The sequence below is a fragment of the Phyllostomus discolor genome, chromosome 5, assembly GCF_004126475.2.
Source record: "Phyllostomus discolor isolate MPI-MPIP mPhyDis1 chromosome 5, mPhyDis1.pri.v3, whole genome shotgun sequence".
NCBI classification, from domain to species: Eukaryota; Metazoa; Chordata; class Mammalia; order Chiroptera; family Phyllostomidae; genus Phyllostomus; species Phyllostomus discolor.
In genome coordinates this window covers 9,915,716-10,052,743 of record NC_040907.2, presented here as the reverse complement: position 1 = coordinate 10,052,743, position 137,028 = coordinate 9,915,716, and the positions used below count along the sequence as shown (strand labels likewise).

Genomic DNA, 137,028 nt, shown 5'->3' with positions numbered 1-137,028 from the left:
CCTTAAGAAGAAACAGAAAAATATGAATAACAGCCTCAAATAAAACATCGACAGCTTTTCCCCATCCTCCTTCTCACGGCACTTGCTTTTATTGAAATGAAGCTGCTCCCGTGGGATATCAGAACGTCCTGGACATTTGTCACATGTCACACTGTTAGAACTTCCGGAAGAGTCCACGTTTCTTTGCAAGCTGCCGAGGTGTTGCAGGAGCCGGTTTGAGAGTCGAGTGGAGGGCGCGGAGAAGCCCTGAGAAGGAGCATTGGTCCCCAAACGCCGCTTTTAGAAAAGGGGTCTCTTTCCCCGGGAGAATACCAGCCCGGCGCAGAGAGGCGAGGCTGGCGCAGTGCCACGTTTTATGGCTCCTTAATTTCATTTGGAGAGAGTCCCAAAGTCCTTCTTTACGGCATTGCCCAGGGAGCAGGTGTTTGCACCCTGGCAGCCTGGTGCCTCGAGACGTGGAGATCATCTCATTCCACGAAGACGCAGGAGTCTGGGTGCTCGCTCGGGGTCCGGCTGAACCAGCCGTGGGTCTGAGCCATTTTCTCCTGCCGTGGAAAGTGCCCAGACTTGGGGCCCAAGTGCCCCTCGCTGTTGGTGTCCCCCGAGGAAATCTGTCCTGATGTGGGGTGACCGAAGTCTGCCGGTCCTGGGCACGAGTGGCATCTTTTCTCACGTTCTTCACGCTGGTGGCCCACTCCCAGTTGCAGACACTCGGCCCGGAGAGGGGGAGTAAGCTCCGGTGGGATGCGGGCGGCAGAGCCCGGGTTGCCGCCTGCGGGTGCAGGACGAGGCGCGGGAGGTCGGGAAGCCGCCGTGTGGGTTGCAGACGGCTCCCGTGCTCTCAGGGAGGGGACTCCGCCCTCGCTGGGCTCGTCGACGAGCAAGCACTTTCTGTCTTCCTCCCAGTTCTGCTTGCCCGGTTTCCTTCCTTCTGAGGGAAGTTTGATGTAGTTTTGTTTTGTTTTTTATTTAAAAAGCATTTTAAGGTATTTTTCAGTCTGCTGAAACCTTGCTAGTAGACGGAAAGGAAGGGGAGGTAGGACTTGTTTTCCCACGGGTGCCAGGCCTGGAGGGAGGGGCAGTTTTGCCCCTCAGCCCACTCGTCCCGTGTCCTGCCCTCCGTGGGGACAGGGAGAGCCCCCGGGGACGCGGTGCCGTGGATCTCTTGTCAAGTCAGCGGCAGGGAGCTGAGCTCGTTCTCAGGATCGCCACGGGGATGCCTGCCCCCTCCCTCTCTGCTTGGGGCCAGGCCTGGGGACCTTCGGGAGTTCATGACCGCCGGCCACTTCCTGGGACTCGGGTCGCTGCCACCCAGGGTTCCTCGGCCAGACTGGGTCAGCTATGGCCCCCGTGGCTTCTCCATGGTGGTCCCCCCAGTGCTGTGTCCTTGACGAAGGTGACACACGGCGCATGCACTTGGGTTTTGGTGCCGTGCCACCCTTTGCTGTGCCTTCAGGGAACACAAGCCGTGGGGTTCTCTGCGAGCTTTAGGGTGACCCGTGAAGGCTGTCCTCTCTGGTTTGTTCCAGCCCCCCCCCGGGCATCGCTGGTTTTTCTTTGCCCCTTTTAGTAGGAGGGGAGTGTGTTCAGGTGAAGCTCAGGGCTGTCGCTGTGTGACGTTGTGAGTTGGAGTTCTTGCTCCCAAGCGAGAGGGCACGAATGGCGCCCTCTGCTGGTGGGGCGCAGGCAGGGCGGGGCCTGACACTGAACAATTGCACAGATACTTTCCTGTGGCGCCAGGAGCCTGGTGGAGAAATCAGCCTTTCCCTCAGTCCCCGTGTCCGGACCAACCTGACATGGTTGGTTTGGCAGGGGCTAGCATTTCGTAACAGTCACCAGAGGCCCCCGGACGAGGTCAAGTTTCTGTCCTCCAGAGTCCCAGGTTGAAAACACTGAGCAAAACACTGGCCACGCCAGTGTGAAGTGGGGATTTTGCAGGGGGTAGCTCGCTCTTCATCCCTCCCACACGCCCGGCAGTGTTACTGACAGTGCTTCCCGTGTGCCAGGCGCTGGCGAGGCCCCAGTGGCCGGTGCAGAGTGGGAAGGCACATGAGTTCAGTGGGGTAAGTGCTGTCTGTGGCAGGACTCCCAGGGCGCTGGTGTGTGGGGAGTGATGAGTTCAAGGGGATGTGGCGGGGAGGGCTTCCCCAGAGGAGGGGGTGCTTGACCCGAGGTTTGCAGAATAAGCAGGTGGCAGGGAAGGGTTCTCCAGGGAAGTGAATACGTGGGCAAAGGCCAGGGGTCGTGACCTGGCCAACACAAAGGGACCCCCAAGAAGGGAGCAAGCCCACGGTGGGAGGTGGGTTTGGCGGGGAGCAGGGGGCCTGGGAGGCTGCAAGGAGGGCAGGCTGGGGTGGAGGGGTGGGATGCTCAGAGTCGCGCCGAGGGCCTTCCGGCTGCAGCATGGCTGCTGGGGCAGCGGGAAAAGCGAGGGAGACACCAGGTCCACTGCCGGCTCTTCTGGGTCGGCCCCCACCCCACGGGGCTGCAGGTGGGCATGCTCAGTGGCCGCTACATGTGCGTCCACGGTGCCCATGTTGGCCACCGGCCAGGTCTGCACCAGCTCAGGAGCAAAGGGCAGAGTGCTGGAGGTGCTGACTTCTCAGGTGGCACCCCAGGGCCCCCTGCAGTTGTACCGTGGGAGAGTGGACCCTGGGTGCCTGGTGACGCTTGGGCGTGCTCTTCACGTGCTTGTCACTGCGGGTGTTAGATCTGCATTCTTCTCTTTGCAGCTGCCTACCGCAATCTCGGTCAGAACCTGTGGGGACCCCACAGATATGGGTGCCTGTCGGGGGTCCGGGTGCGGACGGTGGTTTCGGGGTCGTGCGCTGCCCACAGCCTCCTCATCACCACGGAAGGGAAGCTGTGGAGCTGGGGTGAGTACGAGCCGGCCGAGTGCTGCGGTGACTCCTGCAGCCGGGCGCCCGCGGGGCTGACGTCCCCTCTGCGCGTTCTCCGCCGCGGGGACCCGCAGTGCGCGGCCCGTTTCCTCCTCCTGATTCCTCACTGGCCTCGCCTGCACCCTACGGCTGCGCCACTGCTTTCTCTGTTTAGTCTTCCCGCGGCCCCTGAATCTCTGGGCGCTCCTCCTTGAAGCAGCCCTTCCTGACCATTCTGGCTGAATCTGCGTCTCCCCGTACTGGGGTGTCTGCAGCTGAATTCCTGTGTCAGGCCTGCTGTCGCCCCAGCAGACAGTCAGTCCCCCTCCCTCCCCCTCCCTCCTTGTTTTGCAACACAGTGACGCAAGACCTCTGTTCTTGCCACGTTAAGTGCCACCCACTTGCACAGCAGCCACGTCATGGCAGCGGCCCCTGCGTCTCTGCAGTCAGTCTCTGCCTCTGGGGACTGCACCGGGCCGCGTGGCCGCTGGCCTCTTCCGTCCCTTTCTCGCTGTGCGTCCCCAGATGGTGTGCTTTTTCCAGGTGAATTGGCTCTCCCTGCTGCTGGGTGTCCTCGCCTGGGTACTCAGTGCCTCCCTGCCGCTCTGCTCCACTTCAGGGCCCCCGGCGAGGGCTCGAACACATTGCCACCCGTCGCCCCTCCCGGGCCACACCGGGGCCAGACACCGACGAGGCCCCGTTCTTCCCCGAGCCCGTCTGGCAGCCCCTGGACGGCCTCCCCCGGTGTGCTGGCCTCCGTCCCTGCCCCCTGTTTCTGTCCTGTGGCTGGCTTTTAATTCATGTGACTGCATTTTTATCTGGGTCTGTTTGAACCATTTTTTTTCCTTTCTTTTCTTTTTTTTCTTTTTCTTTTGCGCTGCTGTAACAACGTTCAACTATATTAACATCTGTTCTCCCTGCACTGCTAATTTCGTCATTCGGTTGAAAAAAAGCTAACAAGTCTGTCTGGCCCAAATCTGTGCTTCACAGTCTCCTGACGCATGCCGGCGTCGCCTCGGTTTTCATTCCCCCCTGCTGGCGCCCCGCCCACCTCGCGTCCCAGCGCTGAGCGCGCGGTCCGTGTCAGTGTGCCGCTTTAAACACCTCCTTCCCGGTCTCTCTGCTGAATCTCCCTTACGTGGTGCTTCTAAAAGTGTCCCCTCCGCTGACCCTGTGGGCAGGGAATGACTCTGTAGACTGTCCACTTGCCCCGGCCCTGGGCAGAGCTGTGTCCCCGTGAGCAGACGTGCTGCCAGCAGCGAGGGGCGACGTGCCAATGGGGTGTCACGGGGCCGCTGCTGGGTGGCCACCCCAAGTGAGGGGCCCTGCCCGCCACCTGGGAGCCTTGGCGCTCTACCACACGTCCCTCCCGGGGGGGTCCGCCCCTGATAGCCAGTCGGGCCCCGAACCCCATCCGGCACTTGTCTTGTGTTTGAGGTGCCTTTTGCGGGGAGCTTGGGCAGCCCTGTTAGCAGCTGCTGTCTTCCCGTCCTGCCGGGGGGCCGAGGTCAAAGTTCATGGCCAAATGTGGTTTTCCTAAGGTAACTGGCGGCCAGTAACTTCCTCCTCAAGCCCGCTCCAGGATGACTGGCGCTCATCCTCGTAGCTCTGCTCTTGTTTCCCATGACCTAAAGGTCAAGTTCATTGTTGAGGATGGGCGTGAGCTACCACCACCCTTCCCTGAATCGCTCTGACTTTGCGGCCCTGTAAAACCTCCCCGAGTCTCCAGAATCATTGAGTAGCAAGTGCGGTTTTCCTCCCTGACCTGCCGCTGGCCCGCTGGGTAGTTTCGTTTGGAGCCATTGCAGCCGGTGTGGAAAATGAGGTTCAAGGGTGCCCAGGCTCCACCTGGCCCACACGACTCTCCATGTCTGCGGTGGGGCTGAGGGGCTCTGCCGAGGGCCCGTGTGCTGCGTGGGGCTTGGCGTCCGGGGTCACCACCTCGGGTCTCCCTGCCGCTGGACCCCCCACAGCCAGCACAGCTCCAGAGGGAGGGCTCGTGTTCAGCGCGGGCCTGGCCTCTGTCCATCGCTGGGGCGCACGCAGCTGGGGGTCCCATGAAGGGTGGTCCCGAGGAGGCGGGGTTGGCCTGTGGGGTGAGCTCTGTTTACAGGGCGGGTAAAAGGAAGAGAAGTGACAGGCAGAAGCCAGACGGGCTCCAGTAGATAGGTGCCCAGAGCACGGAGGTCGTCAGACCTGGGAGGCAGGTATGGAAATGGCTCTGTCTAAAACCACGCCTTGTAGCGCGGGGACAGCTGTCAGGTGGGGCCTTGAGGCATTGGGCCTGAGTTTCCGTGAGCACTTCCACTTGTGTGTGACATCAGGCCGAACAGGGCGTCCCCCCATTTTCCGGGGAGCAGAGAGCGAAGGGAGGTGCTCGCGTGGTCCTCACGGCCGCCCCAGCCAAGGGGTCCGGGGAGTTGACTGAGGCCGTGGAGACATGGCCGTGGCGGAGACACCCCTGTGGAGTATCGCCCCCGGTCCCCCAGTCCCACTCGGCAGGCCTCAGAAGGCCAGCCGCCGCCGAAGACGCTGGAGCCCCCCTGCCCCGAGTTGGCTGTCCGTTGGGAGGGCACCTGGGAGGCCAGACCTGCCTTTGCGGGGCGTTCTGCGTACCCTGTGCGGCCACCTTGGCCGACCTCTGTCCTCCCCACTTCATCCTGCTCTTGCCCCGCAGGTCGCAATGAGAAGGGGCAGCTTGGACACGGCGACACCAAGAGAGTGGAAGCCCCCAGACTCATTGAGGGTCTCAGCCACGAGGTGATTGTGTCGGCAGCCTGTGGGCGGAACCACACCTTGGCCTTGACGGGTAAGGGATGGCTGGTGTCTGTGATGGTCGCTGTGGTGAGAGGTCAGGTGGTCCTCTTTGGGTGGGGGGTGGGGCAGAGTTGCCCCTGTGACCCTTGGTCCCCATCAGAAAGATGCCCCAGAGAGCCCGGGTGGGTGCTTCTGGGAGGCGCAGGGGGCCTCACCCACCGGTGGCGGTGGCCAGGGTTGTGCCCTGTGAAATGGTTTTGCTCTGAGCCAACCGCTCCACCCACCACCTTTTGGAATAAAGACCGTCTCGCTTGTGTTCTTCCTGGTAAAGGAGCTGTTTTTATTATTTGGGAGCCTTTGATTCCAGGTCTGGTTCGGAGCCCTCAGCGTTATTTTCCCTTTCTGGTATCGTTCTTTCCTTCCAGAAACGGGCTCTGTGTTTGCGTTTGGGGAGAACAAGATGGGGCAGCTGGGCCTGGGCAACCAGACGGACGCCGTCCCGAGCCCCGCACAGGTACCGTGCCCCGCCCCGCCAGCCTGTTGTGCTCACCTGTCCTGGGTGGGAGGGTGGGTTTCTCTTGACTCCTCCTTCAGAGCCTAGATGCTTTGAGCGGAACTCTGTGCTGTAGACTCTAAAGCAGGTGTGATGCGTGTCTGCTGTTGAAAAAATACCCGCAAAGCCGAGTTTCCTTCTGAAGGAAATAACTTGTTACAGAGGCCTCGTCTGAAGCCTGTTCTGTCCCAGAGAAAGGAGGACATGTCGTATGGCTGTCACTCATCTTTATCAGCCAATAGTTGCCTGCTGCCAGGTGCCTGGCACACAAACTGGAATGAGTCAGAGGGGTGGGACTTAAACCGAAAACCTGAACCAATACCAGGCAGCAGAATGCTGACGAGTGGTTTAATGATGGAGGGACTCGGGTTCCTTGGCCTCGAAAAGAGGCCGAGGCCGGGCTGGGCTGTGGTTTCAAGGATTTCTGAAGCCTCGCTGTTGCAGCAGCCGTGTGCTCCTCAGCAGGACGGCAGGCAGGGTGTCCAGAGACGCAAGCCCCAGGGGACAGGGCCCGGAGTCTCCACCCGCCCCCCCAGTCCAGTGCAGATCTCCCCACTGTCACTTCGTCCCCCCCACTTGTCACGGGCTTTCCCAGACTTGGCTGGGGTGCAGTAAAGAGCACGTTTTCTAAGCACTCTCTGAGACTCATTTTCAAATCCCATGTGCAATTACTCGAGGCCTTCGCTGGCTTCTGACTTCTAGTTGTGAACCAGTCTGTTCCTTGTTCAGACCGTCGGCCAAGTATCTCTGCAGAGGTGACGGAGAGTGCCCAGTGGATGGTTTCACTGGTTGGCAGTAACACAAAGGCTTTGCTTCGAAGCGTGGGGGGCTGAGCTGGTGACTAGAGCGAGGTTCGAGGGCTGTGATGGTGAGCTTCCCTTGTCTCCCACACTTACGCCCACGCCAGTCAGCGGACTTCTCAGCCTTCCTGGGGCACCGGGCTGTGCGAGGCCCAGTGCCGGCTGTCCTGAGAGTCAGAGTCACAGAGACCTGGGCCGCTACTTACCTGGCTTTGAACTTGACTCCAGTGGGAATGTACGGGTCCCCAGGGTGTTTCTTTACGTAGATCCTAAGCTTTTGCCTTCAGAACGGTTGAGCCCATTACATTTCTCTTGCAGCCCAGTAATTGTTTCAGCACGAACCAGAGAGGTAGGGACTTCTTAATCAACCTTTTAAACCCGTGTCTGAAAGTGTCCTGTCTTTTCTTTTCAGATAATGTACAACGGCCAGCCAATTACCAAAATGGCCTGTGGGGCCGAGTTCAGTATGATAATGGATTGCAAAGGAAACCTCTATTCCTTTGGGTGTCCTGAATACGGCCAGCTGGGTACGGAAGTATATCTTTTTTTAAAAGCTCTGTGATCTAACTGTATATTTAGAACCAGGAGGCAGCGTGGGGCTGCACACGTGTCAGGAATGTGGGTAATTGATCGCAGATAATGGCTCTGGTCCCTTAAGTGGATCCACCGTCGGTGGAATAGCAAGTCCTAACTCACAGGGCTGTGGGGGGGGGTTGTTGTTCGTTAAAGTGACTCGCCCTAAAGAACAAGGGCCCCGGTCCGACAGAAGATGCTTTATTCTGATTTGGGAGTTCATGGATATGTACAAGGATTTCAAAGGGGGAAAGGGGGGACCAAACCACCCTCATTTAGTTCCATGTTGAAAGATGGGCTTTTATGGAAAAGGAGGAAGGGACGCGAGGTTCGGGCTGTTCTGGAAGGCCCGGCCTGGGCGATCGTGTGCGGGACACACCTGCAGAGCCCCGTGCGCGAGCAGCTGGGAGCCCGTCCCGTTTTTATCCCCAGACGGAGTGTGCTCGCCTGAAAACACGTACCTGACAGCTAGCTCACTGAGTGAAAATGGAAAGCCCGGGAGGCAGGCCACGCCGCTTCTCAGGATGTCTTTCCATTCTGATCTCACAGGGTCTCCATTTTCTTTTCCCATCTGACGCCGAAGTGTTTTTCCCTTTCCTGGCTCCTTCCCCACTCCACCCCCCGCCCCCCACCCCCCAGCCCCTTCTGAGTGGGAGGCGAGGCGTGGGCGCCCTCTGCTGGCTCCCTGCTGCATGCCGCTCGGGTCCTCGCCCCCGCATCTGGGTTGCTGGGGCTCCGCGTCATCCCAGCAGGCGGATGGAAAGGCTGCATAAATAGAAGGGGGAGCGTCTCGCTGGCCTTAGACTTCAGGGAACAGTGACTTGGTGGAACTAAATATACCTCAAGTCAGACGTGAATAAGAAAGAACGGCCCCTTACGCACATTCAGTGCTGGTTGCCAGGGAGTTGCCAGAGACCGTTGGGGAAAGCGTTTCCATGGCCACAGGCCCACATGCGGTCCCCAGCCCTGAGCCAAACACCAGAAGGGCGTTCTGGTCTCCTTCCGGAGCCGAGCGTGGCCCCCCCACACCGCCGCCTGCAGCCGCCCCAGATCTGCAGAGAAGCGGCTTGTCGCAGCCCGTTGGTTTTCCTCCAGGGGGAGCCCGGCGAAGTCGACGTAAACGTCTGACGTCATTGCCGTGTGCCAGTTTACGTGCTTCGTACAGCTCCCCCGCTTCCTAGTCGGTCCTCATTGGAAGGTGTTAAGAAACTGCCCTGCTTTATAGCTATAGAATCGGCTTTTATGTATCTGTAAAGTCAATTATTCCGTTATTCTTCAGTTGCCAGCTTGCAAACCTGTTTTCAATCTCATTGTCCAATCCAGAGCTCTCCCTTCTGGAACTGGAACGTGAATGTGACCTTGGAGAGAAGCGTATCGCCAGCTCTCCACCCCCCCATCCCCCACCACAGCGCACCTACCGGGGCAGGCAGGGCAAAGACGGGAATGTGCCAGTTAACTATTCTGCTAACCATAATGCTCCATGTGGGTTACTGGTAAAGCCTAAAAAGACAGGTCTGGGGGTGTGTGGCGAACTCTTTGGACCATCTTGGCCCCAATCCCCCTGTTCAGGGGCTCCTTGAGGCCCCCAAAGGGACACAGACCATTCCTCTGAACCAGCACCTTCCTCCTTCGTAGCCGGCAGCCCACGGTGAGAAATGCACTCATGTTGCAGCCCAGTCCGAATGTAGAAACACACACGCACAATAAGGCCCTTATTGTAGACCACATCCTTGGGTATTTCTCGGTGCGTTTTAAAAACAACCGAGTAACTGGTTTCAACCCACCGAACGGGTTTCATGGCCCCGACTGGGCTGTGCCTCAGCTTGGAGAAGGCGGCTGCTGGGTTGACAAGAGGGGCCCTGGGCCGTGGCTGCCGCTGACCCCGGGCTCTGGCACCACAGGACACAACTCGGATGGGAAGTTCATCGCCCGGGCGCAGCGGATAGAGTACGACTGTGAGCTGGTGCCCCGGCGCGTGGCCATCTTCATCGAGAAGACGAAGGACGGGCAGATTCTGCCGGTCCCCAACGTGGTCGTGCGGGACGTGGCCTGTGGCGCTAACCACACGGTGAGTCCCAAGTGCCCCTGACACTTTCTTCCTGCCTCTTGAGAGTGCTCTCCGCGGGGGGGGGGCGCGAACGCTGCAGTGACCCAGCCGGCTCTGCAGCTTTCTTCCCGATCCCTGCAGGCATGGATGAGCACGCGGACGTTTGGGGGTGGGCTCACACGCCGTTTCCTGCTTCGCTTCTGTCCAGCAGAACGTCCTGGCGTCCCTCCGGGTGGGTGGACAGTGTCCTGTAGGGAGGTGCTGATTAGTTTTCGTGAATCGTTTTTTAACAATCAAAGTGGTTTCCTTGAGGTTACTTCAGATAGATGGCCACGCACTTTGTACACAAACAGTCTTGATCTCAGCCGCCTGCTGGCAGCTGCTTTGCTGAGAATGCCCGTGCGTCGGCCCTTTGCTCTGTTGAAAGAGCGTGAGGCAGGGAGTCCAGAGACCAGGCTGGTGCCCCGGGGGCTGCTATGCAGCTGGGGGACCTCGGGCACAGCTCCATCCTGGGCATCTCCCTCCCGGTCTGGTGCGCAGGAGCTCAGACTGGGAGGTTTCTGTCGTTCAAAGTCTGGAAACAGCCTCGTCAGGTTGTCCTGATAGGTTGTGTTTCACGTGATTTGGATGTTCAACACCGAAGGTGCTGTGAAGAAAAGAACATTTTGAATTGTTGGAACGTCCGTGTGCTCGCTGCACCAGGGACCAGGGGGGTCACCTGCACGTACGGGCTGAGGAGCCTAAAGACAATTGTGGCGGGAGGCCTGCCTGGCCCTTCCTGCAGTTCGGTCAGTGTCGTCGGGAAGTGGATGTGTCTGTCTGCTCTGGAGACGTGGCCCCCTTCCGGTGGGGGAAGGGAAAGACTTGTGGCTTAAATACGAACAAAACATAGTGTCCCTGGCACAGTAAATGGCACGGTCCTCGTGCTGCTGTTGCTCTTGTTCCTGTCGCCTCCTCCACCTGCGCAGGCAGGTGACGGGACACAGTCTCTGTCGTGTTTCGGGCCCTCCGCCCTTAGCCACTGCACCAGGCTCTCCGGAACAGAAGTGAGGCCGCCTGGCACGCCTCCTGCCGGCAGGCCTGTCCCCGACCCTGTGTCGTCTCTCCCGCAGCTGGTCCTCGACTCCCAGAAGCGCGTCTTCTCCTGGGGCTTCGGCGGCTACGGCCGGCTGGGCCACGCCGAGCAGAAGGACGAGATGGTGCCCCGCCTGGTGAAGCTGTTCGACTTCCCCGGGCGCGGGGCGTCCCAGATCTACGCCGGCTACACCTGCTCCTTCGCCGTCAGCGAAGTGGGTGAGTGAGGCGGTCTCCCTCCGTGGCAGAGGCGTGCCCCGGTGCCCCGTGGGAGCCACGGCTGTCGTCCGTTCCCGGGGCCTTGATTTCGTTGGCTGCTTCCCGGTGTCCCTGGGAGCACAACTCTACTTTATCACTGGTGCCGGGTGTCTCGCGTGGCGGTCCCACCCCTGTTGCCGGAGGTGCGAACTCAGCTCACGGGGGCCCGTGATTGTCTTTCTCCAGGCGGTCTGTTTTTCTGGGGGGCCACCAACACGTCCCGCGAGTCCACCATGTACCCGAAGGCCGTGCAGGACCTCTGTGGCTGGAGAATCCGGAGCCTGGCTTGTGGGTATGTGGCCGCGGCTCCTGGGGGGCAGGACGTCCATTCCCCTTCCCAGGGGTGTTGGATGCACCGGGAGGCCTGCCCTTGAGAGGGTTCTGTTGTCCATCAGAGCAGCGGGTGGACTGAACCCCGAGTCCTAGAGGGGAGGGGCTGTGCTTGTTGGGGGGCGGCAGGTCCTGGAGCAGATGACTCGATTCCCTGCCTCCAGGGAAAGTCCCTTGGAAGGGGTCTGTTCCTCGGACGTTTGGTGCGCTCTGCTTGTGCTACACATTCAAAGTTACATTTGGGGACACGTGGGGGGCTTTAGCAGCTCTGACACGCTGGTGAGAAATCGGAGACCGTGATTGTCACATCCATTTGCTGAAGAGTTCCGGCCAGGTTGGGGGGGGGGCAGCATCAGTGGGGGGGTGGCTTTCATCTGCGGCAGCCTCTAGTCCTGCCCCAAAAATTGTGAGGTTCCACCCCCTTTGGAAGGAGCTCCAAGTTGTCCCGATTCCGTGTCCTTTTGCCAGTGTGTTCACTCAAAGGGGACTACCCCACCCCCACCCCCCAAGAGCCCTAGAACCCTGTGCAGAGGTGAGGTGGGTGGGTCGGGGTCCCATGGGAGGCTCTGCAGTTTGGGGCCCCGAGGGTTCCGGGGAAGCCCAGCAGCCCCCTGCTCTGTGTTACCAGGAAGTGAGAGCACGGTGGAGCGTGAATGGACGCGCTTGGGTTTGAAGCCAGCACGTCCCACCACGTTCTCAAGCTGGTGGCTGGGTTGGGGCCAGGGCCCGGGCTGCCGGCCGTCTGCTGACCGCCTCTGGCTGTTTGCAGGAAGAGCAGCATCATCGTGGCCGCGGACGAGAGCACGATCAGCTGGGGCCCGTCACCGACCTTCGGGGAGCTGGTAAGCTGGCCCTTGCGCCCCAAGAGGCAGCCCAGTCGGGGCTCACTGAGACCGAGCCCTGAAAATACGTGGACCAGAGAAAACAACCCTTTTCCCTGTTGTGTCAAGGCCCGCCACAGTCCCTGCCCTCTGAGCACCTCCGCGCTGCGCCGTCAGACGCAGTTGACCCTTGGGCGGCGCAGGTCCACGTGCACGCAGATTCATTCAGTCGGCTGCCGCCGGCTGACCTGCACGGCCCAGACCTGTGTCAGGGGTTGTGACCCCACAGGCGGGACCCGCGTGTGCAGGGGGCCGACTGCTGACACGCAGACTGTCAGCTTTGGGGTAGACTGGTCCCCAACCCCCTCCCCCCACGTCGTTCAAGGGCCAGCCGCAATTGTGAACGTCCTTTGTGTCCATGTTGTGACTCGGGGGTTGGGAAGGATTGGGTCCCACGTCCCCTGCGTTTTGTAATCTGTGGGTGTGGCGTGAGGGTGACAGGGAAGACCGGGGCCCCCTCGCCCCCTCTCCGGGAGGGCCTGAGCGAGCAGAGCAGCGGGACCTTTTATTTTAAACCGCGTGCTGGGTGTGCATCATGTCTGCTGCCTTCCCCTGGGTCTTCGGAGCCTTCTTAGCTCCGTCAGCAGCCCCCGCCGGTCCACGGGACGGTGTGCTGTCCGGCCAGCCTCTTAGGTCACTGGGGACACCTTGTTTTTCCTGATTAAGTTTTAAGTGTGTTCCCTGCTTTTCCTCAGTTCCTTGAGCGGCTAACACTGGTGCTCAGTCTCTCACATGCACTTGGCCTTCCCCAGCCACGTGCCTCTGCTCAGGTTCTGCTGCTTGGGCAGCCCTAGCTTCTCCCCCAGATGGACCTCGTGGCTGGGGCTCACTCCAGCAGCCCACCTGTTCCGCCCGTGGTTTGACCCTCGGCTCGGCTCCTGTGTGTCCTGCTGGGAACGCAGTCCGTCTCTCTCCCCGCCTGTCTCCTCCTGTTGCGGACGGGGGCCGGTGGACAGAGTCCGGTGGCGGCACGGAGACGAGGGAAGAAGGGCGGGGCCCCTTGAGCGGTCCCCAGGACTGCTGGGCTGGGCTGGATGTGCCTTTTCCTGGGCACCGAACCTGGCAGCTGCGGAGGGGCCCTGTTGGGCCTGAGAACCAGGCCCAGTTTCGGTGGGGTGTTCTTAGGGAAGGGGCCTTTCAGAAACACAGACAGAGGATCAACTTTAAAACTGGAGGGGAAAGGGAGGGACTCAGGGCCGCCTCTCGGGGTGAGAAGACAGCTGGGCACTTACTGTGGGGGAGGCACGGGGTGGGGCCTGGGGGCATGTGGGGCTGGGTATGGCAGTCCCTCCTCACCTGCCCTGCGAGTCCCTCGGTTAGAGCTGAGCTGGGCGGTCTGCCGGCATCGAAATCACCCACCTCCTTGCCTGTGACCTGCCCCGGCCCCTCCCCCCAGCAGTCCCTGACCAACCCCTTTCGTCCCTGGTCAGGCTATGGTGACGTCATCACTGATAACGGGTGGTGGGCAGGTAGACGGCCAGCCTTCCTTGTGACCTTGTAGCCCTGAAGGGCAGTGGTGGCCGTTTCTTCCTGGGCTCACGATGGCGTTTTATCACCAGCGAGACGTCCCCAAAGGTACCTGTTGCCACAGAAATCCCCAGGGGTTACAGGTGAGCCTGTGTCCTGCTCAAGTGAAGAAACAGTCATGTGTTGGCAGCACATTTTGGGGGTGAATATTGCTCCCCCAGCCTGGCCCCTCGTGTCTGAGGGCAGCAGGGCCCAGTCACAGGGAGGCGCTAGGCTCTGGCTCCGGTCAGCAGGTGGCCGTCGTCCCCCCTCCGGCCCGTGCCACCGTGACCCCCAGACCTGTTGTGAGCGCCTTCTCCGCTTACCTCGCCAGGGCTACGGGGACCACAAGCCCAAGTCTTCCACTGCAGCCCAGGAGGTGAAGACGCTGGATGGCATTTTCACGGAGCAGGTGAGCCGGGACCGCCGCGCTGCCGGGGAGAACACGCGCCCGTTCACACCTCACCGTCCGTGTTTCTGGTCTCCGCGTGCGCCGCCTCCGTGTCCCGATGTGCGGCGGCCGTCCACAGCATGCACAGAGGCACGCTGGCCGGGCCTTGTCGTCCTCCTCCCCTTGGATGACGCCGGCCCCGGCCCTGCCCCAGGTGGACCTGCTCCAGGCCGGCTCCTTCTGGCGTCGGCTTCGAGGCTGTCCCCGAGACCGCACACCCTCGGGCTGGGGGCAGGTGGTGGGGTGAGGCCCCTTCTCTGCCGATAGGTCTGCCAGGCCGCCGGCTCTGCCTGCCAAGACGCAGGCAGGGTGTGTGTGCCCCCCCACGAGGCAGGGTTGTGGTCCTGAGAGGCGGAGGAAACAGGGCGGGACCCGCGTGTCCCTGCTGGTCCCTGCGGACCGTTGGCCCTCCTGGTCAGCTCTCTCCATGTCCTCCCTGAGGCAGCTGGGAGGCGCTGGCGGCAGGGGGGTTGGTGACAGGCACACGAGACTAGTCACTTTTGTAAAGGGTTTTTATGCGTTTTCACGCGTCCTCCATGTTTTCCGTACTGACCCAGTTTGCCTGCCCAGCTGGCTGGTGTCCTGTCTGCCCCAAACCCAGTGTCACACGCAACCCTGATCTGTCCCTCCAGGTTGCCATGGGCTACTCACACTCCCTGGTGATAGCGAGAGATGAAAGCGAGACGGAGAAGGAGAAGATCAAGAAACTGCCAGAGTATAACCCCCGCACCCTCTGATTGCCCGGAGTCCCCCACTCCACACCTCGCGGCAGCTGTCATTCCCACGTGCACTGGGACGGGAAGTCAGATGAGGCATTGAAACAAGCGGAAGTTGACTGAAGGTGCATTTTTGTTAGACTCCCTGAGGTTCCGTTTTATAAGTGGTTCAACGTCAACTACCTTTTCTGTATGCTTTCCAAAGTGTTTTTCCTCTCTTGATGTTTAATTAAAATATTTGCTCATAGTTGACTTACCATTCCTACAAGAGGCAGAAACTTTGAGCAACCTAGGTTTTTTTTTTTTTTTTTTTTTTTTTTTACGTTTCTCTCCACCTGCTTCCCGAGGATACTTCTCGAAACTCCCCTTTCCGGTCGCAATCAGCATTGTGGTCCGAGTGGGTGCGGCCTGGGACAGCAGTCCCTGTTGACTCAGAAGAAAACGTCCCTTATGGGAGCTGGCGGCATTATTGGCAAAGAGGGTCCCTGGTGGTCCGTCTCTATCCGAAATCACGCCCATGTGCTTTGGGAGCACCTAGGTCGCTTCCTTCCCGCCTCTTCCTGCAGACCGGCCGAGGCCGGCCGTGGTTCCCTTCTCCCTGCGGCTGCTCGTGAGCCCCGCCCACCGCCTTGTGGCTGCACCCTTAATAGAACCTGCCGTCTCCCCCCTGGTGGGGGCTGGGGGCGTGTGTTTAGCCATTTATATCTATTTTGTCTGTAAACGAAGTCCCAGCGAGAATCAGGTGACCGTGGAGCCAGCGGGGGGGTCAGGGGGGTGCGGTCATGGGACAGTGTACCTGGTTCAGGACCCAGCTCTAGGGTTCCCGTGAGGAGCTGGGGCCGCCCCGCCAGCACTCGCCATCAGAGATTGATCAGCCAGCAGTAAAAAAAGTGCATTCTGGAGTCCTTTCGAAGAAGGACCAGCCCTTACGTACCAGCCTTGATCGCCTTGTGCTTCTGTTTTTATGACCCTCACCCCCACCCCTGGGTCCGGCTTGGAACAGCCCGGTCTGCTTCCGAGACTCGGGCTCCAGTTCCGCCGTCCCGGCTCTGCAGTCCCGTGTGCTTGGCCGTGGTACCAAATAGTCGGGATGACGACGTCCCCCTTCCCCGCGTGTCAGCGCAGATGCTGGGACCGCCGCCGCCCGGCTGCCCGCCAAGTGCCCTCTGCCCGAGCTCGCCCCCGGCGTCCCGCTGCTCTGCGTGCGTTACGAGGTGCCTTTCCCGGAACCCTCCTCTCGCTTGGACCCAAGAGAGGCGACAGCTCTCGCTCTTGGTTCCGAGATGGTCTGGACTGGTTTGGGTGCTTTAAATAGACGTTTTAGTTCTGTGGTGCTTCTGGGGAGAAGGGTAGGACTTCAGTGTGAGACTTGGGTGGATGGGAAAGTTCAATATTGGTCCTTTTTCTTTATTACTTTTTTGCTTTGCTGTTGTTACCATTTGTCACTGTCTTGATGTTAAAATGCCAAAAATGATCTAGTTGGGTTTTTTTCCCCTACCTGTCCCCCGGTCCTCCTCGCAGTGGCTTCTGCCTGAGCAGGGCTTGTCATGGCGGCGGTCTCTGTTCTGGCCAGTGGGGAGGCCGCACGTGAGGGGACCAGACTTAGTCTGACTCACGCTCGTCTCCGCTGTCCTGTGTTCAGCCGATAGTCCAGGGGAGAAGCTTCTGCCGTTTCAGAGCTTCTGCTAAACTGACCCGGTTTGTCCAAATCACCCCTAAGCCACCGACTCCAACTCAAGCTCCCACACGCAGACCCCGTTTCCCTGGACGAGTCTCCCTCCCGGAGCCGGGTTAGGTGTCTGTGCTCCCTGTCCCCCCCCCCCCCCCTCCGCCCTGCACAGCTCCCCCTTCCGGGGCCGTGCAGTCGCTGAGCGAGTGCTGGGAGCAGGAGCTGCCCTCAGCCAAGCGGGGCTCGGGTCTTCCAGTGGACTAACAGTCTGTAGCCCGCCACCAGCCGCTGCTAGAGCCCGTGCCAGGGACTGGAGCAGGAAAGGGGTGCAGCTGCCCTTTCCCTCCCACAATCACTCCTTTTGGCTTAGAGTTTTAAAACGGACTTCCCGCTGGGGGAACTCCTGCAGCACGAGGAGTTGCGGGGGGTGGGTCCTGCACCCCAGGAGAAGGGGACAGAGTGACCGGAATGACTGGAGCTGAGGGGGGCGTCGGCCGTGCCTTCCAGCTCAGGAGGAATTGGGAAGGAGGAGGCTTAGAGTGAAGGGGAACCTAAGAGGAGGTCGTGGTTTGGTCGAAGGTGCCTGGTTTAGTGCTGTAATTGTCTTATTTTTTTTATATATATATTTCTTGGAGTAAACATTTTAAATAAATGACATCATTGTTTACTCTGTTTCGGCTTTTGAGCTTCTTTGTCAGTGGCACGCAGGGGAGAACCTGGTCGGCTCCACGTTCCCCTGCCCTGCGCCCGGGCCGGAGCTCCGCCAAGGGGCCGTTGCAGGAGGAGCCCGGGGCGGCGGGGACTTCCAGCTTCTCGGCTTAAACCATATGGGGGTTGGGAGGTCCCTTGCGGGGGGACGGTGAGCACCTCTCTTGCCCAAGTGGACTTTCGTGTCCACCACACTGGGGCTTTGAGACAATGGGATGGAGCATGGAAAGCACCAGAACGGGGCGGGGCAGGGGTAGTGTTTTGTCCAAAAACATCTAGTGTCATTTGCCACCCTCCCCGACCCACTCTTGAGAAGGGAGCCTTATTGTCACTAGAGCATGGTCACAAATGTGCCCCTTACCTACAGCGTGGTAAGCCGCCCACCAGGGGTACCGAGAGGCAGGCTGTGTGTTCAGAGGCCCGAGCTGCCTCTCCAGGCCTGCTTGGCTGAGCTACACCACACCGGCCACCAGGCCAGCCCTGCAGCCACTGACGTTTCAACGCCGCTCACTCCTTGCTGGGGCCTGGACACTGGCTGTTCACGCCAGCACACCCGCCCTCCCAGTAGGCATTGCCCCACTCCAGGCACCTGGGCTGCTTGGAGCGTCATCCGTGGGAGGAGAGGCAGGGTGGAAACAGCCAGAATCATTTGCTGTAGCAGCGTTTTTGTGCCATTGAACACAAGGGCAGGCAGGTGGGAATAAACGACTTCAGGCCTCAGAGTGAGCATTGCCTCTCGGACGCTTTGGCGTAACGGGAGTTGGCCCGGGCCTGCCCCTGGTGTACGTGTCGCCCAGAGGGTGCACACCTGCAGACTCCAAGGAGACCAGAGCCCCTGCCTGACAAAGCCAGCTGCTCACGAGGCCTGAAGGGCGCCACCCTTCTTGGCCAGGCCTCCCACAGCTGCAGCAGCAGGCCCACGCAGCGGCCTCTCCCTCCCCCGCCTGATCTGTCCCACTTGGCTCAGGCTGCTGTCTCAGATGTTTTTCTAGAGGAATTCAAGCAGTCTGATTCCCACCGCTTCTCACTCCAGACAGCCGTGAAGGTTGAGGCCGACAGCAACTTGTAAGCCCCATCCCCTGCCCCCGGCAAGCAGGACAGGTTGGCCACAGGTATTCCCACCTGCTCGGCTTTCCATCCTCCCCCAAACAAGGCGGCCACTGCCAAGATGCATTCAGAACAGCCAAAGCTTTAATGACCACTTCTCAGCTGAAGGCCGTTTCCATCTCCAGGGGGTTCAGTCTGGCAGCCTTTGCCACCCCACGGGAGTCTGAGGGACAGGGGAACAGGATAAGGACCCCGTGCAGGGCCAGGGCACAGTGACACTGAGCCACCTGTGCGGGGCCTGGGCCTAAGGCACCATCCTCCACCACTTGTGGGCGAAGGGCACCCGGCGGATGTTGGCGCAGGCGCAGAAGTCTCCGATCTCGGTCAGGTAGCAGTCGAAGTCGTTGATGAAGGTGCACTGGAAGCCCCGGGGCTCCAGCAGCTGGCGCACCTTCTCTTCCAGGCAGCAGGTGCCCTTGATCTGGGGCCCAAAAGGCTTGGGGATGCCCAGGTTCTTGCCCATCACCGTCACCTGCAGCTGTTGGAGAGACGGGGTGGGCAAGGCCTGGCCGGGCTTGGGGCTGCGGAAGGAGGCCCCACCACTGGGTCCGTGCAGTGCGGAGGAGAGCCCAGCTGCCTCTGGCTGCACTGGGGACCGGGAGGAGCCCGCCACACCAGCACCTCCCCGGGTCTGCGTTGGTGCAGACCTCGCTCGGCAGTCCTGGCGAATCCGACTCCCTCCTGCTTAAGCCTCCAATGGCCTCACCCTCCACGTGGTGGTTCGGTAGCAAAACTCAAGTCCTGCCTGGCCAAGGCCTGGCTTTGCCCGCTTGCCTGGTTCCCTCCTCTCCTGCATTTCTCAGTCTGGCCTGAAGTCCTGTTTCTTCATGACCTTGCCCACCTCTGCTGGAACGCTCCCCCGCCCCTAGCTTTGTCGGCGGACCTTGTCCGTTTTTTACCTCTCAACTCGAGCATCTCTTCCTTAAAGCAGTTTCCACCAGCCGCCCCCCAACCTGCTCCCAAGGCCTACGGCAGGCTCCTGCTCTGTGCCCCGAGGGCCACATTGGTCTGGTAAAGTTGGCAGGTGCCCACGTGTGGCTGGGGAGCATGGGGCCTGTGTCCCTGGGCCTCAGGTCTGCAGGTGTTTGAGGGACTGCTGAGCGCGAGTGTGGGCGTGCGTGCTAAGTGGCCGAGTGGGGGGGTCCCAGTGCCCGACAAAGGCCAGACACCGGCCAGGGTCGGCGTAGGCTCGGCTCAGCAGGGTCCCGTGGGCACTCGCACGCCCCAGCTTCTGCCCCACAGTCTACACAGAAACCACCCATGAGTGAGAGCACCTCCTGTTCCAGATGCTGCCCTGGTCCCAGGCTCTGTGCTCTGTGGACAGGGAAGTCCTGCCTTGGGGAGCTCGCCCACCGTCTCAGCCAGCAGGTGGCTTGGCTGCCTTGACTTGGGTGGCAGCACCGCACCCTGGTGTCTGAGCTGAGCTGCATGGCGACTACCCCAGGGCCCAGCCCACGGCCACTGCTTGGCAAGTCCCTCAGCCTGGGCCCTGCACACGGCTCCACGGGGGAAGGGCTCCTCCCTCCACCTTACTTCCTCTGAGAGCCCACTGCCTGCTCTGCACCCTGCACCCCGTAGTCCAGCACCGTGTATGTCAGGGGACCAGCCCGTAGGCTGAGCGGCTCCCCACCCCCAGCTCCACTGAGGGGACAGCCAGCCCGCCCCCGAGCCCCTCACCAGGTTGGGGAAGTAGGGCCTGGCGTAGAGTTTCTCAGTCTGCTGGTTCGAGGGGACATTCGTCAGCTGCTCCAAGCAGAAGAGCTGGGGGACGTCAATGATGTCCTTGTCCTGCAGGCCCAGCTCCTGCTTCAGGATGTGTCGGTTCAGGTTAATGCACCTCTGTGGGGCAGGTGGGCCGGGACGGCCGTGAGCTCCCGGGCGTGGAGGGCAGCGGCCTGCAGCAGCTCCCCCCTCCCATCACCCCGTGCGGCGGAGCCCCGCATGGCAGGCCAGCCCCCGGATAAAGCGGGCCGTTTCCTTTTACTGGGAGGAAGTGGGGGCTCAGCGGAAAGGCCTGGTCTCGAGAGGCCAGGATCTCACAGCCAGTAGGCACTGCGGCAGCTACTAACTCTCATTTTACTGTAGCCTGGGTCCCCCTTTGGCCCTCAGTCCCGGCTGGGGTGAGGGACCTGGGCAAGGACAGGGTGCCAGGGGGCCAGGAAAGGGCCTGAATAAATCCTCAGACCAAGGCACTCTGCTTCCCTCCTTAAAGAAGGGCCAGGAGGAGTGGTCCCCACCTGGGCATTTTCCTGTCCAGGCCCGGTGATGCCAGGCACCCACGCATCTCCCTGGTCTGATACAGGGCACGACCCCTTCACCCGGGACACAGTAGTCCATTGCTGTTTTGACACCAGACCTGGCCGGTACCCACCCGCTGTGCCAGGCGGCCTTCCCTGCTTTGGCCAAGGTCAGGGCACCAGTGCGCCGTGGCGCTGCAGGTGCCTTAGCCGGGAGCCATAAAGAAACCCAGAGGACAAAGCAGTTTTGTGCCGACCATGTGACCCCGGGCAATGCCACCCTCCTCCAGGCCTTGGCCTCCCTTCCGGAAGTCAGGCAAGCTCTTCGGGGCGCTCCTGTGCCTCCCACAGCCGGTGACCCACATTTGCAGACACCTGAAGTGCTGCTGGCCGACTCTGGACACCGAGCCGATGGGCCCGAGCATCGAGAAGGCCCTGGTCTGTTCCTGAGTCTCAGGCACTTAGCTTCCTGGACAAGTCAGGGGTGGGGCCCCCGCCCGGAGGCTGCTGACTCCAGCAGTGTTTTCTGGTCCGACCCCGTGAGTAATGCAGTGAGTGAGGCATGAACTTGGCGGTCCCACGGGTTCAAACCCAGTACCCACGTCATCGGCTTAGACTTGACTCCGAGCCTGCCTACCACACACACACACAGGCGGGTGTGACCTCACGGGGGTTGAAGACTACAGTAACGCATCTTGCGTGCTGCTTGGGCTACAGTAGTTGCTCACTTAGGAACTCATTTAGATCGTCATTGCCTCCCCCCACTTTCTGGAGAAGGCCCCCCACCTTCTCGGCCCCTACCTCCACGTAGTTATTCTGCTTCCTCAGGTTTTCATCGGCCAGAAGTTGATTGATGGTGATGGAGTCCCTCCCTGGAGGAAGGAGGAGGAGGAGGCGGGCAAGCTTGGGAGGCCAGGGAGCGGGCAGCCTTGTCCAAGGCTGGCCGGACTCGAGCCCCGGGCACGGCCAGCTGGGGGTATTCTCGGGCCAGTGACTAGAGTGGGTGACCTGGCCAGTCTCTAGGGACCCACCTAGGTCAAATGTCACCTCTAGGGACTGAACGGAGCCACAAAAGCCCAGGCGGGACTCTTCCTAGCCCCTCTGTCCCTGGCAGGGTGGAGAGTCCCTGCTTGGGAGGCAACCTGGAGCAGGTTCGCAGGTGGCGTCAGCCCCACCCACCTGTGACCCGCACGCCTCTGTGTGTTCTGACCTGCACAACCAGGCTACCTTCCACCCGTGAGCTTGACTGAGTTACTTAACTTTGCCTTCCCAGCTGCCTTGCCTTTCGAGCAGTTCAGCTGAGGTAACACCAAGTGTAGCGTATGGCACGGGGTTCATGCTCAGTAAACGTCACTTTCCATAGCGCTCCTGGGACCAGGAGATTTCTGGACCCCACCCCAGAAGTCGGTGGAGGTGGTCTGGGGTGGGGCAGAAATTCTGCCTTTCTAACAGGCTCCCGGGGGCCCTCAGACCACACGTTGAGCAGCGAGGGTCTACAGGACTTCCTGCCCCCTGCCCCCCACCTCCCGGGGTGCCACACGTGTAGAAGAACTGTGGCACCGGCTATGCAACCTCCACCGTCTGCTCTGTTCTCCCTAAGGGTGACCGGGGAGCCCTGGAGCCCCAGTACTGATATTCCCTAAGTAGCTCTGGAGACTAGTGCTAGCTGCTGGCCCTCGCCCCTCCCCCACGGAGCCATCCGCCTGCTGGCTGAGTCCCCTTCACACACGTTCTGGCAGCCGTAGCTGTCCCAGAACTTCGGATCTGCCTGTGCTGTCCCGGCACCCCCAGAATAGCCCGGAACTGGAAGAAGATGTTCTAACAGGGTACATGCTATGCTTTCACGTCTCCCTAGGACCCTTTCTTCCAGGAAAGACAGTAAAATGACTCTCTAGAACGGATGCGTGGGGGGTGGGGGGGGGGGAGGAGGGGACGGGCCCCCGCTCTGTGGCTGAGGCGTCCCCTTACCGTTGGAAAGAAGCTGGTCCTCCCTGACTTCTTCGAACAGAGGCATGCTTCCGTAGCCTTCCTTCTGCTTCTCCTGGAAGAGTCTGTAGCAGGAGCTGGGGCTGGCCAGGAGCAGCCAGAAGCCCTGGGAGGCAGGGAGCTAGGGTCAGACGTGAGCTTCCCCTCTGGAAACCTCTTAAGGGTCTCTGCAGAAGGCGGGAGATGCCCTCCGCCATCCCCAACGCAGACCTTTTCGTCCTCGCTCTTGACCGGTGTGGGGAGGAAGCACATGAACTCGTCCATGTGGCCGGTCATCAGCCAGTCTGAGAAGAGCTCCACCGGGGCCTGGACTTGCTGGGCGTAGAGGAAGTCACGCAGGTCCTTACCCATGTCCCTGCCCTCCTTGCTACAGGGAAGAGGGTAGGAACAGCCCTTGAGCCAGCGTGGCCCCGGTTGGCCGCCGACTCTTCGCTGAGGTAGGTCAGGCTACCTAACTGGTGCTCTAACCGCCCACTGGGCCCCAGTGACAGTCCACAGGGGTGGGGTGGTTAGGAAGAATCCCTTACATGCTCAGTCAGTTAGAGCGTTGCCCCACAAAGTTGAAAGATCAGTGGTTCGATTCCCAGTCAGGGCACGTGCCTGGGTTGCAGGCCACGGTCAGGGTGCATGCAAGGGGCAACCAGTTATTGATATTTCTCTCCCTCTTTTTCTCCCTCCCTTCACTTCTCTGAACATATATACAAATCTTAAAAAAACAAAAACAAAAAACTCAGGTCCAATTCAGCATCGAGCCAAGAGGTTCTAGAAAAAAGACTGGACCTCGGGCCTCAATATTTCCTGGCTTTAGATTAATGGCCACCAAGAAGAAGTGTGGCTTGGAGGGAGGCCACCAGGAGTCCGAGTCTTGTGGAAGTGACATCCCATTGTGTCAACAGGCCAACTGAGTTTGGCATGCTTCCATTCAAACCCTGGAATCGCCACTCAAAGAATCTTTTTCTCCCTTCAGTTTCCTGTGTGCATCGCAGACTCAAACATCCTTACTTGCGAGTTTAAGGAATGGTGGGGGCAGATAGAACTGGGTGACCCGCCAGGGTCCCTTCCTTTAGTTCTAAGACATCTGGTCACCACCTGACCCCTCGCCTCACCTGGGGTAAAAGCTGCTGCCAATGAGGATCCTGCCTAGAGGATACTCTTTCTCTTTGAACTTGACAGGCGGGGACACCATCAGGTTCCCGATGGAATCCATGCTGGCCACCCTGTGGTCCTGGGTGGGCTGGATCATGTAGCCAATCCTTGGGCTCTGGAAGGAGACCCGGCGGGGGTGGGGGTGTTAGGAGGGATGGGATTTAAGCCCCAGGCTCACCCCTAATTCAGACTCTCTGACTCCCACGCCCCAGCCACCTGGGCCCTCCCCCTGGGCACCCTATCCCTCCTGGACAGGCACCAGGCCCGAGAGGTTGACCGAGTTCGGATCAGCCAACCCGAGCCCCGCACCAGAGAGTATTTCATGGGGAAATCGTCGAGCCTGACGAGCCGAGGGGTGTCGAGGATCAAGGACACGGTCTTGTGGGGAGCCTGGGTGTAGCAGAAGGCCATCTCGTCCTGGAGGGGACAGGAAAACAGGCTGTGGTGACATCTGCTCACTGCAGCTGCTTGCCTGCCTGCCTGCCTCCGTCTGGCTGGCCAGGCACAGGGTTCCCTGTACCCGGGCCACCTCTAGGGCGGGGCAGGGGTGGGGGTTGGGGGGGCAGCAGTGAGAACGCGTCTTCCAACTCCTGCTCAGCCCTCAGAACTCAGCTCAGGAATGACACCTCCTTGGGGGCGGCTTTTCTCAACCCATTCTCCTGCTCAAGTTTAAACTACGAGCCACTCACATTCCTCCTTCTCTCACCTTTTACCCCCCACACCTGTGAACAAGCCTCCTTTGGCTCCATTTCTAAAATACCTTAGGAGCCGTCTCACCTGGACGCCACGTGGAGGAGCCACCGTGGTCTCTCCCCTCATTTACTACCACGCCCCCCAGACGCCTTCTCTCGTCCTCAGACCCGCTCTCTCTCAGCTGCAGGGTCTTCTCGGCCCTGACTCGTGCCGTCCGACATCACCCCGTCTTGCTCCGGGTGTGTTTCTGCTCCTTGCCTTGGCTTGAAAGAGCCCTGGTACGTGACCCAGCATTACCTGCGTCTGACCTCTTCACCCTGACCCGGCTGTCCAGCCCCGTTTCTGCAGTCTCCTGAGTGCAGCCCCTGTCATGGCCCTCAGTCAGGGCTCCTGCTTCTAATCTGCCCCCCAAGCCCAGCCTTTACAAAGCCACCTCTGTTTCCTGCGTTTCAAGGTTTTGCTGGTCTCCCAACCCCCCTAGTCAGGCCTGGTCGCTCTGTCATCTCGCCTGCGCAGCACTTAGCGCTCTGTCTGTGCTATAGGGGGGACAGCGCGGTCCCATCTGTCTCTGAGAGTCAGAACGGTGCCAGCGTGTGATGATCACGCAGCTCTCTGTGCCAGGAGGGGTTCCTGCTCTGCCAGGCTCAGACCAGACCTGGAGCGACGTGCCAGACCCTTCAGGTACCTGGGGGTCAAGGGTCGGTGTTCTGTGGTCCTGACCACACATGCGCCCTGAGTTAGAAGTTGGACCCTGAGCTCTGTATTCCTCAGTGGCTGTGACTGGGGCAAGTGGTTCCATCCAAGCCTCTAGGGAGGTTCTCAAGACAAGGAAGGATGCCTCCGGGTAGGCTAGCTTTGCTGGGAAGGTCGAACGGAAGCCCGAGATGTTCGTCAGGTGGGCTGCTCGTCGGGTGGGCTGCCATTGCCATCTCCCCTGCGCCTCCCCCACCGGCAGGGTTCCCCAGGTGGGGTGTTACCTGGAGCCACCTGCCCAGGCGGTTGGGGTCCTCGTAGACAGACGCCAACTGGCAGCTACTCTTCTCGCTGAGCTCCATCACCGTGCTCACGAAACCCTGGACCTGCAGCTCTCTGCCGCGGGAGATAAGCCAGCTCTGGGAAGGCCTTCAAGGCTGCTCCCCTTCCCCTCCCCCTGGGTCATGACCTTGCTGTCCCAGGGGAAGGGGGCACCTCTTTCCGCTCCGAAGAGGTGATGTCCCCACCCACGACAGAAGCCGAGTGGCTGTCCCCCCGCCTCATGAAGCATGAGCTGGCAGCTCAGCGAGTCTTGCCCAGCGTCACCCGGCTTAGCTCACGGCTGGTCTGGTCAAGAACTGTCCGTATCGGTCCCCGCTCTGGTGGCCTAGGACCCTGCTCGGTCCTTATCCCGCAGTCAGTCTCTACAAGCACCTTCCACCCCTGCCCCAGGCAGCTTGGGGACCGCCCCAGGCTCTCCCGCCTGGGTCTGCCCAGAGGGTGGCGGGCTCTTCTCTCCCCGAGGGGGTTGCATTTTCCCCCCGCAGAAGTCAGGACCTTAGGCGTCCCCCCTGGGAGCTGGCCACCACGGCTGTCACACCACAGCTGTCGTATTTGTGTGGGGAGCTGGGGGTGGGGCTTGAAGCCCGGGATCTCAGTGCCACGGTGCACGGCACCCTGGGACCTGGGCACCGTCCTGCCGGTCCACGCTGTGCACCTGTTCCTTGGAGATCAACAGCGGTGTAGATGGCTGTTTAAGAAGACCGCCCGTCCTACAAACAGATCCTCATGAGCTGCGTGCGGGTAAGGCCACACTATTGGGAAGTGTCAAAATGGGTATTCTAATCCTGTTTCTGGTAAAAAGCAAAAAACAAAAAAACACTTGTGTGACCAGTCTATGCTCCTGTTCCAAAAACACTTTCTCAGGAGCTGACCAGCCTGACCAGGCCTAGAGCGGTCTTGGGGGTGTGTGCTGGTGTCTGGGCCTTCTGTGGCTAGGCTGGGTCTGGCCGTGCCTGCACACCACCGCTGTGGGAGGCTCCCAGGAGACCCGGGTTCCCCAGGTGCCTCCTGGGAGCGAACAACTTGTCTTCAGATACGAAAGACAAAGTAGCAAGAGCTGGTGTCTGCCTTTGTGTTATCAGCAGAATTCCTCGAGCCCCTCCCTGGACTCCCTGGACGGTCTCATTCTGAAACCTGGCATTCCCAAGGCCCCACCTGCAGAAGGGCTCTTTCTGTCTGGTGACCCATGGGCCTGGGGAGGGAAGGGGAGGGGAGGGGAGGGAAGGGGAGGGGAGGGGAAGGGGGGTTCCTCTGTGCCGTGTGTTGCTGCATCCGGGCCATGGAAGCCTCTTCTGTCTTTGACTGGACAGACCTTAGGATCCACCCTGCCTCGGCCTCCCGCCCACCAGGCACACCACCTCCAAGGTCTCGACCTAACATCCGGCTCCATCAGCTCCATCTTCCCCGATCGCCCCGTCCAGGCACTGGGCCAGCCGCGTGACCTCACAGGGACCTCTGGCCCTCCACGGCTCCCATTCCCCCTCACCCCCCACTTCTTCGCCTTTCTTCTTACCCGGATTTGAGTCTATAATCATCGCACCCCTGCCCAGCGTCACCCTGGGTTTACTTGTCTGGCCGCTTACCAACCTCCAGCCCTGGTCAGAGCTGGTTCTGCATTTATGCTTCCCTAGAACTCGAGTCGCTAGAAACAGACGAGTCACCATGGGCTTTTCTCCGAGTTGTCAGCTTAAACAGGTGCTTAGCACTGGCTAGCTTAAAACCACTGGGGTCTGTTGCAGCCCCGAGGCTGTGCCCCGACACATGGGGGGTGGTCCCCGAGGCCCTGCTGGCCTTGGCCCCATCCTCGTCTCCCCTTCCCCTCCCTTCCGTCACCTGCTTTGTTCTAGCTCTGCAGGCCTCCTTGCTGTCCCCAGGGCACACTCTTGCCCTCGTCAGTCCTTCCTTCTACCTTTTGCTCCGTGACGTCTGATAATACCTGAAGGCACACTGTTTACTTGTCCGTCACCCCGTATGACCAGGGGCAGGACCTCGCGTTCACAGCTCTGTCCCTCACGTGGTAAGTGCTCAGACTCATACTGATGACCACACCTTGGGGACCAGGCAGCTCAGGTGAAAGGGGTTCACATTCCTCCTTGCTCAAGTGCCCGCAGACGGACGGAAGGGGATCCTAGGTGTGGGAGCGGCTTGGCGCGGGCAGCCTGGGGGGTTCTCACCTGCACAGGTAGACCTCCAGAGGCATCTGGGTGCTCGGGGTGAAGATGCAAGGCGCCACCCGGAACACCACCGTGTCCTTGTGTACCAGGCTCTCTGGAATTAACTGCGACAGAAAACACGGTCCTGTTGGTGACCTGGTTCCACATCTACCCTCTTCCCTGTCCCCCTTCCCCTCCCACCAGAACTCCAGCTGCTTGGTCCAGGCCACCTCCGGGCGCTCACCTGTCCTCTGCCGCTCTTTCCCCCAAAGGTGGCATGAAACCCCAGCTCCACCTGCCGAGCTGTGTCCTCCCCTCTGTCCCTCCCCATGCTTTCCCTGCTCCAAGAGGGGTGCGTCTTCTCAGGGACTCACCGGGTCTTGAGACTCTTTCACCAGGGAGAGAGAGAAGGAGATGAGGCCAGAGAAGCTGGCGGACGGGAACTCCGTGGCCTCCACATAGAGGGTCTCCTGCAAGCTGCTCTCCAGCCGGGGGAAGTTGTACGTGTGCTGGCCTGGGCCCAGCACCAGCTCAAAGGTGTTGGAGTCGTCCTCTAGGAAGGAGAGCAGGGACAGGCCAGCGGTCACCACAGCCGGTGGCCCAGGCGACCGGCCCCTTCCTCACCCCGGAAGCCTGGCTGAGAGTTCCAGGAGAGCAGGCGCCCAGCCGGGCTGTGTTTCCGTCCCCACGTTTCTAGTGTTTAGGACAAAGGCCTGTCACACTTCAGGACTCGGGGCTCAGATACCAACGGCTGCTCTCAAAGCATGTGGTCTAGGGTGAAGGCTCGTGGTGGGCTGTGCAATGCCCACCTTTGGGCAGAACGTCATGAAAAGCCTTGAAGAGGAGAAACGATGCGCAAAAGGGGACTTGGCAGCCTCACTGAGCCCAAGGAAGTGTCAACGACAGCCGTCTCCTGGGCGGAACGGGCTCCGCTCAGGGTTTCCGAAGAAGGTGGGAAGCTTCCTAGCACGTGGGTCGAGCCCACGCTGTTGCAGCTTTAGATCATGAAACATAAAACCACGTGCAGAAGCAAATAGAGGGAAGTCGACCACATGTAATTGTCTCTGGTTAGTTTGACCCCAAGTTCATCCGTTCTCCATCTCCGGAGATCGCCGTGGCCCAGGGCCACCAACCTGGACTGCTTCTCCCTACCTGGCCTTCCTGCCCTCGTCCCCACCCTTCTCACCCACCACCCCCAGGGTGGCAGCCGGAGCCCCGGTGACAGCTGCTCCAGCTTAAAGCCTCTGGATGGATTCCAGTTTGGGGGAATCTCACTGTAGGTTGACCTTGGCCACGGAGGCCCTGAAGGGTCCGGGCACCGCATCCTTCTCATACATCACGCATAGCAGGTGCCCACTGCCTTGGTCTCCAGTTTCCTCAGCGTGCCGGCAGGCGGCTACTGAGGTCACAGCTGTCCCCAGGGCACAGGCTCTGGTTCACTGCCTCTTGCTCTGGTCTGCCGTTCCGCAATGGCCTGGGTGGGGGCTTGTCCCTGCAGAGGGACTCTAGCTACTAGCAATTATGCAGAAAAACCTTCTTAAAGGTACAGAGGTGCTGGCCGCAGGCTTGGCCTTGGTCCTCTTGCTTCTGCTGCTGCTGGCTGTGTAGAGGCTGGGCCAGCTGGGGTGCCCCTGGAGGCTTCTCTGCTGGCCCTGGGCCAGGCCTCGAGGGGGTCAGACTGGACAAGATGAGCCTCCCACCAGGACCCCCACAGGTCCCCCTAGCCCAGAGACACAGCCCTTTTGACTCATTGCTGAGGTTGCAGCTCGGTGCCCTGTGGGTTCCCAACTCTATAGACGGAATCACGGCTGACCGCCACTCGGCCCCCGAGAGCGGCTGCAGACCCAACACCTTCACCCGTGCCGGGGCCCTGGGTGCCCATAGGCGCGCCACCCTAAGCTGATTCACCAGGGAGTGGTGGGGGGCGAGAGGGTTCCAAGTTCACCTGCTACAAGCTCTTAACCAACCATCTCAGGCCTTCTGCACTCGACCCGCTGGGGGACCGACCCTCTGACGCTGCCGTTTCGTTCATGCTTATTAACCCCACTCCCAGCGTTCTCCCCCAGCACGTGTGCTCCTTCCTGCAGTTCTCTCCGAGATCTTTCCCCGCCCCCCTCCCCCCCAGGGCAGGTCCCCTCTGCACACAGATGGGCCGTGTCCACCACCACCTTCAGAGTTGGCCCCCCTTCCCTGCCCCCTCAGTCCTTCCCCTTCTTACATCTCCCTCCGTGGGCAGTTCCTTCCACGGTCTGTACTCTGTGCCTGCCCACCTCGGCCTGGCTTTCGTCCCCACCGTTCTCCTCAGACTCGCTAACGACTTGCTTTGAAAACAAGACGTGACCATCGGTCTGGGATGCCTGCCAACGGCACCCGCCCTGGGTGACCCCGCTGCCTTTGCGAAGGCTGCCTTTTCGCACTGTGGCCGGAACCTTATGCTCCGGATGCCTATTTCTCTGGAAGCTTCCTCTCAGCCTCCTGTACTATACCTTATAGACTAGTGGTTCTCAAACGTTAGCTTATTCCGAATCCCTTGGAGGGCTCGGTAAAACATATTGGTCTGTGTATCCCAGCCTTATACAATTTTTTAAATTAAAAAAAAAAAAAAGCCCTGGCCAGTGTGGCTCAGTTGGGTGGAGCATCGTCCCGTAAACTGAAAGGTTGCGGGTTCGATTCTGATGAGGGCACATGACTGGGCTGAAGGTTCGGTCCCCAGTGGGGATATGTACGAGAGGCAATTGATCAATGTCTCTCTCACATTGATATTTTCCACTGCCCCTCCCTCTAAAAATCAATGAGCATGTCCTCAGGTGAGGAGAAAACAAACCAAAGCCAAAAAACAAAGGTGGGTGGCTTGGTACACACGTGACGAAGCAGAACACCTGGAGTGGGCCACGGGACTCACTGGGCTCCTGAGGGGACTGACCCCAGGCACTGCCCAGCTCAGCCCCGTTGTCTATACCTGGCGGACCTCAGGGGCCACAGCAGCCCTCACAGCCTGAGCCAGGCCGTGACCCATAGGTTTCTAAGGGTCCCTCCTAGCCCGTAAGTAGGAGGGCCACATACAACCTGGGCTACCTTTTCTGTCTAGTCCCAGGTCCCTGCCAAGTCCCACCGTGACCTCTGGTCGGCAGGAGAGATGCAGTGGGAGCCAGCACAGCCGAGAGGGCAGCAAGGGGCGTGTGCTCCCACGCGGGACGCCGAGCTGGTCCAGCACAAACCAAGGCTCCACCAAGTGCCCAGCTGAAGCCAAACGTGGCTTCTAGAACAAGGTGGCAAGCTGACATACGCCTCCGGGAGGGAAGAGCTAGGTCTCCGTGTCAGGACTGCAGAGGCCCTGGGCACTAAACCTGTTCGGCGAAGTCAGAAGCCTTGTTTGTTCGAGGCCGTTTCGCCGGCGTGGACAAGCCCACGTTCTGACCCGACAGCCCCGACACCATTACAGAATGAGGACACGCTGCCTGCCTGCCAGGCTGATAAGGACTGAAGGTGGCGCGGGGCCTAAGGTGGATGCCCCAGCATCGCTGCTACTGGCTTCTTGGCCTCTGAACCCCACAAACTGAACACAGCGGTGTCCTGGTTCGGGAATGAGGGTGCATTCTTCCGGCAGGAGTCCGTGGGAGGAGCATTACCTAATCTGCATCAGGCAGGAGCTATTGTTTTAGCCACTGCGCATGTCTCCTCTCCCAGGTACAGAAGTTCTGCAGGATAGGTGCCCTCACTGCCTCCCCCGGGGAAGGTGGCCTGGAGGCTCAGTGATGCACCCATGGGTGCAAACAGTGTTTGGTGACAGTGGCAGCCAGACAATCCTAGGGATGTGAATCCAGACACAACAGTGCCTGACCAGCATCTCTAGGTCCCCAGCAGCTTTCTGAGGGGACCCCACCAGGTGTGGGCGTGGCCACACGTCACCTGAGGAGACAAAGCGGAGCTGGTGCCGGAACACCCACCTTGGGGCCGGTAGACCCTCGCCCTCTTGGCCTCTTCCTCGGAGGTGTGGAGAACCAGCCGGTGCTTCCTCAAAATGCGGCTGGGCCCCTGCACGGTCAGTACCATCTGGGACAGATTCTTTATTTCTAGGCAAGAGACAAGGCCAAGGTTCAGGGCCTCTGGGAGGCCGGCGCTCCAGGGGGTTGGTGGGGGGCCTGCGTGCTGGACCTTCTGCCTCCTGCTCTGCCCAGGCCTGCCTCACGCTTTGCTCCCTACACGGCCGGCCATAGGCAACTCGCAATCCTCGGGCCCGTTTTGAGTGAGGGCAGCCCTGACCCCCTGCCTATGGTATCCCACAAACACCTAGAACAGGGCCTGGCGTGGTCAGTGTAGTGCGAGTTTCCCTCCAGTCCTGGTGTGAACAGGGGCATCTGTCCTGCTGCTGAGACCGAGAACCAAGGTCCTGACCACATGCCAGGACCAGATTCGAGACTGGCTGCTTTTGCCTGGGACAGTCAGGGTCCCGTCCCAGACTACGGAGGGTTTTTTCCGGGGGCGTGGGGGGGGGGGTCCCACATATCCCTTTGTGTCTCCATTTCTTCTTCTCACCTACCCTGGGAGCCCGACTGTGTCAGGCCCATTTCATAGAGGGCGAAACCAGAGCTGGGAGGCTAAGCTAACTGGCTCAAGTTCATAGCCAGGAAGTAACAGTTTGTTACCTGACGTCAGCTCCCACGTTCTTCCCACGGGGCCATGGGGCCTCTTTCTTCCTACTTACAAGCTTCAAGTCAGTGAGACTCGGCTGGCCCAGACTGGCGACACCAGCCTGGAAGCCATTTGCTGAGGGGTGGGGCGGTAGAGCCGCAGGGTAAGACGGGGCCCGAGGAGGACAGGCGGCAATGGTCCCAGGCCGTGGCCCTTCCTTCCTCACCCTCTGGGGAGAACTCCTTCGTGGTCTTGCCTGCGGCCTGGCCCGTGTCAGTGGGATTGCAGTTCACAAGCAGGATGGCGCCCCAGCCGCTGGGGCCCCAGACCCAGTTTTTCTGCAAAGAGGACAAGAAAGGTGTTTCCGGAAGATGTCGGGCAAATGTTCAGCTTCCCAGGTGCTACCCCGCATTGGGGCAGAGCTGAGCCTCGTCTTCAAGGTGACAGGGGCCTCTAGGTCGGACTCTGCAGGCTCAGGTGCCTTCCAGGACCTGGAAGGCGACAGCAGGGAAATGGGCCAAGAAGAAGGGGAAAAACAGCTGGGGATGGGCCACCAGCTTTCTACCTGGTGTCAGGAAGTAGGGGCTGAGGCCAAATGGAGGAGGAGACAGGTTCTAGCTGAAGGGCCCGCTGACCCAGCCCCTGCTCTGGTTGACTGTATTGCCAGGCTAGGGGTGTGAACCTAGCATCTCCAGACACTCTAGCTCTTTAAGATTTTTAGAAAGAGGGGAAGAGGGAGAAAGATGGAGAAAACACGGATGTGCAAGAGAAACATCGGATCAGTTGCCTCTCCCACACCCCCAACTGGGGACCCGGCCCACAACCCAGGGATGTGCCCGACCAGGAATCGAACCAGCGAGAACTTTGTTTGCAGGACCACGATGCCCCAACCACTGAGCCACACCAATCAAGGCTAGTTATTTTTATGGGGGTTTTTTTCCAACTAGAAATTGATGCCATCAGCTCTGATTTATGTTGCATCGATTTGACATGATGAAGGTCAAGTAGAGAGGTTGTTGGCCAGGTCTGGCTCAGGGTCCCCAAGTCGGCAACCCTTCCCCTGGCGGCCTCACCTTCGCCCACTTGTCACTTGCCATCTCAATTTGCCCACTGCGGTAGACGTCCGCATCCAGGGAGACCGCTGCAACGGGAAGAAGAGGTCTCAGCCCCCTGGGCCTGCTGTACGGAGCCTCGAGCTGCCGAGAGCTAATCCCCCAGGGCCGCCCAAAGCTGGTGTCGGGCCATCCAGCCTTGCGGGCACGCCATCGGCTCCGCTGGGAGAGTCCGCCAGAGGCGGACTGCTGCCTGCGAGCAAGCCTGGGGAGGCCCAAGTGTTTACGTGTCTCCCCCGGCCTCTTGGGGACTCACACAAAACAAGTTCACCACGGCCATGATGCCCCTGTGTCCCTGATGCTGATGCTTACCTGGAGGGCTCACCTTCCCCCAGCCTTCTGGCAAGCTCCTGGCATGCTAAGACCCGGGGAGGGCTCAACATGTAGCAATTGCAAGCCCCTTTAGAGATTAGGGACCCAGGCTCTGCCCCGGGGACCACCACAGAGGCTCTTTCTATCGTTCGTACATTTCATTTCCTGCCCCTCCCCACCGCGTAACAACTGCTGGGTGGCTTTCTCATGCATGGCTTTTGTCACCCGACATGCTATTTCTCAACTGGAATGTCAAGGCCAAGGAGACAGGCCTGGGTTGCTGCTGAATACTCAGCACCTGGCACAGATGCTCATGACCTGTTGCCTGCCACAAACCAGGCACCCTTCTAGGCCCTGGGGGTCCAGCCGCGTGCAAGATGGGCCCTGCCTTCAAGTGTAAAGGTGTGCGTGTGCTTGCATGCACGTGGCAGGACATGAAGTAACACATGTCTGATGGTAAAAGTGCTGTAGAAACAAGGAAGGGATGAAGCAGGTTGCCTCAGTTGTAAGTAATCAGAGAAGTCTTCCAAGTTGAAATATGAGCCTGGACCAGGAGGAGGCCAGAGATCGGTCCATGTTAATATCTGGAGTTAAGAGCAAATCAAATAGGAATTGGAGTGGAAAGGTTAAGGTGGTAAGTTCAAGGGTCAAAGACACCAGTGTGTCAAGAACAGAATGAGCAGGGGGGAGAGAAATAGGGCACAGGTTAGAGGTCACGTCAGCTAGCTCAGGTAGGCTCTGTGGATAACGGTGACCCTGGCTTTAATCCGAGGAAACAGAAGCAGTGGGAGGCTTCGACCCAAGGAGACATTGTCCAATACGCCTTTCCAGGTGTGCCGCTCTGGGGGTCCAATTAAGACTGGATGCGTAGAAAGGTAAGGATGGAGCAGGGGACCCCACTGGGGGACCTGCACAGTGACCCAGGCAAGAGGCTAGTGGCTCAGACCAGGCTGAGGGCCTTGCAAGTGGAGAGTAGCTGGATTCCTGCTTAAGGCAGCACCACCAAGACTCACAGATCCTCACGGGCCCAAAGGAGAATGAGGGAGACGCCCGGTTGGCTAGAAGGATCGACTACAATCTATGGTAATGAGGAAGGTCATCAAAAACAGGTGTTTGGGGTACAGCGTCTCAGCCCAATTTGGGATATGTTCAGCTTGAGACGTCGGGTTGACATTCAAGTTGCATTGGGTCAGCAGAGAGCCAAGTTAATGGGAGACACCTGGCTAGAGAGTTTTGGGCGCCATCTGCCTGTAGAGCCACATGCTGGGCCACCTGAGCCACTTCCGGGCGCCAGCAAGGATCCAGCCAAGGGATCTGAGCAGGAACAGCCAGCTATGCAGGGGGCGGAGCTGGGTGCAGGGTTCCTGGAGTATTTCCAATGAAACAGGTTACAAAAAAAACGACCAGTTGCATTCAACGCTGATGAAGGCAGAGGAAGAGAGACGGCCCCTGGGCAAAGAGAAGCAGGAGCTGCCAGGACCCTGGGTAAGGGCAGTGCTGGCCGTGGGGGTCTGATCGGAGCAGGCTCAAGGGGAAGGGAGGAGACTTGGAGGACGTGGAGACGGCTGCAGGGGAGCAGAAAGGTGGGAGTGAGTCCGAAGATAGGATAGCGTCAGGTTCAAGAGCATGAAGGTACAGCTTGGTGAAGAGAACAGGCATCATAGGCATCGTCGCCTGTTCTGGACCCATCCGGAAGGGGAGGGGGCGATGCAGTGGTGCCCTACAGCAGCAGGAATTGCTGCAGGGGTGTGCTGAAATGTGCCTGAGGAAAAGGGACCCAGAGTGATAAGAAGTTAACTTGGAACCAAACTCCTCATCCACTGGCACCAGCCACGGGCAGGTGGGCAGATGACGGAACTCACGGACGTACGATGGCCTCTGTTCTCAGAGAATAAGGGTGGTGGTGGGAGAGATAGAGGAGCCTTGAGGGGGGAGTGTGGGTGATGTATCGAGTGAATCCGCTAGGACCCGTGGAAGCACCTCATTACAGGGAGAGCCCCTTCCCCTGGCCGCTGCCAAACCCACCCCCTCCCTCTCCAGGGCTGGGAACAGCACTCACCGATGCCAGTGAGGTAGAGCTCAGCTATGGCCTTGGGCATCTCGTCATTGGTCCGATAGTACGAGACCACGACCTGTGGAGACAGCATCCAGAGCCCATGGGAGCAGGGAAGGGCAGGAGCGGGGCCTGGCCCATGTACCCAAGTCGGGCCCCTTGACCTTGGTCTCACAGTACAGTCCCCGACATCTCGCTGGGTGCCAGCCAAGGGCCCTGTGCTGTAACTCAGACCAGGTGAGAACCCGTTTAACATGCCACGACCACTCCAAAGACGTCCACGCTCAGGTCTCCTAGCAACCCACCCAGGTGGGCTCCACCCTCCAAGGGCGGCGGGATCCAGGGACTTGCCTGTGTCCTTCAGACAGGAAGGGGGAGCATGGGATTGGAGATCCAGGCTCCCTGGCTCTGGAGGTCAAGCTTTATTCAAATTATGCCTGCCCTCCTGAGGTTCACCTGTTACCCCATGAGGAGGGCGGGGGGGAAGTGGGGCCTCTGATCAATCAAGCCACACAGTCAATAGGAAGCGAAGTGCCTGGGGCGGGGGCTGGAATTGGAGCTCAGTCTTTCCCCTGTCCCAAGCCGGCTTCTGCTTCCGGACAAAGACTTGCCCTTCAGCCATTGGCCTTGACCACGAGACCTTCACCACGAACCAGAGAACCAAACACTAGCTAGGGCCCCACTTACATGCATGCGACCACCTCCTGTCCCTAAAGGGAAGCCCTTGTCCTCCAAGGTCAAGCGTCTCACTCCGTAGGCCCCTCCTGGCAGGGCTGGAGGCTGGGCCCTGGGCAGGGTGCTTCCCAGACCGTCTGGGCTCAGCCGGGACACTCGCAGTGCCTGGCTGAGCGTGCTGCCTGCCTCTGGGGCATCGTCTGCCCCCCGGGTGCATGGCACAGACTGGGTATGTACCACCCTCCTGCCACCTCCCAGCAGACCACACCAGCAGCTTCTACTGATAGGCTCCTTGGTCCTGAATGGGCCTCACCTGTGAGTCTCACCCTCAGCCCCCCCATGGAGCCACCTGGAGCCTGGGAACTGCTGACGTCAGGACCCTGCCCCGAGGATGACTTAACTGGCAGGGCTGTGTGGCCCAGGTGTTGAGTGTTAGAGACCCTGGTGCCCCTAATTGCTCCGCACGAACCACCTGCCGCCACCACAGAACCACCACCAATGCCTAGACCACCATGGGCCGGTCGGCCTGTTCTCTACCACCAGGGGAAGTCGACCACCACCTGCCACAGGTGCCCCAGTAGGGAGACAGCTTGCCCAGGAGCAAGGGCACAGCCGTGGGCTCAAATCCCGGGTCTTGGCCCACTCCAGTTATACCAGTTAACTTGGCGGGTGTACAACGGGGTGAAGCCGACCCCTGTGTGCAAGATACCTAGGTACACGGCATGTGTTTCACATTAGCTCTTAAGCGTCATCAGGCTCTCCACCTCCAGAAGACTAGCCCTTAGCCAAAAAAGCTCATTGGAGTTCTGCTGCCGAAACCTTTTAAGGCAGCTTTCCCCAGCCGCTGGTTTGGAAGCCAGCCCAGCGCCGCGGTCAGCAGCACACGCAGACAGACCTGTCTGAGCTTGAATCCCAGTTCTGCCGACCACGGACGAGGGCAGGGCCCTCCCTCTCGGTGCCCCCATTGCTTTATCTGTAAAACAGGGTCACGCAGCGCCCACCTCACAGGGGCGTCGCAGGCACGCAAGGTCAGCCGTGCAAACCCCTGGGCACCCGATGTTTCAGGAGCTCAGGAAACGCCAGCTGTGGGGAGGGAGACCCCGGGGTTGTGCGAGCTCTACTCCAACCCCTCCCCGCACCCCGGCCTACCACGTCCTCGTCGATGGCGTTGGCAGGGGACGTCATCTTCATCAGCACGTCCTTGGAGTTGGACAGGGAGTGATAGGTGGTGACCGCCTCCTCTTTGGCGGTGGCCGGGGTCATGTTGCGGGTGTCCACCAAAACTCCCGCAGAGCCGCTGACGGAGAAGGAGTCGCACCCCCGCGGCGCACACCTGGCTTGCCCAAAACAGGGACAGACGTCAGGGCACGAGCGTCTCACCTTCTCAGCCGGGAGTACAGCTGACGTGGTGGGGTGAACTCCCACCCCCTCTCTCCTTAGGGTGCAGAGGCCCCCCCCTCATTCATGGCCAGGGCAGTTTTGGGGGGGTCCTTACACAACTCCACCTCACTCTCGCCCTCCCCTACTCCAAGGACCCTGACGTCCTCTAACAAGCTCAGCCCAGGCCCCCCAGCCCTGCAGAGGAGGCCCCATGCTCTGCAAACTACCAAAGCTACATCTTACTCGTAAGCCCCTGACTCCCGGGGAGAAAGGAGCCACAAGGGATCCCTGGAGCAGAAGAGACATGGCCTGGGCCAGGGAAGGTCTCTGCTATGACCCCAGGAGAGCCCTGGCCTCTTGGGAGTGTCACCTGTCCCAGTTCACAGGTGTCTCCCTCGAGAGGCAGCCTTGCCCCTATGCCGGGAGTGAGGGGGCTGAGGGAGGGCAGAGCATTTGCTGGCAAGGCCCCCAGCCCACAAGGGGCAGTGGTGGGGTTCAGTCGGCGTCCTGCAGCGTCAAGACAGGGAAGCCCTTAGGGACCCGAACCTGGCTCCTACTTGAACTAAGGCAAGACAATGAGATAAGATGGAGAGGAAGGAGAAAACCCCCAGCTCCCACGTAACCCAGGGGCAGCTCCAGGAGGGGAGCCCAGGTAGGGCCCCCAGCGCCTCACCCGCAGAGATCCAAGCAGAACTCCCTACCCAGCACACAAACGGCATGGGCGGGCCTGTCCAGGGACAGGTGGATGACACCCTGGAGGGACATGGCCCGGCCCTCCAAGCTGACCACGCTCCCCCAACACAGCCACCTCAGCCCACCCCAGGGCTCCGCTCTGCCCTCCCCTCTTATGCACTCAGGGCCCTGCAGCCCGCCCCCTCGTTAAGAAGCCCGCAGCAGCTGCCCAGGTGTAACTGGTTCTCTCCATGGAGGCTGCAGAGGGGCAGGCGGGGCCCAGAGTCCCTCCATCACGATGTGTTAGGCAGTTTGTGCCTGCAAGCCCGAGGCTCGTGCGGGGCTGGCTGCTTAGGTCTCTGGCCTTCAGCTGGGAGCAAAGGGGGCTCTGGGGGCTCTGGTCAACCCGGCCACACTGCTGGAAAGCTGTCAGCAGCAAGTCTGCAGAGGTGTGTGGGGCGGTGCTCGGGGTGGCAGCGCATGGTAGCCCCCCCAGGTTCTAGGGCCTTGGCTCTAGGGGCGTGTTTCCTGGAAATTGACAAGGTGAGCCCTGCAAAGTGGTGTCAGGGCTACAATGGTTGCAAAAATGACCAGGGAGTCTTGTGTACGTTGCAGGTCCTGGGCCTGGCAAGTGTGGGGTGTGGTCTGGGAAGCCAGCTGCTGGTTAGGGAGAGCTCCCGGTCCTCGCTGAGTCACTAGCTCGCTGTGGGGCTTGGCAGGTGTTCATAGCATGAACGGGGGAGCCCGTGCGGAGCCGAGTTCACCAGCTGCTCCTCATCTCCACTGAGCTCCCTGAGCAAAGCAGTGGGAGCTCCTGCTCCAGCCCCAGGGCCTCGCCAGCTGCCTTGAAAACAGTGTTCATTTCATGTTTAAGTGAGGGTTAGGGTTATGCTTGAATACATGTCATATTCACATGGTCCCAAGTTCAAAAGCGGCTTGCAAGAAAGTCTCCCTCCTTCTGTCGCTCACCCACTCGGTTCCCTTACTTGGAGGCCATCAGTGGCTTCAGTTTTTCCCGCCTTTCCAAATAAACGTTGTGTGTGACCAAGGAAACGTGTGTATATCCACCCCTCCTTCTTATTTTTACGTGAAGGGTAGTGTATGCTAGCTACGTAGTACTCCTTACCTTGCTTTGTTCACTTCATAGCATAACTCGGACAGGAGGTCTTTGTATCGGTGTGTAAAAAGAAGCCTTATCCTTTTCACGACTGTATAGTATTCCACACAGGGTCACACCATCATAGATAAGTATTAGCATTTGTTTTCAGTTTTTTTGCCCTGACACACGACCCTGTGATGCGTAATCTGTGTGCAACAGCGTGTGGGTGTGAGTTGGCTACTGAAGACCGCTCAGTTAGCCAGGCTTCTTAAATTTGGGACTAAAAGTAAAAATAGGCCTCCTTGGAGGGTTGAAGAACACAACATAACTGTCAGGGTGGCTTTGTTTTGAGGGGTCTTAGAGCAAGGGGTTGGCAAAGAGACCCTAAAACCCCTCTGGTTGGGTTGAAAGCGGCAAAACTGATCAGGCAGGAGGCGTCTCACGTGTGGATGCTTGCCCCACCAAGGGCTCACCCACACCTGCCCGCCCACTTGCTCACACAGGTGGCCGGGGGGGGGGAGCTGCAGGGAAGCTCTGTCCCTGTAGCCCTCAGAGAGCCCTGCTCGGTGCCAGGGCTCTGTCTGAGCAGAGCAGAATGGGGTGGGGCGCCCTTGGTTTCTCTGGGCATGAAAGGGAGGGGTCTAGACGGGGTCCTGCTCCCGCTCCAGGGGGCTGCCTGTTCACTACTGAATCCCTCACTCCCACAAAAGTCCTGGATGTAGTAGATGCTCAATAAATTCTCGTGCAGCCAATGACTATATGATTCCCACCCCCACCCCCATCCCCACAAAAGGTAACCCAGCAGGCATCCACGAGGCTCTCCATCCAAATAAGAGGTTTGTAACCACAAAGCAATATTACAGAGGGAGGCCCGCAGCTCCTCCGGGTGCTTGTGCAGTGTAGGAGGTTCTCCGCTCCCTCTTCAGCAGTCCAGTCCTGCTTCCACATTAGGCCACTGTGGTAGATGCTATGGGGTACCACCCCCTCCCAGGGCAGGGCCACGAACCCCACCCCCACCCCCAGATGCTACTATGAGTTGGCTTCTGGCAGCTCACAGCAGGTCCTCCTGTAACTGTTCTCTGCCACTTCCCAAGGCCACACCCCCTCCTGTGGAACAGCTACATGCGATGTGGGGGACAAAGTCCGGACTGTTCATCTTAATTCAGGACAACTCCAGGGCCCGTCCCAACCCCCGAGCTGCCCATGACATTACCTGACCCTTTTGTGGCGCCTCTTCCCAGCTCGCCACCTCCCAGCATGCCCCACACCCCCTCCCAGGTATGGATCCTGTGAGCCCCACCCCACAAACCTCCAGCGGGCCAATCTCCCTCTCAGAATCAAGCATAAAACAGTTGCCGATCTCCGCTCAGAAGTTCAAAAGTCCAGACCAATGCAAAAAAACCCCCTCCAAACTGGGTTTTAGGAAGTTCAGTCTTTCCCATTGGGGTTTAATGGAGGGGCACAGCTCAGGGCTGGGGGAAGAGGACATTCTTTCCTTCCTTCCTTTCTGCCTGCCCCAGCTGGCAGACAGTGGACCCAGACCTGGGGGAGGCTGAGGAATAACCCCCAAGTCCACCAGCCCCCAATCCCTGGAGCCTGTGCTGTCTCGTCTGAAGAGCCTTTCTTTGCAGATGAGACTCAATTTGCAGGTGTGACGGGGTCTTTGAGGAAGGGATTATCCCGAATGATCTGGGTGGGCCCTAAACGCATCACTCGTGTCCTCAAGAGAGAGAAACAGGGAGTGACACAGCCACCAGGCAAGGTCAGCTGGCAGCCACCGGAGAATGGAAGAGCCAGGGACCAGACTCTTCCCTGGAGCCCCTGGAGGAGATGGCCCTGCTGACGCCTCGATTTCAGCCCGGTGAAACTGACCTGGGCCTTCTGGCCTGCAGAACTGTGCGAGAATGGATTTCTGTTGACTTTAGCCACTCAGTGTGTGGCCCCTGGGGGAGGGAGGGGAGCCGGGGGTTAGGGAGGGGAGAGAGCAGCTTGGTGCCTGCTGGGGGGCACTGCCACAGGTTGCTCTGTGGGGCCGGCAGAACTCGCACCTGGTGCTTTGTCCACGGGGGCTTCCCTGGCTCCGTGACAGATGCCCCCCGTGCCCCATGGATGGCTGGAGACGCTCACCCGCATTGACCTTGATACAAGGGCTGCTTCAGCCACCAGCTCGTGTTCGGATCCTTTGTAGCCCCAGGAGGCTGTCGCTGCTCCAGGCAGCCCTATGGATAAGGTTCTGGGATGACCTCACCCAGCTCCCTCTGTACAAGCCGCCTTCCCTGGTCCACAAGAAACACAGCACATGTCCTGCCCCGGCAGCCCGGGGGTGGGGGGAAGCAGCTGCCTCTCTTCAGCCAGGTCTGTGGGTCCTGTTCTCCCCCGTGTGTGGGCAGAGGCTCTGCACGTCCATCTTTTCCACCTCATCGTCCTCCACGACCCACGGGAAAGCTGCGCCTCATCCGGGCGTTTCTCGGTATCTCAGGCTCCACGGAGCCAACACTTAGCCTCAGTTTCAAAGCCCTCGAGTCATTGCGTGTTACTGGCTATTGAGGAATCTTAAGTCCCTGTGTCAGGGCCATGGAAGAAAATGAGCGAAAAGGACAGAGGAAACTAAGGATTTCATTCCACAGAAACCACGGCTCCTACTACGCGCCACGCCCCCTAAGGTAGGTAGTCCGAGACTCAGCCGGGAGCCAGAGAGCCGGGAGCCCGCTTTAGGGGTCTTTCCCGCCGGTGGACTGGAAACGATCCGAGGAGGGAGGGACCAGGAGGACTCGCCGGCCTCTGGGTGTGCCGACACAGCAGTGGAACCCGTACGTCCCCCTCTGGGCTCTAGAGTCCCCTATCTGTTGCCTTTTTCTCAAAGGACAACATGATCGGGGATCCAGTTCTCGGGCACACACAGGAACACTGGCCTTCGAGAAACCCCGATAGCCCCTTCGGGTTTGTAATGTCCAACTCGACAACGCATGAACGAGTGAAGGAAGGAAGGAAGGATCGCCTGGCCTCCCGCACGTGGGATTATAAAGCTTTATTGCAGCTTCTCACAGCAGAACTGAGTTCGCGATGCCGGGACCATCTTGGGGGATCTTCAGAGGGGACTCGGGGGAAGCAAGCAAGCCTCTGCCTGGAAGGCGGCCACCCCCGGGGGGCCGAAGTGTCCCCAAGCGCTCTTGCTGTGCCCCGCTGCAGGGGGCCAGGGGCTTCCCAAGGGAGAAGACGCTGGGGGTGGGGGGGGGGGGCGGACAGGCTCAGGGCACCATGTGCCACCACTTGGAGGAGAAGGGCTGCCTGCGCACGTTGGTCCCGCAGTGCACCTCGCCGTGCCGCAGGTGGTAGGCGTGGAAGTCGTCGATGAAGGTGCAGCAGAGGCCCAGCGGCTCCAGCAGCGCCCGCACCTTCTCCTCCAGGCAGCAGCGGCCGTGGATGATGGGCCCGAAGGGCTTGGGGATGCCCAGGTGCTTGCCCAGCACCAGCATGTTCACCTGCGGAGGGGAGGTCCCCGGTCAGGGGCGGCAGCGTGCCGTCTGCATCGCTATCCCAGCGCCCCCTCCTTCTTCTGACCTTCGGAAATAGCAGCCCCACTTCCCAGGTGAGGAACCGGAGGCCCTCCCGGGTGACGTGGGCTACCTCGGACCACCTGATGGTCTAGAGCTTTGCACCCCAGTCTGTCAGACCCTGGGGGCCGGGCTCCTTCCCCACCCGCTGCTTTCTGGCCAAGTCTCTCACTCAGTTGAGCTCGGCTCGACTGCCACCCGCTGCGTGAAGGGGCCTGTGAATCCCAAATGCCTGTATGTTCCCATTAGCTCCCAGCGCAGTGCCTGGCACATCGTAGGCACTTAATACATATCTGTTGAATGGATGAATGTGACGACCTTTTTTTGTAGCACTTGCCTCTGTGATAACTTATGCAAATGACTGTTTCCTCTGTTATTATCGGGAGGTGGGCTAGTGAGATGGAAAGACCAGGGTTTCGGCTCCAGACCAACCTGGGTACCACCCAGCAGCTGTGTGGCCTTAGGCCAGTCTCGTCACCCCTCTGAGCCCCAGCAGCAAAAGGAGCCCCACACGTTTCCATTCTATGACGATTAGAGAAGGACCCCGGGTTGGCACATAGCAGGTGCAGGCTCAGTCTCAGGACTCTTCACGAGTCATCGAAGGGGCTTCTTATTCTGTCGCCTCTGTCGCGGCTCGGACGCAGCCCACACGGAGTGCCCCGCACTCCTCATGTCTCCGCCCGGGCCTCCCCCTGGCCCCTCCCCCGCCCGCCCCGCTGTGGGCTCCTGGGAGAGCCGTGGCTTGTTGTGCAGAGCCTTCCGCCCGGGGCCTCACACGGTGAAGGCACACAGTCAGCCGTGGGCACAGCTGCTGACTGCACTCGGGGTGCCTTGGCCCCCCCGCCGTCGGCATCGGCTTTCCACCCAGAGCCGGGAGACCTGGCGGGGCTGCACGGGAGGAGCAACAAATGCTTGGGGCCCAGGAATTTTGCTCAGGGGAGTGAGAGGAAGGTGCCCCTGCCTATCTTGCTTTGGCCAAGGAATCCTTCACTCCAAACAAAACCGTGTGCAGAACATCAGTGCATAAAACAGGAAAAATCTGCACTACGTGGATCAGAGGCCCGGCCTTGGAACCCCCGAGCCCTCGAACCCAGTTTGAAGACCACTGTGCTCCCCCTGGAACTGCAACCCCAGCTCTGGCAGGAGGGGGAGGGGGAGGCAGAGGGGCCCCAGGAGAACCGGGGCGAAGTTGCTGGTATTCTTTGAAGGGACAGAGTGACGGGGCAGAGAAATGGTAAGAACACAGTCAACGACTTAGGATGGTGCTGAGGGTCCACAGCTGAAAGTTCTGGACAAGGTGGGATCAGGCCTCGAGCCCACCCTTCAGACAAGCGAGTGCCGGCCACAGCAGTGCCAATCTCGCCTCCTCAAGGAGGCCTTCCCGGCCCACCCAGTGGTGCCCCACGGCGCTTGGCTCCGCCCAAGAGCGTTTGTTTGGTGCCCTCAGCAACCCCGCCCCCCTCTTCCCCACCCCCCTTCCTATTCAGTGGGAGCCCCGAGAGGGCAGTGCTGCCAGCGGTTAGAGGGGGGGGCTCTGTGGCCGGACCCCCTGGCACTGGCTCTCCCTCCTCTTGCCAGCTGCGTGTCCTGGTTCAGAGACCCTCCCCTCTCTGTGCCGTCACTGCCAAGTGGGGGTGACGATCGTCTCTGCCCTTGGCGATGCCCCCTGGGCTCTGTGAGCCAGCTGGGCCGTGAAAAATCCCCAGCAGATGAGGAGACGACCGAGGCCCCCCGGCGCCCAGAGCCCAGCCACCTCCCTCACTCAAGGCCACTGGAAAAGGGGGGCCCCCTCCCCGGCCACTTCCTTCACCATGTTTGTGAGAAGGCTTCGGCCTTGAAGGCCCCGGAGATGTCGGCACGGAGCTTGAAGAGCTGTGGATTCCACGATGTCCCGCTCCGTCAGCCCCAGCTCCCGCTTCAGCACCTCCCGGTTCCAGTCGATGCAGCTCTGGGGGCGGGGGGCTGGTGGGGGTGTGTCGGTGAGCGTGGTTTGGCCCACCTAGGCGTGGTGGGGACTGCCGGGGAGGGGGAGGAACCAGGTGACAGGGGCAGGAAGGAGCATGGACACCTGTGCTTCCCTTCTTCCCTGCCTCCGTCCCCGTCTTCCCAGCCACTCTGCCCTCCAGGGGGTGTGGCCTCTCTCCTGCCTCTTTCCCGTCTTCTTCGAGATTGTTCACCTGTCTCTCCTGGCTGTCTCTCTTTTCCACTTGTCACCTTGTGCGTGTTCCTGCAGTGGTGACTGGGCCCTCCATACTCTTCCTCACTCGCACACATTTACCCACACTCCAGGGCCGCTCCACGGAGCCAGCACACAGCCCGAGCAAGGCCCTGCCTGGTGGGCAGGGGGCTGGGGTGGGGGTGTCAGCTCTGCCCGGTTGAGCCCTCCGGGGCACCCCAGGGCTGGTACCTCCACGTAGGAGTTATGTTCTCTCAACTTCTTGTTTGACAGAATGTCCTTTAGTGTCAGCTGTTTTTTTTCTGTCGTGGAGAAAAAAAAAAAAAAGACGCAGATGAATTCAGAGGTCTGCTTCCCTCTTCCTAGCAATCAACGGGGGACTCGGTTTTCCCATCTGTAAAATGGAGCTGCACTGGTCCCTAACATACAGCTTTGTTGTGAGGATCTAGGAGGCAAATGCCAGTAACAAAACATTTTATCAGGGTAGGTTCTCATCACAGGTGCCGCTCTACCCCTTTAAACTCTCTTAGCTCCAAAGGGGCTTGTCTACCGAGGGGCAGACAGAGGCCAGGGCCTTGCCCGGTGCCGCGCAGCAGGCTACGGATATTGGGTGAGGACTCTTGGCCACGGAGACTTGTTAGCCTCTGACCCTGGTCTGTGTCTGTGGACTTGACTGAACAAAATAACATTTCATTCTGTGCTCTGGCCACACTGAACTTTTTTTCAGGTCCATGAACGCATCTTGCTTCCTCCTGCCTCTGAGCCTTTGTATTCACTGTTCTGTCTCTCTGGAATGTCTCTCTTCCTCTCGTCCTACCACCCTAATTGCCTGGCCAAGTCCTGCTCATCCCTCATGCGCTTGCTCGGTCATTGCCTCCTCCAGGAAGCCTTCCTTGAGCTCCTCCCAGACATCCCCTAAAGCCCCCGTGTTACAGTTGTTGCCTTGACTCCCTTCCCCTGTTCACACAGCAGCCCCAGCACTCAGCACAGTGCCTGGCACACAGCAGGTGGTCAGCAGACACCTGACGCCTGAGTGACTCCATCTGGCAGTAGGCGACCACGTGAAGGCAAAGGTGCCCGAACAGAAGAACGAGGCAGGGCCAACTTACTGGAGATGCCCTTGAACAGCACAGCCTCGCCGTGACCCGCCTTCAGCTGCTCCTGGAACAGTTTGTAGCAGGACCTGGGGCTGGCCAGGAGCAGCCGGAAGCCCTGGAGGCAGAAACACTGGGATCAGAGGTCAGCTTGGCCATGGGGCTCCCACGGAAGAGGGCTCTGTGGAGGGTGCAGGGAGTGTAGGCTCAGACCCGGGCAGGCCACCTCCTCCCTGCCCGCTCCTGGGAGGAGGTGAAATAGAACCGGGCATGTGGGGTCAGGCCTCCCAGGCCGAGTGCAGAGCTGTGCTTGGGAACCCGGGAAGGAGGTGTATGGCTTCCTCCAGGCAGCCTCCCCAGACTGCACCTTCTTGTGCGCTGGAACGAAACTCAGGAACTCGTCCACGTGGCCCACAAGCAGCCAGTCGGAGAAGAGCTTCACAGGGGCCTGCACCTTCTGGGCAGCGAGGAAGTCCTGCAAGGCCTGGTGCATCTCCTGGCTCGTGGCGCTGCCCACACGGGAGGAAAGGAGTGTTATGGGAGGGCCGGGGAGGGCCTGGCACGGTGGTCTGTGGGGCTGGAGGCTCGGCAAAGGGGTCAGGAAAGGGACTCAGGAGCCTGGGCTGCCTCTCTTACATCCCCTAACATTTGAGGAATTCAGGAATTTTCACCCCAGTTTTATTGGGGAAACTGAGGCATGGAGTCAGTAAGGTAAACAGAACCAGAGTCCAGCCTCGATGAGGGTGGGAATGAACATGGGCTTTGGAGCTGACCCCTGCTGAGCTGGTGATCCGTTAGCCATGTGGCCCTGGGGACAGTCCTTCATCTTTTTGAGTTTCAGTTTCTCCTTGCTCTGGCCTCCGAAGTCCTTTGTGATCTAGCCCTTGGCTCTTCCTCTTGCTCAGTCTGTTTTAGCTTAGCCACTCTGGCCTTCAGGAATACACGAAGCGCATCCCTGCCTCAGGGCCTTTGCACATGCTCTTTCGTCTGCCAGGAACTCTCTACCCCAGACCTTTCACACCCACGTCCTTCTTGCCATCAGGGCTCAGTGCAACAGCCTCCTCCCCGGAGAGCCCCCTCCCCCCCCCGCCCCGGTCACCCTAACACAATTCTACCTCCGCCTCTGCCTCTCCCGTCTTGATTTCTTCACTGTTTGAAATGATCTTATGTGTTGACTTTCCTGTTCCCCCCCACCCGCCCCATTGCTCCCCACTACCATAGTGGCAGGGACTTGTCTGTCATGGTCATGGCTTCATTCCGTCCCACCGCCTGGCAGAGTGCCTGGCACATAGCAGGTGCTCAGCAAAAACTCGCTGGCCGAAAGAATGTAAGTGGCAGCGCTAGACGTTGAACTTGGATCTCTTGGGATCCCGAGCCCCTGTTGCTTGCCCTGAACTTTGACTCCTCTCACGCGCCCTACCAGTTGCTGAGCCCGCTTGGGTTGGGGGCGAGTAGGACAGGCTTTTGCTCTGGCCTCTGCTTTTCCACGGCATCCCCGGGGTCCTCCTGGCCACCCCCACGGCCCCTCCCCCCTCACCTGGGGTAACTGCTGTCCCCGATGAGAATCCGGCCCAGCGGGTATCTCTTCCTGCCCACTGTGACTGGGGGGCTCACTTCCAGGTTCCCAAAGGAGTCGAGGTCGCTAACGCCCCCTGTTTGGGGGCCTCGAGTCACGTAGCCAAAATCCGGACCCTGGGATGGGAGAAGCACGTGGTAAGGGTTAGAGAACTTAGTCCCTGGGCGAAGAGTGAGTGGGGTCCGGGTTTAGAGACCGGCTTGGTCGCAGGAAGGAGCTCAGTTGCCATCAGCAGCTGGTCCATAGCAGGCACCGTGACTGCGGGGTGTTGCAGGGGCCCCTGAGTCGGGTGTGGGCGAGAGGAGGCACGAGCATTTGTGGGGTCCCTCCCGCCTGCCAGCTACTTCACAAACCCAGTTACTAACTCGGGCATGGTAATGAACCGACAAAATGCCACTTCCACTTTCATTTTGCAGAGAGCATATTAAGCCCAGGGCTGCATGCGCGTGGCTTCCGTGGGCCCCGGAGCCAGTGTGAGGAGGGACCGGGGTTCGAGCTGTCTGCACCGAGAGCTCTCTCGGCCCACACGCTCACCTGGGGCCAGAATGAGCTTCCACCAACAGCTGTGACGTCCCCACACGGATCTGCCCGAGAAGGCAGGCGGGCGACACGTCTCTGGCCCCCGTATTAGTTTTCTACGGCTGCCACATCAAATCTAGCACCTTACGACACCCCATTTATTCTCTTGCAATTCTGGGGGTCAGAAGTCTGAAATCCTTTGCCCAGAACTAAATCGAAGTGTGGCCGGGCTGGTTCCTTCTGGGGGCCCTGAGGGGAAAACCCACTTCCTGGCCTTTTCCAGCTTCCTGTAGCTCCCGAGGCTGGTGGCCTCTTCCTCCGTCTCCGACCTGTGACCTGTTTCCGCCCGCACCGGTCTTCATGCACCCTCCTTTCTCCCTCTTACAAGGAGCGTTATGAGTACATAGGGTCCGCCCAGATAATCCAAGATAATCTCCCCTCTGCAGACCCCTAACTCACACCGCAAAGCCCCTTCAGCACCAGGGTGTGGGAACCAGGGTGTGGACGTGTTGGAGGGGCCAGCGTTCGGTCTGCGGCATGAACTCTAGCGTTCTAGACCATCGGCGGTCTGTGTCTTGGGGCATCATGGGGCCACAGACTCCCTGAGAGCAGGTTTCACACTGTGAGCTTGGGTGCCTTTTTCTGGGGAGATAAATCCTCTCAAGGAGGTCTGGGATTCTACTGATTTAAAACCCACCCTTTCTAAGTCCTGTCCTTCCTTTCTCTCTAAAACCTGTGCCCACCTGACTTCCAGCCTCCCTGTGTCGTTGAAACTGCTCCTCACGATCACGCAGCCAGACCCGACAGGCAAGGCCCACCAGCAGCATCGAGCCAGCCGGTCACACCCACGCAGTCTTCCTGCACTTGGCTTTCGGGACCCTGTGTACTCCTGGGCCCTGCTCACCACCGCTCCCTCGCAGCCCCCTGTGCAGGCGGGCAGAGCCCGGGAACAAATGTGCCCAAGGCTCAGCCACGGCCTCAGCAGGACTCCCTTGAGGTGAGATCATGGCTGGAAGGGGCTTTGAGAAAGGAAGAGCCAGATCTCACCACGGTTATGACAAAATGCCCAGTCCGCCTGCATGCTCGCTGCCCAGGCCGCCTGCATGCTCGCTGCTTGAGCAGGAATTGCACCTGTGCAAGATGGGACCCTCAGTGGCAGAGGCGGAGCAGGGAGATGGGCCATGAAGAAGGAGGCCCCAGGGCAAGAAGGGGTCTCAGCCGCCAGCACCCCACCCGCACCTACCAGCAGGCACTTGATGGGAAACTCCTTCAGGCCCCTGTTCCTTGGAGAGTCGAAGACGACGGGCATCGTCTTGTGTGGGGCTTGGATGTAGCCAATCTCGATCTCGTCCTGGGCAGAGTGAGTAGAAGTGAGGCCCGTGGACATGCCACCTGGGTCTTGGCACCCAGTGCGGGGGTGGGGGGCACAAAACCACCCACACTTTCTCCCCCTTGTGGCCAAGGGCAAATTCATGTGGGACCCCAGAGGGCGGGGCCTCTGAGGAAGCAGAGCTTATCAGCAAACGTGTTGTGCAACCCTGGAGTGTCCTTCACTCCCAGACCTGGTGAGTGCCCCGGGCCGGGTGCTGGGGACCCGTGGTGAGCAAGCCTTGGCACTGTCCTTGAGGTCAGGGATCCAGGGAGGCTGGGACAGGCCAGGGAAGGGAACATTGCTCAACCGGGGCCTGGAGTGCAGGGAGGAGTGGCCCTCCCATAAAGGGGGACAGGTTAGGGGAAGGATCAGAGAGGAACCAGGTGCAGATCCCGCTGTTTTCCATCAGACAGTTGTGATGATGGGCATAAATCACGATTAGGCTGAACCGTATGAAACTACCATCCTGGTAGGTCAAGAATACTGGCATATCTGCCATTTCATGTGGTTCAGCCTGACTGAGCATAGAAGGAATGACGAGAAAGGAAGTATGTGGGGGGGGCATTATTTGGGGGCGGAGGACACTTAGAGGTAAGAGGGAAGAATTCCTGCTGGAGGGATTGGGGGCATTTACCAAGGGCTGGCTTTCAAGCTGGGAGTGGACAGGCATGCTGTGGATGTGGGGATGGGAATGGGGAGGTGCTCGGAGAGGAGGGACAGCGTGGGCAGAGGTGTGGGTGGGGGAGCCAGGTGCAAGGCTGGGAAGGGCTGAGTCCCGGCAGAGCCCCAAGGCGAGGCAAAGGTGTAGCGAGGAAGTTCGGGTCAGCCCACCACCTGCCCAGAGGCTCGGCCCACTGCCAGGCGCTGGGGTGCAGAGGTGAGTGAGACTCAGGGTCTGCCCTCAGGGAGCTCGTGGCTTGATGGGGCGCCTGGCGTGGAAACAGGATGGTTGACGCTGAGTCACCTGTGTGGTGGCCGGCTGGTGGGGGAGCTGGAGGGTTGGGGGCAGGGTAGCTAGAATGGGAGGGCCCTGGGCGCAGGCTGAGGAGGAGGAGGTGGGAGCCACGGAAGGTGCTGGAGCAGGGGTGTGGCCTTGTCTGGTGGCCGAGCCTAGAAGGCCGGCTGGGAGGAAGGGCCACTGGACGGAGCAGTGAGCTCTAGTCCCTAAGCTTTGACTCCTGTCCGGAGGTCGTCAGAGAGGTTTTAAATGAGAAGGTGGCTTTCACCGTGGTGACCACGGTGGGCATGCAGCAGCCCGCAGTACATGTCAGTAGAATCTCTCGCCCGAGTCCCCTCATGCAAGGACTGTGACAGGCTCCTAGCTCCTAGCTCCCTGCCCATCCGAGGAAGGGTGGCCCAAAGGCGCCAGCTGGACCCCTGGAGCCTGGGTCCTGGGAGGGGGTCTGCTCACCCCTCAAGGCCACGAACCTGCATCCACTGGTCCTCCATGCTCTCCTCCATGGGGCACACGGTCAGCTTGCACTTGGCTTTCTTGGTCAAGTCAGTCAATGACTTCACGAAGTCCTCATTGTCAAATATCCTAGAAAGCACAGAGAGGGAATCCCTTAGTGTTCTGAATGCAGCAGCAGCAGCCAGTGGCCTCGGCCCCGGTCTGAGGGGGCCAGCCAGAGCCCTGCAGGGTCCCTAGGGCAGGAGCGAGAGCTCGGGCCTGGCTGGAGGTGGGGAGGCGCACAGTGGGTGGTCAGAAGAGGCTCCGCAAACATCATCTCATTAAACCCTCGTGACAACCCACCGAGTGGGGAGGCCGGCTAGGGACATCGCTGGGACTCGAACCCAGGCCTTTCTGGCTTCCAGCTGTGCCCTGACTACCAGGTTGCACTCTCACCCCTTCCCCCCCTGACTCCACCGGGAGAGGAGAAGGGAGGGACCCCTGAGAGCCCAGCATACTTAACACGGGCTCTCAGACCGCAGGCTGGATGCCGAGGCTCCCAGAGCAGCCAGCTCGATACGCGTGGCCCGTCTCCAGGTACGTGACCCAACAGTACAGAGGCCGGCCAGAAATGGGCATTGTATTTTTATTTTACTTTTAAAGATGGTATTTATTTATTGTTAGAGAGAGGGGAAGGGAGGGAGAAAGAGAGGGAGAGAAGCACTGATGTGTGAGGGAAACATTGATCGGTTGCTTCTCACATGCAACCCAGACATGTGCCCTGACTGGGGATTGAACCGTCGACCCTTCGACCCTTGGCTTTGTGGAAGGACGCCCCACCCACTGAGCCACACCAGCCAGGGCGAACGTGCATTTTAAATGAGTCCCGGGAGCTTCTGATGCAGAAGGTCCAAGAGCCACGCTCTGAGGGTTTCATCGTGCAGGTCCAGCCAACTCTCCAGGCCCCCAGGGGATAAGCACAGGACAGGACAGGAACAGCCACAGGGATGAGCCCTGCCTGTGAGTGGCTCCCCACAAGCCACAAGCCCTCCACGAGCAGTCGTAGGGATTGCCGTTTTTCCCATCCACACAGCAAGGGCATGGCGGGCCTGCAGCCAGAACCCCAGGCTCCAGGCTCCTGGGCCAGGGCTCCCCCTGGTGTGTCTGCGCCCTGCCCCCACACTCCAGGGCCCCTCACCTGCACACGTACACCTCCTTTGGGGGCTGAGTGTTGGGCGTCATGATCCAGGGGGCCACGCGGAAGACCACACTATCTTGGAACACCAAGGCTTCGGGGAGATCCTGCAGGGGGAGGGGCAGGGGAGGGGCTGTCACAAAAGCCAGGGCCCAACTGCTACCACCTCTCCCCTGCTGGGCTCTGCACCCCTCCCCCACTGGGCCACTGCCAGGAAGCCCAGGCACACCCCCCCCCCCCCCCCCCCCCCCCCCCCCCGCCACCATCTCCGCCTACCGGGTTGGACGTGTCCAGCAGGGAGAGGGTGAGGGAAACGAGGCCCGGGAAGTTGGCGTCCGGGAACGCGAGGCCCTCCACGAAGAAGTCCGTGCTGTGCTGGCCGCCCGGAAGCTGCAGGGCGTGGGAGGGCTGCAGGGGCCCCAGGATCGCCCGGTACCCGGAGGGCTGTTTGCCCCCTAGGAGAGAGAGCCGGGGAGGCTCGGGTGTGTGTCCTGACCTCCGAAGACCCCGTCTTCTCCTGGGCCTGTGACGCCTTCTCAGGGCCCTCTCATGTCACCCCTGAGGGCCCCTCACAGCTAAACCTGGCTGGAGCCTCCCCTCAGGAGAAAGGGACCGAAGCTGCACCTGTGACATACCACCCTCCCTCCAACCCAGGCTGGGGGTCCAGGAATGGAGTGAGGGCAGTGCCTGAGCCACTTCCGACTTGATAGGAAGTCTAATACACATCGTTTGTTCATTCATTCATTCATGCATGCATTCATTCATTCCTGAGCGCCTGCACTCAGCTGACACCTGGGAAGACCAAGAAGACAGTCGCTGTCCTGGTCCCCAGGCAGTACACTGTCTCCTGGGTGAGTACGCAGGGGCAAAGACAGTCAAAACCCCAGGTGCTAGTAAGTACTGTGAGGGAGGGAAGCCCAGAGGGTCAGGGAAGGCTTCCTGGAAGAGGCAATCCTCCGCGGAGGGAAGGAATTGGCGGGTCACCAAACCAACGTTTAGAATGTAAGTCAGATTAAGCAGTGTCTCCGCACAAAACTCTCAGAGAGCTTCTCCCCGCTCCCTCAGCCAAGAGGTCAAAGTCATTCGCGCCTCCTGCTGATCCGGCCCTGCCCCTCTGCCCTTTCCTCCGCACCCCCACCTTCTCCATAAACCACGCACACTGCGCTCCAGACACACCAGGCCCCTGCACCCCTCCAGCCTACAGGCACCGTCCTGCCTCAGGACCTTCGCACTTGCAGCGCCCGCTGCCTGGAATGTCCTTCCCCAGGGTGTCCCCATGGCTGTCCCCACACACCTCCTGCTCAAATGACACCTTATGGGGGACACCGGCCCTGACCACCCTGTCCCCCCGTCCCCCCGACTCCACCCCTCACCCACATCCCCTCCCCTGCCCCATTCTTCCACATAACATTCAAGGACACCTGATGCACTAAGCGTTCTACTTAATTATTTTACCCGTCCTCTCTCCCAACCCTCTGACACACAAGGGACTCCCGCCAGGGCCCTTGTCGTGGTCTTTGCGCTCGGCCTCACACCTAGAACCGAGCCTGGTGCTGACGTAGCAGCAGGCACTCATGAGCGGCTGGGAAGTCACTGACGGCTTTGATTGGCGGGATGCCCGCCAATCAACCAAGGATGACCTAACACACACAGTCGGCGTGGATCCAAAAATCTCCTTAAAGAAGAGCTGTGTGTGTGTGTGTGTGAGAGAGAGAGACAGGCAGACACACACACACACACACACACGGGTACAGATGACAACTGTTCTCGGGAGGGAAGTCATTTCCTTCTCAGAGGAATCTCGCCAGTTCCAGGCACCCTGGCCTGAGTCTGTCTGCATTCTGTCACTGTCCTTTCCAGGAGGAGGACCCAGAGACACTGTCCGTCTTGCTCACTGCCCTGCCCTCAGTTCCTAGAACCTGGCACATAGTAGGTGCTCAGGAATTGTTCCCCAAACTGGGTGTGCCGGGGCTGTGCCTACGGGGGGGGGGGGCAGAGAGGGAACATCGAAATCGCGGTCAAGGACAACTCACAACTGGCTTGAAACACTCGCACTTTGTTCATCTCGGACTTGGCCACGTGGAGCACCAGCTGATGGTTGGCGAAGAAGTCCTTGGGGGTCTTTGTGGTCAGGGTCACCAGGGACATGTCCTGCAGGTCTGGGGCGAGAAGGTGTGGCCTGAGGAGCAGGCCCCTGTGACCTTGCGCTCCCCAGCACCGACCGCCCTTCACCGCGTCTCCCGGTTTTATTTTCTTTATGCTCTTTCCAGCATTTAAAGGGTGTTTCTCATTTTGGAGTTAAAGCCAATCAGGTGTGTGGTTTTCTCCCACTAGAATGAGCTTAGGACGTAAGTGAGGGACCTTGTTTATCTCGTTCATGGCTCTGGCCCCAGCGCCCAGAACCTAGAAACCTAGAAGCACCCAGAATGCCTAGCCCATAGCAGGTGCTGGATGCTATTTGTGGAACGAATAAGTGGAAAGGTTTCTCCCCTGGGCCCGAGTGGGAAGTGAAGTTTGTGGACCAGCTAGAGTAACCTCTGACAAAGGTGTGGGTGGAGCCAAGCTGGGCAGTAGCCGAGGGCTGGACAATGGTCCCAGGCTCAATGATAGTCACAGGGCTAAGGGTGCTGGGGTCGGCGGGGTTTGAACCCTGGATCTTGGTAGGCTTAGGGGAATTATTTCAGCTCTGTTTCATCATCAGTCAACAGGGCTAAGAGCAGGGCCCACGCAGAGGGGAGAGTGAGGTCATCCGCATGGAGTGCTTATCACAGCCCGGGAGTGCCCACAAAGGCCGCCAGCCGTGCGGTTGCTGCTGTGTGCCAGGCACCGGGCCAGGTTGGCTGCACGCATCTGTCTCTGTGCTTTCCAGGAGGGCCACCGCCGCCGCCCCAGCTGGCGACCCCACCCCTAAGTGCCCCTCCCCAAGGCAGGTGGCAGTGTGCCGTCCACCCTGGCCGCACTGCAGAGCCGTGCCAGCAGGGGTCCCGCCTGCGCCACCACCCATGTGCCCCTGAACCAGGCCTGCTGCCAGGGTGCCCAGGTCCAAACCTGGGACCTGGGACACACTAGTGTGTGATGGTGAGGGAACTGTTTAACCTCCCCATGCCTCGGTTTCCCCTCCTGTGAAGGGGAGGAAGACAGTACATGCTTCTTCGCCTCGTGTCACGGGGGCAAATGAATCAACGTATTTTCGGACCGCAAGACGCACCCCTCCCGGCCCGTTTGGGAGGAATGATGGTTGTCAATGCTGCTGTTGAGTTCTATTGATATTTACATTGGTGAAATATTATGTTATTTATGTTATTGAATATTTTAGCACACTGTTGGCTTCAAAAATTTCTTTTTCCTATTTTCCTCCTCTGAAACCTAGGTGCGTCTTATGGTCCAGAAAATACGGTACTAATTCTGAAACCGTCAAAGCCGTGCCCGGCATACAGCGGGGCCTGGGGGAAGCGGTCAGACTTTCGTTTTGAATGGTTTCGGGCCGCGGGTTTGACCCCAGAGCAGAAGTTCGGGTTTGGCCGCAGTCTAGGGTGTGGGAACTGGGGCCTGGGGGAGGCGCTGGGGCTCACTCGGGGTGGGTCCTAAGTCTTCTCTGGCTGCCTGTGTCCTCGGGCAGGCCGCCTGCCCTCCCAGGACCCTTGTCCGCTCCTTTTCCTAGACGATGGACATGCTAACAAGGACACACTTCCAACAGCCCCGATTTCTGAGGCCTGGTACCAGGCTCAGCACAGAGGGCTGTATAAACAGGTGAAGCTCTATTCCCGTGGTTCTGGGGAGGGTCAGGGTCTTTACCTTCCCTGTCGTGCACCCGACCATCCATGCAGTCCATGGAGGGAGATTTCGGATTGTCTTTGTCACAGTTCACCAGCAGGATGGCGCCTTGCCCGCGGGGGCCCCAGGTCCAGGTCCTCTGTGGACGCCCAGCAGAGATGGGTAAGAACCTGTGTGTGTCCCTCTGACCCCCTGGGGGAGCATAGCCACCTGTCCCCAGCATCCCAGTGGCCTCAAACTGTTTGTAGACCTTGAAATTCCTTGGTCCCCGGGAGTGGACTTTTGCCTTCCCTTCAAGTCATGAGCAGATCCACCAAACCCCCGATTCATCCACGTAACACAAGGAGCCCGTGACCGCACCGTAGACTTGCAGCAGCTTTTAAAATGTGTTGGATTGGCAAACCAAACTGGGCTAAATACTTGTACCGAGATCCTAATCTAAACAGTTACTCCTATGGGAGCTCTTCATTACTCACTCACCAAAGTACAGGCACTATTCTTAGCAGCCAGATGCTGTCTGTCTGACAATGACAGCAAATGGAGCGGCCCCTCCTAACAGTGATGACGCCTCCTGCTGGTGGGTGAGCGTTGCCCCCCCGCTCCCCAGGGGCAGTGACTGCATTTGGGGCGGGACTTAGGGAAGACACACTCCACTCCCAGAGCTGGAACTCCTCCCCCACTTTGGACAGACAGCTTCCTCCTGTGACAGGTCATAGCTCCCTCAAGGCACTCAGCATAAGGTTATGCAGGCAGCTCTGAAGCTCCAGGGTGGCCCTGACGTTTATCCATGGACCGTGGAGGTATATCCAGGGACCGAGGTTCAGCCTACTCCTCACCCACAGACACCACCTCCTCTCTCTCTGTAACCTGCACCCCTTGCCCTCGCCTGGCTCCTTCCCTCCCCTACCCACTGCCCTTTCTTCCTCTCTTTGTTATTCACACCCCAGGGGCAGCGCCCTGGGGCATCTCTCCCACTAGTCCTTAAAGCCCAGGGTAAGGGACTTTTGTGCTAGAGTGGAGACCCGCCTGCAAATTTCCTCTCTGTTGTGCACCAGCTGGGTGATTGTAGTTTCCAGTTTGTAGAGCATCACGTTCTCTGAACTGACAACCAGTGAAAATCTAGTTTTATAAGAGGTGGGAGATATGTGAACGAAAATGGTAATGGTGGTTTGAACTTCCTTCTTGGTCTCGTTCTTCCTGAATTGTGTCTTCCAGTTAACACGGGGTGTGTAAAACAGACCGCCATTCATGCCATCACCACCAGGGGGTGCTAGAGGATAGCCCAGCATTTAACCCAGCAGCGGTACGGGGACATTCTGGGTTTCGGGCAAGGTTGAGCATACCTGGTTTTTCTTGGCTTTGGTCGGCTTCATTTTGCCAGTGCGGCTGATGTCCGCGCTCAGGGAGATTTCTGAAATCCCACCAAGTAAGAGGAGAGTATTGGTGAGGGTGCAGGGTTGGGGCACTCAGCCTGGTCCAAAAGGACAATCTTTTCCCCGAGACACTGGCTACACCCAGGCCCCCCCTTTCTCCCCTTCAGAGGAGACACCCTGATGTCCTCCCCTCCCCCCAAGAAGAAGTCGGACTGCAATTCAGACAGCAGAGCTGGGGCTTCTGACCATGCGTACTGCCCTTGGAGGGGGGCCACGCCACGGCTGTGGTGCCAGCCGGGCGCTGCATGTCCGGCCACCTCCGGGGACTTCAGGAAGAATTCCCAGCCGCAGCCCACTGAGACGTGTGGGGTGAATCCCCTGCAGGGACGCCTCTCCGGGCTGTCAGAGGCCTCTGGCCCCGACTCCAGCCCCCAGAGGCCTTGGGGTTCAGGCTGCTGTGGTTACTTCAGCCCCATCTGGAGCTTTATGATGTGTGTGTCATGACTGCCCTGGACACAAATCATGTCCCCCAACGTGCCTCCTCTGTCTGAGCAGCAATGCCGAGGAAGCATGTTTGCTTCCTTCCTCCTCAGAAACGTCATCCCAGTGACAGAGAGCCGTGACTTAGGGCCCTCGGGGCCCGCAGTGTGAGGCCGGCCCAGCCGCCCTTTTAACCACATTCACAGCCAGGGGTTAGCGAGGGGCCAGGGCAGTGTCACGCTTAGTGGCTGGGACTTCCCTGCTCCTTCACTAACCGGCTGAGAGACCTTGAGCAAGTCTGCTTACCTCTGGTGCCTCAGTTTTCAATCTGTAAAATGGGATAATCGCACCAATTCTGTTGGACTGTTGTAAGGTTTACAGGTAAACTCTTAGCACAGTGCCTGGTAGAGAGTTACTGCTTTATTATTATCATCATTATTGTTAAAATGTGCATGGATGACATGAATGGGTATGAATAAATGAAATTCGTTAATGACATGAAAGCCAAAGCTTTCACAGGCAGTTCATATATTTAATGCACATTTAAATAATAATCATAATGTCATTATATTGTTGTTCGGGATGAGGTCAAGTCAAAAAGTGTACCTATTTAAGACTATTTCCTCGATAGGAGTCCAGGCTGACCACTCACAGGGCACAACCGGTGACTCTGGGGTACGAGCAAGGGGACCTGGGGACACTGGCCTGCAGGATCGCAGAAGGCAGTGTCATCGTCTACTTTTTTCTCATGAGCAGTCGGTCAAAAAGACATAGAGGCTCATGCACTGAAAAATCCACGTACCACTTCCTAAGTCGAGAAACAAAATATGAAGATGCAATCGAAGCTCCCTGCAACCATCCTCTCTCCCCAGCACCGACTGGGGCTGTGAGCCACCCAGTGTGCCCGGCCAGAAATTGTTCTTTTCCTCCGCTCGGTCTGAGTAAGCGCCAGAGCGGGGTTTGTCCTGGAGAAAGGCTGTGTGCAGAGGGGAGGAGGGGTGGGGCTCCAGGACCCTGGCCACTTACCCACCCCGGTGACGTAGAGCAGGGCTTGGACTGGGTCGGTCTTGGGTCCGTAGTATGAAATCTGAACCTGTAGAACAAACCACGAGTGACTTCTCTTAGTCATTCAACAAACATGAACTGGCCCCCTCCTATGTGCCAGATCAAGGCCGGATGCTGAGGAGACAAGGGAATGGCAAGAAGTCTCAGCTGCTAGGGAGCACCCCAACTGTGGGGGCAGAGGGGTAGCAAACGCTCAGATGGCTGCGATGCATGGATGAGGGGTCCATGGGAGCCTGGAGATGGGGGGCTTACACTGCCTAGGGGAGACAGGAAGCCACACACTGAAGTGCATCTCCTAAGAGGAGAGGTGGTGGTGGAAGAGGCATCGGGGGACAGCGCTGGTGATAACCCATGGCTACTGGCCCCGGCCAAGCAGAAGAGGCGAGCAGACCTTGGAAAGGCTGGAGCCTGAGCTCTCTGGGGACCTGGGGAGCAGGATATTTGGGTGGGTGGTAGTCCCTTCAGGACAGGTGCTGTCCTGAGTAAGAAAAAATAACCCCCATTGCCCAAAGTTCAACAACAAAAATAAAATCCAGAAAGGACACATCTGATTGGCCCAGCCCTGCCAGAGGAGGCCGGAGCATCAGGATTGACACTTCCAAGCAAAATGGCAGAGGGAAGTTCCCCAAAGCAAATCCAAGGAGCTGCCAACGGAATACCAGGGGCTCCTGAGGGGACATACTGAGATGTCGGGTCTGCTCTGTAGATCGTGGGGATCCAGAGAGATGTCCCAGCCACCGTCACCTTGAGCCTGGACCAAGCGTCTAGTCCAGAGCCTGGACCCAGTCTGCTCCCTGCACCGCAGCCCGCAGGGTCATTCTAACACACAAGTGCAGCCGTGCTACTCCCTGGATGAAATGCGTTCACTGGCTCCCTGTTGCCTTCACAAAATGAGGTCCCTGACGCCTAGCCCTGTAACACAGCCTTTCTCTCCCTCCCACCTCCCTCTCCACCTTCCTGTCTTGCCATACAGACCTTCCCCGGTTTCCACAACACGGGTCTCACCCTCTCCTCACCCAGAGTGAGCGGCCAGGCCACATCCCCTCCGTAGAGCTCTCTCTTCTTGGGTGGGTCATTCATATACCATCCTTCAACTTGCCACTTCCCCCAGGAAGTTTTCCCTGGTTGCAGCTTCCCCAACTTGCTTTGATACCCTGTGCTCCTACAGCAGGCGACAACTCTCTGCCCCAGGGGGCAGCCTGCTCGGCCTGTCCTGCTGGGAACAAGGGGCCATTGGCCCAGTTCTCCATGGAAACCCCAGAGGTTCCTGTTGGCGTCTCCAGCCAATGAGGGTGCAGTGGTAAAGGGTGGTGCCCCAAAAGATATGCCAGCCTCCTAATCTCGGGAACCTGTAAGTGTGACCTTATTTGGAAAAAAGGTTTTGCAGATGCAAGTAAGCATCTTGAGATGAGATCCCCCTGGATCATGAAGGCGGTCCTTGGACGCAATGACCTGAGGTGAGGCCCAGGGAGACTGGATGGACAGAGCAGGAAGCAGCGTGACCGTGAAGGTCGAGATCGGAGTGATGAGGCCCCTCGTCTAGGAACGCCGACAGCCACCAGACGCAGGAAGAGGCAAAAACCTGCTTCTTCCCGGTCCTCTGGAGCGAGCGCGGCCCTGCCGGCACCTGCACGTCAGACTTCGGGCCCCCGGGACTGCCGGAGAGTGCAGCTCTGCCGCGCTATGCCGACAGTTGTGGTGGTTTGTGACAGCGGCCGCAGGGAACCAGGTTCTCGGCATGGACCCGAGTTCCCGGGGCTGCCTGGCTGCGGCTCTGCAGCACCGGCATCTGCAGTCGCTCAGCTGCAGGGTGGCTGACGCCCTCACCTGTGGGTTCTGAGCCCCATAGAGGCTGTGCCCCCACCCGTCTTGTTTACTTTACTTCTGTGTTTCCAGTGCCGGGCAGTGCTCGGCATGTGGTGGCTGATCATCAAACCTTTGCTGAGTAGATGAATTTTGTCATCGTCAAAACCCTGGCCTCGACAGCCCCCTGGTGTCCCTATATTTATTGTCTGCGGGGACGCTGTGGCTGGGACGAGCCATCATGAGCTTCCTCAGGGAGACGCAGGCGCTGCCAGGGTGGGGCCCTGGGTCCGTGCAGGACAGACCATGGGGACCTGAGCTGCTGAGACTGCTGGCCTCCTCCCTCAGAGCCATCCCCACTCCCACCCCGCGGCTGCCACACTCACCTTCTGGTCACCTGTGCTGCTGCTGGCGGCCTTCACCCCCAGGCTCACCTCCAGCCCGGGGGCCAGCGGCCACTTGGAGGAACCTGTGGGATTCCTCTTGGCTGGAGGGCTGGGGGTGACGTCCACGACCACTCCTGGGGAGGCGCGGATGCCGAAGCTCGTGCAGCCCTCGGGGGCGGAGCTGGAAGACAGAGGCGGGGAGCACAGGGAGGCACGGTGAGGCAGGGCCCAGCCCACCATTGCTCCCCCAGCACTCTTCCTCCCCCCGGCCCGAAGTATCACTACCAGACAGCAGCCAGTCCGACCCCGACCATGGGAGGCGTCGGGAGGCTGCCAGAGACCGGAAAATAGTCCCTGACCTGGAGGGCTTGCACTGGGCCTAGGGAACTGGCGGAGGGATATGCACTGGTCCTAGGGAGCTGGCGGAGGGATATGCACTGGTCCTAGGGAGCTGGCGGAGGGATGTGCACGCCAAAGACACACACAGGCTGTGTGCACAGGGCATTGTGCACCCCCGGAGGCTTACTGCCCCCATACACATGTGCGTGTGCACACTCACACGCACACTCAGGGCCGTGCCTGTGCGGAAACCGCACAGACCCCTGCTGCTGCTGGAGCGGCGGCCCAGTACGCTGCAGGCCCGTCTCTCAAGAACGGCTGGGTCTGCTCCATAGAGGCGGTGCAGGCAGGCAGCAACGCGGGGGGGGGGGGGGGGGGCGGTGGGGGAGGGGTGGGACAGAAGAGAAAAACTAACGGACAGGGACAACAGTGTGGCGGAATTGGGGGAGGGGTGGAGGGAGGCGGAGGAGGGTACAGGAGGGACAAATGGGAGGGACGGAGACTTGACTTGGGGCGGTGAACACACACTACAGTGTGTGCACAGGTGGTGTGTTGTGGACCTGTGCGCCGGAAACCTGTACAATGGTGTTAGCCAGTGTCACCCAACACAGTCAGTAAAAAGGAAAAATATACATATCCTTTCTTTCTCTTCACCAGAGGACGTGCTTACTGATTTTAGAGTCGGGGAAAGGAGGGAGGAAGCAAGGGAGAGAAACACCAGCTGGCTGCGTCTCACACGTGCCCTGACTGCGGATGGACCCACAACCCAGGCGTGCGCCCCGACCGGGAATCGAACCGACTGAGCCCCACCAGCCAGGGCGTATACACATATACATTTAAAAACACTGCTGGGGTCATGAGAAGTAAGAAGAATCTCCAAGGACTCTCTTCGTGTACACACTCCCTCACATGTACGCACACACGTAGTTAAACTGAAGAACACGAAAGACAAAGAGAAGAACTTAAAGGTATCCAGAAAGAAAAGTCAGATTACCTATGAAGAAAAAACAATCAAAACTGAAAGCAAACTTTCGAATAGCAACAACAAAATCCAGCAGACAATTGGATAATATTTTCAAAGCATATTGAAAAAACAACTATAATCTTAGAATGGCATACCTGACAAAATTATGTTTTTTTAAACCTCACTCGAGGATATGTTTATTGATTTTAGAGTGAGCAGAAGAGAGAGAGAGAGAGAGAGAAACATCAATGTGAGAAAGACACATCTCATGGTTGCCTCCCGTATGCACCCCCACCGGGGATCGAACCCGCAATCTTTTGGTGTGCAAGATGACACTCCAGCCAACTGAGCTGCACGGCCAGGGCCAGAGCTGGCTCATCTTGTAACTTCCAGTAGCCTCCGTGGAGGAGCATGGAGAACCTGTGCCCCACGTGAGCGACACCATTTCTCCCACTCGTGCACCCAGCACTCCCTAAGCCACGGCCACCCGTGAGTCTGCAACACCCTCACGGGCAGGGGCGCGTGCAACCCTCCCAGGAAAGCGGGGCCACTCTGCAGGCAGCTGGCCTGCTTCTCATAATTTAACCTCACCATGACCCAGCAGGGTGGCTGTTGATTTTCCCATTCCAGATGTGTAAACTGAGGCTCGGGCACACTCACACGCTTGTTCATGCTCCTCACTGTCACCCTGAGTGGTCTCCTATTGAGCAGGGGACCCTGGGAGGAAGAGGAGGAGCCCACGGCTGGCAGCTTCAGAACACTCACCATCATCCGTGGTTGGCACCTCCCGGACGCCCCCTCCCCCCAGCTCTGGGCCTTTCCCACGCCCCATGGAAGCTTCATGAACTCCACCAAGCAGGCAGCCGTGCCCAGCGAGGCCAGCCCCGCAGCGGCACCCACAGGCAGCGTGTGCTGGGGAGGCAGGCGAGGTTAGGCTCAGACAGTCCTGGGTGCCGATCTCCTGGCTTTGCCATCTTTAATTTGTGTGACCTCGGGTCATGACCTTTAAGATGCTTTCACTTCTTAAAGGCCCAGACTGCTCGTCTCCAAAATGGGCATGATGACAGTGCTGAGAACACAGTATGTCGTGAGGGTCAGAAGTCACGACGAGGGGCCAGGCGTGCAGCCCTGCACCAGCCCCAGCCGCAGCGCGACGGAGAGCCCTCCACGGGCTTCCGTGTTCACCGCAGGCCAGCGGGGTTGGGTTCAAATGCAATCAATGTCATTCCTGGTCCAGCGAGAGCACTTTCGAAACAGAGAACGAAATGCACTAGCAGAGTTGTAACCATGGCTCTGGAGCAGGCGCCCGAGCCCGTGTGGTCCGTCCCCACCTCCGTGTCTGTCACTCCCGGGGCTCCAAGCCCGGCGACAGAAGGCACGGCTGAGCAAAGGCGAGCAGGCGTGTGTGTGCTGGGAGTGAGGTGGGGGGAGGTCAAGCTGGACGAGGAGGGGGTGCCAACCTGGCTGTGTTTTAGGAAGAGAACCGAGGTTCCGCTGCCCACGGCGGCCCAGCCAGCCAACAGCAGGGCCGGGCCCCCGCCTCAGCCTCGCCCATGGCAGAGCCTGTCTCCTCACACCTGCACTGTTACACACCCACGCAGGGAGGCTTGGCTGCGGGGTGGGGCGTGGCTAACTGTGCCAGGAACCAGCTACGTGTGGGTCATGGAGTCCAGGGTCTAGCCTTGCTTTCAGGGCGCACTTGCTGTGTGATCTTAGGCAGGTCACAGACCCTCTCTGAGCTCCCATGGGCTCAGTGGCAGTACCTGATGTGTGGTGAGGCCCCAGGGAACTCCCTCTTGTACATGGCAAAGAACCCACTGCCCCGAGCGGCACCACCCAGGGCTGCTCAGGTCTCCTCTCTCCAGCCTGTGCCCCGCAGCGGCTACAGAGGCTGGAGCCTGCAGCCTGACCCAGCCACGGGTCCTGTGCCAGCAGGGCCTGCTCGCCCAGCGTCGCCGGACCCGCTCCCGCCCCCCGGGCGTCCCTGCTCACCCGTAGACATCCAGCTGCGTCTCGGTGCCCAGCACACATACAGCATAGGTGGGCTGCTCTGGGGACACATGGACCACTGTCCCCTGGGCCATCGTTCAGCCAGCTCGTCCCTGGGGCAGCAGGAAGCCCCTGGACTGGTTCCTTTATATCGCCCAGCTGAGGCCATGAGTCAGCAGCACCTGTGGTTTGTGGCTCCGTGGCTTGGCCCCTCCCCACTCAGGTCCGAGGCCTGTGCTCTTGGCCCCTCCTCTGTCCCAGACCTGCCACTGACCCCGCGGGTGCTGGTTGCAGAATCAGAGGAAGGCTGGCTCTGTCAGTTCCCCAGGAGAGGCGGAGGGCTCACGTGGCCCAGGGGTGGGATCGCAGGTCCGGGCCCTCCTGGCCGTAGACCCATCCCTGCCTGGGGCCGTGAACACCTGCGTCCCGCCAGCCTCGTCTGGCTGTGCCAACCGGGGCCATCAGAGCGGGTCAGGCAGGAAACACAGGGAAGTTGCGAGACCTTAGGCAAGAGGTCACGGCCCGGGCAATACACGGGAAGACTAGCCCGGCTTGGGACAAGGCCCCCAGGCTGGGCAGCCCACAGGGTGTTTTCTGTGTGCCGGGCACCCTTCCCCAGGCTTCACGTGGGGTAACTCACTCAGGCGGCCTGTGAAGGAGGCACTGCTATCACTCTCTCCTTCCGTTCCGGCAGCAGCTCTCCGACATTGATTCCATCGTTATTGCCATGTTATAGCAGAAGAAACAGGCTTGGACGGGATGCTCAGCGAGAAAGCGGGAGAGCCACGATTTGAACCCGAGGCACCCTGCTCCTGAGCGTGAGACGCATCCGCTGCCTGCCACGTGGCATGTGCTTTTCCGATTTTGTAACATCTACTCCTTCCTACAATGTGAGGCATAGAGGAGCTTTTTGTCGCTACCCATTTTACAGAAGGGAAAACAGAGGCTCAGCAAAGCAAGGTGACTTTCCCAAGGTGCCACAGCTCGTGTGTGGCAGGGCGGGAGGCCGGTGTTTCCTGCACACGGTTGCCTGCCTCTGGCCAGGCCCACAAAGAACAACAACAACAACAACAATAACAATAACAAAACAGAAAGGAAAGAAATGAGAAACTTTGTATCCAAATTGAGAAACTCTGTTTATTAAAAGACAGATTCAGGGAATAAAAAATAAGCCTCTGGGAGAAAATAATATGTGTCAGCAGCGACAGAGTAGTACACGGGTTTGCCAACTCCAACCGCTCCACAAAGAAATGCCGGGCCCCCTGGTCTATGAAATCGGTCTGTTCGTCTGTCTCTGCTTACATTCTTCATTGTCTTAGTTACTACAGTCTTATAATAAGTCTTTTTAAAAAAAGATTTTATTTATTAACTCTTAGAGACAGGGGGCGGGAAGGAGAAAGAGAGGGAAAGAAACATCAGTGTGTGAGAGATACATCGATCAATTGCCTTTTGCACGCCTCCAACTGGGGACCTGGCCTGCAACCCAAGCATGTGCCCTGGCTGGGAATCGAACCGGCAACCTTTCAGTTCGCAGGTCGGTACTCAATCCACTGAGCCACTGAGCCACACCAGTCAGGGCTATTGTAAGTCTTAATATCTGGTAGAGCAAGTTAGCTCACGGTTTCATCTTGACGAGTGACCTAGTGGTTCTTGGCTCTTAACAGTTCTATATAAAATCTAATATCAGTTTACAAGTCCTACACACACACACACACACACACACACCCCCTATAGCAATTCTAAGTGCGTTTGCATTCATTCATAAGAGAATCGCCATCTCCTCCACACCGAACCTTCAGTGTCTGAACACGGTCTCTCTCTCCATTAGTGTAGAGTTTCTCGAATGTTTCCAGCAGTTGTATCGTCTTCTCCATAAAAGGTCTTATACATCTTTCGTCAGGTTCTGTTCTTGCTTTCATTCACTTTTATTGCTACTGTAAGTGGCACATTTAAATTTTTTCATTTGCTATTTGCTGTTGGCACACAGAAACGCAATGGGCTTTTACATGCTGGGTTTACGGCGATAGCCTGGCTAAACCGTCTTATTAATTTGTATAGATTAGAGGTTCTTTTGGATTTCCTACACGTAGAATTGTGCCTTTCCAGTCCTCACAACTTTCCTTTCCTTTTCCTGCCTCGCCACACTGCATGAACCTTCCGCTCAGTAGAAGGGGTGGCAGGGCACGCGCCCTGTGCTGGTCCCAGGTGGGCGGCCTCAAGTCTTCCACACGTCAGGCGCGGTCACGGGGTGGGTGTCCTGTGGGTCGGCGTCCACGGGCTCCAGCAGCACCCGCAGCCCTGGGGGGTCTTACTCCAGCACAGAAGGCTGCTGCCCACCCGTCTTCGGCTCCCCCAGCCCTGGTTTCCGATTCAGTGAACCTGGGTGAGGCCGGAGGGGCTTTATTTCAGACGGGTCCCAGCAATGCGGGGGCTGCTGTCTGCGGGCCTCCCTGTGAGAGCCACTTTGATACATATTCTCTGTCAGGTTAAAGGTGGTCCTGTCTAGTCTTAGCTTATGCTTTATTTTAAAGCCATAAATGGACATTTTATCAACTGGGTTTTTTTTTCCGGATTTATTCAGATGGTTGTGTAATTTTTTCCTTGCTCTATTAACCTATTGAACTGGCTTTCTAAGGCAAACTGGGCATTCTTGGGATCTATTTGATTTGATCTGGTGGTGTGTGATCTAGCCTTGTATCCTCTTTGCATTTAGTTCGCCAAGGGTTTTGCTTAGGATTTTTGCACTCGTGGGCTCATCGCTGTGTCTGCAGGTTTCCTTTCTCGTGCTGTTTTTGACCAGTACGGTCCCCCGCTCAGGTGAGAGAACCGAAAAAACGGAAGCTGTTACAGTCCTGACGATGCCTCGTCACTGTCCTCGCCGCGCCCTGTTGCCGTGCCCTGTTGCCGCGGGGTGCCGGACCGCTTCTCACCCCTCCCTCCTTCTGCTCCCCATTTTCTTCTGCACTCCGAACTGTGAGCCCCCTAGAGTCAGGGGCCGCATCTGCTCTGTCGCCGCCGCACCCCCAGGCTCTGCCGCCGAGCTGGACACAGAGCCAGAGCGATCGTGGCCACACACAGTACGGGTGAGGATGACAGCGCTGTCTCGGACACAGTGAAGGAGGGCGGATGCTGTGGCGATGGGGGAGGGAAGAAAGCGAGGAATGAACGTGTGCTGGGTGCTCATGTCTGCCGGGCACTGGTCTCCTTCTCCCACCGCCCAGGGAGGTGAGCATCACTCACCTGTTGCAGGTGAGCGACAGAGGCTCCGCCCCACGGAATCTCTCTCTGGTTTGGTGCTGCAACGGGGTGGAGGGCGCTGACTCCACATTCTTCTATCAAGATGCCCGTGTGGCGGGAGTCCTGTGGCCGGCTGCCTTCCTTCGGAAAACGAGAGCTGGGTGGCTAATTCGGACTCCTTTCTCTGCGTGGGCCGCTGGGAGGCTCAGACCCTAACCCCGACCTTAACCACACTCCCTGGTTTGATCCTCATGGCCATATGTGGGTACGTTTGCCCTTCACCCCCACCTACATTTCCTAATTTTTTCCTGCTTTGGTGTTTTACTTCCCTCTATTTTTAAATCACCAGCTTGCTGACTATGTCCTTCTTATAAGTGGCCTCAAATCCCTTGAGGATTGCATCAGTGGAGTGAAAAAAAAAATAAGTAAACATAATGACAGCGCTGTCTAGGACCTTCCTGGGTAGTGTTACTCACCTGAGAGTGCATTTCTGAATGATGCCCGGCCCCGCCCTTCGCAGGTCCCTGCTCGCCGGAGCCCTGGGAACTGCCCGGGGCGGCTGTAATTTCTGCGAGTGAGATGTTTCAGATTAATGTAATTAACACGGAGGTGCAGTTTCTCAGGATGCGGAGACTCATTTAAAGGCCCAAGAAGGGTTCAAAGAACCAACTGTGGGACTGACTTTAATGTTGGCCTTCACCTCTTCAAAGGCGGAGTTGCCTCAGAGAGAGGCCCAGCGGCGGTTCCTTGTCATCCGCTGGTTCGTGACAGACACACCTGCGAGTGCCCACTGTGGCCATGCTCGCTGTGGGTGTCCCCCGTGTGCCCTCATTTCTAGGAATTCCAAGGGTGACTCCTGCCCCCTGGCATCCTACCAGCACCTGTCCCCGATCCTTGCCACCATTGCGAGAAAGTGCGGGGGAAGCAGGAGACCAGGGTCTGGTGCCCAGCATTGGGGTGATGACGGGGGAGGACTAGGGCGCCCAGCCCCTCCCCTCCCCTGGGCCGGGTGCCAGTTTGCCCACGGCTGTTCGGAGCGCACCGTGGTGGACGAACGGGAGACGCCACGGCCCTCCTCCCAGTGGGTGGAAAGTGCTCGGACCTGCTGTGTTCCTCAAGGCTTTGCTGTAGCAGACTTCCTGCGTGTTCATAAAAAGTTGGTAAGAAACGTCGGCTTAAAGGTGTTTATAGCCAGGAAAGGAAAAGCACGTAAAAGACTCCTTGGGGGGCAGCACAGAACACCGAGGCTTCCGAGCCCAGCGCACCTGTCTCGGAGCTTCCGGGGGCAAGTCAGTTCAAGTCGCACCCTCCCCCGTCCTGTGGCACAGTTTACGGGCGCCGGGCATGGTGCCAAGCACCTACCCGGCGATCTCCTACTCAGCTCCCAACACCGCCCCGAGACAGGTACTGTTAGTGTCCCCAGCTTACCAGTGAGGAAAGGCACGTAACGTTCAGGAAGGTTAAGTAAGCTCCAAAGTCGTACAGCGGCCAAGCCAGGAAGCTCACTGGCCGCCCGGCTCCAGGGCCGGTGCTCTTACCTGTGCCACAGCCATGGCCCCTGAACCCCTGGGTGCACAGGACGTGCTCAGCAAACGGCTGATGGACTGAATGCCGGGGTGCCTGGGGGTTGTGCTGTCCCATCTGCAGAGCTTACTACGCATGAGCAACAGGTGGGTCCAGGAGGGCGGAGAACCTCCACTGACCTCTGCGTGGGCACATCAGGGAGCTGCTTCATCGCCCCAAACAGGGAAGGGGGAAGGGAAAGACAGACACTCGCCCACACGCCTTTGTCGGCCACCAGGGCCTGGAAAATGGCCTTGTCTGCCCCCACTGAGGAGGCTCTTGGCTCACTAATCTCTCTCAGGAAGCTCTGCTCACCGTGGCTCCTCTCCGCCAGGGAGCCCCAGCCCCGCAGCCGGAGGGGGCCTGGGAATGGGGCGAGGGACAGACAGGGGGAACCTGCAGGGGTTGGGCCTGGTGCTGGGGGGCCACGGCTGTGAGGAGAAGGCAGACTCTCCATGCTCAAGGGTGGGACAACGTGAAATGGATAGAAATGGAAGCCAGGGAGGGAGAGGAAGCCGGGGTGGGGAGAAAATACAGGCAACTGTAACTGAACAACAATAAAATAACTTAAATAAATAAAAAAGCAGCAATTTTCAGAAAAAGAAATGCAACTGAAGGCTGGGAGCTGGGATGCCTCCTCCATGAAAGAGAGCTTTCCTTTCATGGCCTTCTGTCTTTCTGCTCTGGTCCGAGGTGGCTAGCGTCAGCGAAGAATTCCTCTGTCTATCACGGGGTCTCGACCCTGGGAAGCTGCCCTGCAGAGGACCCCATTTCCCAGAGTGCCTTGCACCCACGTGGCCACTGGGTTCTCACGGTCGCTGATTCTGGGTGGAAGGGGCCTGTTACCATGGAGGGGGAGGAGCAGGGGGGCTATGAGGACAATGGCCTGGGTCCCTGATGCTGTACCCCGACTATGTGTCAGAGTCACCGGGCAGTTGTATCCAGACAGAGTCTCCAAGGGTGGGGTCCTCACTGTGCTGGGTTTTTAAACCCTCCCGGGTGACCCTAACACACAGACGGGTCGAGAACCGCTAGAGTGGCTGGTTAAGAACCTGAGCTATGGCAGTCTCTGTCTAAGCTCACACCTGTCTCCCCACTTAACTCGGTGATGCAGGCACCTTTGTTCCGCTGTGCCTCGGTCTCCTCCTCTGTGCAGTGGGGACTACTGGCTAGCCTGTCCTGCAGAGCCAGTGACAATGTGTGTGCCCAGGGTCCAGCACAGGCCCAGCATGTGCCCGGCACACGGCTCACACTCACCCTCATCACGTTGCAGGGGATGTGGGACGACACGGACTTCATAGGAAGTGACAGTTTTCACCGACTCTGCGCAGTCACCCACAGTTCCTCTCCCGCCTGCTTCCCCGGAGCCCCAGGTGCCCCCCTGCCTGACACTCCCACCCTCCGGGGCTGCCTGCTGAGGTGCCGGAGACCACAGCGTTGGGAGCCTCGCTGGGAGGCCCTGCAGTTACCGATTCCTCATTCGGAACGCAGGGTGCGTCAGGCGGGCGCGGTGCCACCCGGAGCTGGAAATCCCCACGAGAAAGACAGGCCTGTGCTTCCAGTAGGGCCCGAGCCTCCTCCGGGGTCCGCCCCTTGAAGCCGAGACCAGCAGGACACGATCTGAGAGTTGGGACAGCCTCCTCTTCCCCTCCTCCCAAGTCCAACCTCTTCGTCGCACAGGGTCCGGGTGCCCTGTTAGAATGCGGAAATTAGGAGTTTATCTAAAGAGCGGTGGTGGCCAGAGGAGGGTCTGGGGGATGTCACATAACAAGAGTCATCGATTATTGAGCACTTACTGTGTGCCAGTCACTGCTGCTAATCACACCACTTAACCCCACGCAAGCTCCGTGAGGCAGGCACAACTATGGTGTCTGCTTTGCAGAGGACAGAACCAAGGTTCAGAGAAGCCAAGTGCACAGCTAAGCTCCAGTTCTGCGTTGCATCGTCTGACTCCAGGCTCATGGCCTTTGCACTGTGCCGTGCCCCCTTGCCCAGAGACTGCGGTGTGTGGGTGCAGCACCCAGACAGATGTGGTCTAGCCAGGGGGTCCACCCCGTGGCCTAACACAAAACCGTAATTTACTTAAAACCTTTTTTTGCTCATCAGTTTTCGTTACTGTTTGTGTGTTCAGCGTGTGGCCCAAGACAACTCTTTTTCCTCCAGTGCGGCCCAGAGACTCGGGAAGGTTGGACACCCGACCCAGCCTGCCCACCCCGGGTCTTCCTCGCATTCTGCCTGAGCTGCAAGCACCCTCCCGTCCCCTGGCCTTTGCACAGCAGTCCCCGATGCCCGGAACCGTGTTCCCCGGCTTGCCACGGCTCGGTGTTATCCACAGTCTCAGCCCAGGCGTCCCCTCTCTGAGAGTGCAGGTTGCCACCCTGCTGAAGCAGGTCCCCACCCCTTCTGTTCCGAGCTCCTCACTTTCTCCACTCCGTGACACTTGCATCACTTCTAGTTATTTGTTTCTTCACTGGCCACCTCCCTCGATGTAGACTTCTGAGGTCAGAGGTGTGCTTTGCAGCCGATACACACTCGGTGAGTATTGTTTGAATGAACGGAATGAACTGAGGAATAAATAGGGGGCGTGGGACAAGCCTCTGCTAGGGTACCATTGGCCCAGCCCCGCAGCCTTCAGGCTCTCTTAGGACCCTGATCCTGACCTTCCCAGGGTCAAGGCTGACCTCGGTGTTGCAGCAAGCAACGTGTGTTAGCGGGGAGGGGAGCTCCCCCGCAAGAGCCCAGGCCTCATCCTGGTTTCTTGGGGGCGGTTCCAAGGCCGAGAACCAGGCAGCCCAGCACGGGCAGTCACCTGGGAAGCCAGGGCCAGGAGAGGTGGCCCTTGTCCTCAGGCTTGATGAAGCAGCCCCCAGTGCTTTTGGGAGTCACCAGTCTGCACCCACAGGGTCCCAGGTGTCAGCCCAGCATCGCTGAGGGTCCAGGACTGAGCGCCAGCCCCAAGGGAGGGCCCATGGATGGCATCTGTCTCCTGTTGACCCCACGACACTTGTCAGGTGGCCAGGCTGGATTTCAGAGGGGGCATGTGTGGCTCAGGTCACGGAGGCCAGAAAGCCCAGTCGGGACCTAGCTGCCCCAGGCTGGCATAATAACGGCCCTCCAAAGGTGGCCACGACCTAACCCCCAGAACCTGCAAATATGCGACCGTATGTGGCCCGGGGAGTCAAGGCTGTGGAAGGAACGGAGGCTGTGAATCAGCTGACCCGAGACGGTGGAGTCTCCTGGCTCGTCCAGGTGGGCCCAAGGTGACCAAGGGTCCTTATCAGTGGAAGAGGAGGCAGAAGGGTCCAAGACATTTTTAAAGCAACACACACTGCTGGCTTTGAAGAGGGAGGAAGGAAGGGGCACAGGCCAAGGAAGGCAGGCAGCCTCTGGGAGCTGGAGAGGTCAAGGACACAGAGTCTCCTCTGAAGGCTCCAGAGGGGACCCCGCCCCCTGATACTGGATCCACTTCAGACTTCTGACCTCCCAAACTGTACAGGAATAAACTGTCTTGTTTTGAGCCGTTGAGCTGGTGGTTATTGGTTACAGTAGCCCGAGGAAGCAAATCCATTGACCAAACCCACAGTGGGGGGTGGGCGAAGGCCAGCTTAGCGGCCCAAACGAGGATGGATTTTGCTTCCCCTCCGCATCGAGCTCAGGCCCTGGGGCTGCCCGGTTACCTCGCCCACACCAGCCTGGAGCACGGGAGGCCGACTGGGGAAGAGACAAGCGTCGTCCAGGGCCTTCTGCCACGTCCCCCCAGAGCTCTGTGGCCAGCCCAAGGACACCTGGGGGCGAGAAAAGCCAGCGTGGAAGCTCAGCCCTGTTCCCCCAGTTCTAAGTACTCGCTCTCTAGAAAGTCGCACTCCCCACCCCGAACCCTTTCATCGTCTTTTTTTATTATTCCCTTGATTGGGGTGACATTGGTTAACCAAACCCTTTCAAAACTGCATTTTCTCAACATCCTTATTTGTTTCAACTTCCTCTGGAGGCAGCCGTCTTCTGGTAAAATCTGGCCATGGAGGGGCATTGGGAGTCCATTCCGGAGAACCTAAGCAAATGGCGCCGAGGAGGGAGCATGGGAGACACCCGTGGCTCTCTGCTAACCACCCGGCAGCGGCCCAGGGCCAGGGCCAGCCGGGGGGTGTGCTGCTATTTCACACATCTGGCGACAATGGGAGGGTTCGCAGGGTGATGGGCAGAGGGAGTGATTTCCCGGGGCCTCATCGCAAGCCCCCCTCGCCTCCCATGGGGCTCCCGAGGCCTCCCCACAGGCAGGAAGGGGACGCCATTAAGGGCTCGCAGCAGGACGCCCCACGCTCCACATGCTCCAGCTTCCCCCATTGCCACACTCACAACGCAACCTTCCGGCCGCAGCCCAGCCCCTTGCCCTGTCACGCTCGCTTGGGCCTGGCTGCCTGGCATCTGACCACAAACTTGCATGTGTGCCTCCCTGCCAGCCCTAACTCATCCTGTGGCCAAGACAGAGTAACCTCTCAGCCTTACCAAATCTGGGCTTATCGTCCCCAGATCCTTCAGAGGCCAGGCAGTAAAGGCCTCAGTGTCGAGAAGCTCTCTGTTCCCACCATCGTGTTCTAATCCTAAAAAAGGGCCTGAGTCAGATGCAAACCATCTGTGCCTCTGTAGGTTTATTAGTCGGTGATGAGAGAACACAGCTGGACCCGCACAGAACACGTGTAACTGACGCACATCTGGACCACGCTCCCCCCCCACCCCCGCCGGCACACAGAACAGTTTATTCCCAGAGCTGTCCCTCTGCGACCAGTCTCGGTGGGTTTGGCCCCTGCAGGTCCCTTCTGTGGCACAGCAGGACTGCCTCCTGCCAGGGGTGTCCCCTGCAGCAGAGCGAGGCCCCACGACCACCCAAGCACCCTATGCGTTTTGAGGATGTTTTCACCCCTGTACCCGCAGCCTTCCCCGTCTCCAGGAATTCCCCAGATACTTTCATCTCCAAGACATTCCAGGAGACACAAAGTCAGATTTCTGAAGGTCAGATGACGGGGAATGTTTAAGGCTAAGGGACAACCATCATTTCTTCCACATGCACCTAGAAGCACCTCCTACATGAAGGCTCACACTGGGCATTGGGCAGGGCAGGTAGAGGGTTCAAGATCTGGTTAGGAGCTTGGCAGTTGGAGTGACGGTCCCACCTCGAGGTCAGTGGACCCTAGCTCCTTCCCGTGGGTGGGGCGATGGGCAGCAGAATCTTTCCTGTGCAGAGGGATCTGACTTTGGGCTGTTTCCCTGCTGAGAGAGGCGATCAGACCAAAGCAGGACCGTGGGTCCTTCCTCCCTTAGGACACACAGGCCGAAAGGATGGATGAGGTGCGGGATGTTTCTAGATCCCAAAGTGAATTTGGCTGCAAAGGGAGGGTTTGGGGGTGGGGGTGTCTGGAGGAGCCCCCACGGGTCGTGTTGATCTGCAGAAGAGGCCACAAGAAATGAGGTCCTCCTTCACAGGCCAAGTGGAATCAAGCCCGAGGAGCAGATGGGTTGCAGATGAGGCAGGAACACTTCCAGGAAACAGGCTTTGGAGAGGGACGAGTCACCCTTGGCATTCCACCTGGGCACTTGGGGTCTCCTGACACTTATCACTTAGGGGCCTGTCTCAGTCTCCATCACCTGGGGGCCGATGTCCCACCCCAGGGGGAGAGGATGGCAGGGGGCGGGGACAGGCTCAGGGCACCATGTGCCACCACTTGAAGGAGAAGGGCTGCCTGCGCACGTTGGTCCCGCAGTGCACCTCGCCGTGCAGCATGTGGTACGGGGTGAAGTCGTCGATGAAGGTGCAGCAGAGGCCCAGCGGCTCCAGCAGCGCCCGCACCTTCTCCTCCAGGCAGCAGCGGCCGTGGATGATGGGCCCGAAGGGCTTGGGGATGCCCAGGTGCTTGCCCAGCACCAGCATGTTCACCTGCGGAGGGGAGGTCCCAGGTCAGGGGCGGCACTTCGTCCTCAGCTCCCACCCCACCCCTTCACCCCACCTGGGCAGTGGAGTTTGTCTTTAAGGCAGCCCTCGAAAATAGCTACTCGCCCTTCCACGCGGCGGGAGAGGGGCCTGGCCCGTAAGAATTCCAGCCAGCTGTGCCTTCCCAGGAGCACCCGCAGAGCTCACGATGGCAGCTGATTTCTCCAGGGACTGCTCTCCTGATTGGTGGATTGTGGTGGACGCCACACCTGGGCCACAGAATCCCAACCCTTTAGCCTACATGGACCAGGGTAGACGTCCAAGCCGAGCCAGACCAATCAGATCCTCTCGCTCGAATTTCTGAAGCTGAGGGGCAGGAGAGTCAAGTCAGTCTCCGTGTCTGTATCTATGGTGCCTGGCCATGTTCATGTCCATCGTCAGGGACAGAGAAGCAAAGGGAGCCAGGCTGGAGGAGGCGGGAGGGAGGAGGAGGAGGGGGGAGGAGAGTAACGTAAATAGATGCAGTGTTAAGAGATGGTTCCAGGCCCCCTGAGGCCCCCACTCAGCCATCCCTGTGCTCCGCTTTCGTGGTGTCCTTATATTAAATCTCCCTCCCTGGCTGCCGCTAGCTCGGGAGCCCTCTGTTTTCTGCAAACACAGGAATCTGAGCCCACGCACGAGCTTCTGGAGACCCACAGGTACTTGCAAGGCCGCCTCAGATGTGCAGGAAGGGGAGTGATGAGAGACTTCACAGTGGGGAAATCAGGAGGGCGGAAAAAGTCAGAGAGGGAAGGAAAAAGAGGGGGGGGAGTGAAGCACGGCTTCGGGGGTGTTGCCCAGGGGTGGGAGGACGAAGGGTGGTGATGGGTGAGCGAGTTCCGCGGAGGAGGGGTGGGAGGATGGGGGTGGGGATGGGGATGGAGGTGGGAGGGGTGGGGGCAGGGAGGGGTGAGGGTGCGGGGAGGGAAGATGGGTGCTCTCCAGGGTGCTATCCGAAGTGTGGCCCCAGCAGCAGGTCTGTGTCACTTGGGTCCTGGTTAGAAAGGTGGCAGTGTCTCCGGCCCCGCCTCAGACCCGTTGAATCAGACCTGCTTGCATCCAGGTGTTCCAGATGCAAGTTCCGAGTCTGAGTCCTCGGGGCCCAAGCAAAGGCCACTCCTTCCATGACACGTTCTTGGATTGTCTGTCTGATCTGCCACGTCACTTTATTACACAGAACAGATCTCGGGGACAGGTCCTCAAAGAAGGGGCGTGTCCCCCTCTGGATTAGATTGGAGGCTGCTTGAGAGCAGGGAGCCGCCTGCATCGTCTCTGTATCCCACGCAGGGCACCCTAGTGTATGGGGAATGGGTGAATGGCTGTGACCCAGGAGGACGGAGCAGGATGGATGCTGTCTATGCTCCCAGCTGACATGGTGGGCCTTACACACACGGCCTCATGCAATGTTGTTCACTACGCACACATCAAGGGGGTCCCAGGGAGTGGGGCGGGGGCCCTTTCCTGGTGGTCCTTGAGCAAGGGGCTCAGCCAGCGAGCATCTGTAGGGACCACGACGATCGGCCAACCGGAAGCCCTTCTGGGCCACCGTGGAAGCCCTGTTCCTCTCTGCCACCCCCACCGGCCCCACAATCCCAAGCGTGGCAGCCAGCACACATCCGGCTCCTCTGGAGAGCGGAGGCTTGAAGCCTGTTTTGAGGGAACCTTACGTCCCAGATGGTGGCCTCACCAAGTCAGGGAAGAAGGCCACCGCCTTCTTCTTCTCGGCCTTGAAGAGCTGCGGGATGTCCACGATGTCCCGCTCCGTCAGCCCCAGCTCCGCTTCAGCACCTCCCGGTTCCAGTCGATGCAGCTCTGCGGGGAGCGAGGGAGGCGGCATTGGGAACCCTGGCCTGTGTGTATCGGGGGCCCCGGGGTCGTCTGGGTAAGGAGGCGTGGGCTGCCCGGCTCTCTGCACCAGCCTTTCCTTTGTGATTTTCCTTCATTAAAATGTACCTGTCCGTGTGCTGGTCCTCATGGTCCTGTCCCACCAGCGGGGCTCAGAAGGACGGGGGCCCAGAGTGCCGCGTCCTCAGCCGTCCCCCCTTCTCTGCGCCCTTCCCCCCGAGGGAACCTCCTCCTTCAGTCTCACGTTTTGAACACCACCCAGACTCTGACGGCTCCCAGTTTCTATGCCCCAGCCCACCTGCCTTCTCCTTCACTCGGGGCCGGCGCTTCCGTCTCCTCCAGCCCCTCCCCCTCTCCCCCGAGGTCCCGATCAAATCCTTGCACATCTGACCCCATCTCGGCATTCGTGTCTGTAGGATCCCAGAGATCCTGTCCCCTTCCGGCCACACTGCACACCATTGCCGCTCTGGGCCCAGGAGGCTGACCCTTGAGAACCAGGTGTCCCGTGCCACTGGCTTCTGGTAGGGCCAGCCAATGGGGACACAGGCAGGAGGTGAGGCTAGGAGGAGAGTGTGGGGGGGTATTGGTTCCCCCTAATCCCTCCCTGCCAGGTCACTGTGGGCTGGCTGTGACAGTCACAGCTCCTGACTCACACCCCTCTTTCCATAGTGACCTCTCTGGCTTCCAGCCACAGCTCTGGTCCCTAATTCCTCCAGGCCTAGGGGTGGGACAGCTCCCCTCTTTCCAGCCTGGGGATACTGCACAGACCTTGTTGATTTCCCCAAATGCTGCCTGTGTCTCTGTAAATATTCCCTCGATTAAGCTTAGACAACTGAGGGCCCATGCATTTGCTGCTGGGACCCGCTGTCTGCCCTTGCCCCGTGATGTGATGATACAGTCTCAAGAGAGCAGCAGAGAGAGCCTTCCAAAGCCTAAGTCAGATCAGGTCCCTCCTCTGCTCACGACACCCTCCCCCTGCTCAGTAACGTCCAGTGTCACTCAGAGCCATAATCGATGTCCCAGGAATGCCCTACAAGGCCTCGTGTGACCCTATGAACCTCCTGGCTTGTCCTCATACACTCTGAGCCCCATTGCTCTACTCAGGGCCACCCTCAGTGCTGTTCCCGCTGCCTGCAATGCTTGTCCTCCTCACAGGCACATGGCTTACCCACCCATTTTTCCTGGGTCAGAGGAGAAGCTCATAGCCCCTGTGTCTGGGCCTGTTCCAGCCTGAGCTTTTGGGAACCGTGAGCCTCGGACGTCTGTCCCCATCCCTGTCCCCGGCCCTGCCCACCTCTACCCACAGCCCGTGCCTTGTACCTGCACAAACTTATTGTAGCTGATGAGGCTTTCATCGGAGAGGACCTGGTTGATGGAGATGGTGTTGACCTGCACTCCCTGTGGGGGGGAGAGAGAGACCTGAGGGAGGGGCCGGCGCCGGCCCCTCCGTGGAACAATAACGGCGGCGAGGGCCTCCTGCTCTGGGGAGCAGCCAGGCAGGGGCCAAGTTCACAGCTCCTGGTCCTGCTGAGTCAGCAGCTCCCTGGCCTTTCCAGGCGCTGGTAGGCCCCACCCAGCAGAGCTCAGCTTGGCCTCCGTGCCAGCCTGGGTGTGTGAGGAGGGAGGGGGGAGAGGACCATGGCGTTGTGAGCATCAGGCAGGAAAGGGTAATGCCTTTCCATGGGAACTGACAAGCCCCTCCCCCAGGGCAATTGGTGATGAGTCCTCTTCTTCTGTGTAGTGAGGGTGGGGCTGGGTTACCACCTACCCACTGGGGCCAGCCATGGTGGAACCACTGGCCCCGGCCCTGCCCCTCCAAGAGGTGAAGCATATGGGGTGTGCGGAGGCCTGGGGTGTCTGTGGAGACGGGGCTGGACAGGGAAGGGGAGGTTAGAGCCAGCACCATCCTCACCGCTGCCGTCTACTTGGCTCTTACCATGCTAGATCGGAGCTCCACCTGAGATCGGAGCTCCACATTTAGCGCCTCACTCAGCCCCCACTGCAGCCCCACAGCACATGCGCTAATATCCCCTCACGAATCCGGAAGCTGAGTCTCAGAGATGTAAAAGTCTTGCCCAGGGTCTCACAGCCAGGAAACGGGGAGGGGCTTATGATCAAATGCAAGCCCAGGGCTCACAAAGGGCCTCAAGCCTTGACCACGGGAAAGGAAATGGCTTCCTGGACCCATCTGCCAGCCGGGCACCCCCTCCACCCACTTGGGCACTCCCTTCCACCCCAGCTGCAGTCGGATGGCTGGGGTTCAGCCCAGCTCTGCTGCGTCCTTGCCTCTGGGCCAGGGGCCGACTTCCAGGCATTCTCAGGTGTGAAGGGGGGTGACAGGGATCCCCCCAGGCCTTCATGGGGTCAAACGGGACAATTGGGGTGCAGCACAGGCCTGTGGCTGGGCACAAAGGAGGTTGTTATTTAGCGGTGCTGGGCTTCCCTGGTCATAGCCGTGGCCGTCGCCAGGACAGCATGGTGCTGCCTGTGGCCTGACAGCTGTGAGCCCCCCCACTCTCCTTCCCAGCTGGGCACTTGGGAAAACTGCTCGGCCTCTTCCTGGGCCTTGTTCACTGCAACCTGGTGCTGCAGGGCAAGACGGCGACAGCTTCCCTGCCTGGTGCGTAACATTTGGGGAGGAGGGTTTTTAAGGTTTAATCAGGGTTCAGAGGAGGCTGGTCATGGTCCCTCTGGGGGCATCGGGGTGGGAGAGATCTGTGTTCCTTACACTTCTCATGGGGTCCCAGGCCTGTGCCGGGAGGGGGTGGGGACTCAGTCCGGGAGGCAGCGGGAGACAGGACTGTTCACGGGAACACCATGAACTCAGGGTCCAAGCCCCCAATAGACCGTCCATTGACCAATCAGATTTCTCTCACAAAGTACAGACTATTGCGAGTTTCAAGACAGTGACGGCTGGGCATCAAACCTCAGGCCAGGGGCCCTTCTGAGCAGAGGGCCCTGTGGGACTACGCTGGTCCCAGGCATGAAGCTGGCCACACTCCAGCCTGCCCCATCATCCACCATGGCGCTCCCTGTCAGCTCTGCCCCAGCCGCAGCCCACGGGGGCTGGTGGAACAAGGCAAGTGGTCGCAGAGTGAGGGCTCCTGATTTGGGGGGAACAGTCCTGCTTTCAATTTGCCATCCCTCTCTCAAGGTACCATGCGTCTTGCTTTAGGTGAGGGGGGTTGAGAGCTGTGATGGGGGACACCGGTACCCACCAACCAGCCCTTCGAACAGGAGGGCCCTGCCGTGGCCCCACTTCCGCTTTTCCTGGAAGAGCTTGAAGCAGGCGCCAGGGCTGGCCAGGAGCATCCGGAAGCCCTGCGTGGAGAGAGCAGACCGGCTGAGCCCCCTGGACTCGGCACGGCTCCGGGAGCTCATCCCCTGCCTGACCCGGCTCCAGGAACGGCCCTGTCTCCCAAGTCCCTACCTTCCTATCGGAGGCCGGGACGAAGCTCAGGAACTCATCCACGTGGCCCACGGCCAACCAGTCCACGAAGAGCTCCACCGGGGGCTGCACCCTCTGTGCGTAGAGGAAGTCCCGCACCACCTGGGTGACCCTGCGGCCGCTTGACCTGGGGCCCAAAGAGTTGAAAAAAGTTGCTCAACTAAACAAAGGAACAAAAAGCGTGTGCAGTAACGGAAAGACAAGAGTTTAAGATTTCTGCATGGCCTTTGTAAGCAGGAAAGACTATATATGTTTTGTCATCCAGACAAGTCCTCAGACCCCATCCTCACTTCTCCAGGAGACCGATTTCACCCCTGAATGCCACCCCCATGACGGGTGGTCCTTCCTGAGTTTATCTTACGTTTCTTTTGCTGCAGCTTCACCCTCCTGCACACGAGTAGGGAGAGAGGTGGACAGATCACCCCCAAGGGCCTCAAAGCCCCAGAATTTTATGGTAGTGAATTCTAATCCCATTTTTCTTTGCCTTCTGGAAAAGGATCTAGTGGCCTTACCCAAACTTCCTCTTCTGTGGGATCAGTTAGTCCCCTCCAAGCTTCCTGAGTCCTGCCATTTGATCCCAAGTCTGTTCTAACTGCTTTGCTGAGTAGTTACTCTATGTGTTGGCCTATCATACAGCAAACAACCGTTACCATACAATTCCTTTGCTTTCCCATCGGCACCCTGTGGTTACATGTTGAATAAGACATAAGCTGTTACTGTGTGTGGTGTGTGTGTGTGTGTGTGTGTGTGTTGCTGCCATCTCACTTCTCACATCCTATACCTCCCTTCTCCTGCTCTCAGGAAAAGATCTGATGGTAGTCATTTACATCATAGTATAAACAAGTTCTAACTTAAATGCAGTTTCTCCCAGGACTATTGAGACTGAAAGCTTTTTCTTCTGTTTAAGTGTTAATTGGTAGCAACATCTACTTATTTTCTGAATCCGAAGACCCAAGTCTAGTCATAACTTCGCCTTTGGTGTTATCTTTCCAGTCGCTCACCCTCTCTGGGTCCACGTGTAAACACAAGGGTTGAATGACGCCTTGGGTCCCTGCTCGCTCTGGCCTTCTCAAACTCCCATTTAAGTGGACGGTGTCTGGTGAAGAGCCCGCGCCCTCCCTACCCACCGTCTAGGACTACAATTTCATCACTCCTCCTTTCCGGTTCTCTCTGAGGAGTGTAGTAGCCCCTGGCCCCTCGGCCTCCCTCACCCCTGCCCCAGCCTCCATCCCAGCACCATCTGTCCCGCTCTCTCTCACCCAGGCAGGTTGCCCCCAATGAGGATCCGCCCCAGGGGGTACTCCTTCCCGTTGGCCACCACGGGGGGGCTGACCTCCAGGTTCCCAAAGGAGTCCAGGCCACACACAGAGCTGCCTTGTGGTTCCCGGGTCACGTAGCCGAAATCTGGACCCTGGCAGGGGAAACGAGTCAGGCTGGCTGGGGTGAGGGCAGACAGCTCACCGAGAAGAGCTTACAGCAACTTTCCGGGTTCTGAAGTCCTTAAAGATGAGGTGGGAGCGGCTGCCCATTCTTCAGATGCAGACACTGAGTCAGAGGCTGGGATCAATATTTCACGTGTGGGAGGGCCAACGTTGGGAAACACACAGGCCCGCTGGCCCTGCTGCCATGTTAGAGCATGTCTCCCCCACGGTCACAGCGAGGCAGCAGAGAGGGCGCTGGCTGCCCCTGAGCCCCCCACTAGACACACAGCCTGAGGCCATGGCCACCCCCTTTCTCTCTGCACAGGTCTTCTGCCAAGTCCAGCCCAAGCACAGTCATCTGGCTGCTCTAGAGTGGCCTGTCCCTGGGAACCAAGAGGCCGGTGGCGGCCTTCTGAGCCTCAGTCTTTCAACCCTGGAAGAGGAGAGGATTTCCTGGGGCCACGTCTTAGAAGGACCTTCAGAGGAGAGAGCCGCTGCCTGCTGTGTGATCCGGCGGTGGGGGCGGGGGGTGCTCCCGTTCTCTAGGCACCAATGGAATCCCCTCCTTCCTGGGGTGGGGGGCCTTGGTCAGTCACCGCTGTCTGCACAGTTATCCTCGTCACCAGTAGTACCAGCGTGCCCCCTCTGTGCAGACAAGGGCAGCCTCACAGCACGTGTGGGGCCGGGGCTGTGATGACATTTTTACTGATGAGGAAACGGAGGTTCAGAGAGGGAGAGTGACTCATGCAAAGCCACACAGCCTGTGAGTGACAGAGCCGAGCTGTTCTGACTCCAAAACCTGTGTTCTGAAGAGCGCGCCGTCCTGCCCGCCCTGTCCAGGGCTGCCAGGTTTAGCAGATAAAAATAGAGGATGCCCCGTGTTAAACTTGAATTCCAGATATACAATATGTTCTATTATTTCTTTTACAACAAACATATTTTAGCATAAGCATGTCCCATGCAATGTCTGGGACATACATACACCCAAACGATACTCACCGCTTTTCTGAAATTTAACCTGTGTCTAACCTGCAACTCTATGCCTGTCCTTAAAGATCATGGTTCTCCACGCCCTGGTGTGGCCCTCCAGCAACGTCCCCCCACCCTCAGCGCTGGGCTGCACCCCGACCACTCACCAGGATCCGTTTGTAAGGGAAGTCCTGTAGCTCCCCGTTCCTGGGGGAGTCAAAGACCACCGGGAAGGTCTTGTGCGGCGCCTGAACGTAGCCCAGCTCCATCTCGTCCTGCAAATGACAGAGACGCTCGGCTGTGGACCGTCGACAACCTCCCACGCCTGCTGGACACTGAGCACTTCCAGGGAGACCGCTCCCAGGAGGTCTCTGCCTCAGGGAACACGGTCCTTGGGAGTGAAGAGGGCCGGGGCCGTGACGTCTGCTGGCTGAGGAGGTGCTGGAGGCTCAGAGAGGGGGTGCAGTTGCGTAGGGTCACACAGCAAGACAGCCGGGAATGAACAAGAACCTGGACATGACCCCGGGGGTGTCGCCATGCTGGGTCAGGGCAGAGTCGGTACACAGAGAAAGGGGCTCAGCGGGGCCTGATGTTGGACAAGCAAGCCCCTGGGAACACAGCAAGAGCCTCTGGCCTCCCGTGTGGCCTTGCAGGGGTTTGCATGTGGTGGGATAGGGGCTGCGGGGACCTAGGAGGGACCGATCTGCCTCCTCTCAGACCCATACACACGTTGCCCTGGGGCCAATCCGTGAGCCCTCTGGCCCTGGTTTGCCCCGCCCAGACGAACGACATACCCAACGAGGAAGCTCGCTATTACGTGCCCCTGCCCTGGGCTCTTTATTGGGTATTACCCTCCGTTCACCCCGCATGTACACGCCTGTGTGGATGCACGGACTACACCCATGTTACACACGAGGGAAAAGTGAGGAGCAGAGAGGGTTCCAGTATTGTGCTGCAAAGGTGCACAGCTAACCCGCAGCACAGCACGAACCCAAAATCCAACTCGTCTGACACCCGGAGTTCCTGCCCTTCACCGCGCTGGATGAGACTCCAGCACATACCACGCCCTCTTAGCCCGGCATTCCAGGTCTCCCGCATCCAGTCTATCCCCTCGCAGAACCTGGGGCCCTGGCAGAGTGAGCATCCTTCCTCATGCTTCCCCACTCTGGGCCTCTGCACGTGCCTTCTCTCTGCCAGGACCCCCGTCCGTGAGTCCCAGCGTGGCCCTTACCAGCTCCCCGGGCCTTTGCAGCCCTGGGAGCTCCTCAGGGAGGCAATGACGGGGAGTTGTCAAGAGGAAGGAAATGGCATGATGGCAAAGGACCCACGGCGTGCCGTAAGTGCTCATTGAACGGCAGAAATCATTACGCATCCCCTTGCAAGATCTGGTCCAGCTCAGATGGACAAGAAGAGCCCATCACGGAGCCCCTCCAGACACAGGTCGCGCCAACCTTCCTCCAAACCTGGCGGCACTTGGCTGGCACCGCTGCTACATCTTAGATTGCAAGAGCTGGGATTTGTGCTGTAATAGGTCACCACATCAGGGCTTCTTGCCTCGGCACCACGGACATCAGGGGCACAGATCATTCTTTTTTCACAGGGACACGTGCCAGTAGCATCCGCCACCCTACGTGTGACAGTCAGAATGTCTAGGTGCTGGGCATCCCTCGGGGACAACACCCGCCCCCCGTGTGAGAACTAGCGGTCTGGGTTGCCTAAGGGCAGTGGGAGTGTGTAGCGCACCCCAGCGCTTAGCCAGATCCTCGGGGGGATGGTGTTGCAGTCCAGTGTCAGATGTGTTGCTGGGTTGTCCAGAAAGTTCTGGAGAGAGGGGCCAAGCTCTAGGACTCAGGAGTAGAAAAAGGGCAAGTGTCCTGGGGGTGGGAGATCACAGCGCCCAGGTCCTCCTGGAGGTTCCCCAGTGTGCCCCCCTGCCCCACCCGGCTGGGACAGGCCAGCCTCCCCTCCCAGGACGGTGTCCCCGGTGTCCTGGCTGGCACCCGCCCGGTGGGCCGTGGTACCTGGATCCAGCGGGTTCATTTCGTTCTCGGTCTGTGGGCAGATGGTCAGCTTGCAGCCGGCCGCCCTGGCCAGCTCTGCCACTGCGTCCACGAAACGCGTGTTGTTCCTCACACTGCAGACAAGCCCAGGGGAGTGGCTCAGGGCAGAGCCAGGCCAGAGGGGCCACCGGGGCCAGAAGAGACCCCCAGGGTTCCCCAGACTCACCGGCACACGTACACCTCCAGCGGCGGCAGGGTGCTGGGCGTCATAATCCAGGGCGCCACGCGGAACACGACCATGTCGGTGAAGATTGGGGACTCGGAGAAACCCTGCAGGGGACAGCAGAGGGGACAGAGCCCGGGCCTTGGGTCCAGAGGCCCAGGGATCCGGGGGCCGGAGAGCCCGGGCGAGCCCCTTTGCCTCAGTCTCGAGGAGGCAGTGAGCAGTCCGCGGTTTTCCACACCAGCGGGGCCCGTCTCTCCCAGGAGGGAGCCTCCCATCGCCGCTCCGCCCAGCCACCCCCTACCTCGTTGGAGCCGTCCAGCAGGGTGACGTGGAAGGAGACGAGCCCGGGAAGCCGGCGTCGGGGAAGCAGAGGCCCTCCACGAAGAAGCGCTCCTCGTCCCCCTGGAAGCGGGGGGCACCACGTAGGACACCTTGTTCTGGCCCAGCACGTGCCTGTAGGACTCGCACGAGTCCTCGGGACCTCTGGAGGGACAGCAGTGGCAGCTGTGCTCCTCCGGAGGGCCTGGGGAGTGTGAGAGCAGGAGATCCGTGCAACCTCGCCAGGAACGGGAGCCAGGTGACTCCGTCTCACTCCCACGGGCAGAGGAGAGAAAGCTGCTCACCATGCAGCGCTGGCAAGGCGGGGGGGTGGGGGCAGGTCGGCCGCATCCAACAAAGTAACATGCCCCCCTACCAGCAATGCCACTTCTAGGTGAGGGTCTTCACTGATTGTTTCCTTGTCGGTTGACAAATATCTACTGAGCACCTACTGTGTACCTGTGAGTCACAGCTCTGCACTCCGATACAGACCTGAGCAAGGTCCCTAGCCTTGGGAACTTATATGTAAAATCCAAACCCTGTACATGACCATATGTCTCAGGGGACCAGATGCGTTACAGCACCTCCATGTTTTGGAATACTATGCAGCTGGGAAAAAGAGTGGAGCAGAGCCAATAAATACACAGAAAGAGGTGTTGAATATAAAGTTCAATGAAAGAAAGAGTTTGGTGTTGAAAAGAGATATAATAAATGTTGAATTAAAAAGAAATAGTTTGGGAGGTAGAATACGTACACACCACACACACGCAGGCACATGCAGGCACACGCAGGCACATATGATGCATCTAGAAACAAGTCTGTTGGAACGCATACCAAATCCTTCACAGTGAACTTGCTTTAAGAGTCAGGTTTAGGGTTAGGGATTGGGGACTCTTATTTTTTACTCTGTATGCTGATACCTTTCTGGTCTTTTTTTAAGAAGTGAGCATCTTACTACTTGCATACATTTGCATTTTTAAAAGGTCGTGTATACCCTTGCTCAGACTTGTGATAGATGGCATTGTGGCTACGTGAGGCGGTGGTGATTGTATTTTTTTTTTCAGGAGATGCACACTGACTTCTGCGAGGACAGCACCGTGGAGCCTGGGGCTGCTTAGAAACACCTCGGGAAGCGAGAGGAACGAACGGGCGGGCGAGAGCGGTGACTGCTAACTGTCGAGTCAGAGTGGGTGGCCTCGGGGGGCGGGCTGTTACACCGTTCTCCACTTTTGTGTATGTTTGAAATGTGGGGGAGCAACATTTCCTAAATGTGCTTAAAATACATTTAAAAATTCATTCGTCCCGTAAAACGCCCCAGGCCCGGGCTGTGCCGGAGACACCAGCTGAGCAGCTGCAGAGGCCCCCGGGGCAGCCTGGGAGCCAGGGCAGCGCCTGTGCAGAGCCCGCCCACCGGCCCGAGGCAGGGGAAACCAGGGCCCTGGCAGCAGGGCATGGCCGTGAACTCACCGCAGGCGTGGAAGACCCGTGCCCGCTTAGCATCATGGCTGGAGGTGTGCAGGACAAGTCTGTGGTCGTCGAAGAGGGCAGCAGGGCCCTGGGTCCGCAGGACTAGGACGGACATGTCTTCCAGGTCTGTGGAGCCAGACAGAGAATCTGGGGAAAGGGGCCTGGCACACAGTAGGTGCTCAACTAATGTCAGCACCCTCTGCTCCCCTGGAGGGAGAGGAAGGTGAGAGAACGCTGCCAGTCTGAGGCAGGTTTTGGGGACCGGTAAGGTGTGTCCGGGAGCTGGAACTCTGGCCCCCAGCTCCTGCTTCAGAGCTGTTCCCGGGGCTGGGGTTCCTACAAGCTAACTGAGCAATGACCCCGGACACCAGGGACATGGGCTACCCTGCGCCCCCTCACCTTGCAGGCAGCGTACGTGCTGGTCACTGTTGTCCTGGTCATCACAGTTCACATCGTCCCTGTCACAGTTCACCAGCAGGATGGCTCCGTACCCCTCGGGCCCCCAGACCCACTGGCGCTGTTGGTGATAAAGCAGACTGTGCTGGCCGCTCAGACCAGACTTTCACCTCCCTCCACAGCTCCCCACCCCCTCACTGACCCTTGACCCTTCCCTTCCCATTCACCCCATCCCATTCACCCCACCCCATGAGGGCTGGTCCACTCTCACGGGAGCACCTCCAGCTCAAGAAACCCCAGTGGCTCCCTCCTGCCCACATCACCAAATCCAACTAACAGCCGTCTTTCGTGGATGTCCGTGATGTGTCTCCAGCCAATGTCCCCTCTCTCAACAGGCAACTTCCTGATTCTAAATCCTCCCTCCTCCCGGCCTTGGCTTCTGCTCTTCCCATCACCCAGCATGCCCTCCCTTTTATACCCCTTTAGAGCCCAGCTCAAGGGGGCTGTCTTCCAGAAAATCTTCCTCGCTGCCCCCAGCCCACCTTGACCGTCTCCTCTGAACTCCTACTGCACGAATTGCCACCACACTTCAGCCCAAAGTTCTCCAACAGTTTCATTCTTGGTAGGTCTCCCTCTTCACCTCGATCAAGGAGTTAGCACACTATGGCCCACTGGCCAATCCAGCCCTCGACCGGCTTTTGTAAATTGAGTTTTACGAGAATACAGTGGTATTCATTTGTTTACATAATGACTATAGTTTTTTCACACCTCAGTGGAGAATGGAGTAGTTGCCACAGAGACTGTATGGCCTGCGAAGCCTGAAATATTTACTATGTTGTTTTTACAGAAAAAGTTTGTCAAGCCCTGACCTAGACTGAAAGTCCAGAAGGACTCTTCCCCACAAGCGAGGCCTGGCCCGGAGCTGGGCACATGCGTGCTTTAGAATTCTTGCTGACGACGTTGTTCCTGGTAAAGAACATCCCCAGCCACGCCTGGCTCCAGCTGGGCTCCACTGACCAAGGCATCCACTGGGAGGCAGGGGGGCGCTGTAGCAGCCTCTCCTGTATTAACCCAGCCTAGAGCAGCTCCGAACCCCGCAGCCCTGTCTGGGCCCAGGCTGAGATGCCCTACCTTGTCCACAAAGCTCCTGTTCTGCCTGCCCTCACAGTTCAGGTCGCAATCCAGAGCGATGTCTGCAAGGGGAGGGCAGAGGGTGAGTCACCACAGGGTGTTCTCAGGAAGTCAGCACAAGCCTATGACCTTACTTTTTACCTTCACCCTCAGGGCCCACCTGGGGCCAGGGAAACAGAAGTCATTTCCAAGAAGACCCTGCCCAGAGGTAGGGGCATCTGGAGCCTGTCTCCCTGACCTCAGGAAAGAACGAGGCCTTGAAGAGGAGGCAGGTCAGAGCAAAGGCCCAGATTAAAGGCTGCCTCCTCCAGGAAGCCTTCCCTGATTGCTCCCTCTTCTGCATCCCTACAGCGCTCACTGTCGGGGCACGCCCTGCACTGAGCTCAGGCTGCCCTAGACATTCTTGGTCTGTGTGAAATGAAGCTGCCTCATCTCCGTGGGGTGGGAGAGGGAGCCTGGAATTCGGTGTCAGACAGATGTGGATGTGAACCCGAGCTCCGTCATCTACCGCCTGAGCCCTGTCTGAGCCTCACCCTCACCTCAGAGTCCGAAAATCCCAGCCTCCACCCCACCTTCTTAACGTGCCGTGCTAGACCTGGAGGAGATTTGGTAACACGAGTGGAGGAGCATTCCAGCGAGAGAGGTTGGGGGAGGGAGGAGGGGGAAGAATTTGAAATAATTTTTAAACGTGGGAAAAGATACCCAGCCACCACGCCACCAGTGAAGGCATCTCACAAAAAGCACGTGGGCAAGAGAAGCCCAACCGGAAGGAGCGAGTACAGCATGATTGCACGCACGGGACATCCGAAGAAAGGCAGACTTCGACTGTATCGCTTGGGTAGGCACATTCGGGCGATAAAACCACGAAGAAAAGGCAAGAGAACGCTTATCACAAGCTAGTGCTCGCCTCTAGAGGCAGGGGCCAGGGACCAGAGAGCATATAGCTGAGGGGACCTTGGGGTGCTGGTCCCGTTCCATTTCTTGACCTGGGTGAGGGCTGTTCAAGTGTTTGCTCTGTAACTATTTGCTAACGTGTATGTATAGAAAATAGAGCTTTGTGCACTTTTCTGTGTGTGTGTCTATTTCCCAGTGAACAAGGGTATGTGTGTGTGTGTTTGGAGAGGGGGAGGCAGGGAGATACCGGGCCTCAGCCCTAATCAAAGGAAAGCTCGTTAAAGCAACAATGAGATACAACCCCTCTGATCGGCAAAACGGGAGGAGGTTAATAGTGCACAGGGCTGGCAAGGCACTCCTGGGTGCCGGTGGCCGGTGTGTAACGCGGTGTCGTCTTTTGGGAGTGCGATTTGGCAATATCTGTCAAAACTCACACTGTGCATTTCCTGGGAGTCAGCGGTTCTGCTTCTAAAAATGCCTCCTGAGGGGGGAGCATCTTAAGCTCTCGCCCAGTGCCCTCTGCGTGTTTGCGCCAGTGCGAATGCCCACCCACGATGCAAGGGGCTCCCCGGTTCCACGCCCCACCCACGATGCAAGGGGCTCCCCGGTTCCACGCCCAGGGCAACACTGAGTTGAGCATCTTTTCATCTGGGTTCTGACCACTGGGGCTTTCTCTCCCGTGAATTGCTTGTTCATATTTCTTGCCGATTTCTAGTTATTTGGGGTTTTTTCTTATTGGTTGAAGCTTTCCATAGTCTCTATGCTCTGAGTAAAACATATGCACTACAAATTTCTTCTACCAGTCCAGAGTTGGAATTTTTTTTAGCATCCTCTGTTGTAGGGAAGTTCTAAATATTCATTCAGCCTAACTTATCAACCTTTCCCCCAGGATCTGTGCTATTGGTTTGCCTTGTTAAAGACAAACTTGAAGCCCTGGCTGGCGTAGCTCAGTGGATTGAGCACGGGCTGGGAACCAAAGTATCCCAGGTTCGATTCCCAGCCAGGGTACATTCCTGGGTTGCAGGCCATGACCCCCAGCAACCGCACATTGATGTTTCTCTCTCTCTCTCTCTCTCCCCCCCTTCCCTCTCTAAAAATAAATAAATAAATCTTTTAAAAAAAAGACAAACTTGACCTTGAGTTTACAGATACTCTCTTCTAAAAGCTTTAAAATTTTGATTTCACCTTAAGATTTTTAACTCACGTGAAGTTTATTTTTGAGTGTAGTACTAGACGTGGTTCCACGCTTACTGATTCTCACGTGAACACCACGTGAGCAGGGGTCTACGTCCCGCTCCCCATTGGTTCTATCTGGTCTGTACTTAAATCCTGCACCTGCCTCACACGGCCTCAGGTACTGCCACCCGGGGACAGTCTTTGGCACCACCAATCCCTCCATCTTGTTCTTGCTTAAAATTGTTCCAGCTCTTCTTGCCCTTGGCTCTTCCGTATGAGATTTAGGATCTGCTCGATAAAGTTCCATTCAGAAAGCCATTTGGATGGAATGACATTCTATTTCGATGGGCGTGTCGTTGCGTTTGGACTGTTTGATACTGTCCCAGAGCGGCTGTGTTGTCTTGTTTGTTTCCTTCTTTCTTTCTCTTTGTGTTTCGGTTTGGGTCACGTGTCCTGTCTTCAAGGTCACCAGTTATTTCTCCGCTGTGTCATGTCTACCTGTGGCCCCCGCCAAAAGCTTGTTTCCTCTGTTACTGTGACATGATTTTTATTTCTAGCGTTCCCGTTTGAATCCTTCTGAGAGTTTTCGTCTCTCTGTTAAAATTCCCCATCTGTTGACGCATGTCATCCACCTTTTTCTCTACAGCCTTTAATACGTTAATCACGATTACTTTACATTTCCCGTCTGAGAGTTCCAACATCTGCATCATCTCGCATGGAATTTGTATATCAAGTTATGGGTCACTGGCAAAAGAATTTAGTCTGGAAAAAGCAAGGTCTAGTTCCAGGTCTGCGTGCGTCCACTTGCTCGAGAAAGGGGGGAACAGATGGGTCTGCGTGTGCGCCTGCCTGTGGAAGCAAGTGTGTCGCTAGCAGGTGCAGGGCCTGGGACACTGGGGTCTCAGGCTGGAGGGAGGGAGGGTGGCTTTTCAGTTTGCAGTGGGTTCGTGAACACCCTGGAGGCGAGGGGCGCCGACCTTGCACATTAACCCCGGTCAGCCCCCTGCAGACTCGGATTTCCCAACCGTGGAGCTGACCTTTGAACAACACAAGTTCGAACCGCATGGGTCCGTTGAACTGCGTGGATCAATGGAAAACCACCCGTGTGTAAGTGGGCCCGTGCCGTTCAGACCCCTGTTGTTTAAGGGCCCACTAGATACTCTTTGGTACTGTTGGAATTTTTTAAATGTGCGTTTCTTACTTTAAGTTAGAAAATAAAACTGACGGACTTTGGTAAAAAGATCCCCGCTCAGTGTCATTGCCGACTGCTCCCCATCCTGCCCTGGGCCGAGGCCCCTTGGCCGCACCCTCAGCTTGACCCCCAACTTACCGACACAGGTGAGGTAGAGCACCGTGTGCGCCAGTGGCAGGGGCTGGCGGCTGGAGTAGTAGGAGATCTGAACCTGCGGGGAGATGGGCCAGGGTCGCGTCTAAAGCCAGGAGCCTCCACCCCCGAAAGGGAAGGAGGTCTGGGGAATTGCCATGTGCCAGACTTGAGTTTACCAGCTCGGCTCTCCCTCCAGCCTTCTCTCTGCCATTTATTTCTCCATGCCTCGGTGGGCCCTTCTGTAAAATGGGACTGTCCTTGGGACACAGAGGGAGGCCACGGAGGCCCGGGCCCCCCGCTGCTGATGACTACCACGTGATTTTGGCAGGTCCTGGCCCCAGGGGTGCGTCTCAGTCCCACTGTGTGTAACACGTGGAGTTCCGACTGGGCAGGGTTTAGGGACCCTCTCCAAACCGATGTTCTTATCTCTGGGATTCGAGCAGGCCTGGACTTGAACCCAGCACCTCTGGGTTCTGTGACCTTCACCTTTTTTCCAGCCCCCAGTTTCCTCACCCGCAAAATGGGGACCATACAGATTCCTACCTCTGAGGGTGATAGTGCAGCTTAGAAACAACGCATGTAAAAGACACATCTCATAGAGAGTGCCCAAGAAACATCAGCTACTGTCATTGGTGGGCAGGTAGCATTGTGTAAGAACTCAGACTCTGGATGCAACACAGGTAAACATCCTGGGAAAAGTTACTATCTGCTCTGGCCCTCAGTTTCCTCAGCTGCAGAGTGAGGGGATAATAACAGCTCCTACCCCCACAGGGCTGATGACAGGCTGTGAGGAGTGAGGGAGGAACGCAGGTGACAGGCTGGGCAGGGTGCCTGGCCCGCGGCAAGCACCCTGTACCTGCCGAAGGTGGGGCTGAAGATGGTGAGGGCGACAAAGCCACTGGAGGCCCCGCCCTCTGCTGGGACATTCCCTCGTGATGGGGGTCCCTCAGCTGCCTGGCTCCAATGGCCTCGTCTCAACCAGAGGGTTTGGGATCTCACTCAGACCACTCACCCCTCGGTCCTGGGAGCCCCCGAACCCTGTGATGACTGACCCCCAGGTGTCAGGCCCCAGCAACAATACTGGCCTCAGACATACGCTTGCCTGGATCCTGGCCAAAGGAGGGGGGAGGGGGCGGGGGAGGGAGTACACTCTGACCCTCGTCCACCCCTGAGGTCCTTGGAGCCCAGGCAGGGGAGCTGTCCACACGGCCCCCTGCTCAGCAGGGCACCTCACAGGCTGCCGGTCCTCTTGTCCTGCCCGGGGACTCCGTCCGGACCATCACCAACCCTGCTGCTCACCTGACCGTGTGGTCTCAGGTGAGCCATGCCCCTTCTCGGTCCCAGTCTCCTTGTCAGCAGAACATTTGCCCCGAGTCCTGCCCAGCTGCCTCCCAGAGCCCAGTGCAGAGGCTCAGTTCACGTGCACGGGTGGGAGCCAGGGTGGCGGTGATGGGCGGAGCCTGCCGCAGCTCTCGGGCCAGTCCCCACTGAGTGCTGGCTCTCCTCCTGACTAGCCGTGCGGCCCCAGCACAGTTACTCTGGACCTTGGTAGCCCCATCGCTGACATAGGGCTCAGACCCTACCTCCCAGGGCTGTTGTGAGGGCTGCATGGGTCATCCAAGCCTGGGCTCACAGTCAGCGCTCTTAAAGGGCCAGTGTTCCATTCTAAAACACTGTTCCTGACATGGGGTGTAAACCCACCCCTCCCACACGCCAAGTCCTGGTTCCGTCGGCCATTTAAGGTGGCATCACGTGTGCCAAGCTCAAGCCCCCCGTGTCCCCATATCTCGCACTTTTTAATGTCTCGTGCCCAGGGGCCAGAATGCTGACTACAGCTGCGGCTTGTTAAACTCGCTCTCGTTAGCTGAGTGAGCAGAGAGAGGAGAGCAAGGGAGGAAGTCACTGTGCCTCTGAGAAGGGAATGGGGACAGGGAGGGACTGGGTTAGAGGAAGGAGAGGCAGCTTGGGGAAATGTCACCTTGGGGAAGGGGGTCTCCCCAGAAAGCAGCATCCCCTTCCTGTGCCCAGTCTCTGCTTCCTCTCCCCCATTCAGAGTGGCAGAGATAACCTAGTCAATCCTCCCCCGACAGGTGGGGAGACGGAGGCCCTACTTGCCAGAGGACACAAACTTCGTGTTTTTAAGCTGCAGAGCCGGCTGGCTCCAGGGCCGGGCACTTACCCACCATGCTGCCCTGCACTCTGGGGAGAGAGAGGGCGCTGGGCCCTTGAGAAGCCACGTCCCTGCCCCGCCCCCCCCCCCCCCCCCCCCGCTGTGAGCCCAGACCAGGGGACCCACTCACATGGCTGTCGTTGAGGTCATTGCTGGGAGAGTTCATGACCACGATGATCTCCGACCCTGTGTCACAGCGCCACCGCCTGGTGTCCGCACGCTCCCGGCCCCTCTCCAGGCTCGGAGAGATGTAGATGTCCACGCCAGGGGTCCCGTGGACCTCGAACATCTCTGAGCCCTCCGGTACGGACCTGGGAAACACAGGGAGTCATGGGAAGTGCTAGAGGGGCAGCCCTGGTTCAGGTGCTTGAGCTTTGGCTTAAACCCTTGCTTCCTCCAGGAAGCCTTCCCTGACCACCCAGGCCTCTCAGATCCTCAGAGGAAGCTCCTGGGGATCAATCCTGGACCCCACACAAATGTATACACAGCCTTGCCTTGCAAGGCTCTATGTTCCTTCGCATTTCCCTTGTGAGTTTCCCGGGCATTGACTGTAGGGTTCAGAAGTCTGTGTTGTCACCTGGGCCTGGGACGGAGCCTCCCCGGCTCCAGCTCGTCTGGGAGTTCTGGTCGGAAGTAGCCTGCTCATCTTCTTATCATCTGAGGGGGGCCCGCCGTGCACACGGGCACTGCCAGGTTGAGGCAGATATACCCACTGCCTTCCCCAGAGCCTTCGGTCCCACTCGGAGCCGAGGGCAGGCAGATGGGGCTGGGGGCCCAGGAGTCGGGGGTCATGTAGGGAGGGGCACTGGGAGCCGAAGGGACCAACAGGCTTCCTGGAGGAAGCAGCACACACACGCACTGAGGTCTAACGGTAGCCACCACGTACTGGGTGTACTACGCACCTGCCCTGCTTGAGTGTCTTCATGTGTATTACGTCACGTAATCCTTGCAGTAACCTAGGAGGTAGGTGCTGTTGTCCCCATTTTACAGACGGGGATACTGAGGGTAAGTCATTTGTCCAAGATCATGGAACTAGTGACAGAACTGGCACCCAAACACAGGCCTTCTGGTCCCTGAGTCCACATTCATACCACGTCCCCAAGGGTGACAACGACACTAATGCTAACCCCCCCAAGGCCCCACCCCTACACACTTGGGCTGGCTGAGCCTTCCCGAACCTCAGCTCAGCTGATCCTCAGCATGGCCCCAGCAGGAGGGGACTGTGACTCCCATTCACACGTGGGGAAACTGAGGCTCGGTGGGCACGAGACTTCCCCGGTGTTTCCCAGAGGGTCACTCCACCCCAAGCCCTTTCCACTCTCTTTCCCCGCCTGGAGGGGACCTGCCCTCCTTCAAAGCACCCTCTCCACTCCCCGCCCCCACCCCCAGCACAGTTCTGACCCTTCTCATAGTAGCTTTCTAAAGAGAGAGAACGAGAGAAATCAACCAGCCCAGCCCAAGTTCTGCTGCATCAGGAGGTCCCACTCCAGGGCACGGCCCTGCCTCGTGTCCTCACCAGGTATGAGGGGCCGACACACCTGTTTTTCCTGCTAGACTAAGCAAATAAAAATACAGAATGCCCAGCTGGACTTGAATTTCAGATAAAGAATGAATCATTGCTTTCGTGTAAGTATGTCCTCTGCTGTATTTAGGCCATGCTTGTACAAAAATATTGCTGATTGTTCATCTGGAGGGCACCCTAGATTTTACCTGGCAGGCCCCCTCCCGCCACCTGTCATTCCCAGGGCTGGCGGTGCCCTCTGTTCTGTTGTGTCCCGGGTGTGCGGGCCAGCCCCCATTAGGGGACACAGAGAACCTGGACAGAGAGGCATTGGGACACAGAGACAGAGAGGGACAAAGGGACAGGGAGAGACGCAGAGAGATGGAGAGCCAGAAAGAGGCACATGAAGACAGATCCAGGCATGAAGGGCCCCTCCATAGCCAGGGACACCCTCAGCTCCTCCCTCAGCCCCACTGCCCTAGGCCCCTGGCCTCCAGCTCCCCAGGAAGCCTGCAAACTTTCTGTGGAATCCCCCCAACCCCAAGCTGCCCCTAGGACCCCAACGCATCCAGGGGCTAGAGCTGAGCACCCTTAACTGTCCTTCTGGTATAGCTCTCCCACCAGTTCCCACACCCCAACCCCTGGGTGTGGGGTATTTTGGCCCAGCTCCCGGACCTCCCTGGGCCAGGTCCTATGTAAGGTGCAGGGGGCAGTGCCCCTTCCCCAGGGGGACCCGAAAAAGCAAAGAGCTCGCGTGGTGGCTGGACCAGAGTTAGGAGACAGATACTAGACAGGCTGGGCCGCACATGCGCCAGGTGACCTTGGATACATCACCTAGCCTCCCTGGGCTCAGTAACCTCACCTATAAAGGGGGATAATGACCCCCACTTGGCCAAACTCACTGGCCACCACAAGACTCATAGGTGATAAGTGATAGGAAAGGCTTGGAAAACTGCCCGCCCAGAGGGGGCAAGGGCTGATTAAAGTAAATGAAGGCAGAGGAAGCTAGAGGCAGTTTGGGAGGGTGGGCTAGGGTGCCAGGGAGGGCTTCCCTGAGGACGGCCAGTGAACAAAGTCTAGGAGGAGACACATCTGAGGGGAAGACATTTTTACCACGTAGGCTTAGGGGGTCAAGTTGAAAGTCAGGCTGTAATAAGCTTATTTTATGTCACCCCTCTGCACTGGGGAGCCAGCGATGGTTCTTGATCAGGAGGGGCAACACTCCACCCCTAATGGTGAGGCGGTTGAGCCTATGGGCTCCGGGGCCAGGCTGCCTGGGTCCAAATCCCAGCCCCGCCACACATGCTAAGTGCACGACCTTGGGGGAGGGATGTGGCCTCCCTCTGCCTCAGGGTCAGCACCTATAACGTGGGGGTCATGAGAAGATCAAAGGACAGGGTGTGTATAAACGCTGGAGGTGAGTGAAAGTCAGAGGCACCTGAACCCATGCCCTCACTACACTGCCGGGAAAACTGAGGCTTCCAAGAAAAGGGACCAGAAGCTGGGGCTCCGGACTCCCAGTCCAGTGCTCGCACCCCCGTCATAAAAGCTGTGTGTTGGGAAAGTCAAAGCAGTGGCTGATGGGAGGAGACCTGTGTCGGGTACGGAAGGATCCGGGTTTCCCATTTCCTGGAGGACAGCAGAAGTGGCCAGAGGCCCACCTGGACGAAGTTCTTCCTCGGGCAAGGCCGCCTAAGCTGCCAGCGTGCTGCCCTGGACAGAGCCCCCCCAGCTCAGCCCTGGGAGCTCACGTGGCTTGGAGCCTCCATCCCCCACAAGACAAGCCCCTCCCCCAGCACCACGCCCTCCCAGCCAGCCTAGCAGGTGGTGAGTGGAGGGTGAAATGCGGCGGGGTGACCCCCAGCTCACGTTCGCCAGGGATGGCGGCATTGCCTGGGGTGCAGGACTTTCGGTGCCGAGACCTCGAAGGTCTTGGGCAAACTGGGACAGCAGGTCACCCTCATAGTGGCCAATCTCAGGCCCTCCTGGTGAAAACAGATCCCAGAACCAGAAGTGCTGCAGGCAGGTACCTGGAACCTGTGTTGAAAACCATCCCAAAGCCCAGTGACACTGGAACCACAGCTAAGGGTGGGCCGTCTCAGAGAGGCTGGAGCTCGTGAGCCCACCCTGTCCTGGGAACCAAGACAAGTCAGGTCTTCCCTTGCATCTCAGGTCTTCCCTCCGATGGTGGAGAGGATGACGGTGACAGTGGTGATGAGGGTCGCTCCCGTAGCCGTGTTATCCCCACTTTACAGATGAGGAAACCAAGGCTCATAGAAGACAGGTGACGTGCCCAAGTCACACAGGGGGTGAGGGACAGAGCCAGGACTCATGGCCAGTCCTGTGCCCACTGCCTGGCAAACCCCAACCCATCAACCTCTGGTGAGACAAAAGCAGACTTTCAGAGCCAAGAAACTGACAGGAAAGGCCCCTGTAGCTGAGAAGACAAAGGTTAACAAGGTCCCCACCGAGTGGTCCCCAGGGTCAGGGAGACCGAGGCCCAAGCGGCTCTGGCCTGAGGGGTGGTACCAGCTGCCTCTCCTGTTCAGCCAGACTCCAAGATCCTGGCCTCTCCCCCAGAACCAGGGTCAGGGAATCACTGCCCCTCCTCAGCCCCCCGTTCTTCCTGCCCCAGGAAAACGCAGCCACACACCTATCCTAAAGCCCAAACAGTTAAGAGCCGGAGATGTGCCTGCCTCCCAGGGCCCCACTACCCACGCGCAGTCGGAGCCCTCACACCCACTGTGGCGGGTGGCGGGGAGCTGCTCCAGCGCTTTGGGGAGGGGCTCAGAGGCCTCTGTGAGCACAGCTGGAAACCCACGGCTCTGAGCTGACCTCTTGAGGGTACATGTGGGGAAACTGAGGCCCAGAAGGAAGCAGAAAGTTGTTGCAAAGGACACAGTGAATGGTGACAGGGCTTGGACCAAACAGAGGCTCACTGGCCCAACGGTACCCAAGTCTTTTCATCCCATTAGGGCACCTCTGCTGAGCGAAAGGTGATGCGGGCTGTGTGCTCTCCACTGAGGGCAGCAGCTCTCCACCCTGGCTGCACATGCATCCCAGGGCGTGGCTCGGCGTGGGAATGAATCCCTGCTCAGGCAAACAAAGCCCCCTCACCAAGGCAGGGCCATCTCCAGCTCAGCAGAAGGCAGGGAGACGGGATCTAATCCACTCTCTCAGAGACAGGGGCCCAGTGGTCTTGCCTGTGCTCATCCTTCAAGGCTCTGGTTGTACCCTTCCTCCAGGAAGCCTGCCCTGACTGCTCAGCCTACGCTAATTTCTCTTTTCTCATCTCCTCCTTCTCCCAGTACGGTTCAGAGGTTGTTCCCCAGTCATCTTGTGTATGACAGGTTGAAGGACACTTAAGGCTGTCCATAGGGTCAGAACAAAGCCTTAAAACAGTAACAGCAATAATAAGGATGACAGTCACCATAACTGAGTGTTCATCACATGCCAGGCATCGCCTACATGCTCTACATGCACCGTCTCCTTTACTCTTCCCAATAGCCCTTTGAGGCAAAAGCCAGATTGCTTGGGCTGCATCCTGGTTCTGCACCCCTCACGGGCTGTGTGACATGGGGCAAGTTACTTAGCCTCTCTGGGCCTCAGTTTTCTCACCTACGAAACACGGAGAATAACAATGCCCACCTCATAGAATGGTTGTGAGAATTAGCTAACACGTGTAAATTGCCAGGGCAGTGACTAGATGGAGCAGGTTCTAAGTATCATTGCTATTATTATTATTATTATTATCATCATTATTATTATCATCTCCATCCTACAGATAAAGACAGACTCAGAGAGGTTATGCGACCTTCCCCAGGCCAGACAGCCGCTAAAATGCAAAGCCAGAATGGAGCCCTGGGCCCGCCACCCCTTCTCTTGTTGGCCCACAGTCCAAGCACCAGCATTGCTAGATCATGGTGTCACCAAGCCGGAGGAGACCTTGGCGCTAACCCAGTCCCGTTCCACTCACAAGACGGGCGTCCCTTCCACAGCACCCCTGCGAGGAGGTGACCCACCTCCTGCTGGACCTGCGGGCTGGGCTTCCCGTGCCGGGCACACACTAGATCCGAAAGAAAGACCGAGGTGGTTCGGTCATCGGGACCCAAGAATCCCTAGATCGTAGGTGTGGCAGGCTCCAGCCCAGCACCTCATGATTACCCCACCTGCGGCCTCCTCGGCAAACCCCAACAGGGCCCACCCACTCTGTTGCCCCAAGGATGCCATTGCCCCTCTCGATCCCAGTCTGTCCTCCCGCCTCTCAGGGAACTCTTCCTGAGAGTGAGGAGCGAGTCCCGGGCTTCCTGGGGCAGGTCGAACTGCCGTATGGGCAGGAGCCGGCTGGGACAGGTGAGTCACCCCACGGGCACCCAGTGGTGGGAAAGGCTGTGAAACCTGGCCCCACGGGTAACCCTCCTTACTCATCACTTCTCCGGAGCAGCCTCTGTGGCTGCCGTCTCCTTCAGAGGCCACCAGATCCCCTTCCCACTCCTCGCTGCACACCCAACCGCAACCAGATGTTAGGTCCCAACACCTAGCTGGGCTGGGCCTGTTCAGACTCGGTTCCTTCCCGTGACCAGCCCCTCACCTCCTCTCTGCTTCCAACTAAGTTCACTGCAATTGTTAAGTTTCAATCTAGGACACTGGTTCTCAGCTGGGGTGCCCCCACCCCGGGCACGTCCGACAGTGTCTGGAGACGGCTGTGGTTACCACATTGGAAGACGTGCTCCTGGCATCTAGCGGACACAGGTCAGGGATGCTGCTCAGCATCTCAGTGCACAGGATGGCACCGCAGACGCCCACCCCATCCCCCATGGAATTGTCATGTCCGCAGTGCGGGGGCGGAGAAACCTGGTCTGTAAAATGGCAACAGTGGCATGGCCCTGCCTTTTCCCCTCCCAGGTCCGGGACTACCCATGGCCCCAGCTCAGCCTCAGGAGCTGGGGCCCCTGAAGACTCCCCAAAAGGCTAAGGAGCCAGCTTCCTGGGGGTTCCCAAAGCCCAGCTCCTGAGATCCTGGCCAAACTCTCCTTGTCTTCCTGGGAGAGGGAGAAGGCGGGTCTCATCTCCAGCCACTGGCCGTAAGGACACGGGCAGACAGTAGGGGCATCATGCTGGGCACAGAGTGGCTAGAGGAAACCAGACCCCTCCTTCTCGAGTCGCAGACAGCTTCATTCCTATGACTCCTGGCCACGGAGGGGTTTAAATCCTGGCGTGGCCACTTAGTAACCGAGTGACCTGAGCAAAAGGCTTGCCTCCTCTGTGCCTCAATTTCCTTATCTGTCAAACAAAATGAAGCTAATAATAAACTCATCTCTCAAGGTTGTTGTAAAAGTTAAATTCAAGAGGCTTGTTAAGCTCTTAGAACATGCCTAGCACTAAAGGCTATCTAAGTATATGCAATTAAAAAAAATGACTGATGCCCTATTTTTAGGCTCCTAGGTTGGGGTAGGGGGTGGGGAGGGGTGGTGTGTCTCTTCCTATTCTTCTGTGCTCAGCCAGACCCTCAGCCCAACCTGCAGGGTCCTCTGGACAGAGCCACACGCTCAAGTCCCACCGTACCGGCACCTCCAAGGCCCCGGCCAGAGCCCAGCCATTATGAGCCTCTGTACCCCGCTTTAGTCTCCCACATTTCAAGTCCCCTGGCTAGAGTCTTCAAGAAACCCAGCTGCAAAAGGTGAGGACCCTAGCTTCTGTGATTGGCTGGTGATCCAAGGCCAAGGCTCAGGAGAAGGCAGCGGAGCCAGGCCCAAGCCCTGAGGAAGCCCTACCCAGCTCATAGGCAGAGCCCAGGGAGGTCCGCACCCCAGGGCTCTGGCTCTTACCCATAAATGTCCACAAGTGTCTCCATGCCAGCCACGCACACAGCGCTGGTGGGATGCTCCAGGGACACACGCACGATCCTCTGCGGGGACATGCTGGCCTCGGACTGGGCTGGGGTCACAACACTCAACACTGCCTACATACAGGCCCTTTGGAATGTGGTTTAAAAGACTGTGGCCCTGCCCCTTTATCTCAGAGTGCGAGCTGATTGGCTGCAGTTCTAGAAGCCCCAGCCCCTTCCCAGAGCCAGGAGCTCAGGATTGGCTGGAAAAAAACTGACATTTGCATATAAACCTGTTGCTCCCACTCTAGCACTGAGGGAGTTCATTTCTGGCTTTAAAGGGGAGCAAGTCGATACAGGTTACTTAGCCAGGGCACCAGGACCTTGTAGGGCAGGGGCACAGAGATGTGTGGTATTGATCTGGGTCCCTTCCTCACTTCCCACATTCACTCTCTTCACCCCCTTTGCCTGCCTTTTCAGAGATGATACACCTTAGTGGGGAGCTTCTCTATGGTGGTGAGGGAGTTGGTGAAATGCAGATTCCTGGGCCACGCCCCTAGTCTGACACAGCGGGTTAAGGATACAGCCTGGCACCCGGGCTTTTATTACAAAGTGCACCCCAAAGAATCGTGATGCACTTTGAGAAACGCTAACATGGTTCCTAAGAGTGGGGAGTTTTATGAGAAGGCCTGGATGTCGCCCTGCCTCAGCCACATCCTGGCTGAGCGGCCGGGTACAAGTCGCTTACGTGCTGTGTGTCTCACTTTTCACATCTGATAAAGGCTGACTGTACAGCTAAATGAGACAACGTGGGCAGAGCTGCGCAGAGCTTGGCATTATTTTATTCCGGGAATTGTTGTTGTTGTTGTTCATGATACAACAGTCTTCGGAAGGAATGAGAAAGGAGGGTGAAAACCCTCTCCGACCAGGGGAAGCTTAGAATGTCAGAGTAGGGAGACTCGCTTTTCAGGTGGGGGAACTGGGGTCAGAGGGGACATGCAGGTGCCTGGAACGGCAGGAGCAAGGGCTCTGGGGCAAGAAGTCTGGGGTTCAGATCCAGACTCCACCATGAATGGCTGTGTGGCCTTGAGGGTTCTGCCCCCTCTCTCGGGGTCTTGGTGACCCTAATGCGGCCAATCAGCAGCCCTGGCAGAGGTAATGGCAGGGACACGCCCTGCCCACAGAGCCTCAGAAGGTGCTGGAGAGAGGTCTCCTTCCTCCTCCCCGGTGGGGCCCACAGTGTGAGGCAGGGTGGGGACCAGGACCCGCTTCTGGGTCCCCAGCTAAAGCACTTGCCAAGTTTAAGGACCTCGGCAGGACTAAGACCGGTGCTTGTATAACCCAATTCCTGCAGCAACCGGAGAGAAGTTCTTTTCAACTGGGCAGGCGAATCCAGGGACAGCTTCATCCTTTTTGTTTTTTTTTTAAGCTATAAAATGGCTTGGCTGCTGATTCAGCTCTGGGTAAGAGTTGGGGCTCAGGAGGAAGCCCCAGACAGTCTCCTGAGCCCACCGTGAGCACAGTTTGGAAACAGATCTGGAAACTGGTGGCCTTCCCTGGGGCCCTAGCCTGCTGTGCTGGGGACAGGACCAGCCTCCCACTCAGAGCCCCAAATCTCCCTTTGGCAGCACACCCATGCCTTTACCTCTTCCCAGTTGATACCAGCGTTTAGAAACAGATCTGTGGTTCATTCAGACTAAAGTGTCGATGGCTGATGGCGAAAAGTCTTTGCCTCTTAGTCCACAGCAAAAGGTAAAATAAAGTGAATGAGTGAGTGGATGTCAAAGGGTGCCGTCTGAGTCAGCAGCCAGTGTGTAGGATGCGAGGGGAGATCATTTCAGACCCCCCCAAATTAGCCACTGAGTAACTAAGTGGCTTTGGAGGCAGAAATGAGAGGGGACCATAGTGGCTTGTGGCCGTGGGCACCAGTCCTGCTGGGGATTCTCCCACCTGTGCCAACAGGCCCAGTCAGCCTGGCCTCTGAGGGACTGAGGAGATGGCCCAGGAAGGGAGAAGGAAGGAAGAGGCGGGGCCCACCCTTCCCTGATAGCCATCTATCTCAGCAGGGTGCTCGCTGCCGGGCACTGGGCCTGTGCCAGCCATGCCGATGAATCAGCTGCCCGCCTGGCACTGCTCCTGGGGGCTCTCCCAGTGGGGCGGGAGCTGCTCCGGGCCAGGGGAAGTCGAGCCAAGGACCTGGTGGTTCGGCAGGTGATGCTCTCGCCCCTCCTCCCCACAGCCCAACACACAGGAGCGAAGGAGGCAGCCACTTGAAGAAATGCATGTTGACGTTTATATTCACCGGAAAGGGGGTGACCAGTCACCCAGGACATCGTCAGAGGGGACATCAGCATCCCCCAGCAGCAATTCCAGCACTTCCCACACTCAGTGCCACTTGAGAAGACTCGAGTCCCACCCTCCCCCTCGCTCTGCAATGCCCCCTCCCCCCTCCGCCCTGTCCTTGGAGAGTCCCGGCCCCCCTCACACACACACACCCTCGGCCCCTGAAGATCTTCCTCCTCTTCTTGACTCAGCCTAGGTTTCCTCCTGATTGTGACCAGGGAGTGAGCAGTTAGACCAGGGGCTTGCCAATGGGGTTCCACAGAGCCTTCTGGAAGGGGAGGGTGCAGGTACCCTGCCCTCGGCGCCTTACACCAGAGCCGCTCCATGTTGACCGGTTTCCCGTGTTGGGTTTCCAGGTAAGCGTCTGGTTACTAAGTGTTCCAGGGCCCGTGGGGTGGAACAGCAGCCGGCTCGATCTGGTCTCCCCAGGGGCCGCTGGACACCCGGAAGGTGAAGGCCCCGGGGCTGCGGGCCCCTGAGACGGGCCCACACGCGGTGGGGGAAAGAGGACAGGCCCGCTCCCTGCTGCCCGCGTGTGTCTGGGGCAGGGGCCACCTCTCACCCACCCTGCACTGGCCAAGCCTGCCTGCCTGTGCCCATCCCAGTGACCTCCCCCCGGGGGCTGGACAGCCAACCCCTGTGGCAGCTCCATCTTCCCTTCTGTGGGAGGGGACACGGGGCCGTCACGGGGCTTTGCTCACAGGTGAAACCCAAGCTACACTCCGGGTCTCGGGTTGCCGAGAGAGACCGCGTGAGCCTTCCCCTCCCACTGCCTGCAGAAGGAAGGGGAATAATTACAGACTATTAAAGGGAATTAAGCCTCACCTGCAGAGATAACCCTAATGGCCCTCCACCCTCTCCTAACATCGGGCCCCCACTCCCTGCCACATCTGGAACAGCCGGCTGCCTTCACATCCAGGGTCCAGAATCCACGGCCCAGGAGCCCTACGACGCAGAGGCCGGGCCCCGGGTTTTGTTCCTGTGCCTCAGCCCCCTCCGCCATCCTGGCGTCCCTGCGCCTGCTGGGCCCTCCCTCCCTTGGTGCGCTCCCAGGCCTCGCTTTGGCTTTGGGGCCCTTTGGAGCCGGAAGTAGTCAGCACTCGTAATTAAAGGCTTCCCAGACAGGTAACAAGCACCCTTCTGAGGACAGAGTCAGGTATTAAAGGGTTTCTGTTGCTTTTTTTTTTCTTTTCAAAGCAGTCCCTCTGAAGCTGGGTTCCCCTGTCCTTATTTACCCGTGTACACATGGCTGAGGGTGCCGGGAAGTCACAGCCTGGGGGTGCCCCGCAGGAGAAGGTGGCCAGGAGAAAAGGAGTCCCAGGGCCCCCTTTCCTGGTCTTACAGGAGCCACAGGTGGCCCTGGTGTGGGGGGCCCAGGGCCTTCACACAAGAGCCCAGGCTCCCTGGGCCCCATTCCTGGTGCAAATGCAAAGGACCTGCCAGGACAGAGGGGGAGCCATTCTGGGACACTGTGCGTCACCATCCTTGAACACGCTGGAGCTACTGGTCTTCTCCAGAAGCTCTGGGAGTCGTGGGCGGAGACGAGGAGAGGGGAGAATGAGGCCGGACCTCCCTGGGCTGTGCAGGCCACTCCAGAGGTGAGGCTGTGTGGTATCCATCCCTGTGTCCTGGTGCCCGCAGTGGCCAGCACGTTTGCAGGCAGTTGGGGGTGGGGGGGTGCCCAAGGCTCCCCCAAGAGGATGGAGGTCAGGAAGAGGTTCGTTGCTCTCACTCTGGTGGGGTTCCCGACAGGTGGGCAGAGAGGATGCTGGCGGGGGGGACAGGCTCAGGGCACCATGTGCCACCACTTGAAGGAGAAGGGCTGCCTGCGCACGTTGGTCCCGCAGTGCACCTCCCCGAGCAGCTTGTGGTAGGACAAGAAGTCGTCGATGAAGGTGCAGCGGAGGCCCAGGGGCTCCAGCAGCGCCCGCACCTTCTCCTCCAGGCAGCAGCGGCCGTGGATGATGGGCCCGAAGGGCTTGGGGATGCCCAGGTGCTTGCCCAGCACCACCATGTTCACCTGTGGGACAGAGAAGGCAAGAGGGGGGTCTGGCTGGCTGGGGACACTCTACATGTGGGGGCTGCTTCTGGCCTACGGCTTGGGCGGGCCCATCCCCAGGGCCCATCCCTCCCTGACCCGCATCCCCCGGGCCACCAGGGCTGGGGCTCACTCAAGAACAAAGGTCTACGACAGCAAAGAAGAACAGAGTCATGGTTGGAAGAGAGGGTTAACAGCCGGCAGGGCCGTCCGTGACACGCAGGGGAAGTTTATAGGCGTTAAACACACTCCTTCCTCTAACACTTTCTTCCGTCTATCAGAAAGTTGTCCTAACAACTTGGTTAGGACAAGATTTTACCATCGTCTGTCAGACACCTGCACGACAAACACACACAGTCTACAAGGTCCACAGTGCGGCTGCCCTTGCTGGGCTGGTGCGCTTGGCTTGCTCAGCTGTCCCCGGAAGCCCTACTAATCACCACCGTTTATTGAGCAACTGCTATGTGCCAGAGGTATCACCACTGAACCGCGCAGCCTTCCTGTGAGGCTGTGATGTGGATGGGTTCGGTAACACGATCAAGGCCACGCAGTCAGAGGAAGCAGGGACTAAAACCTGGTGTGGGTCTGACTCACATCAACATTCATGCTCTTTACCCTCTGCCAGAGTATGGCACTGTGGCAGCCTGGGGCTCAGGGGTTGGGACGAGGGACCAGAGGTCCTTGGGGGCACCCGGATTTATTTCCAGTGGCCTCTCTGCTTCCTTCTCTGAGGCCGTGGCTGGGGCCCTAGAGCCGGGGAGGGTACGCCTCCCCAGGGCAGGGCTCGGAGGTTTCTCAGGGGACAGCTCAGCCCCAGCCTGATGGCCAGAGGAGCTGCCCTTGGTGCTTAAAGGGGACATCTTGGACCCGCCATCTGGAGGGTGGCGCTGGGTCATCTCAGCGTGGTGGGGGACTCCCCAGGCCTCTGCGACTTCACATTCTCCAAGCCCTAGCCCCTCACCCTCAAGTCCGCCCTGCAGAGCCATCTAGGCTGGTACAAACATGAGGCTGGAGGGTCTTGGTGGGGTCAGCCCCATGGCCTTGGCCTTGAACTACCCAGTGGCTCACCAATGGGCCAGAATGTGCTGGGGTACCAGGGGGCAACAGAAAGTCTGAGGGGAGGGAGAAGAGCCAGGAGCCGGGTGCAGGGCCAGGGCTGGATGAGGACTCAGGGGACCGGAGGCTGGCCCACTCACTCGCTGGGGACCGCAGGTCTAGTCACCCGCTCTCCTCTATCTAAGAGCCTCAGCTCCCCCATGGGACAAATGAGGGGGTTAACTGAGCATCTCCTAAGGGCCCTTCCAGTGTGGACAGACTGGGATTCTTCAGCAGGGCCGGGACTGAAACTGGGGGGTTCCCACAGAGGGAGATGGGTTGGGGAGCAGGCTTCCGGCGGGTGTGAGCAAGGGCACAGCCAAAGGAGGGCTGACCAAGGTCATGGGTTCCCACTCGGGCCTTGCCAGCAATGCTCAGCCAGAGCTGGCCACCCCTTAGAACTTCACTGTCCAGTATGGCAGCCGCCACCCACACGTGACAGTTAAAATGAAAGAAAAGTAAAACTTCTGTTGGTCAGCCACGCCAGCCACATTGCAAGTGTTCAGCAGCCACACGTGGCTCAGGGCCTCCGGTGTCATATTGTGCCAACACAGAACATTTCTGTCATCCCAGAAAGTCCCAGCAACACGGCCGCAGAAGAGTGGTTCTTGACGAGGGGCGATTTTGCCCCTGGCTGTCATGACGAGGCGGGTGCTGCCGGCGTCCAGTGGGTAGGGGACAGGGAGCCCTACTTCCTTTCCCGAGGGACTAATGGGCACCTTGGCCGGGACTGTGCCAAGAGCGTCGCTCAGGCCCCTCCCAGGGGCCACGCCGGTGAGCTCACAATCTGCTCATCTGCTTGTCAGCTGCTTGGGTTAATGACAGCCAGAGAGGGGGCCACCGCCTGCCCCACCTGCCCGACTCAGGAGCCCCAGAAACGGAAGCCCGAAACATTCGGAACCAACGACACTTCCCTTTCCATTCGGGAGGAAACAATGCCCTTGGTCGTGCGGGCTGGGCTGCCCTGTGCGCTGCAGGTGTTTAGCAGCAGCCCGGCCCTCCCCCCACTGCATGCTGGGAGCACCCCCCGACGGATGGCCTGTATTTGCACAGAAAGCCCACAAACACGGAGGAGGTGTGCGGGCCGCCCGAGCCGCTGTGCCTCTGTCCTTGTCCACTGTGCAGGGGGCACGCCTTCTGTGGACACCCAGCTGACCACCCCCCCAACCCTGTGAGGCCGGGGACTGGAAAGGACACCCACGCCCTCACCATGTTGGGGAAGAAGGCCTCTGCGTAGGGGCCCTGCAGGTAGAAGAGCTGCGGGATGTCCACGATGTCCCGCTCCGTCAGGCCCAGCTCCCGCTTCAGCACCTCCCGGTTCCAGTCGATGCACTTCTGGGGGGAGCGAGGGAGGACCCGAGGCTTGCTGAGTGCCTACCGTGTGCAGCCTCTGCTCCCTTTAGCTCCTTTGCTCTTTGTGACTCTGCTACTCCCAGATGGGAAACGGAGGCTCAAGCGACCTGCCCGAGGGCCCACAGCTAGGAAGTGGTGGAGCTGGGGTGTGGAGGGCAGCCCTGGCTCCACAAGTCCGTGCTACCGCGCCACGCTCTCCCAGCCTCAGCGTGGCCGAGGCTCCAGCCCGTCTCGGCGGTTCAGGAGAAAGTGGGGAGAAGCCAGTAGCTTCCTTCCTTTTGCTGAGCAGGGAGCCACCCTGCACCAGGCATGGGACAGGCATCAGCCCTGCCCCGTCCTGCGACCCCGGTCCACCCATGCTCTGCTCCAGATCTTCTTGACTCCCCCCTACCCCGATCCCTTTACTTCCCAGCAGGGCCCCATCTCTCTCACCCCACCAGGCTTCCCCAGGGAGGGCAGGGCAAGAGTCATCTCATCACACTGGCTTGGCTCTGTCTCTCCCATCAGACTGCGGCACCCGACCCACAGGTCTCAGCGGCCCCCAGCACAGTTAGAGGCTCAGGGCTGAACCCCTCACCCCCACCCCAGCTATTCTCCCTGGAGGGTGGGGGACCCCCAAGAGCGGGCCTGTGCCTTGCCTGTACGTGGAGACTGTCTCTCTGGAGGCGTCCGTCTGCCAGCATTTCATTAATGCTTGTCTTCACCTGGTGCTGTACCCCTGCAAGAGAAAGAGACAGACAGTACGCGGCTCAGGGAGTACTGCTCGGGGCCACCTCGGGCGTGGGGCTGCAGAATCCGGGCCAGGATTTCCTCACACCTCGGTGCCAGGGCCTGAAGCAAGGAGAGAGAAAGCCCCAGATTGGGAACCCTGATGGGAACCAGGCTCTGGCTGCAGATAAATCCTGGGGATGGATTATAGACACCTTGGGAAGGGACTGGGCATAGGACCTGTTAATTTCAGTACAGATACCATCACTGGACACCCACCTTGCTCCAGGCCCCCACGAAATTTATTATTAACCTTTAAACCAATGCCAGGTAGGGTTAATTATCACCCCCAATTCAGAGAGAGGAAACTGAGGCCCCAAGAAATTTGGAACCCACCTATCATGTCACAACCAGCAAATGGCAAGACCAGGATTTGAACCCAAGTCTATCCAGGCCGCAGACTACCCCACATGCCTTCCAGTGCTCATCCCACAGGTGAGAGCACTGAGGGCTGTGGTGGGGGAAGGGGAGGTGCTCAAGGGGGCCAACCAGGCCCTGGGAGGGCCTGTCAGATCCCACAGGAGGGACCCCAGACCCACCTGGCTTCTGGGCCCTCTTCCCCGCGTCCCTAGCCCTGCTGCCCCCTCCGCACAGCCCGGGAAAGCCACTCCTCTCTGTGTCTCAGTCCCTTCCGTCGTGAAGAGGGACGCAGAAAGGGTGTGGGAGATCCGAAGGGGCCAGAGCAAGAAAGTGTCCCACACAGACCGGCACGTGGGCGTGCTCTCGGCTTCCTGTTTTTCCCTCTCCTGGGGTGTGGCCAGGCACCGCCCCCTGAACGGGAGAGGTCACTCCCTTGCATGTGCCTGGGGCAGGTCACCGTCCTCCGGGCTTTCCTTCCCTGGCCCAAGGGAGGGAGAGCCCTCATCCTCAGCTCCCACGCTGGGGAGTCAGGCAAATTCATGACTTTGGGCTCTGGGCTCAGAGATCTGCCCACCAAGGGCCGGTGAATGGGGCACAGTCAGGAAAGGCATCAGCCGTGCGCAGGGCTGGCAAGGAGAGGGCCGCGTCCCCGCAGGGGCCTGGGTCGTGGGCGCTCACCGTCAAACTGGGCTGCCTCCCCGTGGCCCTCCTCTCTCTTCTCTTGGAACAGCTTCAGGCAAACGCTGGGGCTCGCCAGGAGCAGCCGGAAGCCCTGGCACAGAGGGAGGGAGAGTAGCTCAGTGCAGGGGTTCCCCTTAAACGCAGGAGACCCCAAACTCAGGAGGGGCTGGAGTTCAGGGGCCAGACTGCTCATGGGTGCCCGTCTGCACGTCACACTGGCCCACCAGCCACAAAGAACTACCAGCACCCCCCAGTTCTCCACGCCGGTCCATGCCTCCAGGCCTTTGTCCAAGGCCCCCTCCATGCCTGGAGGCCCTTCCCCACTTCATTCCCTGGAGCTCAGCCTCCCCTCCCAGGCTGCTTGCTCCCTGGGGGCCGTGCTCTCCCAGCCTGCAGCTGCAAGGCAGGGGAGCTGCATGGGTGACATATTGGCCCAGAGCCCTCGGCTTGAATCTTAACCCTACCAGCTAACTGCCTTTCTGAGCCTGGTTTCCTTCCTCACCTGCAAAATGGGGGCAATGATAATAGTACCCACCTCACGTGGATGGAGTAAATGAAAGCACGGACACATAGTAGGTGCTCAGTAAATGTTACTAATCATTCTCAGTGGCATTTCACCAGGGTCTCCGTCGGGAGGTGTATATCAGAGGAAACACCCAGTAAGTGTGAGGATGAGTGAACAAGTACCCTCCTGACCTGAGCCCTGACCTCCTCCAGGAAGCCCTCCAAGATGAGTGCACGCGGGCCCCAGGGGTGCTCTGACTCTGAGCTCACTGCGGATACAGGTGTTGAGTTGGTTCCAAGTAGCTTTGCCCTGTCTCATCCCATCGGGTCAGGCGAGGGCAGAGGTGGCTCAGGAAGGAGGGGGGGTACACACCTTTTGGTCGGAGGTGGGTACGAAGCTCAGAAACTCGTCCACATGGCCCACGGAGAGCCAGTCCGAGTAGAGCTCCACGGGCGCCTGCACCTGCTGGGCCTTCAGGAAGTCATACACCACCTTGGCCATTCGCCGCCCACCGGACCTGTCAGGGGAGGGAGAGAGTGGCTGTCACCTCACGGTGACCTGTGGGCATGGGGGCCAGATTCAGGGCCCTGGATGTCTTCCCCATCGCAGAGTTTTTGAGGATGTAGCACCTCAGAGGGTGCAGAATCTGCATTTTGACAAGCATCTTAGCTGATTCATGTGCAAGAAAACCACTGCCCCATTCAGTTTGTGGCTCTTGAAATGAAGTCAGAGTAAGTTCAAACCACCCTTTGTTAGCAGAGGGGGGGTGTGAGGTGGCCTAGAACAGGGGACAGGGGACAGGGGAGCAGGAGCTGGGGTCTCAGAGCTGTGAGGAAGGAGACATTGCCCAACGCCGTCTGTGCATGCAGGGGCTCTGGTGTGGCCCCAGGCAAGGACCATGTCACTGTGTCACAGATGACGCAGCCAAGGACTGGAAGGTTCAAAGGGGTGACTTGTCCCACGTCAGAACAATAGATTATCCTTGGGCACTTTCTGACTTTCCCCGGCACACATAACCATGTGCGAACACACCCATAGAGGTGTTTTTCAGTATGTTTTACCAAAAAAGGGATCACATTCCTTGCCCTCCCTTGTCAGTTGAAGGACACGTGGGTGAACTCCCCAGCCCGCGTCCGATCTGGCGGGTCTACCTTAAACAGAACACAATCCAGCCCCTCCCAGGCTCCTCCCCTGCCAGCGCCTGGCCAGGGGCCCCTCCCTCACCTAAGTAATCCCAGTGGCTTGTCCCTTTCCCCATTCTCTTTGCTTTCACCCTGATTTCTCTGTCTAACCAGAGGGAGGCATTTAAATATGTCAAGTCACGTCCCTCCTACAGACAAAACCCTCAATGCACTCCCATCACACTAACTGTAAATGCAAAGTCTTCACGAGGACCTACATGGCCCCACCTAGCCCGACAACCACCCCCCACCCCGCCTGCCACTTTCCTCCTCCTTCACTCAGTTCCAGCCTTGCAGGCCTCCCGCTATCCCTCAAACATACCAGGTACACTTCTGCCTCAGGGCCTTTGCACATGCTGTTCTTGTAACTAAGAGTTGTTGCATGTGTCCCCGTGGCTCATTCCCTCACTTTTTTTCAAGTTTAACTCAAACATCAACCTTCTTTCACTATGAGGCGTTTGAAATTGCAACAGTCCCTCAAACCCCTCACCAGCTTTACATTTGTCTACACCATATGGTACCACTTGGCACACTGGAAAGTTTGTTTATTGTCTGGCATCTCACTGGGATGCAAGCTCCAAGATGTCTAGGGTTTTTATCTATGCCCACTCAGTACCTCTTACACAATAGATGCTCAAAAAATATTAGTGCATGATATTAATTCTTTGGAGCAGCTGTGTGAGAGGCCAGCGTCTATATAACTCAAATATGTCATAGACAGAGACTAGAAGGAAGACCCAGCAAGCAGAGACACACGACAATACTGCTTTGGTTTGGGGGCTGGGATAGTGGCAAACAATTTTTTTGTATTTCTGTTACTTTAACACAGTGCTGGCAATTTTTAAAGATTTCTTAAAACACAGTGAGATGGTGGAAGAGAGTTAGACTTTAGAAATTGTTCAGGAGCAGAAAGTGGCAGGAATCCGAGACAAACGAGGTTGAGGAGGGGCGGAGTGCTTCTGGATGCTCTGGAACCCTCCGCTCTGAGGCTCCGCCACGGACCAGAAGACCTCAACCCTGGGACGCATCCGCCCTGGTCTCTGCGTTACATCAAAGCCGCCACCAGGGGGCAGAATTGCACAAAGGTAGTTTTAAATGTGAGGGCGGAGCCTGGAGAACCCAGGACGCAGAGCGTGGATGGGGCATTCGCTGAGACAACCGTGCTGTGTGCCTGCCTGCCTGCCTGCCTGCCTGCCTGCCTGCCTGCCTGCCTGGGGCTCCTCACACTAACCATCCTCTCTAAATTTCATGATAACCTATGACATACACACAAATAACAGGCTCTGGCCGTGACCTGAACTCCGCCCTGCCAAGCTCTCAGAGCTCACCCCCGAGTCTGCTCCTTGCTCACCCTGCCCCAGCCCCACAGGCCTCCCTACCGTCCTGTGTCTCCAACACACTCCTGCCTCAGGGCCTTTGCACGGGCTGTTCCCACTCTTCTGCACATCCTCCCCTCACGCCCCAAAGAGCCACATCTGTAACCCCCTCATTTCCTCCAGGACTCCGTTTGAATGTCAACTGCTCGCCAAGGCTTTCTCTACCTAACATGCTAGATTATTTTCTTACTTATTATGTTCACGTATCGTCTGTTCCTCCCTGCTGGAATGTGTGTGGGCTGTCTGTTTTGTTCCCTGCTGAGGCCAGGAGCCAAGACAGGAACACAGGACAGAAGCCTGGTGTAACATTTTAGTTTGGAGCCCAAAGAGGAGCTAATCGGAGTGGTTCCGATGGTACCACTGACTGGAGTGGGGGCACAGCTGCCCTGGAGACCCCGCACCATCCTAGCTGGGGTCCTCGCTCTGAGCCTGCAAGCCTCTGGGACCTGTCTTTCCCCCCCAGCACGGGGACAGACCTGGCACGTCAGGAGTCCCAGCGACTGTTTACCAACATGGCAAACGAGTGCATGAGTGAGCACATTCACTTCCCGAGTCTGAGCCTCAACTTCCCCATCTGTAAAACGGGGATAACGACCCTCCCAAGTTCATGGCAGTGTTGTCGGAATTCAATGAGGAAACCTGGGTAAAGTGTTATGTTCACGGCAGGTAAGTGGTCAACAACTTCCGTCCAGGGAGTTCCAACCTCCTTCCAAGCAGACCCACTGCTGGTGGGGGCAGCTAGACAATGCCTAAGTATTCGGAAGTGGTTAACGGGAATCCTTTATCCCCGGCAATGCCAGTTACGTAGCTAGGACCGGGACTTTTAATAGGCCTGTTTTACAGTTGAGGTAACTGAGGCATGGGGTATAAAAAGATAATAACTCATTAATTTAATCATGTGTCTGTTTTGTGCACTGATATATCCCAGGTACCTTCAACAATGCCTAGCACATAGTAGGCGTGCATTAAATAGTTTTGAATGAATTAATCAAGCACCTACTACCTGCCAGGAACTGTGGTAAACACTAGTTAGTTGATGCACCCAAAATCACATCACTAGTAAGTGGCAGAGCCTGGACTCGAACCCAGGTCCATCTGAGCCCAAAGCCTGTACTTCTTTCTGGGTTCCTCCCCGAAGTAGAACTACAGCCTGAAGGCCCCGAGGCCCTTCTGCCTTGGTGTCCTAGCCAGCCGCTCACCCACCTGCAGCCCACACGGACCTTAGGCCCTTCCAAGCTCTGCTGGGACAGCAGATGTGCTGATTTCTCCTACCAAGAGAGGGCAACAGAGCTACCTCCTGCCTCTGCAGTGGATCTCAAATCTCCTCCCCTGCTCTTCCGATTTTTCGAAAGAGGCTGGAGATCTGGCTTTTGACGTGGGGCCTCCTCATATACACATATGCATATTTAAATTAAGCTCATAGAAGAAATACTAGGCAAGCCAAAAGACCACGAACAGCAGTTGTGAGTTTTCTCCTAAGATTCTGCGACCTTCCAAATCGAAGATTCTAGGCCTCGAAGTCTGTGATTCTAAGACTTCACGCAGGACGCTGCTACGCCGTTTCTCAGACTAGAGAATCGTGAGGGAGAGGCAGGGTGGATGCTGCCATTGGCGCCCTGTGCCCTCCGCCCCCTCCGCCGCCCTCTGCCCTCTGCCCTCCGCCCTCTGCCCTCCGCCCTGAGCCCTGGCCTCTCACTTGGGGAAGCTGCTGCCAATGAGGATCCGGCCCAGGGGGTACTCCTTGCCGCCCACCGTCACCGGTGGGCTGACGTCCAGGTTGCCGAAGGAGTCAAGGCCGGAGGCGCCAGCCAACGGGATTTCCTTGGTTACATATCCAAAGTCAGGACCCTAGGGGGAAGACCAGCAAGACCCCGCCCCCCAGAAGGAGGGGTCAATTAGAATAGGAAGAGAGAAAAGCAACCTCTGTCCACTTTTCACGGACCCCTCCCCAATGGTAGAACAATAACAAGAAAACCCCCAAGTGTTTGGGAAGTAGGCAACACCCTTCTGGAGAACCCACGGGTCACAGACAAAATCCAAGTGGAAATGAGGCAACACTTTGAACTGAGCAGCAGTGAAAATACAACACAGCAAAACTGGCGCAGGGCTAGTGAGGCCATACTCGTAGGGATTGCTTAGCTCTCAACACGTATATTAAGAGAGAAAAGACTGACAATACTTAGCTTCCGTTTCCAGCTAGCAAAAAAAAAACAAAACAGAACAGTAAATTAAACCCAAAGAAAGTAGAAGACAGGACATGGTAAAGATAAGAGGGGGAATCAATGAAAAATACCCGGCCAGGCCACCCCTTGAGGCAGCTCAGCCTGCAGGGCTCACTGTCCCTTCGCTGGGGTTGTCTGGGCCGTGGGAGCATGGGGCTGGGTGAACAGGGAGAGAGACCCTGAGCTTTAGGACCGACCGGTCTAGCTTAGCCCAGCAGATAAGCGCGGGGGCTACAGAGGCAGCCTCACTGGTTTTTCACGACGCTGCCTCCGCTAACCAGCTGTGGCCTTGGGCAAGTAATTTAACCTCTCTGAGCCTCAGTGAAGAGGGTCTGTAGCTGTGTTTCATGGATTAAAGGAGTAACCTTGTCAAGCTGGGGCAGTGCCTGGAAGTCAGTATGTGGTCGCGAGAGCTGCAGTAGTGTGAGGAAAAAGCACAGGCCCAGCACACAGTAGGTGTTCAGAAAACCTTTGTTACCCTGGCTCATAAAAGCAAGACCCTTGGGGACCTCCCCAGGGTTGACCCCTCTATCGCCAACCCCCCGGAGTGGGGGAGAAAGTCCCCCAAGGTGGACTTTGCTAGCCAGCCCCTCCCAGAACATGGGGAGATTTGCATGTCATTTGCATATTTACCCAAACCTCCCACTGACACCACCTGTGTTCTTTTGCCCCCTAAAGGACAGAGACCAGGCAAATCTGACTGGGGTCCTATAGGAGAAGCCTCCTAAGACTTTCCCACCCTGCCCTCGGCCACACACCAAGATCCTCTTGTAGGAGAAGTCCTTCAGCCCTCTGTCTCGCGGGGAGTCGAAGACCACCGGGAAGGACTTGTGAGGCGCCTCCACGTAGCCAAATTCTATCTCGTCCTGGGAAGGGAGACGAAAAGACAGGAGTGTCCTCCTCGGCGTGGATTTTCAGAACGAGGGGACCCCCGCCCCAGGCCTGGGACAGGAGGGGAACAGCAGATGTCCCCCAGGATCTAGAGGGTGCGGGGCACTGAGGTGGAGGCGAGGTGTCTTGGGACCCCGGCCAGGAAAGTACTCTGGGAGCAGGGCATTTGGAGGGCAGCTGGAGAGACTGGGGTGATGCAGGCAGTCGGGGAGCGTCCCCTAACCTGACACCCCCCCACCCTGAGTCCTGGTGGTCAGGCCCCTTTCCCAAAGCCAGGGGAGGGCCGGGGCTCAGGCCTTCCGGGCAGCCGCGCTCTCTCCCACCACCCGCTCCGGCACCCACCTGGATCCAGCGGTCATTTTGGTTTTCAGCCCGGGGACAGGTGGTCATCTTGCAGTTGGCTTGCGACACCAGGTCAGACAAGTCCCTCAGAAATTTCTCATTCGAGCCGTGAGTGTCCATCACGCTACAAAACCAGGGAGGGTGAGCTTGGCCTCTGACCACGGGGCCAGGAGGCGGGGGACGGATGGGGTGGCCTTGACCTAGCCGATGCCGGGCCAGGCTGTGTGACCCCGGGAAGCAGGGATTCGAGCACAGTCCATGCCTTAGAGAGGCGCACAGGCCATGACAGAGACAGGCAATGTCCCCAGATCACATCAGGTGGTAGGTGCAAGGCGGCGGGCAAGCCCGGGGCTGCAGATCCCAGAGGCGGGCACGGAAGCCAGCAGACACAGCCGTGGAGGAAGTGGCCCGAGGACGGGGCCTCACCGGTTAAGGTGAGAGTGAGGGGCCGGCAGCCCTTCCACTCCTGTTCCGCCAACCAGCCTACACAGAGGAGCCAGCGCGGGGCCGCGGGTGAGCACAAGGGCAGAGAGAGGTCCCTCTTGAACACCGGCACAGAGCGGGCCCCGGGGCAGCACAGCAAACCCGGCCAGACACACACTTTCCTGCCTCTTGCCTCATGTCCCCAGTCAGCTGCGGCCCCTTCCCCTGGTCTGACCTCTGATGCAGGGGCCTGGAGCCGCCTGGCCAATCAACGCTCACCTAGACATCCAGGGGCCTGACAGGGATTCTGGGAGATGGTGGAAAGCCTGGGGACCTGGGACGGGCCAGGGCTCCCAGAGGACCCCAAGTCTGGGTTCCCATGTTTTCCTGCAGGCCCGGAAGCACACCCACATCAGGGTGAGGCTAGGACTCCTGTGGCCACTGGAAGCCTGAACAAGGCCTGGGCTCGTTGCCTCGACTGAACCCCGAATGTTCCAGGGCTGCGGCAGACACGACAGAGCAGGGTCAGGAGCACTGGAGGGTGAGTCGGAGGCCTCAGCCGGGGCCTCAGCTGCTCAGGGCAGGCGGGGCCTCAATGAACCCACCCAGTCTGAGTAAGGGGTCACCCACAGACCAGCATTCTGGTCCCATCTCCGAGATCCCAGAGATGGTAGGAGAACTGTAGGAGGGGCGAGGCCTCACCTGCACACGTACAGCTCCAGGGGGGGCTGGGTGTTAGGGGTCATGATCCAGGGGGCCACGCGGAAGGCCACAGTGTCTGTGAAGATGAGCACCTCGACCAGGGCCTGGTTGGGGGGGCGGAGCGAGGACTCAGTGGACCCTGCAGGGAGCCCCATCAGACCTCAAGATCCCCCTGCCCCCAGCAGACCAGGTCCTGGGGCCTCCAAACTGGTCCCCCGAGCCCCAAAGCCCCTCCCCCAGCCCCCAGCGCCGCACATACCGCCTTGTCCACCAGGCTGACGCTGAGAGAGACCAGCCCCGAGAAGTCAGCGTCGGGGAAGGCCAGCCCCTCCACGTAGAAGCTGATCTTCCGCTCCCCCGGCTGCCGCTCCACTTCGTAGGACTGGTGCTGGGGGCCCAGCACCTGCTTGTAGTTTGAGAGGGAATGCCCCCCTAAGGGAACCAGAGTCAGCACCGGGGGGCCGGTGCTGGGGCAGGGGTGCGGGGCTGCGAGGGCCGGAGGAGCGGAACCAGGAGCAGAGCCTCCTCTGGCCCGGATCCACCTAGGCCCCGCTCCAGCTCTGCCGCACACAAGCTGCGCGGCCTTGGCTCCGGGACTCGGCCTCTCTGAGCCCCAGCTCCTCGTCTGCAGAACAGACTAACATTGTATTTCTCGGGAGGTCAGTGTGAGCTTTAAACCGGGGAAGGAGATAAAAGCGGCTGGTACAAAAGGGGAAAACGATGCGAATGTCCACCGGCAGATGAACGGATACACAAATTGTAACAACGCCACACAGTGGACTATTGTTCATCCGTAAAAAGGGATGAAGAACTCACAGATGCTACACGGGAGACCCTGGAAACATGACGCTAAGTGGCAGAAGCCAGACACAGAAGGCCACATATTGTTGGATTCCATGCATAGGAGCTGTGCAGAATAAGCAAATCCAGAGAGACAGGAGGCAGGCCAGTGGTTGCCAGGGCGAGGGGAACAGGGAGGGACTGGCACTGGGTACAGGCTTTTACTTTGGGGAGTGAGGACAACGGGCTGGCACCGGGGAGAGGTCATGGTTGTACAACATCAAGACTGTAGTTCAATTCCACCGAATTGTTCACTTTAAAATGGCTACGTTTTTTGAGCACGGGCTTCGAACCAAAGTGTCGCAGGTTCGATTCCCAGTCAGGGCACATGCCTGGGTTGCAGGCCATGGCCCCCAGCAACCACACATTGATGTTTCTCTCTCTCTCTCTCTCTCTCTCTCTCTCTCTTTCTGCCTCCCTTCCCTCTCTGGGGATAAATAAATAAAATATTTTTTAAAAATGGCCACGTTTATGTTACATGAATTTCACTTCAATTTTAAAAAATGAACAGTAAAACTGAGTTTAAAAAAATAGAGTGGTTCAGCCCGCCTCCTTTCCTCCTCCCCTGATGGATGGCTGGGCCGGGAAATGTTGCTGTGGTGGGGTCTGGTCACAGCAGGAAAGGTTGCCGGTTCTCTCACTGAGACTTTGCTCCTGATCTGGTGTCACGGGGTTCTCAGGCCGGGTCCCTGCCAGAACCTCCCCCACGGGTGCACTCGGAGGAACGTTCCGGCTCCCGCCAGGCTCACTGGGCCAGAACAACAAGTTCTGGGTCCATTCGAACACAGATGGGTGAGGAGGAAGAAGGAAGGGGCAGGAGAGGTGTCTTGCTGTTTATAAACATGAGTAAGGACACCTCAGGGTTAAGGACTGGTATTTTCTTTAAGCCGCAGACTTTGATTAATTAAATCTCTGGTAGAGCAGAGTTCTCAGGGCAGGCCTGGGCCCCGGCTCTGCTAGTTCCTGCCGCGCCGCGCCCTGCTGGGACGGTGCTAGTCCGGGTGTCGAGGGCTCACGACACACTGAGCAGCCAGAGGAGGGGGGAGGGGAGGAGACGGGCACAGTGGACACAGAAGGGGCTTTGTCCCTCAAGACACCTGGTTTAAATGCCTGCTCCACCTGCAAAGGGTTGTGTGACCTCCTGACGGTGAATTCATGCATCTGAGCCTCAGTTTATCCCTCTGTAAAAGGGGACCAGTTATCGAACCTCCTTCTTGGGCAGTTTGTAAAGGAGGAGTGGCCATTTGTAAGCTGTGGTGAGAGTTACAAGCAGTGCTGGAAGGAAGGGAAAGGTGTGGACGAGAGGAGAAAGAAGGGTTGGGGAAGCAGAGGCTGAGGCGGGGCAGGAGGAGGCCCCACCAGGCCACTCACCCCGAGCACAGAAGACCCCCACTCTTCTGGAATCAGAAAACGGCGTCTTCATGACCAGCTTGTGGTTGTCGAAGAGCCTGTCTGGGCCGTCGCAGGTCAGCACCATTGGGGACATGTCCTTCAGGTCTGGAGAGAGTGGCACCCTTGAGACAACCCTCCATCTGCACCCCCCCCCCAGCAAGCTCCCCCCACCCCAGCCCTTCCACCACCCCACACCACCACCCTGGACAATGCTACCCGTCCCTCCGGCACTCACCGTCCAGCGACGTCAGCTGGATGCTGGTGAGGTCAAGCCCCCTGGACCTGGGACTGTCCCTGTCACAGTTCACCAGCAGGATAGCTCCATGGCCCTCGGGGCCCCAGCGCCAGGTTTCCTGGTGTGAAATAGGAGACCGTGGGGTCAGTGGCACCCAGGGGGCCCGGGGAAGGGGCTCTGGGTGAGGCTAAGGCTGGTTGCTTTGTTTCTTTGGAGACTTTCGGACCCCGGGTTCGCTTGAGGATATACAGAGGGCTCGTAGGTTCAGGGCCTGGGCTCCAGGTCCGGACACAGAGCCGATGCAGCCCGGTGCAGCGAACAACGGCACTACGGCACACGGCGGCCCCACCGGCCACAGCCGCCACACTCAGAAATGGCCTTCGCCAGCCTGCTGAGCTTTGGCCCTGACCTTGAGGAGAGTGCAGAACCCCAGGAGACCCTGCTCACCCTGGTACTCTCCTGGGACCTGACCCCTACAGTCGCGCAGGCCCTGCCAGGGGGTCCGAGCTCAGGAGGGACCGATGGCTGGAGCCTGACCTCTGGGGCCGAAGCTCTTCTTGATGTGCCTCTAACTTCATGCCCACCGGACCCCGAGATGCAGGGCTCACATTCCCATTTCACAGAAGAGGGGAAGGAGGCTGTGGAAAGTGAGCCCCGGGTCACGTGAATGGGATGCCAGTGCAGGTCTGCGGGACCGTCCAGGACCACCGCTAGCCTGTGTGGCCCTCCTGTCTGCCCCTCTGGGCAGATGCTGCCCTGCACCAGCCCCTGATGTGACTCGTATCACAGCGCCACTCAGCACCTCCTCCAAGCACCGTGTGCAGTGAGCAATCTGGTACGAGACCCGCGCAGCCCGGCCCCACCGGGTCCACGGAGCCCTGCGGCCCAGCCTTCCTCTCTGGGGTCTCTCTCTCAGACTACCTCTTCCCCGTACTCCCTGCGGGGTAATGTCTGGCGCCCACCCTGTCCTCCTCCCTCTTTAGGACCTAACAGGGGCTGTGCACCCGTCTCCTTCACTAGAAGCCTCGTCTTCCCCCACCTTCATTCAGTCACTCAACGCCCTTTTAAGAAGCACCTGCCACGTTTGGGGCTCCGAATACAGCCTAGGAAACAGAAAACGCATCAAGCAAAAGGACCAGTCCCAATGCCAGGGTGGCATAAGAGAGACCCAGAGAGGGCAAGCTGTTTTCCAGAAGTCACACAGCAGGCCCGTCCCCCGGTGTAAGGTCTGTGCCGGCCCTCAGGCGGGTTCCCTACCTTCCCGGACACCACAGACCCCCGGAACCCATCGCCCTTCTGGAAGGAGGGCCGCCCCGCCCCAGGCCCACCCCCAGGTGTGCCTGCTGTCTCCGGGCAGCCAGGAAAGTCTCACCTTGTCGCCTCGGCTCCTCTTGACCTTGCCCTGGCGGTCTATGTCCACATCAAGGGAGACGTCTGGAAAGGGACGGGGAGGAGTTGCCAGGGGCCCGCCCAGCCCCCTCTTCACAGCCACCACCTCCGGGTCGAGGAAGGCTTTGCCGCCTGCCCGAGACCACGAGAACCAGGAGGCGCTGTTCTGGGAGGCCCTTGCGGCAGCCCCGTGGGGTTGTGGGTGCTGGAGGGACCCACGTCTTCGGAGCTTGACTCGCTTGCTTGCGGACACTTGCTGAATTGCTCGCCCTCGGGGGCCCTGCCTCTGGTGGCTGGGGGCTAGGCCTGGGGCTCTGGGTGGTGGCTGCCCTGGACTCAGGCTACAGGGGCACGTGGCTGTCCAAGGTTTAGCGCTGGATCTTGGGGTTCCAGTGCGAGTGACAGGTGGGACTCCAGAGGAAAGGGGCCCATCGTGGGTCTAGCTGTTGACACGTGGGCAGTGCAGCTTCTAGATTCCTGCAGCCCCAGGTATCACTGGGTCCTCTTCCCCAAGGCTGCCACCGTCCTCCATGGTGGAGGAGGCTGGCCCCTGGCTCACACTCGGCTCCCCTAAGACCTTCGCCAGCCAACACAAGGGAGACAGCGGGGGTTCACAGAGGGCCAGTAGGTGGTACGTACCGACGCCCGTGAGGTAGAGCATGCTGTGGCCCAGGGCACCGTCCTCGCCCTGCCCGAAGTAGGAGACCTTCACCTGTGGGGACATGGTCGGTGCTAAGGTAGCACGGCCACCCCCGCAGAGACGGCAGTGGCCAGAGAATGGGGGTGACTCACACCTCCCAACAGCCCTGCTTAGAGGCCGAGCAGGCATGGGGGTCCCCAGGCCCTCCCTGTGGCTGACGGCCCATGTCTCGCAGGCCCCAGGCTTGGGTTGCACACTGCCTTCTCCAGCTAGAGGGGCTGTGGGTACCTCCCTGGCTCCCCAGGCTGCGCTGAGGAGTAAGGAGAGCTGGGCAGGGCAGGGCGGATCCCAGAGGGGGCAGCCGGACCCCCTGGGATTCACGGGGGATGACAGAGAGAAGAACAGCTGCCACCATTGGCTCAGACAAGTTACTCAAGGCCTCTGTGTCCTCACCTGTGAAATGGGAACAATGGCCCCCGCCCCATAATAACAGCGAGTGGTCACGAGCTCTTCCAGCGGTCCAGACCCCACCCCCAGTGCTCTACCCAGGTCCCCCATAACGGCCCCAGCAGACGGGGCCTATTTATAATAAGGCCACTCAGGGCCCCGACGACAGGCACATAGCTAGTAAGCAGCGGAGGTAAGATCTGAACCCATGACCCAGGGCCTCTGCTCTCAAAGGCTGCACAGTCCCTGCTTTGTCCTGTCCCATCGGTGGGTCACTATGTATGTGGTCGGTGGCTGGGGACAAACGAGGAGGAGTCATTTGCACAAGAGAAGCTCTTCCTGAAGCTTCAGGCATGGGACATGCCCACACCCAGGCGTGTGCCTCCGTCTGCACGGCGTGTGTGCGGGGGCCCTGCCCACACGAGAGTGGGGGGCTTGCTTGGGGGTCTCAGTGTAGGCTGAACACAGGAGTAATGAGGGGGGAGGTTGTCTGTGAGTCCGAGGGGAGAGGAGGCAGGCTGTGTTTTTATAGAATTCATTCGTGTGTGTATACACGTCACGCTGGGTGTTGAGGTGGGCTGGCGTGTCTGGGGTGTCCGTGGAGCTGTATCAGGGTGTGTTGTGTGGATGCAGGTGTCAAAAGCCTTGTGGGGTTCAGCTGAGTGGGGAGATACGTGAGTGAGGTGTGCTCGGGGAGGCTCTCACCTTGGGTGCAGGGGACGGGGGAGATGCAGCCCCTCACCTCAGGCAAGGGCCTCTTCTTACCTTGAGATCATTTAAGTCCTTACTGGCTGTGTCCACGGACACGGTCACATCCACGTTGGCGTCCAGGGGCCAGTGGGACTCGCCGATAGGCTCTGTTACCCGTGCCGGGTTGTAGACCGTAAAGATCTCGACTCCGGAGCTCCCAGAAACCCCGAAGGTCTTGGCGCCCTTGGGCACATCGCTGACAGAGAAAGGAGGGGGGCAAAGGTCCAGGTCAGCAGGGTGACCACAGCGGGGTAGTGGCTGAGCAGCCGGGCCACCCAGAGAGCACCCCCTACAGCTGGGTTGGGGAACGGTGGGGGCGTGCCTCTGGCAGGAAGTCCCGCCTGGCTGGGCGCGGGGCAGCCTGGGCTCCATCCAGCTACCCGCTGGCCCTCCTCGTACCCTTCTGGGCACATCACCTCCCAGCCTCAGTTTCCCCATCTGTGACACGTGGGGGTGGGAGCAGAGCAGCGGTGTTGGGCTTTGTTTAAGCAGTAGAGCCCTCTGAGCAGCCCTGCCGGGGGCCCCACAGACAGAAGACGGACAACAGGGAGCTGGGAACGGGGCCGAACCACAATGTTCAACCCTTCAGCTTCACAGCGACCCTGAGACCCCAGCGAGCTGGGGCAGCGAACCACCTCCACCCCAGGGCTTCCCACTCTCGTGCTGCCGGCGGGAACCCACTTGGCCGACCACCTCCACCGCCATCCGCACCCCCCTGGGCAGCCGGGCAGCCGGGCAGCCCCCTCTCTGGTCTCCCTGGGCCTCCCCACCCCCTCCGGTCTGTTCCGCACACCGCACGTGTAAATCAGAGTGTGTTGTACCTTTTTGCTCAAAAACTGGACCCTGTTACGCTCACATGTAATTGGAAAAGACACACTCACTGGTACCAGGTCCCCCGCTGGCACTCTGGTGTGTGTGTCCAGCTGGCTGCAGCCCCCCTGCCCGGCCCCGGGGCTCAGGGCTCAGTCCTCTCCTCTCTGTCAACACTCGCCCCTTTGGGGATGGCCGCCTGCTACATGGGTGTACTCGGAACTCCCCTTTTTCACCTCTGGAATCCTGTCTTTTGAAGATCTCTCTTGGGTGCTTAACAGGCATTTTAAATTCAACATGTCCAAAGTCAAACCCCTCCTTCCTCGCTCCTGCGCTGTCCAAACCTGCCCCAGACAGCCCACGGCCACTCCACCCCCAGACTCACCCTGGTCCCCTCTCCTGCCCTCTCGCTCACATCCAGCCTCTCGCAAAGCTTCCCAACCTTCCCCGCGGCTCCAGGAGATGACACCCTCCCCTCCTCCGTGGCTGACACCCTCCCCTCCTCCGTGGCTGACACCCTCCCCTCCTCCGTGGCTGACACGCCCCTCCCCATGGCTGACACCCTCCCCTCCTCCATGGCTGACACCCTGCTCCATGCAGGATTTTACAATAGTCCGCTTCCCCCTGCTCCCTCTGCTACTGCTCACAGGTGCATCTTAAACAGAAGTCACGGAATGTCCCTCTGGCTCATGACCTTTCCACAGAGCCTCTGTCGTCTGCCCCAAACCGGCTGAGTGGCCTCGTGGTCCCCCTCCCCCTTCATTCCCGCACACCCAGCCCCTGGCTGCCCCTCCGGCTTCCCAGCGGGCTCCGCCTTAGGTCTCCGAGTTTGTAGTTCTCTTCCCCACAGCAAATATCCTGGGACTGCCGCTCCTCATTCCCTTACTAGGCATCTCAGCTGCCTAGTGAGACAGGGTGACGTGAGTGACCCCGGAACCCCACGCTCCTAACCCCATGGCCCAGTTTCACTTTAAGCACGGACTTGTCACCCAACATGTTTACTGGATGCAGTTTCCATCGCCCGTGCCTGATGGGTGTCCGGTGTGGACCAGGGCACTGCAAACCCTGGTTTTATGCGTAAGGCAGGGGCAACCCGGACTGGCTTTCCCAGGACGGCCCAGCTGGGAGGCGGCGGAGCTGGGATCGGACTCCAACCTGCCTGGCCCTGGAGCCCTTTCCTGAGCCCTTGCATGTCCCCAGAGCGAGTGGGCACAGGCTGGGGCAACCGGCCGGTGGCAGCAGGGTTGCCAGCTTGTGGGGTACCCCTGCCCCACCCCACCCACAGATGCTATCACCAGGCACAGCCCTTTTGAGGGGTGGGAGGTTTGGGGGAGCCAACCCCCAGCTTTGGGCAAAAGTTGACATTTCCAAATCACAGCCCTGGCCACACCACCCCTTATTTGGAGTCTTGGTAGAAAATGGTAATCACAATAACAACAATAACAATGATGATGATGATGATGATGATGGTGATGAAGAAGAAGAAGAGGGGAAAAGAACTGACACCACTCCTCTGGGGGTCTCAGGGGCTTCCGAGCCTGGCCTGGCCTCCTGCCCCCTCTCCTAGCTCAGCAGCTCACACCTCAGCTCAGCCCTGTCTGGGGTGCTGGGGTCCTGGTCTCGGCTTCTTCCCCCCTCTGCAGGTGCCAGGTGAGTCCCCACAAGATCCAGACGGGCCTTGGGGAAAGGTGGCTTCCTCCAGGAGGCACGTGATGGGTGGGGCTGAGGCCCAGGGGTCACCTGCCCTGTAAGAGAGGCCTGAGTCCCGGCCCCACTGCCCTCCAGGCCCCTGGCACCTCCATCCAGGTGGCTGCCTCTCAGAGTAAAAAGATGCAAAAGAGCTGAGGCCACCCCAGCGGGAGCTTCGCAGACTGCAAGGGAGGGGGCTGGGTTTCCCACCAGCGCTCACACTGGGCAGGCAGGCAGGTCGCATGCCAGGCAGGTCGCATGCCAGGCAGGCTCAGGGATTATGCTCTTTCCTCCTCTCTCGGGCTCCGGATCTGTGGGTGGGGCTGTGGATTAAGGGCTGCTCTCAGGGGTGGGACAGGAAGGCACGGGAGTTAGGGTGAGCCCCAGGTGGCCCCCAGTGGGGTTGCCTCACCAGCTCTCCGATCTGCGCACGGAAGGAGCTTCCTAATCCATGCCTGCCCCGCTGCTTTGCTTTGGCGCAGCCCCCAGACCCAACCAAGCCCCCAAGTGCAGCCCTGGCGTGTCCCCAGACTCACAGGCGAAGGGATGAATTTGAAGTGGCCCTTTCAACCAGAGGAACTACAGTCGTAACCACACGGGAGATGCCCTGGCGGTGTGACTGTCATGATCTTTATCATTACGTCCAGGGTCACGCTGACAAGCTGCGCCCTCACCTGCCTTCTGCCCTCGGTGCCCTTCCCCCGTCTCTGCAGGGACCACGGGTGAGGGTGGGCTGTGGCAGGGGGCCCTCTTTCACATTCTTGAAGACCCACTTCAAAAGACACCTTCTCTGTGGAGCAGGGTGTAGACTGTGGGGGGTGTGGCCTCAAATCCTGTCACTTGACTGCCCTGAGCCTGGGGTTCCCTCCCCTGTCACATAGATAGAATCCGAAGAGCTACTTGCTAGGGCTGCTGGGGAATTCCATGAACTGATATATTTAAAGTGTTCAACCCTGGCTGGTGTAGCTCAGTGGGTTGAGCGCAGGCTTCGAACCAAGGGGTCGCTGGTTCGGTTCCCAGTTGGAGCACATGCCTGGGTTGCGGGCCAGGTCCCCAGTGTGGGCCACATGAGAGGCAGCCACACATTGACAGTTCTCTCCCTCTCTTACTCCCTCCTTTCCTTCTCTCTAAAAATAAATAAATAAACTCTTTTTAAAAACAACCAAAAAACCCAGGTTTAAAAATAATAAATAAATAAATAAATAAATAAATAAAGTGTCCAGCACACAGTAGGTGCTTAATAAGTGTTAGGTGCCACCACCACCGTTCCTATTACTCTTCCTCCGTGAACCTCAGCCCACTCGAGCCAGAGCCCACTGTCCTCTCCCTGTCCCCCACGGGAGGTCCGGGCCTCCCGTGGCGCAGTCCCTCCGTGCCAGCCGCAACAGCGTCCTGCCTGACCCACCCTGCCGCGTCCCGCATCGCATGCGCAGAGCAGGCCTGGGGCTCCAGGTTGGGAAAGAGGTACAAGGAGAATGGAGTCAATTCTCAGAGAGTCTCAAAGAGGAGGTGGGGAGTGGGGAGGGCAGGAAATTGCAAACCAACCAGGTAATCCTCAGCCACGCCCACTCGCTTAGGCAAGGTAGGTGCCCACCCAGCCACGAAGGCATAGGAATTGCACGTTTCACGGGTAACATTGGGGTGAGTCGGCTTGGGCGGCGCTTCCGAGCGCCTCCGGGACGCGCCAGGCACGTGCTCCGTTTCTGACACCCGTGGTCTCGCCCGCACCGCACGCCAGCCCTCCCAGGTGTGCGCTATTGTTCTCATCTGGCAGATGAAGAAATCTCGGGGACGTTAGGTGACTTGCCGGGGTCACACAACTGGCAAAGGGAGGAGGACTGTCTTCTATTGGGCACTGCCCTGCTGACGTTAAAGTGGGCGTGGCGTGCGCTGACCAGGAAGAAGGGAAGCGCCGGGACTTTTGTGGCGCCCGTTTCTCCACGCGGCTCCTTGGGAGCTGGTAGGGAAGGCCTAGGCAGGGTAGAGGGCACCGAGGCAGAACAGCCGTGTCCCCTCCTCCCCATGCACACACCTGAACCTTGCAGGGGTGAGGCCAGGGCAGGCCAAGAGAATGGTGCCCGTGACCTCCCAGTCTCCGCCTGCCCGAAGGCAAGGAGACTGCGCAAGGGTGTCCAACCTGCGGCCCGTGGGCCACATGCAGCCCGGGACGGCTGTGAGTGCGGCGCAACACAAAATTGTAATTTCCTTAAACCTTATGAGACTTTTTTGCGATGACGTGTCGCATGCAGGGCATTTAATGTGTGGCCCAAGACAACTCTGCTTCTTCCCGTGGGGCACAGACATGCCAAAAGCTTGGACACCCCTGCCAGGGGGTCTGCAGAGGCCTTGTCTCAGGGGTCGTCCTGGTCAGCCCCTCCCCGCACAGGACTCCGTGGTGGAGCCTTCCCACCGCAGACAGCTCCCCATCTCACACCTCTCTGTGCTTCGGGCTCAGGGAACTAGAAAACGTTTCCTTTTGCTTGGCTGGAACCTGCCTCCCAGAAGCTCCACCCACTGAGGCTGCGCAGGCCACACGTTCCGTCAAGTTTCCCCATCTGGTTTCTAGGGGGCGGAGAAACACAGCTGGCACGGTGAAGCTCCTCCCACGCCATCCATCCGACCTGCCGACCTGCCGTTGGGACCTCCCCAGGCCTCGGGGACAGAGCTCAGGGGCTGGAAGGGCCCCAGACCCCTGAACTAGGGTCTGGGCAGGGAGGGCAGAGTGGCGCTGATCCAGCCTCCAGATGAGTGGGCGGATGGGGCAGGCGGGTAGCAAAGGACCAGTGTGCTTGGGAAGCTGCCCAGGGCACCGTGAGGGGAGAGCCTAGGCAGGAGGGGAGAACAGTGCAGAATTGAATAGAAAGGCTGAAGAACAAGCCGGTGGGCAGCCAGGGCTCCCCTTCACCCCTGGCCAGCCACCCGCAGGCCAGGAGCCCCCGAGCTGCCACCTTCTAGGTGTCCTGGATTGAAGACCCCTGAACTGAAGCCACAGGAGACATCAGGGGACCAGCCAGCAGGACCCAGCAAGGCCTCGCTGGTGCGGCCAGCTCTGTGGAACCTGCTGCCTGGAGCCGAGACCCACCGTGGCCGACAGTCCCGCAGAGCCAGTCAGCCCCCCCACGGGTCCCAGGCCTGAGGGACAGCAGTTCCCCAGGGGCACACAGGGCTCCTGTCAGAGCTGCCAGCTGCTCTGCCCCAACACTCATGTCCTGAGCCCCAGATAGGAGAGGGGAATCACTGTGGGGTGACAAGGGTAGGGCCCATGCTGGGCGAGTACATCATAGTCCGCAACACACGCCTACTCCATCCCAAGCCCCTCCCTGCGGCCGCTGTGTGTGCTGTGCGGGGGAGTTAGCGTTCCTCTCCGAGTTTGCACGGGGTGGACCGATAATCAGAGGGAAGCCACACAGGGGGCGACCGTGGCAGAGCCGGGATTTGACGCCGCTCGGGTCTGACCCCAAAGCCCACCCTCTGTCCTGCCCCCCTCACTCTGCCCTCGCAGGGACCCAGGAACATAGAAGATTCCCAGACCAGCCTCTCAGCCTCTCTGTGCCTCAGTTTCCTTGTCTGCAAAATGAGGATAGCAGCAGCCCCGCCCTCGTGGGCTCATTGACTGAGCTGAGACAATGCAGTGAGCACTGTGAGCACTAAGACCGCGAGGCCGTCCTTGTCCTGACTGGCCACAAAGGGCGTGGGGCAGCGGGCGAGCCCGGGGAAGAGGACTCTTGCCCCTCCCTTCACTCTCCCACCTGACCAAGAAACACGTGAGCCATGCTGTGGTCAGCACCCACATCCTGAAGTTTTTTGGCTCCAGATTAAGAGGGCCCCCCCCCCCCCCCCGCACCATGGGCCGTATCATCTCCTAGTGCCAGAGCCCTGCACGGAGCTGGTCCCAGAGCTAGCGGTTGCTGTTAAATGGCTACAGTGGGGTCCAGACCACACAGGCTCGGACGGCGGCCTGCTGCGGCTTCCAGCCGGGTGCCGGCTGCGGCTGACAGGGGGGAGGGGAGGGCAGTGGCGGACACTCTGCAGACCCCACATCTCGGCAGGCATTTTCTCCAAAGTCCAGAATCACAGAGGTGTGGCCGTGTCCCCTCCCTCCCCGTCCTTCCGAGAGAGAACCATTTCGGTGCCTTCTCCCTGCCATTGCTCAGGGAGGGGCACGCCCGGGGCCTGGAAGGAGGGTCCACGTTGGCCGGGCCTTGTTTTCAGTGGGCGGTTGTCTGCCCAGGAATGGCGGCTGGAGAGGAGGGTGGCAGCCTCACCCAGGGGCCTTCCCAGCAGAGGCCGACAGGAGCTGGGGACCAGAACGACCCTTAGAGAGAGCCCAAATGAAGAGTGGGAACCATGAGCCCCTGCCCACCTCACAGCCACAGACCCCCACGTGGCCGATGACGAGGAGCATGCCTGGGCTCTGTGGGCGATGCGATTCTGCATATTTCAAGCGGGGGCCAAACTCCCAGGTACAAACAACAAGTATCGCCATCCAGCATGGAAAAAACAGGCTCAGAGAAGCTAAGTGATGGCCACGTTCGCGCGGTCTGCAAGGACCAGCTGACCCCCGGCCAGTGGTTATGACTAAGAGCGGTCCTGTTTCCAGCCCTCATCAAGGTGACTGTCATGTCCCTCCAGCCCCACGTCCCACCCCCTTCTCTGAGCATCAGCACCACTGGGCAGCGCTGACCAGTTGCTTAGGAGTCACTGAGGGAGGGCTGAAAGCCTCTCTGGACGGAGCAGAGGATGACACGTCCCAGGGAACGCATTCTGGGACCAAGAAGGAAGCTCCATCACAAGGGAATGACACCCCCCCCACCACCATGTCTTACATCTGGGATAGTCCTCTCGGGGCGCACCAGCTCAGGAGAGTGGACTTATCTCAGGCCTTCCAGCCCTGTGGCCCCAGCCCACGGGGAACCGAGGGTAGGGTCTTGGGAGGAGGAAAGAAAACTGGAGGTTGGGAGTGATGGGAGCTGGGCGGGGGAAAGGGGAGGGCGATGCCAAGACTGGAAATGATCAGAGTGGGAGAGGGTGCAGGGGAGGGGCACTGGGGCAGAGGAGGGCAGGAGACAGCGGCTGACCTCAGAGCTTGCCCAGCTGGTCCGAAAAGGGCGGGCGGCAACAGGAAGACCTGAACTGGGGTGGCCGGCCTCCGAGGCCCTCCCCGGTGAACAATATTTTACGTTTCAACAACATACATGCCTTTCCACATCCAGAGTCCACGGCCCACGGGCCTCTCATGGTCCCATGGGACTTATGGGAAACCCAGCCTCCTATGCTCCAGGAACCCTCAAATTTAAGCCTTAACTTCAGTAATGGAATGTGACGCGGCAACAGGACGGATCGAGGAGGAGAGAAGGTCTTCATGGGTGTTAAACCCGTGCCCCAGCCCTGCCATCGGAACCCGTCAGTCACCGTGATTGGTGAGGCGTCAATCTTACATAATAATCACCGCGTGAGGAGCACAGTTACACCTCACTGTATTTCCGTGCACGGTAAAAGCACTAATTTACTGCTATAACACCGTGCAGGGAGCCCCCCCAAAAATGAAGTGGTCTGGGTCCTCTCTCTGGCTCTCTGGGAGGTCCTACAGAGACCCCCCTCCCCCCTGTGACCACCGAAGTCTGGCACCTCTGATCCGAAGGGTCCCTTTTGCTTGGATGCTTTTGTAGGGCTGAGGGAGGCTGGGAAAATCCAGGGGAATGTCCCCGCCCTGCACCCCCAGCCAGCCTTCTCCTCCATCCCTAGGAATAAACATTCATCATGGCCTCCAGCCTGGGGCTCTGATCTGGCCTCTGGGAAGACAAGGAGGGCCCGGCTGGGCCACTAATGGGTTCCCCGCGCTGCCCAGCCCCTCTCTTTTTGGCACGTGTCCTCTGGGGACCACCTCCAAGCCAGGACAGGGACAGCAAGGGCAATCTGGCCAGACCCAAGGGTTCAGCGTGGTGAGCTGGCCCGCTGTAATATGGGGGTGACGGGGGTGAGCTGGTGAGCTGGCCCACTGGGGTGGGCAGCAGCATGGTGGGGGGTGGGTAGGATCTGCAGCACATGCTAAGTCAGGGCATTTCTAAGGGCTCCTTGGGCTGAGACACCCTGGGGCACACAATTACCCCAAACACAAATATTTCTCCAAATCACCAGCCCATTTAGCACTTGGGAGAATTAACCACTTCCCGTGACATCACGCCACACGCCCACCTCCCCAGGCACCCCCGGAGGCTTCCGACTCCAGGCAGCTCAGGTGACTGGCACACCTCCTCTTCTGGGGGGCCTCCCCCTTGTACCAGCAAGGCCAAATAGAAACCCCTTTTCGACCTCAGCTGGCAAGGCACCTAGCAATGGGGACAGGGGAGCCCCAAGCTCATTTTCAAGGGCAGCCTCTTTCTTGGGAGTGAGCTGCAGGCTCCTCTTAAAACTTCTCTAGGCTGACAATACCATCCCCACTTCTCCCACCTTTCCTGACAATTCCTCACTTTCCTTCCCGCACCTGCAGCAGACTGCACCGGCAGGAAGCTCTTGAGGTCTACTTTTAAACCAATCTGTTGCAGAATAAACTTCTGTTTTCTAGTTTAGAGGGTCTCAGTGGCAATGACCCTAGTCACTACCAACGCCGGGGGAGAAGACTCCTGCGGGACTCAAAGTGCTCACTCGGGACCCCCAAGAGGCAGCCCCTCCCAGAGTCAAGCAGAGCACTGCAGCTACAAACAATGCGGACAGCTTCCTCGTACCCCTCGGCTGGGCAGAGGCCACACATGAGGACACGAAGGTGCTTGGTGACCACAAAGGAGATTTACAGTCAGCATCGTCCTGTGGTCCCACCGTGCGCACCCTGGTCCATCCTCTGCTCCTCCCACCCTCTGAGGCATGATGGGAAGAGCAGGTCCTAGAGAAAAGGGAGCCCATGGGGCCATCATTACCGTGAGCACCTCCCTCTCCCAGGGCACCCAGCATGCAAGGGGCCCTGCACACGCGCGTCTCATAGATCCTCCTCCTGACCCATGAAGGCGCGTACTATTGTTTCTCCATTTGTCAGATGAGGAAACTGAGGCTCAGAAAAGTGCAGCAGCTTGCCCGGGGTCACACGGCATGAATAGAGGGAGCTAGGATGAGAACCCAGGTCTGTCCAGTTCCAGAGTCTGGGCCCCTCTCCTCCATGCCGAACAGAAGAGGGGACGTAGCACGTCTTGTCGGGGCTAAAAGAGGGCCAGTGGCGTGGCCCAGGCTGGACAGCAAGCCCACAGCAGAGGGAAAGCCCCCCCAGAGCTCCCCATCAATCAGAGACCTCCCGGCTCCCGGTTGAACGCTTCCGGCCCTAGCCGAGAGCACCTCGCAGGGCCAGCGGTTTGGAAACCGCCTTCCAGAGACAGCCGCCCGGGGCGAGCACAGGGGCCGGCCATCAGGAGGAGGAGGGCCCCTGGAGACCGCTTCCCTTCTCCTGGTGTTGAGACAGGGTGGCCAGGTCAAGTCCAGGAGGCCTAGCTGAATCTGAATTTCAGCGAAACAGCGGATGGTTCGAACACAAGTGTGTTCCATGCCCTACATCAGTCATCCTTTATCTGCAGGGGGTACATCCCGAGACCCCCAGCGGGTGCCTGAAACCATGAGTGGTGCTTCTGTATGCACACACCATGTTCTTCTCCCACACACATGCCTATGATAAAGTTTAGTTTATAAATTAAGCACAGCAAGAGATTAACAGCAATAACTAATACTAAAATGGAACAATGATAACAAGGTACTGTCATAGAAGTTATGTGACTGTGGCCTCTCTGTCTCTGCAAAACTACCTCATTGTCCGGGACTCACCCTTCTATTTCTCTTGATGACGTGAGATGAGGCAGCGCCCACGTGACCAGGCGCAGGGCGGTGGGTGTGCTGAACAAAGGGGTGATTCACGCCCGAGGCGGGATGGAAGGGGACAACTCGAGATTTCATCACGCTACTGAGGAGGGTGCACAGTTTAAAACCTAAGCATTGTTTATTGCTGGAACTTTCCATGTAATGTGTTCGGTCGACCACAGGTCACTGAGACCGCAGAAGGCAAAACAGCGGGTAGGACTGCCGCACCAAAAAGGAAACTCGCTGTTCATCTGAAGGGCAAACCTAACCGGGCATCCCGTATTTCCATGGCTAAGTCCGGCGGCCCCGTGTCAAGAGGGCAAGAGGCGGGGATGCAAAGCACAGCACGGGGGCCACAGTCAGCAGGATTGTCACAACTATGCGTGGTGTCAGACGGGTCCAGGTGCACTGGGGCGGCCACGTCATACGTTATATAAATGTCTAGTCACCATGCTGCACGCCTGAAACGAACATATATTCGTGACGACCGTAACTGAAAAATGTATTCTAAAAAATGGGGGCAAGAGAAAACGGGGTCTCTGCTGACCACTTAGTTCTGAGAGAACCAACCCCCCAGCAGGGTCCCCAGTGGGACCTGGAGCCGATGTCCGACCTCCAGTGCTCCCGGGTCTCCTTCCCCAGCCCTGTTGCTGGGGCTCACGGCTGGAGACGGGGCGGGGAGGGCTCCTGGGGCAGGGGCTCCCCCGGACCAGCGGGGAAGCCGGGCCCAGCATCCAATGACCGGACGGGGAAAACACGGGTACTGAGACCCAAGGGGGATGGGAGGGAGCTCAGGCTGCAGCCCCCTCTGGGAGGGGTTCCTGCCCTGAATCCCGCACCTGCAGGGGCTCCAGCCCCATCCCATCCGGCAAGATGGGATCCATAGCTAGTCTGTCGGAGCTGGAGAGGCCCCCAGAGATGCTCGGGTCTACCTCCGTCAGTGGCCAGTGGCGGACACTGAGCCTGGGCCAGATCCCTGGGCCTGCCCTGATCTGGGCAGAGCCGGGGCAGTGAGGATCTGGGTCAGGAGGAGCAGCTGATGCTTCTGCTGCCCCTCAGATGTCACCACGGGCACCATGGCCGCCACCACCGCCACCACCATCACCATGGCGGGCACAAACCCCAGATCTTGCTGCAAGTTCTTTTCATTTTTTAACTCGTCGAATCATCCCCTAACCACTCCCTCCTGATGCCTATCACCCTGGTCAGCCTCCAAGGATCAGGTTGCCACACGACCCACACCTCCACTTCGGAGAGACGGGTTGTTGGCAAGAAACCGAGGGATGCCCGGGCCTGCTCCCGGCCTTGGGCCGCAGTCCATCCCGATGCTCCACGGAAGTCCCACTTGGGCACCAGAATGCACAGCCCCGACCTCCGAGTCTGGCCCCGGGGCTCAGAGCCTGAACCCTTACCAGGAGCCAGCGCCCCGAGGTGAACCCTGGTCTCTCCGCCCAGGCTCTGCAGCCGACTCCACCTGCTCTGCTGTCAGAACAGGTACCAGGCACGCACCCCGTGGCCTCCGTGTCCTTCCTTCCGGCCCAGCCCTCTGCAGCCAGCTGGGCACCTGTTGGGTCTCACCTGCGGACATCCACATAGGTCTTGATGCCCACCACACACACTGCATAGGTGGGCTTCTTCAGGGACAGCCGCACAGCTTGCTGTGAGGCCATCCTATGCCCCGGCTGCCGGCCTCCTGCGCCCTGTGTCCCCAGCTCCTCTCCTGGGCACCTCGGAGCCAGGAAGGAGTGTGAGTTCTGATGGGTCAGTGCTCTCCTCCTCCCTTTTAATTTCACCCCAAGACCTGATTAGCCTGCCTGAGCGAAGTCCCCACCTCCTGGCTCCATGCCCAGCCCTTCTCACTCGGGCCTGTCAGTCCGGGAGGTCAGGGAAGGAGGCGCCGGGGTTTCTCTGGAGGATGGAGGAGAAGGTTTCAGCTGGTGCCCCTGGTGGGGCATCAGCTCCCGGCCCCCTTCCCTGGCTCCGCCTCCATCCTCAGAGTTGGTGCCCGACCCCCACACTGTTAGAGACGTCAGAGGGCTTACTGGGTACCAGGTGCGCACGGAGCAGTTTGCAGATCTTATCTCACACGCCAGGAGATCAGGCAGCAGACAGCGTATAAAGACCAATGCAGTCGGGCTGCCTGGGCTCCGAAGCGGCTCAGCCTCTGCGCTGGGGTAGTTCCGGTCCCTGTGGCTCCGCTCCCCGTGGAAGATGAAAGTCGTAATGATAGCGCTTGTTTCTTTGGGCCGATGTGGGGATTATGTGAGCTAAGCGTGAGAGGCGCAGTGCAGTGCCTGGGCCCTAGCATTCACTAGAAGAAATGCTAGTGATTATCACGAGCATCTCCACTTCACAGGAGGAGAACCGGGGCTGCAGGTCACACCGACAGGAAGGGCCCACCTGACTCACAGCACTGAAGCCCCCCTGCCCCAAGAGGTGAGGTCATGCCCTCGTAGCTCAGCTCCAGAGGTGGCAGAAGCATCCTTGGCCAGCCAATGGGGAGGGCACCTGAGAAGGAACTCAGAGCCATGGGCTGAGGGGGGCTGATTCGTTTCCGAAAACCCCCTCTTTAGGATCCGGCAAGTGCTGGCTCCCACCTGTTCCCAGGGTGTCCGTGGACTTTCATTCATTCACCTGACAGACATTCACTGAGCGCCTGCTCTGGATTCGGCACTGTATTTAGGACGGGGATGAACGAAACGGACCGCGATCCCTGCTCTGACAGCGTTGGTATTCTGGGGAGACAGACAACAAGTTACAAGAGGAGAGTGTGGGTAACGACAGACGGTGCCGTGACACTGTTCCTGTCATCCAAGCAAGACATGGCAGTCGCCTTGTCCTGGGGAGTAGTGGGGGGAGGGGCGAGAAGTGGCTGGGTTCCATCTTGTGGGATCAGAGAGGGCTGGAGCCCCTATGAATGAATCCGGACGATGGTACCGAGAAGCTTTGCTGGCTGACTGGGTGCAGGCGCGAGGAAAACAGAGGAGGCACTGGAGTGTTCAGGGCCCCAGCAGCAAGAAGGATCGAGCTATCCTCAGACAGATGGGGAGGCTGGGGGTGGGCAAGCTGTGTGGGGGCTTGGCTGTTCCGTGTTGGACTTGTCAGACGTGAATGTCCGTTAGACCTCTGCGTGGAGATGATGAATTACGGGTGGCGTGCTCCCTCCATGGGGGGCGTGGCAGGTGATGACGGGGAAGGTTCCCTCAGGAGGCACAGGACAGCCCTCCGCAGCCATGGGGTCCTCTCATGCTGTGCAGCCATTGCACAGGACGGAATAAAGGATGCACACCCAGAGCTCC

General features: G+C 58.9%; 5 protein-coding genes across 7 annotated transcripts in view; 1 reads left to right on the top strand and 4 right to left on the bottom strand.

Moving 5' to 3' along the window:
• Nucleotides 1–17,161, top strand: part of RCC2 (regulator of chromosome condensation 2) — a 23,930-nt gene extending 6,769 nt beyond the window's left edge. For both annotated transcript variants that reach the window (XM_028512494.2, XM_036025387.1), the window contains exons 4-13: nucleotides 2,733–2,876; nucleotides 5,557–5,688; nucleotides 6,062–6,150; nucleotides 7,402–7,516; nucleotides 9,464–9,630; nucleotides 10,722–10,902; nucleotides 11,128–11,233; nucleotides 12,041–12,113; nucleotides 13,993–14,070; nucleotides 14,742–17,161. In XM_028512494.2, the coding sequence (XP_028368295.1) occupies nucleotides 2,733–2,876; nucleotides 5,557–5,688; nucleotides 6,062–6,150; nucleotides 7,402–7,516; nucleotides 9,464–9,630; nucleotides 10,722–10,902; nucleotides 11,128–11,233; nucleotides 12,041–12,113; nucleotides 13,993–14,070; nucleotides 14,742–14,846 (1,190 nt within the window). In that variant the 3' untranslated portion in view covers nucleotides 14,847–17,161. The remainder of the gene's footprint in view (nucleotides 1–2,732; nucleotides 2,877–5,556; nucleotides 5,689–6,061; nucleotides 6,151–7,401; nucleotides 7,517–9,463; nucleotides 9,631–10,721; nucleotides 10,903–11,127; nucleotides 11,234–12,040; nucleotides 12,114–13,992; nucleotides 14,071–14,741) is intronic.
• Nucleotides 17,162–18,225: 1,064 nt separating this feature from the next.
• On the bottom strand, nucleotides 18,226–37,606 carry PADI6 (peptidyl arginine deiminase 6). Its single transcript, XM_028511195.2, has 15 exons — nucleotides 37,493–37,606; nucleotides 35,675–35,747; nucleotides 33,265–33,332; nucleotides 32,418–32,529; nucleotides 31,507–31,632; nucleotides 27,934–28,112; nucleotides 27,581–27,684; nucleotides 25,349–25,460; nucleotides 23,988–24,095; nucleotides 23,639–23,793; nucleotides 22,743–22,899; nucleotides 22,515–22,638; nucleotides 21,348–21,418; nucleotides 19,987–20,148; nucleotides 18,226–18,787 (listed from the first exon to the last, which is right to left on the bottom strand). The coding sequence occupies exons 1-15, from the start codon at nucleotides 37,604–37,606 to the stop codon at nucleotides 18,554–18,556; spliced, it is 1,899 nt and encodes a 632-aa protein (XP_028366996.2). The 3' UTR covers nucleotides 18,226–18,553.
• Nucleotides 37,607–42,504: 4,898 nt separating this feature from the next.
• LOC114497610 (protein-arginine deiminase type-4) lies at nucleotides 42,505–64,690 on the bottom strand. 2 transcript variants are annotated; one of them, XM_036025384.1, is made up of 16 exons: nucleotides 64,547–64,690; nucleotides 61,252–61,432; nucleotides 59,024–59,090; nucleotides 57,488–57,555; nucleotides 56,166–56,283; nucleotides 54,404–54,529; nucleotides 52,647–52,825; nucleotides 52,374–52,477; nucleotides 51,214–51,325; nucleotides 49,657–49,764; nucleotides 47,856–48,010; nucleotides 46,686–46,827; nucleotides 46,334–46,436; nucleotides 45,456–45,526; nucleotides 44,859–44,996; nucleotides 42,505–42,976 (listed from the first exon to the last, which is right to left on the bottom strand). In XM_036025384.1, exons 1-16 carry the CDS (start codon nucleotides 64,636–64,638, stop codon nucleotides 42,743–42,745), a joined length of 1,998 nt encoding a protein of 665 aa, XP_035881277.1. In that variant the 5' UTR covers nucleotides 64,639–64,690; the 3' UTR covers nucleotides 42,505–42,742. The 2 variants fall into 2 exon arrangements, with proteins under 2 accessions (XP_035881277.1, XP_035881278.1); XM_036025385.1 differs by lacking the exon at nucleotides 42,505–42,976 and having other exon boundaries at nucleotides 44,871–44,996; nucleotides 46,330–46,436.
• A 10,271-nt stretch (nucleotides 64,691–74,961) lies between these two features.
• Nucleotides 74,962–101,565, bottom strand: PADI3 (peptidyl arginine deiminase 3). Its single transcript, XM_036025386.1, is given in 20 exon segments — nucleotides 74,962–75,272; nucleotides 76,993–77,084; nucleotides 77,087–77,117; nucleotides 78,471–78,544; nucleotides 80,357–80,471; nucleotides 80,581–80,725; nucleotides 81,858–82,009; nucleotides 83,156–83,263; nucleotides 85,010–85,021; nucleotides 85,023–85,122; nucleotides 85,215–85,318; nucleotides 85,516–85,556; nucleotides 85,559–85,628; nucleotides 85,631–85,695; nucleotides 87,000–87,125; nucleotides 87,399–87,516; nucleotides 88,527–88,588; nucleotides 91,927–91,999; nucleotides 94,224–94,404; nucleotides 101,423–101,565. Coding segments are annotated over 20 exon segments (1,995 nt in total). The 5' UTR covers nucleotides 101,515–101,565; the 3' UTR covers nucleotides 74,962–75,038.
• Nucleotides 101,566–103,691: 2,126 nt separating this feature from the next.
• PADI1 (peptidyl arginine deiminase 1) lies at nucleotides 103,692–135,414 on the bottom strand. The gene is made up of 16 exons (XM_028513440.2): nucleotides 135,308–135,414; nucleotides 123,410–123,590; nucleotides 122,197–122,269; nucleotides 121,541–121,602; nucleotides 120,169–120,286; nucleotides 119,913–120,038; nucleotides 117,961–118,133; nucleotides 117,702–117,805; nucleotides 116,577–116,700; nucleotides 116,102–116,209; nucleotides 114,818–114,969; nucleotides 110,937–111,081; nucleotides 110,057–110,150; nucleotides 108,889–108,968; nucleotides 108,107–108,232; nucleotides 103,692–105,784 (listed from the first exon to the last, which is right to left on the bottom strand). Exons 1-16 carry the CDS (start codon nucleotides 135,397–135,399, stop codon nucleotides 105,551–105,553), a joined length of 1,992 nt encoding a protein of 663 aa, XP_028369241.1. The 5' UTR covers nucleotides 135,400–135,414; the 3' UTR covers nucleotides 103,692–105,550.
• Nucleotides 135,415–137,028: the final 1,614 nt, after the last annotated feature.

Coding starts and splice junctions, on each gene's coding strand:
- PADI6 (XM_028511195.2), bottom strand. CDS start 37,606: ATGACCCCGGCCACCGCCAAAGAGGAGGCGGTCACCACCTATCACTCC. Junction 31,633..32,417: donor GAAGGAGTTCTCCCCAGAGG/GTGAGGAAGGAA, acceptor TCTCTTGCCTAG/AAATAAAGAATCTGTCCCAG. Junction 20,149..21,347: donor AGCAGAATAACTACGTGGAG/GTAGGGGCCGAG, acceptor CCTGCCCCACAG/AGGTGCATTAACCTGAACCG.
- LOC114497610 (XM_036025384.1), bottom strand. CDS start 64,638: ATGGCCCAGGGGACAGTGGTCCATGTGTCCCCAGAGCAGCCCACCTAT. Junction 59,091..61,251: donor GCAGCACAGGTGACCAGAAG/GTGAGTGTGGCA, acceptor TTTGTTCTACAG/GTTCAGATTTCATACTACGG. Junction 46,437..46,685: donor TCGTTCCAGCGCACAAGAAG/GTGCAGTCTGGG, acceptor TTCTGCCTCCAG/GGCTTCCGGCTGCTCCTGGC.
- PADI1 (XM_028513440.2), bottom strand. CDS start 135,399: ATGGCCTCACAGCAAGCTGTGCGGCTGTCCCTGAAGAAGCCCACCTAT. Junction 120,287..121,540: donor AGAGGAGCCGAGGCGACAAG/GTGAGACTTTCC, acceptor ATTTCACACCAG/GAAACCTGGCGCTGGGGCCC. Junction 116,701..117,701: donor CTGGAGCTGTACGTGTGCAG/GTGAGGCCTCGC, acceptor CTGGTTTTGTAG/CGTGATGGACACTCACGGCT.